Genomic DNA, 129,370 nt, shown 5'->3' on the forward strand with positions numbered 1-129,370 from the left:
GTCGACACCAGAATCTTTATAAAATAAAGCTTCTGGTTCACTTTGTTTCCTGATTGAATACTTCATTGTAGCAATGTTTCCCTATTCCCAGATTTGTAACTGATAACTTTGGTGATTCCATTGTTTTTGAACCCATAGAAATTATGGACAAAACTATGTTGTCATTAACTGGACTTATCCGTCAATGTGCCTTCTTGAACTCCCTCTGTAGCTGTGAGAGGAGAAGACACAGAGGTTGGAGACATCAGCATTCATGGAAGTGTGTGCACCATACAGCCTATATTATATATGTTATATACTACTTTTACAGAATGTATTGCTAGTATATAATATGTAATATGTATTTCTCTGCCTTTCTAAATCACTTTAACACACACTTATATGCTGTCAGTATGGGTGCTGAGCGAAGGCGGTGTGTAATTGCCATTAAAAGGAATCTGTCACGGTTTAAGGTTAGCTCAGGTCCTGTTAAACCTCCATTTGCCATCGTCTTGACTCTGACTTCTTTAAACTCCCCGATCTGTAACCCACAGCGATCCTCTGAGTAATGAGAGACAGGGAAAGCCAAGAGGGGCATGCTGGGCCTTTTGATAACCCAGTGATTGAAATGGAAGGTACAGTATACAGATTATACAGAGGAGCCTTTGACAAATTGATGTGTGAAATATTGGTCTATATGGTAATGGTGGTTGTGACACACGTTTACCACAGAAGACAGAGGATGTGAGCGGGTCTGCTTTCCCGTGCATGATGTATTGCTTTCATTACTTTGCCATTGAATAAAAATGAAAATACTGTAATAATGTCTGGGTCATTGTTTAGATGGTCTCCTGACAGTTTCACTTGCAACAGTGGAGAGCAACAAACAGTCAGAAGAGAAATTTTTATTACAGCATCTTTCCTGAAATGTTATAATGTTTAGTTTTTCTTTTAATACGCTGAAAGTTCCAGGTGTTCTTTGCCCCCATATTTCAGCCATTCACATCATGTTGCTTCTAAAAAAAGACACAAAATCTGACTACATCAGTGACCTTAAGTGACTTTATGTTGTGCTGCATTCTGTCAGTATTAGTGTTATCTGAGGGGCAAAAATGTGATTCCAATATGTCGATCAAAATTCTTGATGTGTCCTTGACTTCTGAGCTTGGGATCAACAGGCACGGTGGTCATTTAAATCTAATTTAAACATACAGTAATGTTGAGTACAGCTGTTTTATTCCTTAGGTCAAACAAGTTTTTGAATCTCCCACAGCAGATTGTTTGTCTGCATTATGATAAATACAGTCAAACCTGCAGATTGTTAATATCGTTAAACTTTAATATTGTATATTAAATTCTCAAAATACAGCCATATAAAGTAATCTGGGGACACTGGTCAATGGTTGGAAAAAGATGAAGTGCAAAAATAGTAGCCTTTTTTATACTCCAAGTCAACACTTTATTGTATATAGTTCACACACTCTCATTAGAATTATTTGCATTATGTGAGGCCATGAATAAACTGCAAACACAATTAGTGAGATACTGTAGCTGATGAAATACAGAGACCCTCTCATCTGTTATCTGTATCGCTACTGAAAAGTCATCACTCTGTTTGCATGAGAGGCAGAGACCCGTGAAATTACGTGGGATCTTTTGTGATCATTTTGTTTGTTTATCAGTATAAATATTCTGCCGATTAGTGTGATTCACACTCTTCAACTGTATGTCTATGGCCCTAATTCATGGCTCACTTATTAGGCAGAGTAGATGTGAGTCATTTGTTATCAGGAATGTAAAATCATGTCTATGCAAAAATATTGAAATCCAATGAATATTCTGTTTTGCAAAGTGGCCTTGGGGCACTGATGTTTGCGGTGTCTGAAACAAAGCCCATTAAACAAATACATGAATAAGGAGTAATAACAAGGACACACAGTGTCACTGGTGCAAAGCAAATGAAACCATTATACAACTACTAAGAGCTGCAGTGCCATCAGCTTTGGACCTACAGGCAAAGAAAGTAGTAGTTCCTGCAGTTTGGATGCTTGTGTGGGTGTACACCTGCAGTTTGCAGCCACACCAGTAGCATGGCTCAGGTTGGCTACATTTGTCCGTCTATCTGTCTATTTGTCTTTCCGTCTGTCCGTCTGTCTGTCCTTTGGCCCAGACTGAAACATCTCAACAACTGTTGCATCAATAGTCACAGAATGTTGTTCAGACGCTCATTTTCCCCAGTGAATCCTGATGACTTTACCAATCTCTTGACTTTTCCTTTGGTTTTGAGTGAAATGTCTCAACAACAAATGGAGAGAGTGCCATGTAATTTGGCTCAGGCATTATGGTCCCCTCAGGATAAATTCTAAAACAGCTAGTTCCTTCACTTCCGGTCCTTACCTGCTAAACATCAGCATATTAGCATCGTCATTGTGAGCATGTTAGCTACAAGTACCACAGTACCAGTCTCTAGCATGGCTATAGACTCTGTAGACTTTGCTGTTGTTTGTGTCAATTTATGTTTTATGTTTTAAAATTACAAAATGAAAGACTTTTGATAAGATGAATATATTTTCTGCTAAATACAGGTGCAAGTACAGTTTACACTGCAATAACATCATATATATTCTGTCCTCTAGCACTCTAGCGCAAAAGAGGAGGATCCTAAACACATTTATCCAAAGAAAAAGAAACCAAATGGGCTCTTCTGTGGTAAAATAAACCTCTTTAAAAAAAGTTGTCTTAGATACGCCATCCATTTTTTTAAACCGAGTGGAAAGTGGTAATTCTCAATGGCAAGAGAACTGACTTTGTGCTTTGTTTGAGGGTATTCCCAAGAACATTAGAAAGGGCTGTTGAAAAGATGTATATTATTACATGATGGGAACTGGAATAAAAGGCTTGATTCATCACATTTGTGGGTAGAGGTATATTGGGATATTGTACGGTACATCTTATTCCTTTGGGAAATACCCTCACACAAAACACAAAGTCAATTACTCTCCTGTTTTAAAGGGATGAGTTCTCATTTCTTTGTTTTTTTTTTCTCACTATACTGTTCTACCCTGAAATATCAGGCCCTCCTATTAAACTTCCCCATTTACTGATACTTCAATTGAAACCAATGTCACTTCAAACTGAACTTTGAATAGATAGCTTTTTTTGCAGGGGAACACCCCCTACCTCATTCTGTTCTAATGTTTCTTGAGAGGTTTTCCTTCCCTGCTCTTGTTTACGACCATACATAACATTTGTTGCCGCCCAAGCACAGCTAGTCAAGCAACAAATTAGCAGCGACTGGTGGAACAAGATTCTCAGAGGGCTGTCGTGAAAGTTTATGCAGCGGAGTCTGACATCCAATTAGCCGCTTCAATCCATAATGCCATTCAATAAGAAGAGAAAGCTTTGGCATTATGTTCATTAAATACTGCAAAACAGCAATGTTTATTGAATTTCTGAGAGGTTTCTCAGACATATAAATTATCCCTTTCATGCAAGCTGCAAGGTATCTAAACTACTTCCAAACGCTAAACCCCTATTTGCAGCAACCCCAATGTAATTTTATATTGTTGGCTTCAGTTATTACTTGACTTCTATAGCAAGCTGAACAATTTTGCTAGCATGTCAAATTTGCACAGTGCAGTAGACGTCATTTTGAACCACATGCCATGAGCATTTCTTAACTCCTCTCTCTATGCAGTAATAGACATGTCTGCTATTTGTTTCGGGAGACACACATTCCCATTCCCTCGCAGGTTTGTTTGGCGATAGGGCTAAATCAATAAGACCGCTTTAATGAAAAGCTCTGTGAATACACTTGGCTGTCATTATGAGGGAGCGAATGGGTTTGTCTAAACCTTGCACAGCTCCCTGGTTACAGTTTTCGATTTTCTGCTCTTACAGAGTGAGACACTGAGATTAAAAGGTCTCCATGTGTGTATGTGGGTTCCAGTTCACCTGACACCCCAAATGTGTTTTCTACCCCTATATCTCTCGAGATGAACCCCCTATCTTTTCTCTCCTGTCTGTCACGCAAGTGACAGATGACCTGAAGGGGAGGACAAGTTATTCAGCCTTTTCCTCCCAGTTGGCTCTTCTAAGACTTCGTCTAATTTTTTCTCCTGTTTATTACCTCTGCCAAGGAGGTTATGTTTTCACCTGTGTCTGTTTGTTTGTTTGTCAGCCGGATTACACAGAGAGTATTGAACTGATTTGCACCAAACTTGGAGGGATGGAACATGGGTCAGGGAGAAACTCATTAAATTTTGGTGTCGATCCAGTTAAAATGGTTTGTATCTTTTATTGTTTTTTAAAATTAGACAAAGGTGAATAATTGATACAGATTGAAAAGCTCACTACATACAGTTGAAGAGTTAAACATTACCATTTAACTAGCACTTACCAGTTACCAATCTTGCAGTAGGCTACATATACAAAATTGTGATTTCAAAAATTAAAATTTTCTATTAACTTACTGAGCATATGTTGTTAATTTATGTATTTGGCAAGTTGCAAATGTGTTCATACTGATCACATCAATACAATGATGGCAGACAGCATATTTGATTTCTGCCAGAATATACAAGTACAACATCAATTTGCAGTATACATTGCCACTATATGCACTTGGTTAAGGTTAGGGAAAGATTGTTGTCTGGTTTAATACAGAAAGATTCCACAGTCCACAGTCAGATTACATGCCCACTACAACATAAGTGGGAAAACAGTTTAGTTGTATAAATGTTATTTCTAGGAGACAGGGTTGCTCTAGTTTATAATAAACAATCTTGACCTCCTTTGATAGTTTTGTTGTACCTGATATGTCAGGACAAATTACAGCATTCATTTTTTTTTTTTTTATATATTTTGCAAATTCCCAGCATACCTCCCACTTTCAGCCCGATAAAAAGTCTAATCAGTATCTGAGAAACTACTGTGCAGAGATCAGGGATGGAGAGTGGCTGCACTCTCTGTGGAACAGACAGAAAAATGAATTACTCCTTCAGGAAGTCATTTTTAGAAGAAAAAAAAAAGTCCAATCAACCGTGATTATTGGTCCAATTGTACATTAGTGAGTTCAGGGGATATTTAATCAGTTTCAAAGCTCAAGCTTTCAAAGAGATTTCAAAGACCCCCCTTACCACCCCTCCCTCCCACAGTCAAGTTGTCTTATCAATCATCACGCAAAGCACACAGTATTAATAGTCCCTGCCAGTAATTGTTCTCGGTTAAATATTTATGAAGAGACATGAATGAAGGTTGTGTAGTGAGGGAACAGAGGGCATGGAGGTCATTGATAGTGATTTCTATGGACTTGGCTGATGAAATCTGAGCGCAGGCCTGGTCTTTTATCTGAACGGGTAACTGGGCATGGCATCACAGGAGACAGGAGTGGTACGATCCAGCTGGGCACCCGAACGTGTCCACGGTAGGAACGCTGGTGTCGGGAGGGTCACGAATCAGGAGTGTTTGAGGGTGAGGAGAACTGTGAGAAAAGGCGGTGCACAAGGGGTTGCAAGCTTGAATACTGCTTGAGGGCTTAAATATTAGAAAGTGGAGTTTAATTAGAATCAGACCACTCTTGTCTATCATATCAAACCCACTGATACTTAATTTTTTAATAAAAACAGTGAGTCATCAAAGTTATAATCAGTCCTTCACATTTGTGTCTGTTGAACCTGATCAGTGGGCTCTTCCTAAACAGGAAGGCTGAGGGCTTGTAACCACACAGGAAGCCACATTAATTAGTCTGACAGCGTCCTGCTCCTGGCTGAGGAAAGCATCATTAGGATGGATCGTGGCGCTGCTGAAAGGTAACACTCATATATTCTGGTGAACGGCAAATGACAGACTCTGCTAATCCTGCAGCAGCACAGGGCTTTTAAAGGTGTGACAGAATTTACGGATCACGCAGTTTAGTCATGACACCACAAGGATAAAGTGTGTGAGAATAACAAACAACACAAGCGCATTGTTAGTGTGTTTATTATGTTAGAATCATCTTGGTTCAACCTACAATTCTAACACTGATTACTGATTTCCACTATAGTGCACTTGACCCTTAATGTAATTTTGACAATGTTTAAATATTTTGTATTTGCTTCAGCTGATAAGTTATAAGATACTGAGAGGTGATAAATGACAGCACGCTTGCAGCAGTTATCATATAAAAACCCAAACAAGACACAAAGCAAGAAATAAATACAGACATTGTTCAAAACATTCACATTTACAGTATTTTTCTTGGAATAGTTGCACACAAAATGTATAAGAAGCTGTACCAAAAACTGTTACTTCATTTTTTTTTACCCCCCCCCAGCAGGTGCGGTCAGGTTAAACTAATATATGAGGGAGGAAAACTTGGGTAGTCATGAGAAATTACATTATCAATGCCTGATCGCGCAAAGCAACAAAATGGATAAAAAATAACAAAATTTCACTGAACAGCAAGAATGCCAGAGACTGAAGTCCAAAGACTTTCAAAAACTCACCTCACGACAATAAAATCATTTCCTCCTCAGATTTGACAGATGGCAAACAAACAAATGCAGCTGGTGCGGATATAATCTAACTATGTTAACTCTAACTACAGCAATTTATATTATTTTCAGAATCATCATTATATTAGATTTATGTAATTCATGGACAAAACAAACAAAGAAAAGGAGCATCCAGTCAGGCACAACAAACACCCTGAAGTGAACTAATATACAGCAAAAGCATGGGCTGGAATATTTCATAGTGAAAGATTAAAGTGACCAATAAACCAGATTTACTGTACTGCTTCTCCCACAGGAAACACATTCAGACAGCAGAGGGGTATAACCATTCAAATGTTCTCATGGGCATATTTACCACAAAGCTTAACGACATTATGCGACTATCAAATTTAGCAACTCATAAATATCCACTTGTTGTTTTCTTTAATCTCAAGGTAGGAGTTGTGTCAGAGCTTGAGCACATTTTGGTGAAAACAGATGGAAGTCTATGAACAGCCGCACGGTCACGCCACATTTATACAATTAGTAGACTCCGTATTTGTAGAAGTTTATCTGGAAAACAAACTCAAGATCTGCTCGTCATGGTCACACTGAAGTGATCTACGGTTGCAGACAATCTGCAGAAAAACTTCAGAAGCAGCATGTTTGTTAAATGAAGTGGGTGATAGCATGTGTTATGGTAGCTCTATGCACAGAGTAACTGCAGCATGCTTGAGTGTGACACTGAGTTTTAATATTTATGTCCACCATTGTGTCATGAGGTGCATTCAACAAGAGGCAGTTTGTGTTTTTAACCGTATAATGACTGCAGATTAACATGTACTTAGCATCTGGCTAACATTTGAGCTTCAAATTGCTGTTTACAGTAGCTCCACTGTCGTATGGACTGGACAGCTCGTTGAACACACCTCAACATTGTTCTAGACAAAAAATGAAGACATTCGACACTGAGCTCCACGGTGGGAGTTCCTCTATTGGAGTGTCAATCTCTGGGGGTCGGTTGATACGTTTAGGGGTCTGGACCGTGCATCAGTCTATCTCTTGGGTCTGTCAATGTCATCGATGGCTGCCAGAAGTTTCTGACGAGCCTTCTTGTTTATATGTGAGCCCAGGCAAACGTTCACCAGGTTGGCTAGCTGCTTCATGGAGTACTCCTGTACAAAAAACACAGAAGGTCAGTGAGAAAAAGCAGATACAGGCTCTCAGCATGAAAGCTTCAGCCCTCCCTCCACCAACCGGTTTCCTCATCTTACCCTGTGATTCTTGATAAACTGCTCCATATCGTTCTCCGTCAGGTAATAAGCCTTGATGTAGGTCTCGACAAACTCTTTATCGGGGATGGGTCGCAGGTCGGTCAGCTTCTCCAGCTTCATGAGGAACTGCTGGAAGTCCAGCTGCATCAGGGCCCGGCCCTCATTGCTACATTTCTTCACGTTAGCGTAGCTACAGAAGAAAGCGGAAAAAGAGCATTGCCCAAAGTATTCAGGTATAGAAGTTTAGACAATGACTGCAAAACAAGTCTGTTCTGTTGAATTTTTCATTTTGATTCATCACAGTTGTCACAGGTGTCATATTTTGTGTGGCCTCGGGGGAATTTTTCACACTGTACGTTCTCCACCCTCAAATGCTCTGACTTAAGCCTTAAGCTTGTCAGGCAGACCTCACCATTCTCCACCGCCGCTCTGCACCACATATCTCTACAGAGCTGATCTGTCTCCAAACTTGGATTGGTTTTGAATGTAGTGCATTACCTCATTGCCTGCCTATTCTGAGTGCAGTGTGAAAATGTCCAACACACATTTATCATTTAGCTTGCAAGACTAATTTTATTCAGTTTAATTTAATTGAAGAATGATCTTCAATTTAATAATGTGATGTCAAATTAATTACAAGAATTACTCCCAGAAATTATCCTAAATATCCTAATTATCCTGCATATGAAGGAGAACGTTGAAGAGGTTAAAATTCTTGTCTTCATGATCCCTCCCCCTCCACTGTGGTTCTTTTTATGCATCCAAAACTGTCTGCATAACGTGTTGGAACTTGTCACAAGTCAATATTTATTAAAGTTTTAGTCTAAATAGTGTATAAATGGGAAGATACCAAAACTCTGTCAAAACCCAGGCAGCAAAGTAAACTGTAGAAAAATGTGTAGTTACTAGAGGATGATCGGAGCTGAGCACTCGTGCATTGATGTAGTAATAACTACTGAGTGCTTCATGGGTTGACGACTGCCGTGATCCCATCGCAATATGGTCTCCAGTTTTATTTTATTTTTGTTTTGTGAAAATTTGGACAAGCTTGTCCTGTATGTGATGATTAAAACACAGTAATATCTAAATAAAATGAAAGGTGTAGAAAGTATCAGAAAAGACATGTAACTGCAGAGTATCTGTAATGTAAGGCTATACAGGATTCTTTGTGTGTGTATGTAAATGTTAATGTTATTCAACATTATGTCAGGTTGTTCCACACAGCTGTCTGCGTTGTCAGTCAAACACGTGTGTGGGCCAGAGTACACATGCATTCCAGTGTGTGTGTGTGTGTGTGTGTGTGTGTGTATGTTTAATGTGTCTGGCAGCGGGGACAGTTGTCCACTGGGAGGTCAGTGTCTGTGACATCTCCAGTACATTAACACACCACACAGACAGGTCTGCTCTCTGTAAACTCTCTCTGTCTCACACTTCAGCTTTTCTCTCTTCTCTTTCCATTTTGTGCCTCACCCTCTCTCTCTCTTTTTCATCACCTCTCCCTGTCATCCTCGCTCTCTCTTTCTCTTTTGCTTGTCAGGACTGCCAGAGTTTGGTGCTGAGTGTTTGAGCGTCGGCTCAGAATGCTAACAGAGCCATTTTGGTGAGTCTCTAAGGGGAGATGAGCGCTGGACAGAGAAAATGAATAACAGACTGAGCGAGGCGGAGCACAAACAAACAAATGTGACCACTCCGCCTTGGTGTGCCAGAGGGGTGGACAATGTGTGTGTGGGTGTGTGTATGTGTGTGTGTGTGTGTGTGTGTGTGTGTGTGTGTGTGTGTGTGGAGGGAGTGCACTGAGAGAATCAGGCAGACGGCAGAACTCTGCAGCTGTAGCTTAACTTTGCAGAGCATCGGAGTCATAATGAGCCATTTGTTTACTGGAAAGGGTTCAAAAGTTCTCTTGCGCAATGTGAAGAAAAGTACTCAGCGAATGTGTAGGGAGGTAAACATGTCCCCCTTTCCCAGGGGGTGAGGCCAAGCTGTCCACCTATGCTTAATGTCCAACTTTCTCTCCTCTTCTTAAAACACTTGGCAAGCACTAAACCATTTAATGAGGATTTGTTTTCATCCGAAATCATTTTCTGTGTCTGCCATTACAACCCTACCGACACTTTCACTGCAACCTGGTGATGACTCTGGCGTCAGTATCAACCAATTACTTGTTCCCAACAATAAAATGTGCGTAACCTCATGATAACTGTCAGCTTCTCGCTTCGTCACCATCCAGACAATTTGACTCAGTGTTGCTGTGCGATCAGTCCGTCTGATCAGAGGAGTTTGTCACACCTTCAATCTAAAAACCTACTTCACACATACACTCAACACACAGATTCTGAGTAAAGAGACAATGGGGGTGTGTGCGCGTGTGCAAACACACACGCACGCACGCACACACACACACACACACAGACTCTGGCGTTCTGTCACCTATTACATCTCATATCTCTCGCTTACAAGGGAGAAAGCAGTGAAATGCATTATGAGGGATGTGTCGAGGCTGGCACAGAGGGTTGCCAGCATAAGGAGGAGAGCAGGAATTTATTGTGGTTTTCTTGAGCGATAACTCCAAAGGAACCTGGCAGCTGAGTCTCCAGGTTTCTTACGTATTGTAGGTAATTTCCCCTGTTCTTCACAGTGCTTGACGACATGCTTTGGAAAGAATTTTTCTTTTTTTTTAAATTTATGATGTGCAGATGTTCAGACTGTGGGATAAACACAGAAAAAATGAACAAAGATGTAAAGAGAAGAAATTTTTTTTTTTTTTTTTTTTTTTTACTTTTCTCCTGGGTCACTACCTCTATGGGCTTCCCTGTAAAGACGCAATAGTGTGGGGGGCCTCAAAAAACCAGGATGTAATAAGTCACATGTGTTTTTTTGGTATCTGTACATGACACAAGCTTAGGGACACTGTTTATGATTGTGCCCAGAAAGTGAAGAAACCTTTCGTAACAAGACAAGAGGCTTAAATTTTCACAGTCCCCGTGGTTTTAACAAAGAAAACCACCACTCTACAGGTCTGCACCTCATTTAGCTCACTTACATTACTGTTTAGAGTAATTCATAAAATGGTTGGCATGTCTTTCCTTCTTTCAGTGCAGTATAATTCAGTATCAACTTGAACAGCTGCAGAGATATCCTAAATTAATGTTTAATACACAAAACCTTACAGCTGACTGAGGATTTTATTGTACTGACAAACTATCAAAAATCGTTGTATTCATTGCTTTAAAAGATTCAGACTATTTTTAAAAAGTATATTTATGAGTGAATGCATTTGATCAGGTGGGAACAGCTACTCAACAGACATAGTCTCCTCATAATACCACAGTTATGTGGCAGAAACACACCATAAATGCCTTCATAGAAAGGATGTTTACAGTACATTTGACCTTCTGAGCCTTTCTTCTGGTAGATGACAACAGCCAGAGTCAACCTACGTTATGCACATGTTTTTATAGATATAAAGAGATGGCTGGTACTTGTGTGGGAAAGCTTAGCGTGACAGAATCAACAAACGGCAAACAGCAGCAGTGCTCTTACTCGGAATGTATAAAACTGTACAAAGTTACAGGACCTGCAATAAGACTCGTGCTGCTTGTGAGTCCATGTGACTTCTGATAACAAGCTGCTCATAACTGTGTGAAAAGTCAGTGTATACGGAGAATTGCCTTTTCCGTGTAGTCAAGCATTGAATTGCAAAACCTAACTGAAGCTAACTTCAATTTCCAATTTTTATCTAAATGGGCAACTTTGTAAGTTTTGCAACTCTAGATCTGTGTCACATATATTATTTGAGTCACTGTTTGATATAGAAATTGATGGGGAAAATATTATGCACAAAAAAAAAGATTTAATAATAACAAGAGGCCACAACTTCACCCGAATGACACCAGGTCTCACATATCCCCCTGACGTCGAGGAGGTGTTTTATGACTTTCTTACCCCTCAACAAGAGTCCTGTTGGCCAGACGGATGCAGTGCTCCCACAGGACGTTGGACACAGGCAGTGGGATGCGCACATGTCTGGAAACGTCACCCAGCCGCTTGTTAAACTGCTCAAACTCCTGAAAAAGTTGGAGGAGAAAGCACAGGTGAACAACGTTGAACACATTGAAGAGTTTACTTGACCATTAGAAAAAGTAGGAGAATACAATCAGATAAGCTGCTGATATTAAGATACAAATATATGAAACTTGTATTATAAAGACACAGCCATATTTATGGTATTTATGTACACAGCCCTACACAACTACAGCCACAAACAAGTCTAAACAAGAAGGAGGCCAGAATAGGACCCACACATCTTTGGTTCCCAACTGGAAGAAATAAACAAAATAAAAATCTTCATGAACAACAGCACTTTTCCTCTGATTCGCTCTGAGCTACTCTGTGTTCTTGGATGAAGCCCAACACCAGCTCCCCCAGTCTTGTAGAAGCGAGCGGTGTTATAAAACCACCTCATGCTGTGAATTGCACAATCCAATTACTTACAGTCTGTGAAGAATAAACTGCATTAGGGCTTTGTATCAATCTCTTTTTATAAATACTTAAAAGAAATACAGTACGAATCCACCAAGCCACAAATCAGGCGTTAAAACAAATCATTTGTGCGCTGATGGATACTGTACTCTGGTTTGGGAAACATCCCAACTGGACTCATTTGTTAACTTTTTGACGTGCGTCCAACCTGTATGTTCACATTCAGACTTTGGGCACATGTAATACATACATACTGTATTAGTGGCGACCTTTAACTCACTGCTCTCTCTGAAATGTTTAATTATGGATGAAATCATACAAGTATGATATGTTGCTGTATGACAGGAATAAATTGCAGCTATTTAGAAATGTGATGGATACGTCCCAAGTGAAGCTTGTGACTTTCCGGGACATATATGCCTGATGACTTTAATTCAAACTGCATTATATTTGATGAAAATGAACTGGAATTTTAGGGCATACATTCCCATTAATTTTACACCCAAGACTGAAATGTTATTCATTCACAGTCTCACAATAGTTTGAGCATTTTGTCACTGAAGTCATTCTGAGGTTGCTGCATTTCCTCGCCACTTTATATGCAAATCAATGCCATTGTTGAATTCAAGTGATCAACCTAAATTCATGAATAAAATATTCTCCAGTGTGCAGTACAACAAAATGTAGTACACTCCTCAATCAGTGCACATAGCACAATCCATATGTATCATAAGCATCTGACAAGTTGGCAGAGGAGGCTATTAGCACTTGATGGGGAAAAGTACATGCTCTCTGTTATATGCTCCATGTCAGTCCATCAGCCGTTTTGACACGGTACAGCGTTTAAACCAGGCCAATGAGTCAGAAATTCCCCCCTCAGGCAATTTAGCTCATAAGCTAAATTAGTTAGGCTTAGTTGCAGAGCTGCTGGAGCCAGACGAGGATCTAAGAGCCATTCAGGAATTCAAAAGGTGAGTTTGACTTCTCTTATTATAAGCAGATAACGTTAACTGTGAACTGATGCCTGAATATTTATTTATGTTTATGCTTATGAATTTATTTTTGCAGGGATTTCAACAACATCTGCGCTTTAACGCGTGATTTAATCAACAGATTTCTGAGACATGCTTTTGCATATATAGGGATTTGTCTTGGTTTGGTGCCAGTCTGTTCAGGATTTCACACCACAGCGAGCCCTTCAGACCTTTCCGTCTCTGAATGGCAGAGGCGAGAAAACTAAGGCTGTGTGTCCTTCCACCCCATGCAAAATTTATAATGGGATAAGAAGCCAGCATGCATAAAGACACACATTTAGAGGAAAACTATTTCAATTCCAAAAATACTTAAGGGACCAGGGCGCTCAAATATCTTTAACGACGCTGAAACTTCATGGGAGATATGCATTCAACTCTCAGCAGCTCACCCGTCCACTAAATTATTCAACCTGACCAAATAATTGATGGTAAAGGTCCTCAAATGAATTTAAGCTCACGAGGAACAACAAGGAACTAAAGAGTTCGTGACTTGAAGTGAAATGAAGACTAATACTTTATGTAAATGACCCAGATATTAACCAAGATTATATTTCACAAGGACATGAAAAACAATTTGTGAGGAAAATCCCTCGAAGGTAAAAGCAAATCTATTGCAGCTGCTTTTTGTGTGTTTTTGGGTAGTGTGGCTGTTGTTGACAGTGAGAGAATGAAGTGGACAGTTAGTATTTGTTTGGCTGAATGAACTCTTCCTAAATGTAAAATGCACTAGAGGAGGAAAAAAGGGATTTTATTAGGGATACCAGTCATCTCAGTATCGTCATTTATATTCAACTGACAAAGAGTCTTAGTGGCATAAATGATGCAACAATCTTAATAGGGAGATGTTTGCATATCATCTCCACGAATCACGAGAAAAAGCTGTTGCAATGATGTCTCCATCGATGTCTTTGAACTGATGCTTAATGCAGCACAAATAAGTTTTAAACATGCAGCACTGTGACTAATTAACACTGGCCTTGAAAACTTAATCACATGCAAGTTTTGACTCTTTGAAGCTGCACTCATCAATATTTTTATATTAACAAAGGATCAAATCACGACATTTAATATGAAAGATGTTGTTAAAGAGCGTTTTAGCGCCTTTCAGCTCATTGTTTTGGTAAACTGGCCTGCAACTTGTTTTGATTTACTCTCACCACCTCATTGGATGAATGTCAGTTAAAAATCACTTAATTTAATTCCATTTGATTCATTTAAGATCCCGAAATCTTGTATCCATCCACTGCTTTTGTGCCTATTCATCAACCACTAACCTGCAGTACATGACATCACACATTACATCAACAGGCACCTACGTATTTCTTATGAAACTTTACCTTTAACAGGACGTCCACGTACACATTGTGCTGTGACATTATCTCCCTAATGTCCCATTTAACTCCAGCCATCAAGAGTAGCATTTGTTCGTAGTCGATGGCCTTGGCTGCCACAATCCAATATATTGGTTTCCGCAGTTCACTGGCTGTAGACACCGTCTGAGAGCAAGAGAGGCAGAATACATATATGTGTGTGTTCTATTAAATGTGTGTTATAGAGGCAGACGTGAACTCAAGGTCTCTCCTGAGATGAAAATATTGCGCAGGTAACATGACGTCATCGACTGCACAATATAAAACTGCAATAACATTTCCAAGAGTGAAATTATAGAACATGACATTCATTTGATGTTTGGGGAAAGCAGGACCTGTCTGTACACCTGAACCTTTCAATAGACTGGGAACGAGCTGCATGTGTGGTTACGAGTAACCGACAATTTTCTCCTCCGTTGATGGAGAACAGGACTGAGAGCTGGGTTGCAGTTACATAGTCATATATCCCTGAGGAGAAATATGCTCCCAAAGAAAACTAAAATGCTGAATGATGGTTACAAATCAAAGAGTGAATGCATCTGGAATGTTGTTGTAGGGAGCACATCTTTTCATTTCATCATTTTAATTACTGCAGAATGACTGTAGAATCCAAACTATAGCTGACAGTGATTAACAGTTCCTGTAATTACTCACACACATGACTTTGGAGATAATGTGTAATGTGTATTAAGTCTACAATACCTGGGAATAAAACTGTTGCAGGAAAGGCTTCTTGGCTGCAGGCATCATTGTGTCCAGGTGCGACTGGAGGGACTCAAACTGCTCAGCCAGAAACACACTTTGAAAAAAAAAAACAACAGGCATTTAATTCACAGTGGTGGCATAATAAGGTCTGAAAAATGTACATAACTTAACAAAAGACAACTACTATGTCTCATTCATGTCTCTCAAGAGCGACACATCTATTTCCAAGACCTGATGTTGCTTTTGATTTTGATCTGAATCGGAGCAATTGACTATTAGTGATTTCAGTTGGGCTTCTTCACAAAATATAATTTTAAATGTTCATCATTATCACAGAACAGCACAAGCTAAAACTAAATCCTCAACCCATGAAGCTTCTAATATTAAAGCTCAGCCTTTCTTGTCTGTCACCACAGTACTAGATTTGGCAGATACAAGTTAAGAAAACACAAGGCAAAGTCACTTTTACTGATGCTCACTTGCACCCAGAGTTTTTTCTGTGAATTGCAAATGTTGCGCTTTTCATAAAAATGTTCTTTCAACATAATTACTTGTCCGTTTTAATCAGCTACATCATTCTCTGTAGTTGCAGCAATCTAATTTCTCCCCTGTGATCATTACAGTTTAATGTAATAAATGATTAAGATGAACAGACTCCAGAGTTGTCACACATCCCGTGGCTCTGCGCTCACTTTTATTCAGAATCCTCAAGTCTCACCTCACAAAGCAAAATATCATTTATGTCCAACAAATCAGGCTGCAGTTTTTTACAATGAATGGTTTTCAATTATCCTTGAACAATACTGAGACCAAGCAAAAAATACAGGACAAAAAAAAAATCAATGTGGACAGACACAGTAACCCCGTTCCTCTGTGAATCCAGCTGACTAAATGAGAACCTTTTGACTCGGGCTGATCGATGGCTCTGAAGTGTTACTGTGCACAAAATAAAAAACGGAGGGAGCAGGTCTGAGTGGGCTGAAGTTCACGATTGAGTTTAACGAGCATGACTGCTGCTGTATAGCACGGCTCACATCAGCCATTTCCTTACAGTCCCCAGTCAACAAAATACAGCGCGGCCGACTGGACAGTGCACTTTAAGAGAGGAAGACAACTCAACAAGGCAACAACACTTATCTGCTGATGAAAAACAACACTTTTGATGCTAATACCAATATCAGTGTTTTTACACATAACAATAACAAACATTACACTGGAGGCAGGTTCTCTCTGCTTGACAAATGTAATGATGACACTCTTTCTAAATTACTACAAACATATCTTTTACATTTCTGCTGCAACTTATTGACAGACATATACACAGATAACATTAGGCTTTGAGCTAGCTACAAATATCCAAATTTATTTCAGTTTAGAAAATGTATTTGTATTTTGTATATTAAAATGTGGGAAGATTTTAAAAATATGACTAGTAGTTGTAGTTAACTCATTTACTTGAGATAATTTGGTGCATGATCAGCTGCTTATTTTCTCCACATTTCTCTTTTCACTTTCTATGACCGGAAACATTTTCTGAACCGTTCTCATCGCAAGGAAACTCCTCTAAATAATTCTGATCACTGTTAAGAAAATAACAAATTTTAGATGCATGAGAACTTAAAAACTAAGTGAGTGTTTTTTTCACTTTTCAGACTGGCAAATACAGAATCCTGAGCCTTAGGTTTGGTGTATGTAAATTCCAAATTAATCACGGCATGGCTGATTTATCCAGTAATTTAGATATTTCAGTTTGGTTACCATGATGCTGCATCTGTATGGATGCTGCACAGCAGTGAACACTAGGTACCCCAACAGAAATCTTTATATTAAAAGCAAGAATTAATATCAATGTGCTGTCTGGTTAACACTAAATCCGAAAGCAGTACATTAAACACAGCCAGCGACCCATAAATGAGCCCAGTGCGCAGTTGTTCTTTTCATGGAGCAGAGAAAATCACATTAAGGTTAGCTGGAACAGCTTGTGTTTACCTCGGCGACGTGGCGCAGTGTGGAGAGAAAAAGCACTCCCTGCAGTTCACACTTATCTGATCACGCTTGTATAAATACGACACCTGAACAACAGCTAGAAGGGCAAACAACAGCGAGAAGGCTGCTGAGCTCTTATCTTTGATTTTTGCTCAGGGCTCCCTGACGCTTCATTGGTTCGGACACAACAGTGAGGAGCTCTTTTTTTTTTTCTTTCAAGATGGTGTTTAAATGGCACCTGCTGAAGATGTCAAAGGTTCTCACACTAAAGTTATCTGCCTTTTGTAGTGATACTTTCTCTGACAGAAAAGAAATTCTCATGCAAAAAAAAAAAAAAAAAAAAAATTTCATTTCAAACTTTACCCAAGAAATATCTTCACCTCTGCACTTCAGCTCTTTTACTTTCATTATTCTTCTGAGCCTGCTGCCTGCCTCAGATACGTGAAAAACTTTTTATGACAGAGTGGAAGCCTGTTCAGCATTTTTGCAGCGTCGTCGTCTGGGCCCCTGGTTTACAGACTTTCATTATAAAGCTGTTGTACACTACAGGCCTCTCAGGATCCAAGAGTTTTGTCAGCACTGATGATAGTTTGACCTAATTATGTGTGAGGATGCTTTTGTGCAGTGTGTGAATGTAGCAGACAATGAAGGAGAGAAAGGAGAATGACTACAGAACCAAAACAGAGTGGGAGGCAGGGGGGGAGAACATGAATCAGTGAGAGTGATTGTGAGAGTCAAACACAAATACTAAATTAAAAGGACAAAGCTAGGAATTGTTTAAGGGTAAAGTAAGTTTCTCCGCCTCTCCTTCTATTTCAACAATCCTTTTTTCTTTTCTATTTAACAAGCTTTCATGATGTAAATGCTGAAAACGACATCACACACGAACACACGCTGCAGTTAGTGCAGATCTTTGATTGCCAGCCTGTGTAATATTTTTCGGATGAAATTATCAGCACCTAGAGGTGAGGCAGTGAGCGAGAACCAGCCTCTTTAATCTAATCAGAGAAAAAGCTTTGCTGAATTTATATCAGACTGGCCGAACACACAAGCCACGACATAAAACAAGCACAGAATCTTTTCCTTCACACTGGGGGGAGTAAAGACCAGTGCTGCCTTGTGTTGTCCTCAAGTGTAATTAAAATGCTAACTTTATCATTGCTTAAATTATTGCATGGCTCATATTCACATAACGTTCACAAAAGTAACAGTTTGTGGTTTTACTGCAGTGTTATGTAGAGATTACTTACAGAGACTCTGTAGCCACCACTCTCTGAGCCAGCCCATAAAGACTCCCGCTGTTAGTGAGGACCACCAGTTGACTGAGATGGGGGCTGGGCACCTTCTCCTTCCTGTCTTCTCCGGGGCCGTGGACTCCTGCATTCTCCCCTACAGCCTCCTGGAGAACACACGGGTGGACGGGAAAGTTAGCATGCTAAGTCATAAACGTACTTATACTGTATATCTTCCTTTTCTGTAAAAGAGGTGCAGATTTTGTCAGGCGCTTGGATGCTGTTATACCTGCTTGCAAGTCTAGTTACTACTATCATTATTAAGTGCAACTGAGATGTGCATTTATCAGTCGGCAGAGATCACATTGGATAAAATACTGAGGAATAATTTGAATTATTTTAAAACTATGAGTGTTAACCGTGGTGCTCTGCTGCTCTGCAAGAGCACTGCCTTACCGTTTCTTTCACAGTTAACTTGAGAAAACAAACCTCTCACTTGTGAAATGAAGACAAAATGTAGATGTATGCCGATAGGTAAGCATAATCTGAAATTCAATCAGCCTTGTGGAACTCAGTCACATCCAAAGCACACACACACTTAAAAATTCTGCTGACCAAACACTCCTCAACTGCCAGCATTTATCTTCCCTCTGATATATTCCACTACACCTCTCCATCCAGCGAACCTTTTATCCCTTCATTTGAAAAACAATTGAAAGAGAAAAAGAAAGGTTTCAACCCAAATCCTTCCCATCAATCACAATAATCTGTATCTGCATATAAAGCCGCCGGGATCCCACACAGCCGGCCAGATCATAGTGTTTTCTATAAAGCATGTTTTGGATGGCATGATGTATCATGCTGGCATGTAGAGCTTTGCACTCTGCAGCTGCAACACCCCCTGAAGCAGCCTCTGGCAATCAATAGCAATCACACAGGTAATGAACGAATGGGAGCTATTAATGCTGTACCATATCATCCACTTACATACCCCACTCCTGTGCAATCCGGGGCTAATACTGTGTACGAGCACCATTATTCCAGACCACCAGTGGACAGATTTTTATTCCTGCACCAAGCAGCCAAAGCAGAAACAAACTACAGTGTTTCAGAATAAGGAAGTATTCTAAATATATGTCCACATCACCTCTCATTAATCCAAAAAAATCTGACAGTAAGAATCCATAAAACATCAAAGCTTGTGCGATAACAGGCCCGCATGTCACAAGTTTATCATCTCACAAAACCAGAAAGAGAGTTCATTTGTATTAAGAATATGAAACACTGTTGTAAAACAGGCAGTGATGTGCACAGTTTTAAGAAAACGACAACTTAAATTCCTCCAGCAGCCATCTATTCACTAAAATAAGATATATTAACAGCCAAGTGTACAAAAATGCACAGTATGCAACTCCTCACACAATTTATGGTAGAGACCTGCTAGAACGATAATACTGTCTCCTGCTCTGCAACCTTTCTAGAACCTCTAACTTATCCCTCTGCATTCAATCAAACCCTCAGTGTTGCAGAAACCATTATCAGTCTGAAATGAAATTCTATCACATTCAGAAGATTAACGCTTGAATTATAATACTTTTGCAGTGGAGAAAATCTAATGGCTTCCCTATGGATGGAGCAATACATCTCTCCCAAGAGCAACTCTCTGCAAGTATAAACGCTGTGACTATTTAAAAGTCAGACACATGAATAAAATGAGATATTAAATGGAATGATACACTCCTCCACACGGTAAAATTTAACATTATGAGTTTTAAATAACAACGTATCATTGAATAAGTTACTCATAACACTTCATTAGTGTTAACGATACTTCTTACATTTTTAACTACGTTTAACGTCTGATTAGAGATGTTAAAATATGATTTGCACGTTTTGTCCACTGCAGACTTTCTCTCCTTTGGCAAGAGGCTGCAGAGCGTTCGCAGCAGAACCTCTCGTCCCCACCAAAGCGCCCACACCTTGGCTTGTAAACAGCTGAACCAGCTGAAAGTGTAGTTCTTCTGAAGTCAGGGCAAAGGGAGAGCAACCATGGCTCGACATTCCAGATACACTGTATTGTTTTATCAGCTTATTATTTTAATCACAGAGCTGCACTGCACTTAATTTGAAGCTTTTTAGGATTTACATGTGCGGCTCATGTTTTTAAGTATGCATCAGTCTGTAGTCGTAAATGTGTTTGTGGCACACTGAGGCAAAACCCCTCTCTCTCTCTATCTCTCTCTCTCTCTCTCTCTCTGATATGGCAACAACATCCCAAAGCTTGAAACCGTTAAGTTTATTATTAAGATTCTTATGTTACAAATAAACCAATTGCACGCTGGAAAAATGTGTTTTTGTTCTGAAAAGAAAAGAAAAAGACTCAGATGAGATAAAAAGATTAGAGGTAAATTTATTATTTCCCAGATTTCACAACATTTTTCTTCTGGTAAACCTCATGTTAGTTTTAACCTTATTTGATAACAAAGTCATTTTCACTGTGAAGGGCTGAAGCCACTAAAGTAGGGACAGGCCTCAACATTTCAAACACAGCACATAAACATGACAAATGTGCAGTGGTGATGGAGTTAATCCAGAGAGGCCATTAGTACCCATTTCTAACAGCGACAAATGATTTAAGATTTGGAACATGATAAAAAACTGCGGCTGATGGCCATTTGTATGGATGACACGCCAGAGCATCAGAGGCTTGCACACAAACATTCACAATACAATGTTAACAACGGCAGATCATTTCTTCTTTTTAGCAGTTGTAAAATTGTTTGCTAAAAAAAAAAAAAAACTAAAAGTAATGGAAGAGTGGAGCCATAACTCATCTTTCTAAGCGGCAAAATGACTCATAACATTCTGAATTCAGCAATGTATTTGACTGGTTTCTAGATCTCCTGCTGGGAACACTGTGCTCGCAGAGGTTACAAAAAGTGTATCCAGAAGATTTTCATTTGTAAGCCAGCTGCTAAATGCACCTGCACATGAAGAGTTTTGATGTATGTATGTGTTTCTGTGGATAAGGTCACGTTGAATGTGCTGAATTTTGAACACAAGTTCCTGAGGTAAAAACCAACTGTGGGGACGAGAGATACATTTTATGAAAACATATTTCCTCACCCGAGATGTCCCTTTCTCTTTGGCCACCACTGCTGCTGAGCACTCATTTGCATTTTTCTCGTCAACCTCTTCTTTGTCTGACGTTACAGATGTTCTGCTACATTATACTAACTTTTATCATTGGGCTGCATTTACGAAAGTCACCGTGGTGGTTGTCCTCTGAATGAATCAAATCAATTCAGCTTCAGTCGCATTACTTTGACATCACAGTAAAGTCTGGTTTGGTCTATTTTTACCCACTGCACAGGAGGCTTAACCTTTCATTGACTGTGCCCCTGCAGCATAAACACTTTATGCAGATAGGAGAGAAAGAGGGTTCTGGAAGACTGTCGGGAGAAAAGTTGCACTTCCTTTTTAACTGCATGTAACTCTGCAGGATTCTTCAGGTGAAAATCAAGTGCTACACCGAAAACCTAGGTAAAAAAAAAAAAAAAGGTGACATTCAGGATGTTATGTGCCTACGTTTCCAATTCTCAAGTGAGAAAATGAATGCAAAGGCATTTTTGGACATGTTGCAAGCTTAGGCAGCTTGAAGCAACCTCAACAGTTTTACCTCTTCGCCTGTTTTGAGTGTCATGCAAATTAAACGTGATACTGCGTCAGCCCTGAGTGCCAACTTCATGTTCATTAGTTTATTAGATGCTTCATTACAATACAATGGCAAACATGATTTCATGGAATAGCATTAACATAATTTCCCACTGTTGATACCCTTTGGTGGTCTTGAATATTGAAATGATTTTTGGGGGTAAACATGCAAATCATGTCTCACACTTAGAAAGACGTCTGGCATTTTAATATAATGGATACAAATACTCAGATACTATTTAAATGCTTCAGCCTGTTTTAATCTGCAAATAAATGTAAAGGAGGCAGAGATTAGAAAATGTATTTCTTCCCATAAATTAACTACAAATTAGAGATTCAACTTCTTTGCTCGATTTTCTTTTTGTGGCAATTATGGCTCAAGCACAGTAATGTATGGTCACATACATGCAACAAAATGCAGGTGCTAAAATCTGCAAATTTATCACAAAAACAGGTAAAAATGTAACTTTATAATTCAAGCTTCTGAAATCAGCTTTTCATATAAAGATGCCACCTCTTCAGTCATCATTAGAGATCAAGCGTAATCAGTTGTAGTGCAAATTGTTCGTTATCTAATGTCCTCAAAAATATGACTGCAAAAACAATTATGATTTCACTTTTATGATGACACTCCATCAAAATGACAAATGACTGAGGCGAGATGAAAGTAAAGTAAGTCCATGTGTCGGCTGCGTTGCCAAGTGCGTGCAAAAGAATGCCATACTGGACAAATTCAGCATCAGAGACAGATTTTTCAATGTCATACAAGGGGCTGAAAAGTGGGGGATGAAGCAGACTTTTCCATATAGCGTGACTTATAGGGAAGAGGTCATACTTCATTTGATTTACATCTTGCAGCTGCTGAAGATATTTAGGAGGAGTTTAAATGCGAGCAGCACTTTCTTTGCTGTCCCGCTGAGATAAATAGTCAAATTGCTTTTCCATAATGGATTATTTATGTAGACAATACTGACTGATAATTATTGGTCATGGGTGATTTTCAGTGGCTATAGTATATATACTGTGTAGTATTGAAAAAAACTTACTAACCACATAAAATCTAATTCGACGAAAATATTGAAGCTAAAAAATTTAAATTGAATTTAATTTCTTACCCAAGTAAACTGAGTATTTTTGGGTTTTAGAGTTTTGGTCAAACAAACAAAACATTTGAAGATGTCAGGTCACATTACCATGTGTTATTAAATCCCTCACAGAGTTAATTAATCGTGAATAGTTTCCTCTTCTCAATGAAGAGAAAAAGGAAAACGAGAGGAAAGAAATCAAAGTTGTGACAAATGCAAAATTAACACGAATCCGGTTTTAGTGGTTGCGAGGTGCTGCACTGAGTTTATTATGACAAGCATGTGAATTATTTCCTCTGAGAGAAAATACATCATGTGCATCCAAGCATGATAAAACAGTTCTACAATGAACTGCTCTCAAATTGTGTTTGCCAGAGCAGTCTCAGTGTCAGAGTCAAAAGCTGAGCACAAACTGTTCCCCCAGCAGATATTCACAAATCACATTTCTGAGGAAATTTTACCAACAGCCAGCGGCAGCTGCCTTTATATACAACTGACAGGTAGTTTGGCAGGTTATGTTAAGACAGTCATCACGGTGTACTAACTTAAATCATGATCAAAGTTTAACACCTACAAAGAACCTGGGGTGCTCAGTGAGATCTGCAAAAAGAAATCCATGAGCAGTGTTGTGAGTCATGGCAAACAATGAGAATTACTGTATGGGATGTGTATGTCACTATGACTACTGTAAGCATTTCTCCACATCACCGAACTGAAGAGGCACAGATTTCTCCTTATTGCTCACTGACTCATGTCACATCACTCACAAAAAAGTGGTGTAAAACAGGCTTTTGTTTTGAAATCTAATCAGATTTCAAAACAAAAGCCTTATTTTATTCTGTGGTAGTAATAACCCAGTTGAGTTAGTGACAAAAAACAATTTGAATATAGAGATCAAACAAGCAAAATAATCATAGTAATCATCTATAATCAACTTATGACTAAGAGTTGATGAAATGCATTTACAGACTCTCTGGATTTGACTCCATTTTATGAAAAGTACAGATTGGTTTGGGGAAATTCTGAAAGGGTGATTACAGTGCATTCAGAAAGAATCAGACCCATTCAAATTTTTCACATTTTATTATGTTGCAGCCTTGTGCTGAAATCATTTTAATTATTTTTTTTCCCCCATCAATCTATACTCAATAAACTAAAATGACAAAGATAAAACAGAATTTTGATGTTTTGCAAATTTGTTAAAAACGAAAAACTGAAATATCACATCGACATAAGCATTCAGACATTTCACTACATCAAGTGCATCCCATTTCTCTTGATCATCTTTGAGATGTTTTACACCTTGATTGGAGTCCACCTATGGTAAATTCATGATTTGGAAAGGCACATGTCTGTCTGTATAAAGTCTCACAGCTGACAATGTATGTCAGAGCACAAACCAAGCCATGTGGAGAAAGAACTGCCTGCAGAGCTCAGAGACAGGATTGTGTCAACGCACAGATCTGGGGAAGGATACAGGAAAAAAAAAAATCTTCTCCATTGAATGTTCTTAAGAGCGTAGTAGCCTCCTTAATTCTCATAAAGAAGTGTGGAACAACCAGAACTCCTTCTGGCCAAACATGCCAAACTGAGCTATCAGGGGAGAAGGGCCTTGGTAGGAGAGGTGACCAAAAACTCGATGGTCACCCTGGCTGATATTGGAGAAAGCTCAAACTCTTTACTATAAGGCTGCAACAAAACACAAAAAGTGAAGGAGTCTGAATACTTTCTGAATGCACTCCACTCTAAAGATCAACTGCCACTTCAGCAAGTGAGGAAAAAAAAGTACATTTCAAGCCTTTCAGGTAGTAAACAAGGCTGCACTGCAGGGCACAATTTGTTCAACAGAGGCACAGAGGAACAGAAAGCAGTCCACTGATAAAAGATCCTGAATCAAGTAACTGGAAAAACAAGCCAAGGGGTCGGCTGGAGTCTGCTACGTGTAAGTGGTGCTTAAAAAAAAATATCCATTGGTCATGCAATTCCCCCTTCACAACTAGATGCTGTGTTTTTAACCTGGAAAAGGAAAGGCCCTGTTAATGACCTGTACACTGATAATGCATTCTCATTACCAGTTTCTGCACAGCTTAAAGCCACATTAACACTGGAGTCATCCCATTTGTTCAAACAGGAACTATGTCAGAGGAAACATTTCAAATTTTGAAACTTATAATTCTCCTGATGAACTTCAGTCCCGATTGACAACTGAATCTGATACATGTTACATTGCATTCATACTACCCATCCCTGTCACCACTTTGCATTTATCTTCTCCTATTGTATTAGAGAAATGAAAATCTCTGTGTGGGTGTCTGAATACCCAGGAAAATCTGAGTGAAACTAAAAAAAACTGAGGCCAAGACGAAGGACTTGAGGGAGAGAACAAATCTTTTCTTTGTCAGCTCACTGTATTTTAATTATCTGTCTGGCACTGGAGCTCAGATACAAGTGGCTCTTGAAGTTAATGAACCATTTTAAGACCTTATTGCTGAATGATGATTAAGAACAAGCCCAAAACTTCACTGTAACAGACAGATAGTTTGAAAGTTTTAAACAGAAAGCTCTCTGGTCCTGGATATCACTTAACAAACGTAATGCCTTGGGTATGACTAAGTAATTAAAACCTTTAACTTATAAGACGTTAATATACATCTGTCACAGATGTAACTAGAGGCCACTTTAATAAAGACTCAAGTTACACTTTGGTGAACCAAGCGGAAGAAGACGACACCCACTTATATGAACACATTAACACTCATACACTGAGTCTAAATGTTCTATAACAACATCATGCTGTAAGAGGCAGAATTTGGCTCAAATTAAAAACATTTAGTTTGACTCATACTCTTGTTAATGAATTATTTTAGTGTGACAGCAGAAGTTAAACCATCCAGAAAGAAACAATAGAATGGGGATTTACACCATGTTTGAAATGTTGAAAAAAAAAAAAAAAAAAAAAATGCTAAAGAAAGAAAAGTTTTTATTTGACAGCTTTATTTTTACTTATTGTCTTCTGTATGACCCAAACATCTTCCGTTCTGTCGGCATCCATTGACACTACGGTGTTGTTAAGGTTAAACTATTCTCTTGCCGTCTTTGTTCCCTTGTCTGTTTTTGTTTGTTTTGAGCTTGTGGTGCAGATACTGCAGTCTCTCAGCCGTGCTGTAGTGGATGTGCCCTTACCATCGGGAGCTGATAAGACTTCATCGAGGATCAATAATTAATATGAAGTGTACAAAACAGAAGAGTGAGTCAGATTGCGGAAGTAATGGCTTCTTTCAGTGAGAGATATTTCTGGTGTTTACAGAGAGAACAAACACACAGAAGACGCCAGGACGAAAATGGATGGAAAGGAACAGTGGCGCTTCAAGAGACATTTCATTGCAACTGCGTTTATTTAAAGCCAAACAATAATTTGATTAGGAATTTTGGAGAGCAGCAGTGCTACCAAAGCCTTGTGCAAGAACTCCTTTACTTGCTTCTGTCAGCCTTGCTAACATCCAGTAGCAGAAAAGGAACAGCTTGCCAAAACATCAACTTCAATGTCTTTGAGGACCTTTTGTCTTTTGTATTCTGTGCACAGGCGAAAGGGAAAACAAGTTTTATTTCTGTCTGTGAGGTATTAATACGAAAGCGGTTTCCCCATGTGGACCAACAACATTGTATGAAGACATCAAGCATCAAAGCCACGGAGCTTATCTTTCCTTGTGTAATAATTAGAAATTAAGCCCTTGAATTCCCAATGAAAAGAAAACTTATAAAAATGAACGTTCAGGGAAGGATTTGAAAACAGACAAGAGCAAAGCTTTGGGTAAAACTGAAAAACAGGGATACAGCAGTAGCTTGATGACTATCAATCCCTCCTGTTTTTCTTCAAACAGATCAAAGACAAGAGGCTGAGCTATTTACTCAGCTGAAAATGATTCTTAATGAGGATAGATGGTTAAAGCAGTTGTGTATGTGTTTGTTAGGATTTAAATAAAATGATTTTCACTGTGCTTTAATGGTATTCACATGGGACATGTAATCTCCTTCCCACAATGCCTTGGGGAGAAGTGACACTAAAGCTTTGTATTGATCAGGATGAACAGTTGTTATTGGAGCAGGATTGCATGTCAACAGGGAAAAATCCAACCAGCTTCCACTTCCAGTCTCACCTTTCTGGAGCACATTGCAGATTTTGTAAAGGCTCATACTCACACTTCCAACTCAACATAACTTCCTTGCTATTTTGTTGAACAAAAAACCACCCGTGAGCTTTTCAAACAATCCCGCTTCATGTGCGGTTTGTCCTTTCGCTGGGGAAACAAGCTAAAGCTACTGGCTTCCTCAGTACACCTAAAGAAGCCATTCGGCATTGCGGACCATGGGTCTCACTTTGCTCTGATAAGTTCTCTGTTTCTCTCGAAGTGCTGAGCAAGGGCTCACCTCTGCTGGAGCATCTATTTTGTTATTGTGTTTACCCTGCATGTCAATGGGGCGTTCTGTTGGGAGAAGCTCAGTTTAGAGTAACAGCCGGAGGTAGTTTAGAGGTGGTTACAGGAAAAGTAGCAGCAGCAGACACCTGAGGAGAGATGGGAACCTCCTTTTCAGTCTCAAGTCTACTGGATCTGTCATTTGAACAGTGTGAAGTAATGTTATATACACCTACAGGGTCAACAGGAAATATTGCGTACTTGAGTGCACCAATCAGGATTCAGCTTCATTATTTGATTCAAAATGTGACAGTAATTGTCAAGTGGTTTGCTCATATTGCCAGCAGTGTTAGTCAAACTGTATCAAATCACACCCACACATAGTGTGGTTTGTGATTGTTTTGTTTTTTTTGTCTTCTTTAATAGTGAGCTGAGTACCTTTGCATTTTGGAATCAATAGACAAGACCAAAGCAAAGAACTACAGAGTGAATTCCTGCAGCCCAACAAAACAATTTTGGCTTTTGCACCTTTCAAACAATAAAAAGGGAGCTTTAACTGGCAAAACTTTGAAGTGTTGTTTCCCTGTAAAATAAATATCTAATAAATAACTAAGACCTTGATAACTCTGTGATCACCCTTGTCATGAAGGAAACTCCTAGCTGGGAGTTGAAAAGTGATCTCTCAGTTGAAGTGTCTCAATCTATCCTGATTGACTGCTTACTCCTCTCCAACCCATTCCATGGAGATTTATGGCCAAGTTGAGTGTACTGGCTGCTAGGCAATTACTGTCAAGTGGATCCTATTGCACCTCTTTGTCACTCTAATACTAGAAATTTGGTTCTCATTAGATAAATGTCAAATGGAATTAGGACTTTCATTTATTTTGTGCGACACCTCCCGACCCCTATAAACCTATCTGGAAACTTCCTTTCCCGTAGCTGCTGGTCCGCTCACCTGCTTCAGGATGACAAAATAACCAAGATAAACGAAGAAAATATCTTGCTTGAATTAGGAAAATTGAACATGAATGGCCCAAACTGAAGCACACGGTGCTGGGAAAAACAGAAATTCACAATACAAATGAAAGTATTTAAATTAAAGTGTGTAATTCTGCCGTGTTCGCCGCACCGGGACATGTGGTGAGTCATGGGCAGAAGTTGCAGACAGGAAGCTGAGTTGCTGTATCTATGGGGATCAACTGTTTCCCCATCACGGCTGAGGAGCATGACCTGCAGCTGGGCCTATCAATGAAGTGTGTGTGTGTGTGTGTGTGTGTGTGTGTGTGTGTGTGTGTGTGTGTGTGTGTGATCCGCTGAAACCCCCACAAAATGTCAATACTTGTGATATCCTGACAACTACAGCATAAAGATCTCACCATGGAGCTTAATTATGATGTATAATCCCTGTCAAATGGCAATCCCCTCTGGCTGGTCGCACCATTCACAGAGTGAGACAGCAGGCCCCAACAAAGACACCAGCCCCGACAGTGATGTGCCCTCATGAGAGACGCAGAACTAATGACTGGGTTCAGCGTGTGGTGTGTGTGTGTGTGTGTGTGTGTGTGTGTGTATGAGACAATGTAGCCAGTGTTTATGCGCGTGTGACATTAGCCAGTGCCACTCATGAGGGGCAGCGCGCCAGTGTGTGTCAGCTGCGCCAAACCAGTGTAGCAAACCACAACCACACCACATGCTTAGGGATTATCACCCTGCCACTGGGAGACGGGCAGGATGAAAAGTGTGTTGGACAGTGTTCAGTGTTGAAATTATGTACAGTAGGACGACATACCTGCGTGTGTTAGTTTGTTTGTTAAAGTTCAAATCGTAAATTCTTGGTATATGTATGTTTTCTTGTCCGTTAGTGTGTGTTTTTGTGTACGTATCTAGAGGTACCCACTGCCAGACTATTGGTGCCAACACAGAAATTACCCGACTCCTCATTCCTGTTTCAGTGCCAGGCATGAGGAAGCCTGAGCCTCACTCTGCGCTAAAGCTGCGGACCCATAAACAGGCAGATGCACACACCAACACACACACACCTAATCAACAAAATCACACAATTGTGGGTTGACTTGAGCAATTGTAAGACTCGAATCAAACAGAGAAAAAGGAAATCAAACATAATTTCCAGGTGATCTTATCTTCATGCCTGGGCCGATGGTGAACACTGAAATGGACACACATACAAACACGCCATTGTATATTCAGTCAGAAGCAGCAATAAACTATGTGGAACGATACAAGAAGTTATTTGTGCTGAGAGCTGAGAGGCATGTAATCACTGGCACACACAGCTGCGGAAGAGAAGGAGGCGATAGGAGAAACAGATAAGATGGAAGGAGGAAAAGTGAAGGAAAATAAAATGAAAGGAATGAGAGAGAAAAATGAACTGACAGAGTAAATACTAGTGGTTTATATAGTGAGAGAAGTAAAATGACTGTGAGCCAGTGGTGGCCTTCACTGGAAATGCTAACTTGTGTCAGCTCTCTTCACAATGTTGCCCGCAGCAGTGACTCAACAGCTGTCACAGCTGAACTTTCTGGCAGCGACAATATGGCCACAGATGAGGTTCATGGCATTATTCTGATATGGCACTGTCACCCAACCTGCCCCGAGCTGCATCACCAGAGGATATGAATTTTTCTAAGCAAGGATTGTAAGCAAGCTGACTCCTTTCCAGTGAAACAAGCCTCACATTCAGGTAAAGATGACATATGGCAGCGCACATGATCAAACATTATGTAACAAGTGTTTTGTGGAAAATGTTGAATATTTGAACAAGGCAATTACACCTCTGCCACTCTCAGAAGTTTCTCCCTAACCTCACAACCTGCAAACACTCTAAATGAAATATTCAAAGCCAAAGTGAGTGAACTCAAAATGAAAACTGTCAAAACCTGGCAAGCAACAGGGGTTTCAGAAAGGTAATCAAGAATACGGGAGGCAGGGAAATAGAACATAAACGAGGGGATGATCTTTTACTTTTTCCCCACGGAGCTCCCAGTTTATGCTGAAGCCACTCTGCACCTACGATGAGATGAGATGGAATCTTGCTGCTGTTCATATGGGACACTGAGTCATTACCAGCACATTGGTTTTGGAATCAAACAGTTGCGACAGCAAATCAGGGGAACAAAACCGCAAGGATTCGGCAGCTCAATTGAAATGCAGCGTGCAATTAACTTTAGAATCTGTTTACAAATGAGGTCTACCCTGCCGCAATCTCTCGAGTGTGTGGGTGTGTGTATTTGTATGCAAGTGGAAGAGTGCGTTTGTATGCTCTACGTGAATATATGTAGATTTTCACTATGGAGTGAAGTCCCTCCTAAAAAAAGAGGGATTTATAATCCATATGTCCCCACATCCAATAAAACCATTCTGGAAATGAGAGCGCTACACAAATATCAACAGGTATACACAGCCAATGTATATTAATACTTTTAGTAGAAGAGTGTGTGTACGTGTGATTTATGTGTGCAGGTCATGATGTGTAACACAGAAGAGCAGGAGAGCGAGACAGTGGTGAAAAAAACTAGGGAGTGCTTTGCTAGTTTGGAAAATAGGGCATTTTTCCAACATACGAAGATTTATCTAGATGAGCTAAACTAGTTTTGCATATGCGAAAGGACAGAATAAAAGCATTAGAGAGTAGTTACAAGCCCCCCTCTGAGATGGTCTTAATCAGGCAGCCTGAGACGGCCACAAATTGATATGATTATGTTCATCTGAGATGTGTGTGTGTGTGTGTGTGTGTGCATGCATGTGGTTTAGGTTTAGCACCGTTTTGTCTCCTGAGAGAACTCGCACTCTCTCTCACAGAAACCCACAAATGTCTCCGTACGCTGCATCACACTCTTCTGTTCTCTCTCTCGCTCTCTCTCCACCTAGTCTCTTCATTTGTCTGTCCGTGTCCATTTGATCAATTGAGCAGTTCAGAGAATAAACATATTCTCCACAGAAGGCAGCTGAGCACTGAGCTCATCAGCCGCAGCTCGTCTGACGTTTGAAAATAGCTCACAATTTAGCCAGAAAATTACTGAGGTGTAAATAGCTGCTATAGTGCCCCCCACCGGGAGAAAACATGTTGCTGCATTACACTGCTGAACACAATTGAAAGTTTTGATAATTGATCACTCTTTTCTGGGTTTTCTGACTTTTATCCATTTTCTTCCCTCTGTCCTCCTGCTTCATTTTCCCTCTTGTTTTTTCCTTTTCCTCAGGTCACCCCTGCATCGCTCAGCTATGAACATTACAGCCAAGTAGCTAGCACTGCTAAAATGCCATTATGCTACACTGTCAAATAAATGCTTTAAAAAAGCGCTTTGGATGGTGTGTGGTTGCTACTGTGGAAAACTGCTGATTATATCTACGTGCAAAGGCAACAATTCAGTTCCATTCACCTCGATTTATATTCTAATGCGTTCTACATTAATGTTAATGGTTGCCGTGACAGCTTGTCATTAGGTTGTTATTGGCAGTAACAGCTGACAACCCCCGATAATATATGCACACTGTAAACTCTGATCATAGCACAGCCCAAATCCATGATCAAGTTAATGCCAGATCTTTTCTAAAAGTCAAAACAGAAGTCAGAACCAGAAACAAAAAATTTCTAACTTTAACAGAGAGTCCCACAGCCTGGCGTGATGTGAATGTACAAATGAAATTAGAAAGGATATTCAAGAGAGAGAGACAGACTGACAAAAATATCCACCAGTCCTTAGAAAATAAAAAATGAAACATTATTCAGGATCTCACCATGGGAAAAAGTACATTTTCTTTTTCATTTTCAGAGGAGATGGAGTACTGTGAGTCACAACTTGTGACATATGATAAAAATCGAATATAATGCATAAGTAATGGTGATCTCTTTGCACTTAAAATACCTCATTCGTAAATAAATGATTACATTTTTAAATGAATAAAGAGGTCTGTTGATTCTTAGCATTCACATTTGAATTCACTAAAATATGACTTCAGTGAGCCATTCATTCCCACTTCTACCATAATTAGACTCATGGGACACAACTTATTGTTTTTTCTCACTAAAAATATTAAAGAAAAACACGACAAAATATCAACAGAATTTCATATTTGTCTCCAGGGGAGCAACACTTCAGTGGCAGATTAAAATCCAAGTCTGGTTTCTCTCAACACACGCCAAGAAGGCTGTTTAATATGGAGACGAATGAAAGGCAGAAGTGAGAGATAACAGTAGTATCATCATATAACAGAGAGGAGACACATTGTAGGCTGATACACTATCAGCCTAAAAAGTGAGAGTGTGGACTGGACCAGACTAATTGTCTCTATGTAGTATTACAGAAGGGAGCAGTGATTGAGGGCCCTAATGGAGTAACACACACATCCACCCTGCTGGGGCCACTTAAACAAAAGGAGGTGTGTGAATGTGTGAGCGACCACTGGCCAGATAATGACGACCCATAATGCATTTTCTGCTGACACGTGCTTTGGGCTCTCTCAACAATAAGACCACACATGTGGATGATGGATGGAGTGGATGGACATAAAAACAGGGGGAGAGGCATAAAGAGGAGAGATGAACATAAGGACGTGAAGGGAGGAGGTTGAAGTTACAGCCAGTCTTACCATGTCAATGAGGCTCTCCTGGATCCGGTTCAGTGTGGTTCTCAGTCTGCTGCTGATAAGGCCCAGACCCGATGACTCATACTGTAGAATACACACACATAAACACACACACACACACACACAGTTAGTGTCTGCACCGTGCACACGCATCTACCTCTATGAGAACAGAGTGTGACAGCAACCACGCACGCACAGGCACACACACGCACGCACGCACACACGCACGGCTACACCTGCTCTCATCTCACGAGACAAGAGAATCTTTACTTTCTGCTTCTAGCCGACTCTCATCCAAAAGAGGGTGGAGCAACTGGGAGGAACAGACATCAGTGTCAGACAATCACACCGGCTACAGCAGATGAGAGACGAGAGGTAAAAGAGGAGTGTGGAGAGGGTGAAAGCTCAAAAGCTCAAACTCAACATCTAAATGCCTCTGAAATCAATTTCAGATGTGCTTGATGTCACTCCAAGGAAGCAAATCACACACAGCTTAAGAGCTTCAAATCAACCACAATCAGCCAACCAAACTACCAGTCAACCAAGTGTTGATTAGTAGTTTGGACTCAAAAAGCGAGTACGACCCTGTGCATAGGTCAAAACACTTCTGGGTCTACTCTTACCAAACAAGCAGGGCCCACCACCGAGGCAGGACCCACCTCTCTGCCACTACGAGTTGACAAAGACGGGCTTGGGACAGGCTATGGATGGAAAAGCAGGCAGGAAAAAGAAGAAGCAAAAGTTCAAATTAAAAAACAAACAATGTTGAGAAAGTCTTACAGAATTCAAAAAAATGCATAGAGAAAGAAGCAAACAAAGGAACAGAATTAGATTTATGGAAGTAACGGATAGAATTAATCTTGTACAAGTATTCTTTTCTCACATTTAAATGGTCTTTAATTGCAGAACCACAGATAGACTATAACTGATCAGAAACTGCTGATCAGCCAGGTGTGGTAAGGAAATATCCAAATATCGTTGAACCTTGTTACTAGGAAACAATGTACTTCTTGTTGTGTAGTGTCCGGTGGTGTCCACACACTAATTTGCACTGACACTTTTTTTCAGATGCACCATGAACTTGCTACTGATCGAGATATTTATGACAGAACGTGACCAATCCTAAGGTTATATAAAATGGTCCATTCAAAATCAGCAGTCAAATTGACGCTTAATTAAATTAAAAAAAAAAAAAAAGACAAGGAAACAATATGTGCTTCAGTCTATGTCCATGTGACATGTAGAGGTCCACTACTCACTGTGAACTGTACAGGTGTGCACATGGTAAAATGGTAAAACAATATAGTTGACAAATAAACACGTTAAAGGGGCATTCCACGGATTTTGTATGTGAAGTTCAGTTTACTTATCACAAGAAGTACCACACAGCCTGTGGAAAAGAAACAAAAAACAAAAACAAAATGTCATCAAGGTTATGTAAACAAATATGCAATTTCAATGCATTGTGGGAAATTTTATCAACCCTATTTGGAGCATTTAAACCATAATAGATGTTTTGACCACCGTTTTAAAATCTGTTTCTTTTGTGTCCTCAAACTTTGAAGAAGTGCCCCCTCAGTTACCTGGCCTAAACAGCTTTGCATTAGAGGAGGAAATTTCAAGTCCAGCTCTTGGCCATCAGTGAAGAATCAGTATGTGAGATAAGAGTCTTAAATCAGCCTTGTTCAATTATCTAAAAGAAGACAGAATGCATTTGCGAGGGTGTGGGGGGGGTTTTATCATAGGTCATCGGTGACTCTGTCGGTATAAACACTCTGACTTGCACATGTGCATGCAAGATGAATAGCACCCAGTGTGAAGACCTGTCTGTGGGAGTCAGGAGTCGAGAATAAAAATTATTGCTCATATTTCAGAGAAGTCATTTGTTCAAGTGTCACATACTTTCCTGACTCTCTTTTTCTCCCTCTGCAGGTCTGTCTCAGCACCTGTTTCCTTCTTCTCTGTTTTGGTAGCCAGTCCCTCTCCTCCCCTCTCTCTGCCATCATATTGCAAAACAGAGCGACGCGGTACGTACTCATCCATCTTTATCTTTCGTGCATCCTTCAATTCACATCTCTCTGTCTTGCCGCTTTTTTTTCCCCCCTCACTATATCCTTCTTCTGTCTCTTCCTAGACAAGACACTCCAAGTTATTCCCACGGGGCACAGCTTTTTGAAACATAAATCACTTTTCCAAAAATGGGTTTGCAAACCTGCCTCTCCCAATACCAACAGTCGAAAGCCTGTTTATCAATGGTGATGGAGAATCTGGGAGCACGCCACATATTGCATCGCATTTTTATGTGTGACAGAGTCAGTAGTGCAGCTCGACTTGACAGGGCCAATATACACAGATAATGGGGGTATTTACCCTTTTGAATATTAATGACAACCATTACTCTGCACATAGAGAAGTCAAGCAGTCCATCTTGATTCCAGCGCTGTAAAGAGAAGCGGAGCCTAGGTCAAAATACCAGCATATGTGCAAAGTATTCTCTAGCAGCTTTTTAAAGATTCATGGGGACATTAGCATTTTAGTGTAGGTGCCTCTCTGAGTGAGGCCATTAATGAAATGGGTGGGTTCATGAAGTGATACTTAATGAGGACTAGTGGTACAGAGGGAAAAAAGAGAAAGTGAGAGTTTCAGAGAGATGAAGACAAAGAGATAGAGAGCGGCATGGGGGTAGTGAGAGAAAAAAAGTGCAAGGGATAAAAAGAGCAGCGATGCCATGTGGAAGGAACAGAGCATACAAGATTAAAGACATGGGAGAAAAGATGAAAATGAAGATGGGAGGAAAGGAGCAGGCTCATCTGAGAAAAATGACATACAGCACATGTGTAAAGGAAAAGAGAGATTAAGACAAGGAAGACAGTGTCATGGAGAAGGACTGATACGAATAAAGGCATGAAGAATGTGATAGAAACACACTCAAATACTGTTCATAGGCACTCAGTGGTCAAATGGAGGCACATGAGAAAAAAAAACACCTCCTGACAAGCTGACAACATGCAACCAGTGTGCCCCCCCCCCGTGACACACACACACACAAACACACCAATAATCTGTACTGGAGCGGCCCCCGCAGAGCGTTTATCCTTTTCATCTCTTCCCACCTCGATGGGACAGAAGTCATTTTGTTGCTATCATTACCACTTCCCTGAGGGCGATGGTGACACAAATGCTGTTTTCTTTCTTTGTGAGGCACAGTATAAATGACATGATAGTCTTTAGATGGAGTGGGGGAGACTGGGCTCACAGACTGTAACCTATCGCTCAGCTGGAATTTTTTCTTGTGAGACAGACAGCGATGAGAAAAGATGGAAACAGCAGTTATCCCCTGTCTCGCTGTACATGATCTATCAAACATTAAAAATGGCAAAATCCATCTTTAGATACAATAAATACAGGCAATTTTCTTAAAGCATCATAACACCGTTGCAGCAGAAGTAATTTTAAGTAGCTTTTATAGTAGTATAAGTAGTTACATTCACTTCAGAGGAAAAAAACAAAAACAAACAAGAAACAAACTTAAACTGGGGATGTTGTGGTGCATTGCTGGCACCTTAAACCTTTATGCCATGTGTTGTTATATAAACACACACACATACACACTGGCAGCACCTTGACGTTTGTAGTCTGACTGGTAGTTCTGTCTGTACAATGTGTGTGCTGGTGTGTTAACTGATGCACATCAAATGACGTGATCAGTTTGTGGTGAACTCAAGGTTATAAGTTCAGTGTATTGTACAGTGTGGTAACCATGGACACAGTCACACATGTAAAAAGTGACAGTGGTTGACATTAGAACAGGCCAAATGGGTTCAGTCACAAGGTTTTGTTGGAGGTCTAGTACATTCAATGTACTGTGAGTGTGTGTTTTGCCTCTCAGTATTATTGCTCTTGTGCAATCAAACAGCCGAATTGATCAGAAATACTGTACCATGTCATTGCGTCCAAAGAAGGTGTATACAGCGTACAGGTAGTAGTCAAAGAGCTGTGACACACAGTGGATGACGTCAAAGGCGATCGGCTTCAGGATGTTCATCATCTGCATGTACTTTCCTGTACGGAGAGGACACAAACCAGAAGTTACCAGAAATATGGGTTTGTTGGACAAGCTCTATGTGTCCCCGATTGTATAGCAGAGTGTGACAGATTCGGTGAAATATCAGTTTACAATGAATGAAATGGTTCTGTTCTTAAGTAAATCTAGAGTAAGTAATACTAGCGGAGCAGTGGAACTACATCCTTTAGGGAGGAACTTTACTTGGAACACACTGCATTTACATACACTTGAGGGCAAGGATTTCATTTAACAGGAAGGTAATAAAAGAAATAAGTGCAGAGGTTCAGGGGTGTAACAAGGTTACCACTGACTCAGAACTGATGATTGGAGGAAAAAAAAGAGAAAATAAACTCAATCTAGCTGGTTATTTCTCCAACACTCCCATTTTTCACGCCCTTTCTCCTGAATTCTGCACGAGGACCCAGGGAGCGATCTAACTCCATCAAAGAGCAGCACAGACTGAATTAGAAGTGACTGCTTGGAATAAAACTTTTCTTTTTTTTCACATCGCTCTAAATCGATATTACCTATTGTGTGACCAAAAACAAACAAACTGTTATTTCATTTTGTCCTGTAGGTGCAGGAAACGGTTCGATGTATGAACAGAGGAGGGACAAACATTTCTTCTGAAAACTTGTAGTAACCAGAAATCTTTTGTAATGCTAAGAATCTGTATCAGCCTGAGCTATTACATGAATTCATATAATAAAAGTTTTATTCAGCCACAGGACCACTCAGGAAAGGTAACTGCCTACTCTTATTCCGCTTCACGCATGAAAATCACATCAAGGGGGTCACATCACTAAAGGGCACGGTCTTCCAACGATGGGACCCGGTGTCCTAACAGCCATGTCACCAAGACGTGTCAGCACCTCTTTGGAAACTAAAGGTCAGCGCTCAGGGCGAGGGCTAACCATTATTAGTGCAGCTCAGTCACACCTGAGCATGTCGGCCACAATGAGCTGTTAGCTTAATTGGTGAATAAATGGAAATCTCAGCAGGCCAGAGATCGACACCCACTGTGGCTGTGAGTCTGGGCCACTCTCAAGGAGAGGTAAGTGGTGGAGTGTGTATGTGTGTGTAGGACTCACCAACAAGCCGGATGACGTTGAGGGTGGTGTTGGTGAGGATTGGTGCATTGGTTTTGTTGAGGTTGTAGTCAGACTTTTTCTTGCTTCTTATGGTCTCGCGGGACACACTGATGTGTTCAGGAGGAGGGGTGATGGGGTGAAAGAGAAAGTAGGGCAGAAACATGAGAATAAGAAAGACCCAGTAATATGTGTTAACATCACTAATCCTCTACAACGATCGCATAGGTTCAAAACCTTAGTGCGGGTCAAACTCTTGTAATTGATCAATCAGAACTCATTAGACAATGCAGGAGACATAGAAAGACCCCGGTGGTAAAGTCTATGAACTGGTGATCCTGCAGTACCAGACCCCTGACACTGATCATTGAGCCATATTATCCGGCAATCATTACATGGGCTGTGTAATTTCTGGATGTGATCATGCGACCCATCCAATAATTAACTGTTAGTGGTTCCTGCTTATAAAAGTAGGAAATTAGCATTTTAGTGACTATAGGCTAATGTCTGGAAATGTGGTGAGAGCTAAAGCAAAAATATCAAGCATGTCAGACCTGTGAAATAATGAGCCGACACTGAGCACAAACATCACATAGCATTAATAAGTCACTGCACATTACATGACAGGAAATGATCGTTATAATTATGCCTCTGTAATGGGGAGCTACTGAATAAGTAATAGTATTATGTTTCTTGTTTCTCGTACATCAATCTGGTGTAAAACTTGACGTCAGCTCTCAGATATGAATAAATACACCTACACATGCACAATCTTAGATTCTCAGTAACTCTCTCCACCACATGCACATAAAGCACAGTAGGTTTATTGAAGGAGATACACCAAACTGAACACAGGTGGTTCTAAAATTCATAACTCCAATATGCTGCATCAAAATCATCCAAATTTATGTGGTTATTTATGACGCCCACCACATCAATTTGAGAGGATGACCTAATAATTACAGCTATACCATGCGAAGATTGTTCGCATAAATCATACTAAGATTTTAACACTGATGATAAGATAACATATTTTTCCTCAATAGCATTCAAATTTCTCTTTCAAATGAAAATAAATCCTTTTACACGCGGTGCACAGGAGCACATGATTGCCCCCGCAGTTATTAAACAGCGACTAGTCTTTCAATCATGTGGGCGGGGGTGGGAAGAAATTTTCATGGGTAGACAAAAAGCTTCTATAAAGCTTTTTGTCTACCCATGAAAATTTCTCTTTCTTCCCACCCCCGCCCACACTTACTTAGCAGGGTAAGGCAGAGGTGAGCTAAAATCATCATTGCTAAATGCATATAAAGTGGGGTAATGTGTGACTTCACATCCTTTTAGAACCTCTTTAAAAGATTATTTTATTTTGTGTGTGTGAATAATGTGAAATGTTTATTTTCTTTCAGAAATCTGAAGCGGAGTAGAAATGATGGACACCTGGATATACCACGGGACTTCACTTGTCATCCGCTGAGCCGTGCGCCTACAGAGAGGTCTAAAATAATCTGACTTGGAACTGACCTCTTAAGAGGGGCGTCACCCGTCTGCTCGTCCACGTAGTCCTGCTTGAGCTCCTCAGGAACATCACTGTCGCTGTCGTAATCCTGATACACACTCTTCTCCAGCTCATCCGACTCATACTTGAGAAAAAGGGAAGAGAAAGATCAGACGGAGGTCACGCTAAAAATGGCGGTCAAAGCACCAGTGCAAAGAAGAAATACAGTAGAGATGAGGGGAAGAAAAGGGACAAAAACAAGTCAAATGTTGTTATAACATGCTGTGAAACTTTCATAACACATCACCAGTTGTGGGAGATAAGTGTGAAAAAGATTTGATGCCATGGGTAAATTGTGTCACTGCTGTTGATCAGATAACACACTACGATGAAAGATCACAAAGATTTTAAAATAACACAAAATACAAACTGGCTACTCAAAAAGAGAACCATGCGATTAAAACATTTAAAAGTTGATTAACAAAAAAAAAAAAAAATTACACCCGCATCTTTTAGCTCTGATGAGTGCAAAACCATGAAACCACTCGCTTGAGGGATAAAAGCAGAAAATTCATTCACCTCTCAGAGGAGAGTTCAGGTAAAGCCCTGAAATAAGACAATATTTTCTTTGTCCTTATGTGCAAGTTGAGGCAACACAACAGCCATATAGAAAGGATTACAAGCTTAAGAGCGAGCCAAGCTAGGCCCTTGGTAAGCCCCATATTGTAGATAGTGCAATATTGGTTTTGATGTTGAGCCTGAGAGGAAAACATATCCATATAAAAAAGTGGGCGATGTGTCAGGTGTCGCTGCACCTGTGTCAGACTTAAAGTTTGCCTCAAGGAACAAGAGGACTACTGACACTGCTAACAGCACCTTGCTAGTGAACATACACTGATTCTCCTGCTCCTTTTTATCCACACAGCAGTAGCCACTGTTTGGTTGCCGTTTTACTATAATGATAAATGCAGTGGCCATTGTGCTTTTATATTTGCAGAAGCGCTTAGTTTGTGTGTCGGTTGGTGGATGATATAAAAACCCAACGCTCTCCCCAATTCAAGCATAGCTGGTCTTACAAAGCATACTGATAGATGTATAGTGAGACAGTTTCGCTTCTCTGTTAATTATGTATGGTGCCAAAGTGGTAGGCCTGATAGTTTCACTGGGCAACACAGACTGCCTGCAAAACTGAAAGGCACCATACTTTTACATGTCTTTTCAGATAAAGTGCTGCCTATTTATATTTAATACAAAACACAGAGTGGAAAATTAGGAAATAAAAAGGTTTCCAATACTGGAGGGCTGGATACTAAATCCGACACTAAAATAGCATACTAGGGAGTATTGCTTTCCTGGGGAAGATTATTGAATCCTGAAGGATGAAGAGCAAGAAGAATCATAAAAAATGACTACATGACAAAGATGCCAAATTATTACATTCAGCTCTACTCTCAGTGTTTAAACATTGGCCCTACGCTGGAGCTTCCTACAGATTTGCTATTTGACAGCTTATACGACATATCAGACGATTTATCAAAGTGCTTTAATAATCATGGCAGGTTCTGCACTGCTGGCCCTGCGCTGTTAATAAAAGTTTGTTAGGGCCCTGCTGATGACAGCTTGAGGGCCGCTGTAAACCACTTAATGACCCACAGTGATTACGCCCCAATTAATCAACTTGTCTCTTTATCAACTTGTTTGGTGTTTTACCTCAATAGGTGGCCTTGCTAATTGGACATACTTATGTACGCAGTTGAACAGTATCCAACTGCTGGCAATGAAAAACTTCCATCAGCAGCTGCATCAGCAGATATGACAGCAACTATGAGTTAAAACAACTATTCATAATTGTTTTCATAGGGCAATGAACATTTCACACTAATACAATGATAAATGAATGATGATCTAAACCATTAAGAAAGCATTAATTGGAAGCATGTGTTTTTGTGCAACTGCCCTTCTATGGCACTTACCCCGTTAGATGCCAGCACATCCTCCGTCTCCTCCTCTTTGTGCTCGATGTGCATCTCGAATGGGTTTCCCTCCTGAAGGTACTGCTGGAACAGAGACAGCTCCTCCTGGGCCAGGGTGGACGAGGTCACGGCCTGTCTGCTCGGGGAGACGGATGGAGAGCGACACTGGCCCATGAACTTAAACTCCTGGTTTGGAGAAGATGGGACAGAGATACACTTTGAAAGACAACAGATGTAGGTTTGTGTTTGGTGAAGATGAGACAGAAAAGACAAGAAATGGAGAAAAAGAGGTTTTGTATTTAATTTAAAATAATTGTATTGATAATAATTTAATAATATTAGAACTTCTAGGTTCTATCAACCATACAATCTCACAAAAAGTTTACAATTTAGAATATACAGTCACAACATGAGCTTTGTCCTGAAGGGATGTGTGTAACAAACCGCTGCACATTTTAGCAAGTTTAAATAATCTTGTAAGAACGGCCGCGCAATGCACTGCCTGTGTACCATTAAGTAATGTAGACATTCTCACGCCAGTGAGTTTATTCCAAAGATTCATTTGCATGTTTGTTGCACATGTACCCGAGCAAGACGACATGAAGGGGAAAACAAGATGTAAGAAAATGAAAAAGATAAAAAACTTTGAATTAAGTCCATTTATCTTTCTGACATTTCTTCATGTCCATTTATCATTTCTGCTTCAGTGTGAAGTGAGCTGAACATGTTGTGAGCACAATGATCTTTTCTTTGAGTTGGTTACACTATATATCCAATACATTTTGGTGCTGGTCGTACATGATCCCCATTGGGCTCTGATGTTTACGTTTTTATTTTTTAACTGTTGCTCATGAGAGCGGGAAATAAAGCCCTCAAACATACACGCCACAAGGGACAGCAACCGTTTTATCTTCATCTATGTTACATAATGTGCAGTGAACCGCAATCTTCCTATCTTGATACACAAGCTGAGACACCCTCACACCCACACACAGAAATCATTGAGCAGAATCCTACACGTTTCATATCCTTATGCAAATTTCACAGTGGGGTTGGGGGGTGTGTGTGTGTGTGTGTGTGGGGGGGGGGGGGGGCGCAGTGAATGACGGAGTGTGGAATAAATGAAAGCCACCATGCTTCGCTTCCCCGCCTCAGTGATGTGATTGTAACTCACATGGAGCTGGGCGATGTTAAAGTTAGACTTGACAGGACACAGTTCCCATGTCTCATTTTCCAGAAACATCCTTAGCTCTTCCAGTCGTGCCCTGAGAGTAGAAAAAAAAACAAGAAGTAGAATACAAGAAGTCAACATTTGTGCGTTAATGACCTCATGCCATTTCGTATATTTAACCAGCTCCCATGGTCTGAGAGGCCAGATTAAATGTGCTGACATAAACACAGTCTGCAAAGGTCACTGATGCGAAATGAAAAGGAAGACGTGTGTTAGTGTGTGTGTTAGTGTGTGTGTGTACGCACGTCACTTTGTGTTTGGCGCGCACGTGTGTGTGTGTGTGTGTGTGTGTGTGTGTGTGTGTGTGTGTGTGTGTGTGTGTGTGAGTCGTGTGTGAGGACACGTTTCCATGTTAACTATGATCACAGCTCAAGACAGCCACCCTGGTGCTCACCCGCGAGGTCAATATGAGGTCTTTCTGTGTGAAATGTCAGAGCAGTGTTGACTTCAAACACTGCACCACCCCCTGTTACTTGTCTTAAAGTTGTTTGAAGTATGAGAGGTGATAGAAAGTGGAACACAAGAGGGACAGGGAAAACTTGTGGTTGACTTCAACATACAGTAGCATATTAAATGACCTATATTTAACCAACACTGGCTCAGTTTTCCTACAGCTATATTTCTGAAATATAAAGCACTGAGAATTAAAGGACATCAAAATAAAACATCCCTCAGAGAAAATGATTTAGGAAAAAATAATTGATTTATCGCTGAATGCCTCTGCCACTCAGACTAGTTTCTGGTTACATTCCTGTTTATCCAGAATCATGTAAAATATTAACCATTCGTGTGAAATTCTGTCATAATTGCTGTGTTAATTCTTGAGTTATGGCTAAAAACATAGTTTGTGCGGTCACAGTGACTTTGACCTTTGACCACCAAAATCTAATCAGTTCCATGTAGAGTGGAAATTTGTACAAAATGAGAAGGGATTCCCTTGAAGAGTTACAAAGATATTGTGTTCACAAGGCCAAAACCATGTTTCAATCAGAACATGGCTACAAATCAACCAATCAGAATACAACTACAGACTGACCTATCAGAATACGACAAACCAACCAACTAATCAGAAAAGGGCTAAAAACAAATTAGGACACAAACAAACCAATGTACCAGAATACGGCTACAAACCTGATATATTACATTCAAAAGGCCTAAATCGTGTTTTGCGAGGTCACTGTGACCTTGACCTTTGACCTAACCAAAACCTAATGTTTGTGCAAAAAATTAGATACCATATTTATCATGTCTGAGCCCTGACGGTTTCACTCTGTCGTTTCCACCCGCAGGCCAACAATACACCCGCCCGATGATAGAGCGTGTCACTGCAGGCAGCTGACAGACAAATCCAGGCATCAGCGAGTCAAAGTTCACTGATGGGTAATCTGTTTGGGAATGACACCCAGCTGGAAAATTAATCAAACCTAATGTGAAAATGATGCACACTGGAAGCCTCCTGGCCAGCAGTGCAAATGTGTGTGTATGTCAGAGTGTGTGTGGAGGGGTTAATAATAATGCTGCTGTATGTCCACCTCTTCTTCTTCTTCTCTCTGTGGGTCTGTCACCTCTTACTGTCTTTTTCAATTCCGATTACAATTTCACACTGAGATCACCTCCATCTTATCACCTGTGATTTAAAGATGTATCCCATCATGCCTCTGTGTCTCACTGCTTTGCCATCCTTTGTCATAAAGATGAAGCGTATTATACTGTAGCTTTCTGATATTTAAGCATCTTATCAATGATTCTTGACAGGTAATCACAATCACCGTTCAATGCAAATTACCTCTGATGTTGTGGCGCTGTCTTGTGTAAAGGTATGCATATTCATTTGGTTGGCAGGTGGGGGGGTACGTAATCAAGATGTAAATGTGCTTCCAGCTCAGCGAGTGTTATCATGTAATCACGCTCCAAAGACGGTTACACTGGGAATGGAGTGCATTAGAGCCAAACAATGGTAGTGATTGTGTGTAAATGTTTCTGTCAAGCAATGCCAACCTGCTGTCCAAAAATCTTTTCCACCTACTTTCATTTCACCACTTTCTTTCAGTATCGGGGGAGCTGCAAATGTCCATCCCATAAACTCTGGGTCTAATTACCCACACACAATCAATCCTATCAGCTCAGTGAATGAACAGAATTAAAGTTTAACTTTCATATGATCAAGTAGAAGCAATGGAAACATCTTACCTGTGATAGTTTTTAAAGTAGTTGATGCTTTGGCGTTTGATAGACTCCTGCAGGACCTCTGACTTGCTGCCACAGAACTCCTCACCCACCTGCATCAACCTGAAAGAGAGGGGTGAAGGGAACCAATGGTGACAGAGACAATGGTGAAGGAAGGACATGGAGAGGAAGGAAGTAAGACAGAGGGATTTGTCGAGACAATGGGACTATTCTTTATGAACTGAAAAATATATATAAATATTTATTTAATCTACAGTGCACTGTAAAAATAAATCTGGCTGTTATCTGATGGAGCATGTAGTGAGATGAAGCACTGTAATGAGAACACGTGTAGATGCACACAGCGATGCAACCACTGCACCACCAGTGATTTGATTAATCAATTTCTATCTATAAGTAAAGTTCTAAAAAAAAAAAAAACGTTTTAATTATATAAATTATAAATACGCTCCCGAATAAACCATCCTTAAATCTGCTTCTTGCAGTCAAAAGTGATTTTCTAAAAAGGTATTGCTCATATTATTTTATCATTCAATAAAGAAAAAAAAACTTTTACTGGGGACATATAAAAACAGCCCTTTATCCTCAAAGCCTTTGGGGGGAAGACCATTTTGTGCTTGAATGACAGCTGAGCCAGCAGGGTCACAGAGACACAGTGTAAACAGACTTGGTGTGGTAACTCTAATATGCCAGTCAAGGGACAGACAGTGTACTGTTAGCAGTGGTGTTGAAGAACGACCACACAATTCTGCACCCTAAGCAGGCCATCTGAAACAACATTTTAACATTTATAGGTACGTCATCGAGCTGTTCAACCTGCCACAGCTGACTAGGCAAACAGCTGTCTCACTATAGGAAAAGACGACCTCATCTACAGCGCAGTGGCTTCATTAAACGCCTGATGGTTTCACGGATGTTATCTGCAAACATTCTCCACAGTGTCTCAGCTGATCATTCAAAATACCTGTACACAGTCATGGTCAATTCTCCTCTGACCACAGCTTCCTCAAGCTCCGACATCCCCTTCAGGTATGTAAGGCCGTTATCTGACAGATCATTTTTGTATAAGTGACCTTACTGCTGACAATGGGCTAGACTGTCTATTTCCCACTGAAACCTAGTCGGGTGTGGATGTACCAGGAATACTTATTGAAGCCTGTAGGAGCAGTGAGGGAAAAACACTGCAATACTCACTGAAACTCTTCAGGGTAGAGAGAGATATTGACTTTGGAGCATTTTCTTCTTTTAAGTATAATGCAGTAACCTTGAAACGTCATCCGTCACTGCCGTCTGTTACAACCTACAGGCCGCTAAATCTCTACCTCACTACTCTACTTTTTTTTGCTTGAGTTCTCTGAATTTCTCATATGCATTTACCCCAAATATGATAGTTCCATCTAAATGATAAACATGTTGATATGACGTGAATTTTTAAACTTAAACAGCGTGTTAATGAGCCAAATGATAATCTAGGTTAACACTTTCGACCTGGTAATTTCAGATGGGCTAAACATAAATGTTTGTTCTCTTGTTGACTTTGTTCTGTCAGACCAACACAGTGTATTTTTAAATGTCTTTTATTGTACATTACCAACTTCTATAGAGAAAGTAATAAAAAAAAACAAACAAACAAAAAATTGTTCTTCATCTAGCAAAGCAAAGTAGATAATCCTCAGAAAGAGAAAAAAGAAAAACAAGAAGATGACAGAGATAGCAAGATAATGAAGACCAATTAGTGGAAACAAGGGAAGAGCTGTCTTCTCTGGCTGTGCGGTGTACCTGCTGATGACATCCAGTACCACTATGAAATCGTCGTATTTGAAGTTAGACATGTCTGTCCCCAGGATGTAGGCCTTCACTTTCAACTGGACATCCTGAAGAGAGAAATGAGAGGCACAGGATGATCCTTGGAAGGAGAACTTGAGCAATGCTGAGTTGAGCAGAAATCCAAGAGAAAATATATGTAAAGAAAAACTAGGAGTGGAAAGGAAGAAAGAGACATGCTTCAGACCAAGCAAAGAGAGAAAGACAGAGAAAGAGGGAAGCAGACTCTTCTTTACAAACCTGCCAGATCCGTGTCAGTCCATGCTCCAGTTTCTTCTTCACATAGCTGCGGTCCACCACCAACTCATCAGACTCTGCTGCTGCTGCTGCATCGTCTAGAAACATTCAAACAAAGACACAGATGGATTTAAAACAAAATAATAATAACCCTAACCCTAACCCTAATAAACTGATAAAAGTCTGTATCTTCTCATCCATTTCATTTATAAATTGTTTGTCTCTGTTTTTTGTACACGACACAAATGAATTCATTTACCAGCTGTATTTCAAAGGGTAAAGGAATGGATGCAAGTGAAGCCTGGATTCATACAAAAGCCAAAAAAGACTATTGTTAGGGTTGATCAAGATGCAACTTAAATATATCCCTTTGACAATGGTAAAAAAAAAGTTATTCCTCAGGTGAACAGGGAAATATGATGGAGCTGATCTGCAGATCTGACCCACTTTGGTTCTGCCAAAAGTTCTTCAGTGTAAGCTAGACCATGCCTGAATGTTAGCTGGAGAATAAGTGGTTGTCAGTCAGCAGCTGAAAAGCACGTGGCTCACACAGTCCCTCAAGAGAGGGAAGACTGACAGCGACCTAGAAACCATTAGAACAATAATAGATGGGAAGTTAAATAAGGTTTTGAGTCCTGTCAGACAATGGAACCAACATCTCAAGTGAACAATACTTCCTCTTCTATTTTCAGCTCAATATCCTTTTGAGTTCTTTTTTTTCTCTGATCGATCCGATAGAATGGCATGTTGTGAAGAGGCTATAGTGTCATAGCAGCTGCACTATTTTCCTTTAGCTGAAAGTTGCTTCAGTCAATCTCAAGCTGCTTGCCCTTTTTGAAGTGGATTTCCAGGACAGCCAGCAACACCGAGCCTGCTAAGTCAACAAGTGGGTGGCTGTCGATCTCTCATTATATTCCTTTAATGTATGAGGAAGACAGATAAATGCTGAGACTCATCTCGGTCATGGATCACCCCACTGGTTAATGTTTGTTTTTATGGTTTGTGTGTCTTTTTTTTTTTTTATTCATAGAAAACCCTCCTTTAAAATGAATAAGTGCCACAACTTACACATTAAATACATACTTTTTTAAAATCTATCCTAAATCATTTCATAAATTACTCCTTGTTCATGTTCCTTTTGGATGTTACTGGACTGAACATTTGACAGGAAAAAATTAAAAGAATCCATGAAAAAAAAAAACAGCGGAATCAGTAAAAAAAAAAAAAAAACACCTGGGCTCTTGTACACTGTGATACTTATTTTGTTGGTCCTGTTCCATTCTACAGTAAAACCAGCTGCCCGGGTCAGCTGCAGGGCGACTCTCCTGCTGGGGATTTAGTGTCTCAAAGACGCGTTAACAGGGAAGGTGCTTGTAGACACTGGAGCCTCAAACCTGATTCTATCTGTTGGAAGGAAGGCCTCCCCACCCACTGCAGCTGCCTGATAACCAACTCAGTCGTTAATAACTAACATTGAGGGCATTGCAGTATAAAATATCTCGTGACAAGTCGAAATACACAACCACATCAGTTTCTAAGCAGGGGAAAAACAAATAGCTCCAGTCATCGCACCATGGACAAAAGCCACAGTAAAAAAAAAAAAAAAGAAGCTAAAATTCTGCTGAAGGATCTGTTATGAAGACGTCCTCCTTTACTTCTGGTTTAAAAAAAAAAGCATTCTTCAAGCACTGGCCAAGGACGTATATTTACAGGCAAACCAAACAAGATGGTGAATCCATCTCCATGTGCGGCGTTCGCTGGGAAGGGGTGCAGATTATTGATGGGAAAGACACTCAAAAGACAAAAATTTCCAAGAATTTGGACTTCAGATTTCAGTGTAAGAGCACCGAGGAAAAACGTAAATGTGTCACTAACAGAATATGTGTGGATCTCGTTGTGTTTGAGATCATAAACACTGCACTTCGTTAACCATTAAACCAGATGATGTTAGACACATTAGTCGGCGAGAACAAGGGAGACAGGCATGAATCATGGGTAATGTTTTTCTTATTCTGCAGCAGCGAGATGGTTGAAAGACCTAAAGCTTTGACCATACAAACACATAATTTAACTCAGCTTGACTCAAACGTCTCCAAGCTGCAGTCAAAACAGAGCCACTGCAGACCAGACCTGCTGGGAGAGGTATTTGTCAGCTGAGCAGAGGATAAATATCTCTTGCCATTTTGCCTATTTTTAAAACAAGTGAACTCTACAGTCACACTGACTTTAGCATCAGTGGCAGTGAGGGTGTTTTCATAATGACACACTGGAGCAGAAAGTATATCCATTAAAAAACAGTACAAACATGAATTTTATTACACCCCCCCCACACTCTGTGTATATCTAATTATATAAATATGAAGGAAGAAGGAGAGAGCAGGAACAGTTGAAGAAAGGTTTCAAAAGCAAGATGTAATCAGTGTAGCGTTAGTCAGGTCATTTTTTAGAGTGCTGTTAAGAAAAAAAAAAAAAAAAAAAAAACACTATAAAAAAAGCATCACAAGAAGTTGAAAGAAAAGCTAAACCTTAAGATACAAGAAATACTGTGTACATTTGGGGGAAAAAGCCAGTACAACACTTCAGACGCCAGTGTTCAGCAGGGATCAATGAAACAGGATTAATCTAAGCTCCGCAGAAACCTTTAAGAGTGTGTGCAGGTATTCTTTTATAGAGACACAGACAAGAAACGAAGAAAGCACAGACTAGAATCGCTCCTGAGACTTGTTACACCCACCTACATGAGGTGTTAAAAAAATGAAGATCTTACCTGTACGAAACAGTGAGGTGTTGAGGTGTGTACTGATATATGGAAGGGTAAATCCTTCCATATTTCACAGCAGGCCCATATCACGAGCTCTGATCACTGCTGCTACGCTCGTAGTGATTCTGACAGTGTTACAGGGGTACAATACTAAATTGGTGGTGTACTCTCTTCATAATGATTTAGCAATCATCCATTAATGACCAGCATCCCTACCAACCTCTCTCTTAGAAACAAAGCAGAAGAAGAACTGTCCTATGCAGCGTAGTTTGCCTTTCTGACTCTATTGTTCCTTTTTATCAGTCTGCATGCGGACCAACACTTTACCCACAGGACCCGTGTTAATCGTACTCTGAGGCATGCAATTATCGGTACAAAGGATCTGCTCAGCCTCAATATGGATTCTGACAGAAGGCTCAATACACCAAAGAGAGAAAAATCCTCAAGAGGAATTCCTGTCAAGTTTTATCTGTTGCAATAGATCAGAACAATGGGTTTCCCTTAAACATTATTAATGGGTAAGCCCATGTCTAAGATTAGTTCAAGAAGACATGGTGCTTAACAAGAAGTCTATCCTATCATTAAGTCCAAACAAATACAAGTCAACTTGTATAAAGACGTTTTCTACATAAATCTTCATTATCTGCATCTGTTACTAATCAAATTATCGCACTTGCATTAAAAAACAAATCTTAACGGCTAAATACAAGCTTTGTTGCCATGTCCAACAGTAAGACAGTTCCAGTAAAACTTTGTGAGTAATCCTGTGAGTGCGTCAAGCCATGAACTCTGTTTCATGAACAGCATCATGGTCGTACGGTTATTATCATGGTTTTATCCCTAGGGAGATTGACAGCCTCTCCTCTATCCAAGCAGACATTGAGCACTAAACAAGTACGATTGTTTGGCGATATCACTTTCATAACAGTTGATCAAGTTTAAATTCTGGCTGGCAAGAATACCGCTGCACTTCGCTATCATGTACGTTTATCTTCTCCACTCACCTGCTGATTACAATCATCACACTCAGAAATGGATGTGACATGAGCGATAAACCTTCTGGGTTTCCTTGGTATTTATGTGAAATACGTTCTTATTCATCTCAGATTTCTTCCATTACTTGAGGAGTGAGCTCATAATGCATTTTAAATTCCCATCCTTTCATATTACCTGCACAGACACTGCTGTCATGTTACAGCCAAAACTAGTCGGGATTTCTAAAAATGACATTGTGACAGTGTCTAGGAATTTCAATGAGTGCCCTTTTAAACACTGTCTTTGGGACCCCTAAAATACTGGCTGTAATTTGAGTCATTAATAGAGACAGAACTGAAAACAATTGCATCGTTCACTGAAAGGCAAAAGAACAGAGAGCTCGGGGGACATCGTGACATGACAGCTTGACATATCTGGGTTTCATTTAATGAGCACAGGGTCAGTAGTGAGAGTATGAGTGTGTGAGGAGGAGAGAACAGGAAAATTTGGAGAATACAAAATAAAAGGTTGCGAAAGCTGACGAAGGTGAGAGAGTAAAGGTTGTGATTGATTAACTGATGATACAAAAGTGAGAGCTATAGGTGTGCCAGAAAGAGTATGGCTCCATGTGTTAATGGAGTAACCAACTGCCTACTAATAAATACTGTAGTATTTACTAATATTGAACTATACTCTCATTACTAAAAATGAGAGTTCTCTACTCTTCAAAACTTCAAACTAACTATTAATCGTTCTGGAGTTCTAAGGAGCGTCCTTTTCTATGATTTCTAAGCAGATTTAAGGGTGTTTATTTGCGATGGACAATAGACATAACGACAATGTCAGAAAGTGTAAGTTTACACCAAATCTGAAAATATGTGTATCTTGTCTGTGTGGTTAGGTTTGAATGAATTATGACTGAGAAGAATCATTATTCAAAATTTCCAGCCGTTTGATGATTAGTCCTGTACAGAGCCTCTGGTTGAGGTTCAACTGGTTTTAAACTAAAATCTCATCTCTCTCTCTCTCTCTCTCTTTAATAAAACATATTAAGGGTACAGTGTATGTGATGGTTTACAGATTTCTAAAGATTTCTAAATCTATAACATTTTTGTTCTATTTAACAGTTTAACAGTATTTTTTTTCACTAGTTCCTTTTCCACCAACAACTATAATCACCATTAGTTTCCCATACTCTGCTGTTGTTGCTGTAGTTCGTGTCACTACAGTCTCCCACTGTTGACCTGGTGAGGGTGTGGACAGCCTCCCCAGGTTAACTGCTGAGAAAGCCTTAATAATGGTTATTAAAAAGTGTTACGACAGAGAGGGAGGAAAAACTAAATGATAGGGAAAGCCACCCTTTGCAAATCCGGAGGTGATAACCAGTGTTTGACCTTTGGTGGCAGTGTGGGTAACGGAGTTCTTGATGACTCACATGACAAACAACCACAGGGGCCTTAGCTCCCCACTGCTTTCAAACTATGACTCATAAAACAGCAGCCTGTGCATGACTTAGCATAAATCTGTGAAAGTTTAGCAAGAGAGAAGTCAAAACTTGACTCCTGGTTTCTGAATATTATAATAACACAATCTAAATGGAAGCCGTGGCTCTTTCATCACACTGTATTGGCATGGCATGACATTCATCACTGTAAATGGGATTCAAAATATTATCTGCTATTTCCCACAGATGACAGTGAGTTAAAGGATGCCAAAAAAATAATAAGAAAATTAAATTCAAAAATGCAGACTGGCTGAGACGTTTTTTATACAACAAACTTTTTTTTTTGGAAACCAGCTCTGCACAGTTGGAAAACACTGGCCCAACTGCACTGCACCACATGGTTAATATATCCCACTTAACGTCAGGGGATTACATTCCATCACACGTGTCACCATGTGGATTTTTAATTACTTTATTCAGTGGTGATTCGGTGCAGTCTGAGCATATAAAATGATGCTGTTTTTAATTCACATATCAACCTTAATGTGTTGAAAGGTTTGGTAGTTATGTACATTGTACTGTATATGTAAGTTCTCACCTGAAAGCCCTTTAAAAGAGATGCATTTGAAGGGCTTGTAATAAATCCAATTACTGTATATGATTAGATCGGTGCTATGTCATTTTGACTCAGAGGAAGGGAGATTTGCATGAATAGAAAATAGAATGAAAAGGATCAGTCAAAAATAAAACAAGTTACAAATATGTACTGGTATAGGTTATTTCACATAGCATGCTGCCTTGTTTCATTTATATGCTATGTTACTATGTTGAACATTAATGAGGTGTGAAGGCCAATTCTCAGCCCGAGTGCTGAAAACCGATGGTTTTCTTTATCACGGCAGAGCAGACAGCTACCATACATTCCGATATTAGTCTGCATGGTTCACGCTCCTACTCTGAGTGAACATGTAACAGATACACGCACTGGTCATGGTTATTTACTCTCACACAGTCAAATGCTTTCACACACTCGGAGCGACCCCTGCGCCTGACGGCCATCAGTGCTGATCGAGCATGACAGGGTGTGTGCTCTGGCGCAAATCCATTCTGTCAGGTAGGGATATGACCCTGGTCCATTTTGCTTCCTGAAACAACCTTTCCTTTCATCAAGTGGTCAGATTAATTACTGAAACGTTAGACTGACCTGCTCAATATATCAAGTGGCCACAGCTCTAAATTCAATGGGATACCCTTTTTGCTTTCTTAATGAGGGGAGAGGTGTGTCTGTCCTTGTGTGTGTGTGTGTGTGTGTGTGTGACAGACAGAGGGGGGAGAGAGTGATCTTCAGTGGGTGTGACTGTTAAGCCTCTTGTGTGAGATGGGGGTCACTGTCACTGTAAAATACTCTTCGACAAATGAGACAAAGCTTGTATAGTAAATCACTACTCTGATGGACTATTCACACACACACACACACTCACACACTCACACACACACACACAGAGATAAAGAGAGAAAGGTGAAAGCCAGGACAGAGCCAGGGTCGGGGACACCTTTACACGGAGAACGGAGGTGACAGCCAATCAAATAGTGAGATGATAGATGGGGCTCATGAAAGGAAACGTGGTGTGTGTCCTTTCCCCTGCAAGGAGGATCCTGAGGACTTAACATGTCAACAACAATTCAGGACCCCCTGGTTTCTTCATCCATTCGCCTAATGAATTCAGTACAGTATGGAAAATGGAAATGAGCTATCTTTCAATATGGTGCAGGAAGGCACAAGCTAATATGACAGCCCTCCATTTGCAGCTAATATCTGACACCATCTACGGCAAGACAAATGATCGTAACAGTGATGAGGTAAGAAGTGCTATAAACCAAATCCACCATGGCTTCTTTTCTTACACCGGTAAGAAATTCAACTTCCTGTGGAGCTTACTGCTAAACCACAAAGTATGTATTGCCTTGACAACAGAGCTTCACGAGGCTGATGTTTTCACATCTGGCGGCTGACTGGAGGCAGGATGGATAGAAGCAGCAACACACTTGTTGATCCAGACATAAGCTTTGGGTTTGGACAGATGTGGTGCACTGCCGTCTTGCTGTTCTTAATGGGCTGTAACTTGAGTGCAGTTAGTTTCCAGGGGAGGAGTCAGTGTCCTTTATACTGTTATTGTCAAAAAAAAAAAAAAAACTAAAACAATTCTTTCCTGAAATGATAAAAGCCAGTCTAGATGACACTGGAAGGTCAAAAAGGGTCACTGCAGACAACATCAATTACGTATTATGAATTAGATCATTTTACTCTAATCTCACTGTTGTCCATTTGTGTTAAGTTATTCATTATTAACTGCTACAGCTCGATTGGAAACACTTGTTTCTATTGGCCTGCAAACAGAACAAACTCAAAGTCACACATGACACATTACCATAAGAAAAAACATACACCATTCATTATTTATCACCTGTACATATATTTATCCTTGAAGCCATACCACTGGCTCACACTAATCCTGCCATGTAAATTCAATAATGTGTAAATATAATTTGTATTCATGTGATTAGTACAGACAGTTAACCCAATTTAAATCTGATAATGCTGCAAACATAATGCATACAAAACACTGCATTATCAGTGGGGTATAACCTTAAAGCTGTAACTGTAAAAATACAATGCACATCTCTTTGTGCTGCTGCAGAGAGGTGTTTTACCAATGACAACCAAAAGTGATTATTCTGCTACTGACTCATTCAACGACCTCTGCACTGAAAAAAGCTTAATAAATGCTGCAAAATATGTGCCACTTCAGTGTCCGTACCACTACACTACACTACGTGCTGCACTGAAGCACCAGCACACATTCAATGCTTTCTTCTCTTCACTTCTCATACACCATGGCTCAGCTATTCTTTTCTGTGAGCTATAAAGCTGTAAACTTACTGTATATTGAAATCAAACAGCCAATAAACGTGTGGCACAAATGAGAGTGTGGAGAATGTTGACCCCAATATCACAAAGTCATTGTAGACTTGAATCTGTGAATTACTTTTTCAGCTTGGGGTATAGGGAGCAGTTTTGGTGTTTTATGAGACACTCTAAATGAAAAACTACAGAGAGAAAGCAGGTGACAAAGAGAGATTTGGGGAGTGAAAATGAAAAAAAGGGAAGGAGCGTTTGAGGCACCAAATATTAGCTTGTGCAAGACAGAAGGTGTGAGCAGTGTGGAAGTCATGTGCGCCCTCTGTGGGATCTGGTACACACATCTTTTATCTCTGAATCTGTAGCTGCACTCAGCTGAGATGCTGCATCAGAACAAACAGAGTAGTGCCGCTGATTATAAATTTGTTCAGAAAAACTCATAGGGTTTGTTAGGGATAGTCTCTTACCTGGAGTGGGTGTGTTCTCTTGTTTGTCGTGCTCCTCGTGCCACTGCATGGTGCGGTGGTAGCTCAGCATCACCTCCCACAATGCCTTGCACAGATCCGTCAGGCAGGGAATGTAGCTGTCCAGGGTGATATGCTGCCAACAAAAAGGTGATGAAGACACGGTCACTGATGCTCCTTTGAAAACCTTAAGAGTATTTCTGTGTCACATGTTTTATATGTGCTTCTGCCATATTATGCAGAGTTATGAAACACACACAGTGCCCAACTACTTTAAAATTAATGGATATAAAAGTATTCCCAGACAAAAAAGGACATGATCAGCTGTCCTCTATATTACATCTAATTAAAGCCTGCTTATACTCATCATTCAAGGACAGTGTGTTGGAAAACATCTATTTTCTGTGACACAAAAACGCTTTCATCTTATGCAAGAGCTAATTAATGTAAGAACAGATTAAAATAAGGATGTTATTAAGCAGGAGCCTCACCAATACACAGAACATTAAAAACATCTCAGACGTGCACATTAGGTGGGCTACTACAGTATACTACTGCCCATTATATCATACCACAACTTTATCATCTGTGACTAAAACGATTCTTTTAGCAGTCATTTACGAAAGCAACTGGACGTCACAGAGTTATTCATACTCAGGACAATAATGTAATGTATGGTTGTCATAGTAACAGCACTTGTTCATATACTCGTATATAAGATTTTTGCCTCTTTAATATAAAGTAAGAGCACACATATAACATGCCCAGTGCTGTAGATATATACCATGTCTATGTAGGTGGATAACCAACCACTGTCTGTGCATCAGCTGTAATATAATGTTCATATGCTTCAGACCCTGAAGTGAGTTATTGCTTTCATAAGATGTCAACTTTATTATTTCGTCTCATAATGAGACACTGTGTCCTACAGTACATGGGAGTATTAAGGCTTCATTTACAAATGAAAAGAATATATTAATGGTTATTCTTCCAGTAAAATGGCCTCATATAATAATGTATTTTAAAAGATTTCACAGGTCTCCTCCTTTATGACAAATAAATAACTGTCTACCTACCTACCTATCTAACAATGTCACTTCATCCATGGAACAACCACAACCGCTGTCACCGAGCTTTATGCATAATCATAGTGCTCAAAATACTCAGAGGATAACGCACACTGCTATTTTTTCTGCACATATCCAGACAGCCTGGAAAAAAGGTTTGTGTGTGTTCTGTTAAAATTTGGACCACCTAAGAAAAGTGAAGTTGGCACAACAGTAGCCACTGACACAGTTCAAGGCTCGACAGAGCAACTCGCCAACAGAGGCCTGTCAACATGTTCACAGACAAATTAATCACTGCCAGATGAAACAGTGCTGTCGACAGCAGCCGCACTTTCCTTTGTGTAAAAAAACGATAATGAATAAGTGTCTGTAGAACCCTGCTACCTTTCACAAAAGCATTATGAATTACACAGCACAAGCCCCGTACACTGGTGGCTGCCGAGAAAGAAAACAGTGCATTGCAATAAAGACCCCCAACTGTGCAAAGACTAGCATGAGTCCCACACCTTCTTCTGGCTTTTCGCTCTGGCATGTCCGAGAGAGCCTGAGTGACAAACCATTACTTGCCAGGACAATCTCTCAACAGAGCGTTTCTTAGCGAGACGTCTGAAGTAGATTCATGACTGTGAGCCATCAGCAAGAAAGTTTCATCTAAAAAGATGTTGACAGAGCTGTTGCCCGTGGCATTTAAATTGCACAACAGGCGTGGATCCACGATTCTTAGAGATGATTTGGTGCTGAAAGAGTGAAATATTATTGATTCTATCAGTCAACAAAACTGAAAACTGATGTTTAACTGAAAGTTAAAGTGGGGAGAACCACTCAGTTTTACTGTATACTGTGCTGTATTAAAGCTCAGAACACTGGAGGTAAAATGATGCTTTCATGCATATTTCATTGTTAAATACACATTGTCCATTCTCGATAGCACATTAATGCATCATCTGGGGATGATAGTCTACAATATAATTTAACTGCAGTCAGACTGGAGAGGATAATACCTGCAATGGATATTAATCACAGTTTTTTCCAAATAAGCATTTCAATGACAAAACAGCAAATCTTTACAACTATACAACCACAGCAAAGTGTTCACAGTGCTGAATATTCCACTCAACCAATTATACATGTGGTGGATTTTCTTTAGTTAAGGCTTTGTTTTTGTTTAGTTTGGTTTTTTGTTTTGTTTTTGTTTTTCTTTTAGGAAAGCAGTCTGACGCAATGATGGCAACTGCAGGATGTGCAGTCATGTATACAAGAGTAGCAGACGTCCAAAATTATATTCAAATACTGGCTGTCATCCACCACCACAAACCACTAAACAACTGCAACTGTTGTTGCTCCCTGTCTGCAATTTTGTTCTCTGTTGGTTCTGCATGGGGCTGAACAACTTACTGTGTTCGAACCACAGCAACTTGCAACTTACTGCGTATAACTGTTGAATATAAAGGGATCATCGCTACATGGATATTGCAGAAGATAAAAGAATATTTTCATAAGAAAATTATATATATATAGGTGTCCTAGTATGACAGAGCTGTGCTAGTAAAACTGAGCACCAGTGCTTAGAGCCCAACCTAAAAAGAGAAAAACTTGGCTGAAGTTACATGTAGGCTCGAGCACCAGTGGTCAGATAGGTAGGCTAATGAACCAGTTCTGACAAAACCAGGCCTGCGTTTGACATTCCCAGTTCGCCACCAGCCAACCTTATCACAGGAGCATGTTGCCAAGCAACTGGGTTGAGGGGAGATGACGCGGGGGTGAGAGGTCTGAGTGTGTGTGCGGGCTAAGATCCTCAGCGGGTGTGTGTGTGTGCGTGTGTATGCGTATGCGTGTGTGTGTGTGCGTGTGTGTGTGTGTGTGTGTGTTAAAGGCTACAAAAAAAAAGTTTAAAAAATAAAAACTTTTTTTTTTTGCTTACTGGAACCAACCATTAACCTTGCTGGACACATCCTTCTAGTTCAGTGATGAGAGCTTGAGGGAGGCAAGCTCGGGATCTACATCTAACAGCCATTTTTTTTTCTGAATATAATTACCTATCATTATGCTCATAACATATGCCAAGCTGTGTCAGATGGGTTTGAAAAGACAAAGCACTGAGTGCATTTTTTTCAGTCGTGTGTGTGGGAGTACGGAGGAGTATGCATGAAAGAAATGTCACACACTTTACAAAAGAGATGTACAAGACAGCACAGGTACCCGCAAGTTAGCTGATTCACTTTCTTTCAGAAAAGACAATCACACACCCCCTCCTTTCAGAAAAGAATAAATAAAAAGATTAACCTGCAAGAGATCAAAAACATAGTCAGCAATCTGCAGACCTGCTGTGCCAGCAAAGAAACAAAGTACAGTACACTCTGCTAGAGAGGAATTTTCTCTCTTTCTCTAACACAAACACTCTTCATCACAACTTGGTGAACAAGTCTGAAAAGAAGATTCCAATGGAATCATTTAAGAACTGTGAGCAAAGAAAATGTTTAGTGTTTAATATTGGAGGGAAGTGCACAGGACTGAGACAAGGTTACTTCACGCAAATATGAGAGTCTGTGGTTAGCAAGCACAGTAGACACATTGAAATGTATCTACGTGAAACTAATCTGTGCACAAATATTTTAAATTCCCCTGTTTTTGCTGATTCACTGACAAGTTTGGAAAAAGCAAAGTCTTCTTCTAACGAGGTACTTGGAATTAGATCATCCTCCTCTTGTAAAACAAACAAAAACAGATTATGTGCTGTTCTGCCATTATCTGCTTCATTCTGTTGCTCGGGTAAGATTCAACCCTCTTACTGGCTCTGTTGTCAAAGTCAGTACCTTTAATCTTATCAAAAGCAAATGGAGCGGCTAACACTAAAATACTTTTGATATCTCAATGGGGCAAAGTCACTGCTTCTTTTTATTATATTAATATTTCATGCAGTTGTTACAGTGCTTTTACCAGACTTAAAAAGCAGATTAGGGAATGGGGATTTGACACTGGAACATTTTTTTGCTGTTTCCTGTTGCACTTTAATGTGAAGCATAACACAAACAATATTCATAGCAAATGAAAACTTGACTATAAAGTCTCCATAGAAATAAAAAGGAACAAACTTTCTGTCACTTCTCAAACCACAGATTCTCCAGAAAACAAACAACAATCATCATAAAGATCATAAAGAGAAAATCTAATGAATGGGTATCCAGGTGTGAGGATCAAAAGTCAAACATAAGATTCCACTGGAGGGGAAAACAGACAAACAGTTTGGGAGTAGATAGCTTTCATTTCATAATGAAGCTATCAGCAGCAACAGTCGGCAAAAAACACACAAAAAACAGCGTACGACCATGACACTGCTTAACGACAATCTCACACAATGGCCCATCCTTCAGATATACAACAACAAAGGCCAGCCTATATCAAAATAATGGAGCACTGCACAACGGTGAGTGGGATGGATCACTGTGGGTTACTGATGAGCAGTTGTTTAATAACATTATCAGGATGGTTTCTCTATTATCACTACAGCTAATGGCTTTTTTACTACATTGGTAAAAAAAACAAAACAAACAAAATAAAACTAAAACACTAAAGCCCCACTAACAGTTTCTACAGACAACAAAGTTAACGGCATCCGAGTTAAATGATTTACTGAAGTATTCGTCCTCTTCCCCCATGATTCTGGGAGTGGAGTGTTTTATTTCCATGAGGAGGAAAATCGGACAGACCAGGGGATTGATAAGGAGTGAGGCTAGCCAATAATGATGAGATGCTGATGTAAAATTAATAAGACCCTTTCACGATCAGAAGTGACCTTTCTGAGTGTTCCCATTTCCTTTGAATTTTAAGTTGCATAACAAAGAGGAAAGTCCAGAGTTTCTAAAGTGGCTCTCACATTAAGATAACCTTTATTTATCAGGGGAACCACAACAGAATAAGTTTGCTCTTTTCCACAAACACTAAGTTTCCTATTGATACAGCTCCACACCATCAACACACCCTCTGAGCAGCTCCACTGGAGCAGGTGAGGATTCAATGCCTTGCTCAAGAGCAGATCAACAGCATTTGTTGAGAGAGCAGAGAGCATTGCATACCTAATTTCCCTAGCCGGCCTGTTGATTTGAACCAGAATGTAATTTTTTTTTTTTTTATACTAGCCAGGGAGACCTTGGAAATAAGTTCAGTGAGTGCATCTCTGCTGCAAAATCCCAAACAACCGCAGAGAGGGACACTGAAGGGCAATTCAAACACTCAGGAATCCCAGACAGGACCAGCTTTCAAGCCCATCCTCATATTTTTAGCACCTCTTCAAAACCTCAACACCTCATTCCAGTGTGTGTGTGTGTGTGTGTGTGTGTGTGTGTGTGTGTGTGTGTACCACTTAAACCACACAGACATTTCTTTCTTTGGTTAGCTCTACTTTTGATGTTTTACAGGCAGGTACATAAGTGCCTTAAATAAAATAATCCACCATAAGGAGTAAACGCAAACCACAACACTTCACCGTTACACTTCCGACAGGCTGTAAATGTTGTCAGCGACAAAGATGAACTGCACGTGGGTGTTCACAAACCTCTTCATATGAGTGTGCCCATGTGTGTGTGCCTGTGTGTGTGTGTGTGTGCGTGTGCATGTGTGTGTGCTGCTGTCCCATCAATCACAATCACACAGCTGAAAGTCCAACGACACATCCCATCAATCTTAAGTTCGTTCAGTCTATGTGTGTGTGTTCGTTTGTGGTATGAGTAGGATCATCCACGCAACACAGTGTGCTGACAGAGTATCTATCAAACGCAAGTAAACATAAGCATGTGTCTGTAACTAATGCACAGCTGCATGCACACAGTAATTTGGGGGATCCATTGCACAGATTTCCAGTGAGCCTAATAACAATTAAGTCGACAGGAAAAGAAAAGAGAGAACGACAACGAAGAGAGAACAACAGAAAGGAATGAACAGTTGTATTCCTCCAGCTTGAGGGAGGAAGAGTGTTTTGTTGTACTGAGTCTAAAATATCCAACATACATCATTACAGAAGCATGTGAAAGACTGAAATATGGATAGAGCTGAAATGTGGAAGGCAGCCCAAAAATATTCCTGCCAAAAAACCTGCAAGATACAGAAGTTTTTTTTTTTTGTGAAAAAAAAAAAAAAAAACCTTAAAATAAAAAGAAACACCCAATTCCTCTAGAACTGTGTCTTATCTTATCTGTCGAAATTCATTTTCGATGACAGATTAAAAACAAGCATGATTTCTATATGCAGAAAGCTTTTATCGCGTATTGGATTTTTTTTTTTTCTACCACAACTCAATCTCAAGCTTGATTGAGGTCTTGACTCAGTACACCCAGGCGATCTCACATTATAGATAATCTCACTATAAAAAAAAATCCCAGTTTTTTTAGATATTAATCTCAAATATTATTTATATACCAGGGAAATATAAATGAGGGATTATTCAGTACTTGCACAGATAGTCTGACAGGTCATGCACCTAAAGTTATGGTTGTAAGCAAACTGGAAACAGATATTATTGTCAAGAATCCTTTAGTACAGTATACCTAAAGTGTGGCTGTTTTGATGCATCCATATAGCCACGCTGTGCACTCCAGTAAAAGTACATCATTTATAACAGGAGCTACTGGTATCAAGCTAACAAACTAAACTTTTTTACACGCAAGCGTCCACCCAACAACAATTCAGACCACAACTTGGAAATAATCAAAATTTAATCAGCATCACTTCATCATAGTTACATTCTCGAACCTAGCCTGAAGTGACAGCTAAACTTTAGAAAACACCCTGCCTGCCAGCATGAATGCAAGCTAGCACCGACGCCTCTGGTGCTACAACCTGGGACTGACCAAAAGACGCCTTGCCCTGGAATGCAGAGGCTTTACGCATTCCTCCGAGGCCACCGACCAACCGGGGTAGGAAACCATGCATAAACAGAGAGACAAAGAAGCAGGGGAAGAAGAGATGAGGAGTGAAGAGGTAGCACAAAGGTAAGAGGTAAAGAGAAGGGCTTGTAGATGTAAGCACAGTGCCCCGGCCATGCCCCTGTTAAAAACTGTGCAGTCAAAAGAGCGAGGCCAAACATAGAGCTAAAGGGTCAGAGCTATGACAGCTGATATATCAAGAGAGAGCGTAAAGAAACAAACTGTACCCTCGGATCAGGCTGGGATAAACTTTAACCATTCTTCTATATACCCTTCAACACTGTAGGTCAGACTGTAACACAGCCCCTGAGGGAGGAAAACTCACTCCCAGCCAGTCCATGATGAAATCACTAAGTTATGGCTCACTGGGCATGCAAATGTGATTTATTTTGATCTTGGGGGGCATTTTCCGCTTGGATACGAGGCAATAAGGAAGCCAAGGGAGGCTTGTGAGTAAAAGTGTGTGTGTGGGTGGAGGACGGTGTGTGTGCCCAGCAGTACCTCATATGTCATTTCATCACAGCACTATGCAGGTGGTGTATCTTATTATTTAACTGACCGCATGAGTGGTTAGTCTTCTTCACACTGGCATCTAATCAAGTGAACTGAATCTTTTCTGGCAGAAAGATGTTAAATGACAGAAACAGAAACAGAAACAGAGGAACAACAACAACAACAACAACAACAACAACAACAACAACAACAACAAGAAAGCAACCACTTTCACACACAAACACAGACACACACACAGAGATCTATTTACCGTGCACAGGTCCTTGTATTGCATCTTCTGGAACTTGGTGTCAGCGTTGCCAGCACACAGCTCCACGTATCCCAGCACCACTTGGAACACTGTGTTGTGGATGGCCTGGGTGAAGTGCATGTGCAGCTGGTCCATAGCAGTCTGCAGAGAGAGCCAAACACACTGTTATGAAAACCATTATGTCAAGATTTCACTCTGGATCTGTGAAAAAGGCGAACAGCAGGGAAACTGCCAATCAATCTTGGAGATGTATTCTGTACATACTTGATGTTTTGAATTATTTGCAGACATATTATGTTCACTACACGGGATGGCATGAGTGAACATGAAGATAGCTGTCTATCAGGGGAACTGCAGTGTTCATATTCAAGTCAAGATGGGCAATTTTGTTTCCAGTTTCCACGATATACACACCACAGCTCAGTTTGCTGTGGAAAGTGTCATTAATGAGATAACAAGGGCAAAAGAGGAAGCAGAAAAACACAATGGCAGAGACATTAAGTGACGTGTATGCTATAGCAGCACATCTAACTGCCTCCAGCACAGTTCACTTGTGGCTCCATTAATCTCCCATTCATTATCAGAGCAATAAAAATCAACTACTCTTCGACTGTTAATTTTGTCTATTAAACAACATCTAGCTGTTGTTTACTTTTTTGTGAATTGTCTCCCCCTTTTTTTTGGCTGTTACTGTTTCCAACAACTCCTGAGGGAAATACCAGGCGCTTAATGCTCCACTATGTTTGTCACCTAGTTGCTAATTTTGTCTGTCTGCCGTTTGGTATGAGGTAGGTAGTGCACAGTGCTTTTTGCACTTTGTCACTGCATCATTATCATTAACAATCAGGGATTTAATTTTTCACATTGATCCAAAAATTGCTCTTAACCATGATTTCACACAAAAAAAATAAAATAAAAATTGCAGTACAATTTTGCTCCTCTGCACTGTGCTCTGTTTGTCCCAATTTGAGTGTGTTATGCCTTATTTTCTTTCAAAGTCAAGTTATATTTACCATCATTTTCTGTTTTGCAGCTCCCACCCACAGTCTTGCTATGGGACCCAAGTGAATTCAGGACACCCAAGTCGCAGGAGACGTGGGCACAGTATTGAGCAAACCCTATAGGTAATGGGTGCTGCAGAGTAATTAGATTTTCTTACTGCAAGCTTCTGACCACATAATATTGCACCCCCCCCATCCATTCTGGCTGCCTGCTGCCACACAAGTAATTTAAACATTTTCCCCTCCTTTCAGAGGGAGTTTCACTTCATCCATCCTAAAAACACCACAAAAAAATCACTGGCTGTACAAAGTAGGCAAAAAAAAAAGGAGGCAACTATCATAATAAAAACAATCATTAGTTCTACCTATCATGCCGTCATTCTTCTGTAGCTACTTATAGAAGCCAGGGCCAAGAGACCAACGAAAGGAGAAAATACAAATGGTCAGAGGTGATGGTGTAATGCTGATTACTGATGACACAGTTCATTCACGTATTCAACAATAAAGCACCAGATTAAAAGTGTTAAAGCTTGTGTTTGTATGCGTGTGTGTGTGTGTGTGTGTGTCTGCATGTTGCACCAGAGAAAAACACAGCAGTAAAAGCTAAGACTCAGAGAAAGAACATGGGGCGAACTGTAGGAAACACAGATGCACAAAGAGTGTGGCAAACAGATTCACCAGGAGCAAAAGAAATAGGAGAGAAAGATGAAAACAACAAAAACAACAACAACAACAAACACTTACGGGCGATGGCAAGAGCCAGTCAACAACTCCTCAGTTAGCGTCTGATAATGCTCATTATCACAGTAATAACAAAAACATGATTTATTCTCAACAAGCCCTGATGGTACAGTCTCCACCTCAAGAACGGCTGTTAACGTCAAGAGACATATGGCATATTTATCATATTTATATCAACATTTCATATGACAATGACGCACTATGCCTGTTGTTGTATGAGTGCCTGGATGTGAACTACCCCTCAAACATTAGTGCTGCACAGTGTAATGTGGAAAAAGTGACATGATATGATTTTATAATGTATCTCCCATGAATTCACACAAATTACAATGGCTATATAACATGTTAATGCCGTACCGTGAAATTAGAGTAAAATGCTATGTCCGCACAACATTAATTTACCCAATTTAACTCAATTTTCAACTGGCAAGCCTCCATACATTCATCAGGTACAATCTGGCTCAGCCCCAACATCAGCACTGAACCCTCACACACTGTAATTACCATCATCTGTTGGCTCAGTGAAAATGTGTTAGCGCAGGGGGGGCAGGGGTGGGGGCGTAAGGGCTCAAAATGCTGGAGAAGAAATGGAAGAGCATTTGCAAAAAAAAAAGTCCATATAGCTTTGGCCAAAAGGTGCGAGTGATTTTATAACACGGCTCATTGCCTTTCAAATTTACCTTGCATAGCTGGATGGTGACTCATTTCAAGTGTTACTGGGCCACAATTTCTCCTACTTGTTGGAGTAGGAAAATAACAAATATTTCAAGGGAGACCAAGATAATGTAACCATAAAGTTCAAAATTTTCATTTATAACTCAGGCCTTGACAGATTTAATCTACCCACACCAGAGAGAGCTGGTACAGAGGAGTAGGGAGTTTTGTAGTTTCACACCTAAGCAGCAAGAATAAAATGAGGGGTATGAAAAAGGGAAAAGTACGAGAAAGAGATCAGGGTCAAGTGAGATCCTGCAGATGATGATGGAGTGTGTGGGTTGTGATAGAGAGAGGTCCAAGTATTAGTGATCAACACTTTTTGACAAGAAAAATGGGGGTGGGCTAGGACATGAGGAGCAAAGGCTGAAAGACAGAAAGAAGCTAGTAATATTATCCGTGTCACTTATGACAATTTTAACAGAAACTACACAATTTCTTTACAGTAAGATTTTACAGCTTCAAATTAACTGCTGGCCAAAAAATGTCACATCCAAACATGTTCCTCACTCAATCATCTCTGCCTTTTCAGCTTATTTTATATTATCCAAGGATTATTTTTGAGAATTACATTTCTTTTTATGGGTGATTTCTGTGAGTATCACTTGACTGACAGTGAGCAAGGAATAACTTCATCACAAAGGATGACATGCATGCCCTGTGGCCTCGATCATTCAATCAAAGAGCCTAAAATACTCTTTGCTCCAATGACAAGATCCTGAATTGATTCACTGGAGCAAAAACACTCCACTGAGGCAAAAACAAACAGACGAAGGGAAACAACTTCTATGCTGTTTTAACCAGATGTCTGTGGAAGATTCTGTTCTAACCCAAATGGTGGCAAAAGGTCGAGAAAATAAGGAAACAACTTCAAAGTCTGAATGGAAACACTGCTGAAATAATGTTAAGGAGGGGGAAAGCCAAGATAAACAAAAATAACTTTTTAGAAATTAAAAAATGCTGACATCATCTGTCAAGCCCCTAAAACATCCCCCAGAAAAGCCCCTAAATAAGAGAGAGACAGAGTAAAACAACAGGACGCATGCAGTAAGCGAAGACACCAAGTGGACCATCACATCCAGTCATGTTTGGTTATTCACCGTGACGCTGTAGACGAGGAAAACCACTGACCTGTGTCTTGCCCAGGAGCTTGTAGGCCAGCTGCACCTTGGTGTAGTGCAAAACATCAAAGTGCTTACAAGTCTTGGAGAGGGCGACATCAAGCTGCTCCTGTAGCCAGAAATAGACAGATGACAAAGGAAAAAAAAGAGGGCAAAGTGAGGGGAAGAGAAAAGAGAGGGATTATAAACGTTAAGACCAGGGATTTAGATATAGATGTGCAGATGTATAGCTACCACACAAGGCCAAGGGCAGGTAATTGGATGTGGATGTCAGTGTGTGTGTGTGAGTGTAAGTTTTTGACAAAGAGATAAAAAGAGGTGAAAAAGTAAGACAAGGTTAGGAGGAAGTTGGGGAGTACAGGGATGTGTAACAACCCTGACACATTAAGATGAGCTCAACGAATACAGCGCTGACAAAGGCTAAGTGATCAAACGCCTTGCGTCACCACGTGTTTTCTCACGCCTGCACTTAAACATAACGCAATGACTACAGCCAACATGACAAACTCTCTATAACCACATGAGAGAAAGTCATTAGTCAGTAATATCATCAACTAAATTTATAGCCCAAAGTAGTTTGAGAAAAGAAACGAACTGATGCCACTGTGAATCGGAATTTTAAAAGTACTCTGGAATTTAAAAGTACCTCATGATGATTGATGATTAAAGCCACTGTCTTTAAAGTTGGAAAATTTTCATCTTTGGCCCCCCAAATACATATATATATATATACATATATATATATATATGTATATACATAATATATATATTATATGTAATATACATATATATATATACATTATACATTATACATATATATATATATATACTATATATATACATATATATTATATATACCATATATATATAATTATGTTGTATAAATATATATATATATATATTATCATACATATAATACATATTATACATATATAATATACTATATATATATATACATATATATATACACATATATATATGTATACACATATATATATATATATATATATACAAACATATATATAAAAGCAAGTGTTATATATTTAGAATTTAGCTTTTCTTATTCACAAACTCTTGTTGACAGGTAAACAAACAAGCACCTTGATGCATGGCAATGTGTGTGGGTGTGGGGTGTGTGTGTGTGTGTGTGTGCATGTACGCCTATTTCTTGTGTACAGACAAAAGTGTAAGTAATTAATCCACTCAAGCGCAGCAGCAGCGGTGCAGAGAAAATTGCTTTGCATACCATTTATCACACACAAGTATCACAGCACAGCTAGAGATGAAACAGATATAATTTACTGTGTTTGCACACTCACAATAATGACTTTCTGAAAGTGTCAATATTTGGTGGACCCAGAATGAGAAAGCCAAGCTATCAAAATGTCAAAATGAGGTATAAATTACTTCTTTCAGATGAGGGCTTATGGAAAATTACAAGGTTCGAGCAAAATATCATTCACTGCTGAAACTCTCTTTACTGCTATCACTCTCAAATAGAATTAGCGATAAAGCAGAGAGGCACATACCTCTATTTGCTCCAGAGTGTCTTGTAGTTTGGAATTCAATTCACTGTGGGGGAAAAAAAAAGATTACTGAGGGTTAGTTCCTCCAGAATATGGACCAGAATATGGAAACAACTAATAATTATTTTCATTATCAATTCATCAATTAATCATTTTTGGTTGAAGTATTTATCAGTTGTACCAAAAATATGTTTTGAAAATGACAAAAAATAATGGTAAATGCCCCCCCCAACAGAAAGGTGGAGTTCAAGCACAGAAATCCTTTTTTTTTTTTTTACCAACAGTAAAATATACCAAACATACTCCAAATATGAAACATCAAAAATCAAGCAAATCTTTTAAGAATCTGTATCCACATTTTAACCAGAAAAAATTACATTAATTCTGATCATTCAGTTATGAAAAATGCAATGATTTTGTTTACCATGCATCAGCGAACATGTTTTCAAGCAACCAGAGTATGACGCAGACACCATTGAAATTTTGCTTCTTCATACAAACAAGGCAACAAGGGACCAAAAATACGATGGATGTATCCCAACAATTACTTTGAGAAGGAAGGTCTTATTTTTGTGTTTCAAGTGTTTGTGGGATCCAGATTATGAATCGCGTTAGCGTGCATGCCTGTGCATGTACTTTGCATGTTATTCAAGGCACAAAACGCCTACACGTCCTTGAAACGTCCTCAGATTTTGCCTCATCCTGGAAAATGCTTTCAACTCAAAAAGCTGAAAAGTAGCAACAGAAATGACGACTACTTTGCTCATCCCAAGACACCAATTCAATTCCCTTGTGACTCCCCCTGCACTGCGCCCATTCATAATCATCCTCTGTTCCACCATTTCCCTTCCTCTGTCCCTGCTTTCCTTGGGGTCTTTTTCAGGTCAGCCTGCTCTTATGTTGTGCCTTGTGAGACCACAGTCGCCCAAGGGAGAGAGTGTCCTTAACAAATTGCTAATTAAGCATCTTAGCTTCAGCTGGGGATAGAGGGTGAGGAAAGTGAGGAGGAGGGAGAAACTGAGAGGAGACTGCAGATGGAGTCCCACAGGTCGTTTGCAAAACAGGTAACAAAATGAGCGTGCCATTTCACAACTCGATGCACTATAACCCTTTTTATCTGTAAGAGGAAAGGAAAGGAATGCACATCAAGTGTGAAATAACAGTCACACAATGTTCAAACATGGTCAAGAAGAGAATTTTCTCACAGACTGGAGACTGATGGGATATGAAGGAAATGTCACTTCAAGAATTGTGACAAACACCAGTGCCACACTGTTAATGCGGTCATGTTATCTGTAAGGGACCATGTACAATATTAAACATAAATGTTACCATTTGATGCATTGTGCCAGAGTTAGCCTAAGGCTAATTTTCATCTGCAGTCCTGTGGCGGTCACAATTAAAACTTCCACACAGCGATGAAACAGCACTAAGAAAATTATACAAAGAAGACATGATACATAACACAAATTACACATAGGGATACATCACACACATTTTTGAGTATGGTAAACTAACTAACTAAAGTATGGTAAATTAAAAGCAAGGAAATTTGAATACAGAGCAAAACAAATACAGTAATAATGCGGTAATAGTATAATACAGAGTCAAGCAAAATATATGGAATACAGAGTCAGTGGTTGCAGAGCTGAGCAGCTTTTAACTACTTACAGTCTCCATGACTATAGCAAAACTTAATCGAATGAGTTGGCTTTTGTAATTATAACACGATTCTCAGCTAACATCAGTATGGTCAGTATCCTCAGTGGAAACTATAGCTGGAAGCCAAGATAAAGAAAACACACAAAGAAGTGAGTAAGCTGGCTCCACAACAGAGAGGTGAACTGATCAATGTCAGGTCCTGGCTACTGAAGAAATACATCTGAATGTCCATATGCAAGGCCCAGGAGAGTGCTAAACAAAGGCTTTACAGCTCTGGCAGCCATACTAAGGAAATACAGCAGAGGAGCAGAGGCCAACAGGATAAATGCCCTGTTCATCACACAACGTTCAAGTGAACTCCCACACTGCAGGGTGGTAAAGTAAAAGGAGCTAAACCACAAACTGAACAGTGTTACAAGACCATGAGAGGAAAAGAAAATCATCTCACAAGACCAATGCTCAGGGGCTAACACAACTGAGAGTGAGGTACACCACTGCAGTTTCCTAGAACAGAAACCTGTCACCATCACAGCCGGGCAGACACCCAGCAATGGTTGGTAAACATTAAGAAGTGAAGGAAATCAAACGCACATATTAAAAAAATATGGGAAATATGCCTATTTACTTTCTTGCCTCACATGTCTTTATGTCAAATATGAAGCTATAGCTATCAGCCGGTTAACTTAGTTTAGCATAAATACTAGAAGCACTTCTACAGCTCAAGCCAAGTCAGCCAGCATGGGCTTAGCCAAGAAATACTTTCAGTATATGTTTACATTTTCCAAAAAGGTTGAACTATTATTTTACAAACTAGCAGAACAAATGGACAGTACTAACAGCTAGGCCCCACCCTGCTCGCCTATCCAACCGTCCAACTCAAGATCAATAACCTGCCCCTTCACATCATCAAAACAAACATTACTCATCATAAACACTAAGCTAAACTGACTCTCAGCTAAGTTTTAAATGGAAAACTGGAAAACCAACTAAATCACTCAATGCCATAAAAAAGGATCCATGGCCACTAAGAACCTTGACCTTCTTCAAGAACTTTCTGGACTTCTGAGTAGCAACACAAGGGGTCAACTCAAAACCAATACCCCAGTTCACCTGCTGTTATTGTGTCCATGCGCTATACATATTACTTAGTTGCAGTGTCCTATGAGTGTTCATGTGTGTACAGATGCAGCTCCTCCCTACATACTGACACACTTCCATGATCAGACAGAATGCATAAATAACAGATGAGGAGAAAAACCTAATTAACAATCTGTTCCCTGCAGGGAACAAGAGGATTGAAATAGAATTTTGTAGAAAAAGGGGTGTTTTTTTTTTCATCCCGTTTTCAATTATCACCGGCAATAGGTGTCCACAGGGCCTGGAGGCCAGTTCCTCCATGGTGACTTGCTGACTCGCTAAATAGTCAATGTGTGCTGTGCTTCAAGGGTCGGCCGGATGCTCAGATTTTGTGAAGATGCCATAATTTGCTGCAGTCGTGTTACAAGGTAGACAGAGAGGCAACAAAGTGTCAGGGGAAGGGCTTCAAAGAGCGAAACACAGCGAGAAAGGACAACAGCAACCACAATTACGCAAGTGAGAAAGCAGGGCAGATTAAAGGGAACAGTACTGGGAAAAATGATCATAACAGACGAAGACAATGTGCACTGATTGTTTTCTTGTTCGTCAAGTGCAAAACGTTATGTAACATTTAGATATTTGGCTCTGGCATTGGCTTTGGCTCTAGTAAAGTTATGGACCTTTCTCCATGGGTACAGATCAGACTCATGGCCAAGGACACATGGGCTGTGACACCCAAAGCTGATTAAAGCTGATTGCTCTTGAGATATGATTTCATACCAGTCTAATAGATTCCCACATTCTTTTTGCAACTGTTTGTTTATTCGTTTGTTTGTTTTCTACATCAGAGTCCTTGTAGAACTTGGATCCAGTCCAAAGAAGTTGAGCGGGTTTCATATGAAAACCCAGATCTGTTGTTTGATTGATGCCAACTCCATCGAGATTTACACCGGATGTGAAAACAGTCAAGACATAAAATATTTTGGCTAATTTCACTGTAGACATGCCCTTACAATCTTGCACTGCTGGTTCAGGCAGAGTACTGCAGTGTTTTTTTATTATGTGACAGCCCACTAATGGAACAAGCTGTGATTAGTCTGTCCGTTATACTGAATACTCACTCCAGTAGCTTATGTGAACATCCAATTAAATACAAATATTTGGAAAGGAGATAACAGGTTTACAGAATAATTAATGCATCCCTTCATAATTGCTGCTCATCATGAAAAGAACCATGGCTGCAAATAAACAAAGATGACTAGAAATACCGTCTGGCCAAATTGCAGGAAATATGGTCACAATCTCCCCTTCCCCTTTTACGGCATTGAAAAAAATGAAAATGTTAAGCATCTTCTCTCTTACAAGCACACAAGCGCAACTGAAAAAGTAATGTTGAGGACCAATGGAGAGGCAGACAAATCCACTGTGGTTCAGCCAACTTTGTATGTGTGCAAGCACCCCCAAAACTAGAAGTCGTTTAGACCAAGGATTGACTTTGAAAATGTCCTAAGATCCTGTTGTTGTTTTGAGTGCAGGGGGGCCTTTAACATGATCTCTAAAGTGCTGCAAGTAAAAACAAACACAAGTGACACACTACTACAAACTGTTACATATGGAACACCTTTTAAAAATCTGCTCTGGGACACAATCACCCAGCCTCCAAAAGAACATACACTACAACCACAAAGACGAGGACGAAGGCACCGTGGCTCTGAATAAATTGGTGAACTGGGTGCAGTGCTTGCAGTGTCATGTTGGACAGCCGGCACAAAGTTGTTTTTTTCTGAGACTGCAAACATCCATTTACACAGATGTTAATACAGAGGCACTCTGCCCTTCTTCCCACACTTAGCTCCTCTTGAACATGCAGTTGAACCGCCCTGTCCTTCAAATAGATTAGAACACCTGAACGAACCACCTCCCCTCAAAACTAGAATGGCAATTAGCTGAAGTGGAAATCTGGAGGAGAGTCACCTAAAACAACCTGTTCTAGATGAATCCTATTCTATTTTTAATTGTTAAAAAAATGCTGAAAATTAAAAAAATTTAATCATGGATTTGCAGACTTGAGATCATTTTTCTCATTTACGACACTAGTTTAGTAAGAAACAACACATTTTCCATATTTCTCTCTAGAATATACAGATAATTATGAACAGATATTAAATACGATCAAAACAATAACTAAACGTATACACCCGTATTTGTTGCAAACTGGAATATAAATATTAAACAAAAAAAGGTTGAAATATCTTTAAGTGACAAGCTACACCTCTCAGCATTATCATATCCATAATCACAACATGAAACATGTTGTTATTATATAATTATTGTGGGGCTCACAAAGCTCTAGGCTAGATTACACCTTTGTTATACTTGCCACAGCGGAGTTCACACTTTATGAACACCGTGCTGACATGTGAGGGTCTTAAGATGCCCAATAGCTGGCCGTGTGGACCGTCTCATGACAATGAACTGAGATGGAGCATGAGGCTGTGTGTGCCTTGTTGGGGAAACAATGTTGACGTTTAAAAGGCTGGGGACACGGACAAAAGGAAGGGCAGGCATGAAACATAGCCTACATGAAGGGCATTCAGCAGCACATGGAAAAGCGGCGCTACAAGGTTAAATCAGAGTGAAACAGCCCAGCCAGTGGCTGCTTATTGAGGGAAATGCTGCAGTCAGGGTTCTGGCAATTTTGGGCAGAGAGCCAAAGCACTATGTGAATGCTAATGCAAAGTGTGACAGATGTGTGATCAATGCACTACTGTTAAAAACTAATACATTCAGGAAGTGGCATTAGCATACTGCAAAGGAAAGCACAGGTGAGGACGGCAAGCAAATAACTAGCCAGCTGTCACACACACACGCGCGCGTTTGTTTATAGTGAATACAGAGACACTGATGGTTATGAAATTCAAAGCTTTAAGTGCTTTTTTTTATGACATTCCCACATTGATAGGCTGGTTGCAGTGGATGTTATCATAGATAGCAAATGGTGCACAGGTCTATTCTGCGCACCCCCACCCCAGCACATTCAGCATCATCACGGACATAGAACACCATTAATGGTAAATTAATAACACTGTGAAAACAAAAGTGATATCCACACAAATAAACAGCAGCTGTTAGTGGGAGGCAACAGTGGGATGAATTTTCTGCACGACAACAATCCCCTGTGCATAATACTGCCTTATTGATCATTTCCCACCAGTCACCCAATCACTCAGATAGCATTATTACAGCAAAGCCTCCTTTGTCTTCTGCTCCACTGTTAATTCACTGTGGTAAGTGATAGCTTTTGTGTTACTGCTGACACTACCCCCTCAGGAAGTGTTGACAATGCCCACAAGGTGGTTACCAAAAGATTACCAAGATGTTTTTTGGCACTTTCTTTTTTTTTTTTTTTTTTTTTTTTTTAAATCAAGAAATTGGTTTGAAACAAAAAATAATAATATAAAAACTGTGTATAAATGGGTATGTGTTGGAAGCTGGTGAAGAAGTCACCACACCTCTTATACAATACAATATTCTGGCCGGGTCTGTACAAGGTGTCGCAGGAGGAAGCCAGCAATGACATGCAGTCCTGATCAATCCTTAATCAATACATAAAAATGAGCACTGAGGCATCCGCCTGCTGCCACAAATTGGGTACAATTACACAGGAAATCAAAGGGAGAGAGACGATTCTCCCTCTGGTATTCAACATCTTTCCCTGTGTGCTCAGGAGAGCAATCTTACATAAGGACGCTTATGCACAATAATCTTCAATATAGTTGATTGTTTTTAAATCTAACTCTTACTCTAGAGCAGAGAGCAAGAGGTTTGTTATCACACTCATGTGGGGGCATTAAAAACATTATTGTGTTAGCCTAACAGTTCAGCTGCCTCCCTGTGTCTCTTTATTTTATAAGTCAATTCCGTTCAATCCAACAACTATTTTTTGAACTGAAGAAAGTCACCTCAGGAGATAGGCAATATCTGGCAGCTGCATTCAAAACATATTCCAAACATGTCGGCCTCAAACAGCTTAAAGAAAACAGTGGTAGCAGCAGGCTTATATTCACCGAGAATGTCCTGCTGTGGACAATTTCCACTTAGCTAAAAGCCCATTGACAATGTCTGCACATAGTAAAAACTCAAGAAAAATGCTTTGACTGTCATGGTCAATGCAATGGAATTGCCACAAGGCAATGATAATGAGTAAAACAAGAGGAAAAAAACAGACCCTTAACACTACTTTATTAAATTCCAACCTTGAGAGAAAAAAAAAGGTAAAGACAAAAAACATATGGCATTCTTTGATCTGCATTTCAAAGAAAACATAGGGTTACGATTTAAAGGAGACCAATTTCCTAGTTTCCTCTACGCAAAAGGAGTTGACATCAGACTCAGAATGATCTTATTTATGTCATATTTTAATCTACAAAGATCTGAAAGGTCAGAAAACCTTCCATCCAGCTACAGTAAATGGAGCCCATTCCATTCCCATTTGGATACAACTAAATATCATTCCATCAATCTGCTCATACTGTACCTGATGCAGCTGTAGTGTTTAAAGGTGCTGGCAGCCTTCTGACATTCCAGGCAGAGCTGGATTGCACCTGGGTAGTCTTCCTCCTGGAGAAACAGAGAAGAGAGGTCATTTAATTTCGAAAAACACAGGGTTTAATGTACAATATAGTCTGTACCCATTTTTATAAACACCATATCATTATGTGCGACTTCCTCCTGTGCATCAGTGTTTTTCTGATCCAGTTTGATACAATTATTAGATTTATTATTGGAAAATGGTTCTTACAGCAGATACTCTGGAACGGTAGTCAGAGCATCTAGTGTTTGTGTGGGTTTGGCTTTCACTATAGAATCCCTACAGATTTTTGACCTTTCAAGTCAATTATAAACATATCTCTGCGTGTGTGTGTGTGTGTGTGTGTGTGTGTGTGTGTGTGTGTGTGTGTGTGTGTGTGTGTGTGTGGGTGTGTGTGTGTGTGTGTGTGTGTGTGGATTACAATACCTCAAGCATCTCGCTGAGTCTTACATCTGTTCTTTGCTGTGAGGGGAAGAATGACAGGAAGAAGACATGAATACAGCATCAAATGACTAACAGTCCACTAAATTAAGTGACAACTAGTTCAGCATTAGTTTGCCTTCCAACTGTGACCATGTTGCTTAAATCTTTTAATGTTCACAGTTAGAGCAAATGATGAAGGCAAAGGAACAGATGGTTAAAACAGAGCATGTTTGGTTTCATTCTTAATAGTACAGAGGAACAGTTGTCATTTACATTAATTAATTAACTGTAATAGTAGAAAAGTAACTATGAAATGTGGTACAGAGAAATACGTTAATTACCTTAAGTAGCCGAGTTTGACACAATTAATTCAAAGGGTTGTTTGTAGGCTGCTGTCTGAGATTTACCCAGCTCAAACAGATCTGGCTTTTATTTAATTAAACAGGCATCAAACTGTCGAACAATCTGTGCAGGGTGTGGCAGCCACGTTAGCAAGTAGACTGCTAATTTAGTTTTGGTGGTTGAACCAAACCAGAGCTCTGGCTCACAGAACAAAAAGCTCCCATAACTTTAGGATACTTGAGCAGGCAGATGTTTCCCTGATCTTTGTGACCTTTACACCAAAGACACATGTAGTTTAGAACAAAATATGCTGCATGTGAACACTATGTCTGTAAATTTTACCAGCGTCTTGATGGTCCTCAGAGATTTAAGCAAGCCTGTCAGCAGTTGTCGTCTTCTCTGATTGGCCAGTAGGCCCAGGCTGGCCTCTGTGAATCCCTCCTTCGCAACACTCAGTTGTCTACACACAAGATGTCACAGTGCAGGGAGAGAACAGCATCAATACGTTAATGAGTTGGTAATGGTCTAGAACTGATGTAACTGTACTTTCTATATAGAAAAGCATATTTCAGCAAATCACTGGGGTGAACAATTTAAGCTTTTGGTATTTCAGGTTCATCAGAATGTGTACCTGAGCATTTTGAACACCTGGCACATGAAGCTTTATATACATCTTCAAATTCTCAAAAGTGATAGGGCTGAGGGAAATACTATACTAAAATATACAGTATTACTACCCAAACTTTTAGGAACACTAAGACAAATTGTCTTGTCTTATCGGCCACAAGATAATAACAAGCCTAATAAACAAAGACATAACATATTATGGAGCAGAAAGTATTGTGTACACTGGCATGTTTTTGATAGCTACTTCCTTTCAAAGGCAGACAAGACAGAATCATTTGTCATGTGTGACCATAAATGAGAATATATGAAGGGAAGGAATAGTTATCTGCAACTTAACTGCACGTGAAAAACACTTGGTATGCAGATTTGGTCTGAATGCGCTATTCGAGGAGCTATTTCACTTAATGAATAGATCGTATGTAACAGAATGCTATTACCTCCTTGCATTAGTGCAAATGACTGCTGCCAACTGCAGGTTGGTCTGTAACGCCGTCACTCTCTCCAGTTCCTGTGAAAAAGGACCAAGTTAGTGGAGAAATGACAAAGGAGCATACTGTAACTGTAAACACTGGAACAGACTAAAACTGCTGAAATAGTGGAAAGACTTGGAAATCTCACACATAGATATACCGTTACAATCTGTATTGAGCAGCATGATAGTTTAAATCAATGGACTACAGTCTCTCTCAGAATCTGGTTTAAGGAATGTAAATCACCACTACTTGAAAGCCAGTCCCGACTGAGATGGGTCGCTTTAGACCAGTACTTCAAGCCAGCAAGGGCTGATGGGAGGTTTAAGCATTGGTATAGGATTGACATCACTTCCCTCTGTTCAATGGAGATTTCAATGGAAAGTACCTTAAGCCTGCTGGAAAAGTCACTAAATGCCGCCCGATGACGTACTACATCAATTAGCGTATTCATGACATCATTGCGTCATATTTGCATTCAGCCTATTGTCAGCTGGTTTCAGCGCTTATCCGTTTGCTTCTCTCCTATTCTCTGTTCTCACATATACAATATTTCTATACAGCTGATTTCCCAATAAAGCTGTTATCATTTACACGTTTTTCTGTTTTTGTTGTCAGACAACGAAACACGGCCCATTAAGACTACAAGTTACATATTACCAGCAGTCACTTCCAAGCTTGTTCCAAGCTGCTGCTTAAATCCAGATTTTATAACCATACAAGTTCCATTTTATGGGGACTTTAAGGGCTGGTTAGGATTTATTATCAGGAGTTAATCACATGCACACAGATATTTTGAGTAAAAGTGGCTGTTCTAGGCTTGCATTTATGGCTAGCCACATTCTACCAAAAATGCTTGCTAGCAAAACAAAGACAGCGTGTTTTCACATAAATTTGACTTCAAGAATGTAGCCTCCATGCAAACTGGTGACGTGCGACCTGTGTGCATGACTGTTGGAGGCAGTGCGGTCATCAGCCAATTCCAGTGCTAATTATTGGTCGACCTGTACTATTTAGTGCTAAGAAACAGTCCCAGTATACTCTATTGTTGTAATATCAGTAGGACACCAATATATTGTTAAACTGGTTCATTTATGATGCTGTCAGTGAGACATGTTTATAATAATGCCATTTTCTGAGCCAATCACTTTCATGAACAACTGTGCTTGCAAACGCACATATATCAGAGCATTCTTCTGAGAGATGCATCCTGCCACGAGTCTTTAATGAAGACAGATGTTATAGATGATGTTATTATGTTAAGGCATGTATCATCTGTGCCATTGTGTATTAGAAGTGTATTAGAGAACAACTTTCAAAACAGAAAATCAGAGAAAACCTTCCTTTCTTTAGAGCTTTGACGTTTACAAAACGATCAGTGAGCACTGCTCTCAGAGTTCAGTTATTACTTATTATGCCACTTCAATGACCTCTGCAGAGAACAAACACACCCTCAGCCAAAGTAGGGCCGAGGGGCAGATTGCTCCGCTGTTTATATTTTCGACTTTTCTTGTCCTCTTTGTGTTATTATTTTCTTGGATCTGCCAGATGTCATGCCTGAGGTGGGAGATGCTTGTCCTTTGATTTTATTTTTTTAATTTTGTATCACCTCTCCGCAAAAAAAGTGTCCAGTGTTCACAAAAGAAGTCTTCATAACACTGTCAGACATAAAACAACCTTTTACCAATAGAATATAGTCTGGGGAAATTCATTTTCAACGGTAATAAAAATAAAAAAAACAACAACAACATCAACAAGTGGCACTTCATGGCTGTGGGTACGAGATCAATGATCCCATTCAAACCAATCTGCCCTCATGATCTCGAGTGTTGACGAAGATCTTGACAAGTCCTCAGAACAGTTTGCAAGGGTTGATTCAAGAGCCAGGGTTTTCTCTGAGGGGACATGCACCATGCGAGTCTTATGCTTTTCTGCTTGGGGCCAAATATTTCATGAGGACTTTTAAAAACGTTAGGTTCATGTCCAAGCTAACAGTATATTATCAGAAAGATCAACTTTTAACCTTGAGATTGTTTTTCTGAATCTAAGCTAAAATGTATTAAAGGAATATTTTGACAATTTGGGAAATACGCTTATCTGCTTACCATGTACCTACTACTACCACTAAAGCTAACAGCACATAATACTGCATTTGTTAAATCCTGACATAAACAAAGAACATTGTGGATTTATGTACAGTAGCTTATATAACAGAATATGTATTGGCACCCTACATAAAACCTCAACGTATAGTTTTTACACTTCGTTTTCAGTATTAGTGTCAGGTACTAGTACACCCACTATTATGAAAATCATTATCAGAATTTTGTCTTTTTATATGCTCAAGAAAAATGGTGTTGATATAACACACTGGTACCCTTACAATTCAAATACCACTCAAACATTTATAAGTAATCGTCTGTAAAGTCTCCACTTGTGACACTTGAGTAAGCTCATATACAATGGTCAGAACAGTTTCTTAATAAATGAAGGTAATGTGGTGGCTTTTAAAAATGTGTCGTCAGAAAATGCCCTTGCTCGCTGAGCAGCATCTACTGGCTAGAGCTGGACTGACTCATCAGGAGACTGATTCACAAGCTGGGAACAGTGCAGCCAGGTCTTCAGCATCTGCACCATTAACATCTATAAACCTCCGTCATGTCTACTCCTGACATGAAGTGATGAAAAGTTAAAAGGTATAAAACAAATTAATCGGTTTACTTCAGCTCAACAGTCAGTAATATTCAGCAGAGTAAAGAGGTGCACTTAGGAGCAAACCTGGTCAAATAAGGATCAATTTCTCTTCTGTGTCCACCAGAAATTCATCTACCACTTCAGTCTCTACCCATTGTCATGACGCTTATTATCAACACACTGCTAATACTGCACACGGCAGTTGTGCAAACACTCAGTCCATGATGTAATGTACATACACATTCACACATTGAGTTATGTGCATGAATCCGCAAAAGAAAACAAGACAGAAACAGCTTGAATACACACATATGCGGCTTCAAACAGAAACACACACACAAACACAAACACAGCATGCTGAAGGCCCAGTATGTAGCCTCTGGCTCCAATTTGTTGTTATACCACAGCTCTGAGCCATCTATCCTGTCTGTAAGCTACATTTAACCTGACAGACAACGCGCTCAATCAGCTTAGCTTGTGTTAGAGGAGATACAGTAACTGTGCACAGTGGTGCAATTGGTCAGTCAGGTTTTAGTGGATAAAAACAGGTATGCATGGCCGAGATAAGCTTAAAAACACTATGTGGGGATAAAGTAAAGAAAGGCTGAATTCCATTATCTGACAACACACAAATACTGGTGCACAGTAGATCTGTATGTATTGTACACATACAGGAAAGGTGAGCCTACTTAAGTGCAATTAAACTACACAGCTCGACTCCTCCAATGTCCACAAACACAACTCTGGAGTGGGAAGTGAAGGTCAAGGAGGAAGAGATGTTGATTCACAAGGGAGATTTTTTTCCTCCCAGGCTTCTTTATTCATATATTCATAAGAGGTCCTTCCTGTGACCCTCCAGCACATTGACTATGCACTGGCCCCATGTTACCCATCCTGCCTACACATGCTAATGGTGCTGCTGTTTGGGCCCTGCCCTAGTTGCTTTTTTCATGCTGAGGTGAATGGAAAACAAAGTTGGATGGTATTCAGGACACACGAATGTAGGGACTCACAGCTGGAGTTGACATTTTTAGCATACAGTGTGTTTATGTCTCCACATTCACACACATTTATTTACTCAAAGGTTATGTGAGCATATATCTCCACACATAGTAACTACCCTGCCACCTCCATTTCCTATCAATTTATTCTGTACCCAATGAAATAACCTTAAGACAGCCGCGTAATTGGCAGGTATGACCACCAAGGTTGGACAGATTACCAATCTCTCTTAAAGGAGGCAACTGGGGAACGAAAAACAAAGTCACCAGCAGTAACTGTGATGAATAAGTGTTTCCAGTGGGAAATAATTGAATACAAGTCCAAGACCATTCCTTTGAGTGAGGGCTACCTGGTGCAAATTCATTACAACTTCGTCTCCACCCAAAGTGATCTCTCTTTCCTGACAAGTCTAAGGGTCATGCAGTTGACCCACTCAGTCTCTTTTTAACTGGGGCGATAAGAGAGGGCAGTTATTTTAAATCACCCCATTAACTGTTTTATTAATCTAGCAGTTTACCCGGATGCCACCTTGAACTCACAGAAAACAATTTTGTGTCAACTTTAAAAGTCAAATGTAGAGGCAGACTAGAATTACCTCCAGCAACCAGCCAAGCTGCAGGAAATATGGTTATAATCTCCCCTTTCTGAGTTACAGCATTAAATAATGGCCACAAGTGTTTTTGCAGAATATGATGTTACAGTGAAGTTGACCTTTGACCATTTGCATATAAAATGTCATCACTTAATCTTTTTATCCTATTAGACATTTGTGTTAAATTTTGTCATAATTAGCGCATGAACTCATGAGTTATGGCCAAAAACATGTTTTGTGAGGTCACAGTGACCTTGAGCTTTGACCACCAAATTCTAAACAATTCATCTTTGAGTCCAAGTGAATGTTTGTGCCAAATGTGAAAAAAAAATCCCTTAAGGCAATCTTTAGATGTCACATTCAAGAGGCCAAAAACGTGTTTTGTGATGTCACAGTGACCTTTACCTTTGACCACCAAAATCAAATTAGTTCATTCTTGAGTCCAAGTGAATGCAGAAATTCGAGAATGGGATGGACCGACGGACAACCTGAAAACATAATGCACCGGTGCGGAGGCATAAAAAAAATGACGGAAAGAGGGGAAAAACTAATGTGGGCACCTGTAAAATATAAATTGTTAATTAATAATCAGCAGTTGTAAGTGACTCAATGATAATGACCTTCATGTAACCTTCCACAAGTGGAAGGCTGCTCACACCTATGACCCTTTCCGTGTGTGCAAGCGGCGGCCATGTATCGCTAGAGGGCAGCAAGTGACCAGACGCAGGTGCCAACAGAAGAAAGGTTAGTCACTCCATAGCTATGAATCACATCAGACGCTTAGCAGGCGCTCACTTCAAGCGCATGAGTATATGTGTGTGCACAATTTATGTGTTCAGTAATGTGTGTGTTCGTAGCACACGAGTACTGAGGAGAGGTGGCATTGCGCCCTGTGGCTCTGTGTCTCTGCAGCAGTATGTGTCTCAGTGTACATGTTTGATAAAGTATCACACTGAGGAGATAAGAAGACTTGGGAAAGAGAAAAAGAAAGAAAACAGATGAAACACTTTACAGAAGCAGGTGTAATGCTGAAAACATAACAGTGAGAGGAGCCTCAGAGATGTAGTGTATGTCCGCGTTTGTCAGCTGCCAGGTCAATGGGCTTGATAAAGCATATTTGCCAGGCTGTATATACACACTAAACAAATCTGTAAATCAAGAGACAAGCATCAAGTTCTTTCTGAACGATAGCAAATTATGTAGTAAAATTCTGACTCCCTTCTCATCGTGATATTAATGCAGAGGATGTAGAAACTGAAGCGCCCTCTGAACTCCACAGGGCATTTGTAGACCAACTGAATGTGAGCTAAGACGGGTCAATGGAAATGCCCCCTGAAATCGCTGGCAACGTCTATTAATAAGCCCTGCTGTCATTTGCACTCTGCAGAGTCACAGCGAGGGTCATAGAAATAATGATCAATTTACTATTCAGACACTGACCTTCAGACGGCTTAACAATGGCAGTAATATCACTGTGAGTCACTACTAACAAATTTGTTAAAGCTGTCAGTCATCTGCTGTGTCTCACCAGGAACAAAGCTTTACCAACTCAATACAAACTTGACGTTCACTCGTAACTTTAGCAGCCATACTGTCCATCTGATGGGACTAGCAAGGTTTAATTTGCTAGTCTTTTGATTTATAATTCCAATAATTCAAAAGACTAAGTCCTTCAATCAAATCCAACAGACAAACATGCACTTTGTCAGATCTTTGATCTCCAACTAAACTACTTTTATTGGCCACTTAATGCAGCGACAAATCACATACAATGTGCACAGACATGTTTAGCTATTTATATAACTTGGAGTTTCATTTACAACAAGTGTTGATATCCAAGATTATTAAACCTCTAAAAAGGAAAGTAAATTCCCTTCCTTTCTATGTGGCAGTGGGTTAAACAAACTACTCTCAGCTAATATTTTTAAGGTCTTAACGGTCAAGAAAGTTGCTCTTTCTGCAAGCTGCATTTCTAAACACCAAGATGAATGAGATTGCGTCGGTTCACTACTGTCAAATAAATCAGGTGAATAAAAGCAGTTGGAAGAATCATTCTTACCTAATCACCACATCAAATGTGTCCTCCTGTAATGTCTAGCCTGACCAAAAATAGACTGAATGGCTTACTTGATATAAAGACACACATGCTGGTTCATTTCAGTTCATTGCAACATCACGAGGCAATCAAAGAGGGGATTAGTTTGAATTCACAATCTGACTATGTTCTGAATAAAAAATAGATTATTGCCCCCTTTTCCTTATCCACAGATGGAGTCAAATTTCATATTGCCATAGTTACAGAAATTTATGTGGTCGGTGGCGGCAGACCTACACATCACATCCACTGAAACCATGATAGCCTCAAAATAACCTGAGGCCCATTCATAAAATGTAATTGAGAAAAGATGCCATTAAAAAAAAAGAAACAAATAGCATTTGTGATGTGATCTGGAATAAAATTTCAGCAGATGAAATACTTTTTTAAGACGAGTGGCTGGGCCGGGAAAAGACAAAAACAGATGTTTAATCTGGTGGTGAGTTGACCCTGGAAGCTTACCTTGACATACGCAGGCTGTTTCTCCAGAATGAGATCTGCAACCTTTTTAGAAACCTACAGAGAGAGAGAGAGAGAGAGAGAGAGAGAGAGAGAGAGAGAGAGAGAGAGAGAGAGAGCACTGCAGTTAAGATGATGAAAAGAATATAAAAAACAAGTCAAAAGACATTTTGATCTTCTTTCCAAATGTCAGACCACAAAAGCAGTTTGGCCAGTGTAATCTTGCTATTGAGGATGGAGCGAGAATAACAATCACTTCCGTCTGTATCAAAAGCGCAGTATAGCCAAAACCTTTTAAAAGAGTGTCTCTCTTTCTCAGTTTCATTTCATCCAATGTCTTTCTCAATAGCCTTACTCTTGTTTCGTTCAGAAAAGCCTCTGTTCTCTCGGCTTCTATTGTGTTTTCTAATGTTCTCTCCTCTATTTTGTGCCTTTTACCAATTTGACTCACAGCTGAGGTGAAGTTGTAATTATTTAAAGAGCATGTGCCCTGCTTATGACATGAAGCACAGTATTAAGCACGGTCATGAGATTGGTGTGACCCCCTGCAATGGGTGTTGCTTTTTACTGGAGAAGGAAAAAGCTGAAGAACACTGTGTGTCAATGGAAATTGAATGAATCGTAGCCTCTCCCACAGCGAAGGACCATACAAACAAGGTCATACTGCAAGGTGGGGGACTATGGTTAACTCCTTCCTTTTCATTCAATACTTATGACACGTTTCCAAAAGGTTAAAAGGATCGTAAGCTGTCCGCAGGATTGCTTTCTTTTCCTATTCTGTCCTTGAATTATTCATGTGTGTGAATTTTCATAAATAACCTTCCAGTTTACCTCCAAATCTAGACATTTACATTAATTGGCTATAACAATCTTAACAATAATGCATTTTAAAGGGGTATAAAGGCAAGGCTTGCATTATGCGATAGCAAGGCTTTCCATTATACATTTGTAGTCTCGAAACCCACAGTGACTCAACAATGATAATATTCTTAAGACATCATCAGGGCTGAGAAAGCTCATAAAAGAAAATATTATACAGTAGTTTTCACAGGCTGACTCATACCAACTACAACAATTAAACTCACTTTGATTAGTAAAATTGGCCCTTTAAAACATGGCCCCGGTGCAACAGGAACGTCTGTTTAATAACAGCATAAATTACACCCTAATTTATGCTCAGTAAGGGCTCCTTCCTAGAGCTCATGGGTTGTATCAATTACAAGAAAAACTATTAATTTCAATGTCAAGAATGAACTATCAAGCTCAAATCTGACTCTCTTTCAAATCTTACTAAAAATACATGAGCTGGAAATGAATGTGCTGCTCATTGTAACGACAAAGGACAAACACTCAACCAGCAGCTGTAAGTAACCAACTATCTTTCTCTGCCACACAGTGGTTAGGGTTAGCCATCTCTCTTCCATTTTCATTAGTGGAACTATCTACACCAACACATACACACAGAGCAGTGTGCAGTTTTACGACGCAAGTGTGAGTTTATTCAAAGTGAGTAGGTGTTCATATCCGCTATTATGCAGCAGACGAGGCTAGGAGCGGGGATGACATTTCGACATGTGGTAAGTAGTCGCATGGTAGCCAACTGGAGACCTGAGCAGATGGCGGATACAGCTTAGTTGAAACTGTTCATTCCACAGGGTTTGAGTGTCTGTGTGTCTTAACATTCAAACGCATGAATAAAATGGTCATAGTGAAAAAATATTCAGTGCTTGGAAAAAGTACAAGAAATTGGACAAGGAAATGGTGGAGAAACAAAAACCAAGATGAGGGGTTACATTGAAGAAAGCCAAAGATGGGCCGACAACAGTTCACAGAACTGACTCAAAATAATGCCATAGCGCCACCTGTTGGCAATCTATTGACTTAAACACAAAACATTAAACTTTTCAAAGAGTGAAAGAATCTGAGCATATAATGAAATTCCAACTATGAGTAACCAAACTCTCCTACCTGAGTGACAAAGCCATAGTCATTAATTCTCAGCTAACACTCACATAAACAAATGGAGGCTAATTGTGCAGTAACTAAGTTTGGAAAGCAGACACAGTGCATGTAATTTGTAGCAGATGGAGTAAATGTTGTCCAAAACTACCAAACGATAATGAACAATCATCAACTTGGACACAGAAAGACAAGGAATACTATTTTTTTTTTTCCCTATAAGGACACTAACATGCCATCAGGGACAGAAAGAAATGAGAAAAAAATGAGAAAAAATGAGCCAAGTCACAGGAGAAGACAGATGCCTAATGCAGACTACATACTGCAGCTCAAACACATATTTATCTATTGGAAAGAAAAAGATAATGAATGCAAGCATTGCTAACAGAGATTGAACGTGTCTGTACAGTTTCAAGCATTTGCTCATTAGCACGAAGGATGTACACTATAGATATATGTGTTAGGCTTATAATAAATGTGTCTGAATAAGAACATGTTTGCTACGTCTTAAAAGATGTTTATTGAGATGTATAAGGCAATTAGAGTTAAATTAGTTAGCACTTATTAGGGGAAGCAGTAGGATCAAGCAGCTAAGAAAGAGTGAAGGTCGTGAAGGGAGAAAGCTAAGGACAGAGAAAGAGTAAAGTCAAGAGTGAGGGTTTCCACTGGTAATGCACTGCTTCTTCACTTGTAAGGAGAGAAAATAACATTAGGAAAATTTATTTCAAAGGTTCGATGTCTCTTATGCAGTGTCATATTCTGTCAGACTGACCACTAAATGGGGTGTTGGGGCACTTCCTTGCTTTTCAAAATACCACTGCGCCCCTGCTTTGAGGCCGTTTGTGGATGTCACTTTTTCATGCAAGGATGTGATTTCTCATGGTCTATTTTCACTCACACACACACACACACACACACACACACCACCTTAAACTTCGTCTGCACAGTGGGACATCATTTCAGCCTGATTTGAACACAGGGAGGAATTTGGTATTCAGGCACGATTTAGGCAAAGGTTGCATAATCATTGCTAACTTTTAAAAAACCAAGCAGAGTGGGAGAATTCATTACTTCTGCAGGAGGCACAGTCATTGCTAGCTTTCAAGTTTGATTAAAATTTGAATATGCTCATCCACGTTATTAACATTCACTTCCTCTGACATCTCTGCAGTCTACATTCAGACAAGGAAAGTCACTTTCAGATGGATGGGAACTGAAATGCAAAATGTTGTTACATTCCTGTTAAGCTGACCCTAAAAAAACACATTTGCATGTACTTTATAATGTTCATGTGAAGATAAATTCTTGGTGCTCACATCTTCAGGGGGTATATTAAGATTTTAAGGTCTTGAGTGAAATGTTAATGGTAACAGTTGTTCAGCTTTTGCATCAGATAAAGAATACAGCTGATAAGAGCCCTCAGAATATGATACAAGCTTGTGTGTCCACATTAATTAAGGCTTCGTAGCATTTATGCGTTGACGTGGGAATTGTGACAGCCACACACAACCAAACTGTCTCTGAACCCTGACATTTTTCGTACGGGCCGAAGTCTCGCAGCGCGAAAAGACAATTAGCCCTGAGACGAGCCTCTGCCAGGCGTGTGTCAAAAATGCCAATTAAGCTTGGATACTGTGGCAGAGAAAACAGGGCAGTTGTTCTCTTTCCCAATGCCACAGCAAGCCTGGTCTACCCTACAGCAGATGATTCAGGCAGAGAGAAGGGAAAGAAAAAGGAAGTAGAGAGGATAGTTAATGTCAGCGTAAGTGAAGCAAAAGTTCACACACACACACACACAAGCGCGCACACACACACACACACACAAAAGTGAAAAAAGAGTGGTAAACAGAGAAATCAGTACGTGCAGTACATTTGGTACAGTCCTGCATCTTTCTCGTTTTCTTCTCACATACTCATAGACCTGCTTGGACACTCACAGGCACACACACACACACACACACAAGCACACCTATGTCGAGCTGCTTTACAGCTTAACTAATGGCGTCACAGACGAAGTGTGTGGAGACCCTCCACATCATCTGCCAGGAGGAAAGGCCATCACAGGACAGCCTCATGGTGAGAAAGTGAAAGCACTATTATCGCGTCTAAAATGGGCTTAAACTCTGCTTCACACTCTGAGGACTTTGTGTCTTTGGAGGCTCAGGAGTGTGTGTGGATGGGTAGACGAGTCAGTATCTGTGTAATTGCCCACCCATAGAGATGGACTTTCCATCAGGAGCAGCAGGAGATCAGCAATAGTTTGGTGAACCACAACATGTACACAATCATTCAAATGTATGAAATAAAAATTTTAAAAACGTGTTATGGATTAGAAATTAAAATTCAGCAGCCTCTTTAAAGTATACTCTATTAGCATATTTCAAACTTACTATAGTCTCTCATTTGTGATGCATAAAGTAACTCTGATTTCACTGGATATCAAGCTACAACTCTCCAGACTGAACCAAATCAAAGCAAAACAAGAATCACTGCCCTGCCGTTGTACACGGTTGCTTTAGGCCATAACTCAAGAATTCATATGCTGAATACCTTTTATCAAATTCCTTCAAAGTCTTCACTACATACAGTATATCATATGAGTCTAGACAGACATGCTTGTAAACAGAAATTTGACAGAGGTGTACGACCACAAAGTAGTAATTCTAGTTCAATTTGTTTTACCAATATCAAATACCCATCTACTGTGTCTTGGAGAGATAGGGACAAAACTATTAACGGTATTAAAATGAAAGCCATTATTTATAAATGGCTACAGGTGTAATCTCCACCTCATGGTAATTTTTCTCAAAATGTCCAAGAGATGAATGAAATGAAATCTTTCCTGTTTTTTATTCACTGATTTGAACTCCTGTGGTAATAGACTTGGATATTTTAACCTATATACAACTGCAATTGTCAGGGATTGGTGCTTACATAACTTTAGAGACAACATAATGATAATTACAAAAAAAAAAAGACCTGAAAATTTAGCTTGAAAAAATAAATATAAATGAGGATGTATATTTTACAAAAGGCTCAGGGTAATGAGGTAGACAAACAGGTAGAGTGTTTGCTCATATAGACTCAGGGTTGCAGGCTTGCATTGATAAGCATGCTGAGAAACATAGCTGTGGATTTTCTGGCTGACAGCACACTCAACCAATTACCATGGCTATTCCCATGAGGCGCCTGCAGGCTCACAGCCAGAGAGAGAGGAAGAGAGAGACGCAGAGAGGGTATGTGCAAGACTACATTTGCGTACTCTTAGGCTTCGTTAACTGGGAGCATCCTCTCAACTCAGCGGTCAGCTCTGTGGGAAACTGCCAAACATGTCAAAAGAAGGGATGTGGAGGAAGAGCAACGTGTATAAAAAAGAGGGATAAGAGGAGGCGTGGAGGGAATAGATGTGGCACAGGGCTGAGGGAGTGATGGAGACAAACAGGTGTGCGAAAGTACAGAAGCTTGTCAGGAAAAAGGGCAAGTGGGCGAAATCTGCAGAGGACTGTAGGGATTCAGGGAGCAGAGGGGAGAAGAGCCAGTTTCTCTCCCACATGTTTCCATAAATAGAATTTGTTGACAGGCCAGCTACCCAGTCTGCAACAGCGAGCACCTGAGTGACCTCTGAATGATGGCCACTGTGGAAGTGGCCCTGCTGTGGCCACAGGAGGAAAACACAGTCACTGACGTCACAAGAGTCTGCTATCATGCTATCATAACCCAGGCACAAAGCACAAACTCCGAGCAGGTCTGACTCGGTCACCAGATTTTCTAGAAGAGCTCCTAATCGGACTTTGAGGTGAAATTGTTTCAACCGCGATCAATAACAAACTTTGGACGTCTAATTTTTTACCCAGTTTTGAGTACACTCTGATCCCAATAAAAATGATAGTTCTTCTTAGAATTTATTTTAGAGTAGTGAGTCCAACTTTCAAAATTACATGGATAGCTGTAAAATGCTAGAACAGAAGCTAAAACAGAAATCAGTCAGTGATCATTATCAAATTTGAAGATTCTAATCACATTTAACCCCGATCAGTAATAAAATGCTGCTCCCTAAAGAATAATACAACGATATCTGTAAATCTCATGCACTACACACATCTACTGTATAGTGGAGAACACATTCTCACCAAAAAAAAATTAACGGAGGCATTAATAACAAAATCACAAAGATGAAGACTGTGTGATACAGTCAAAACCTCTGGAAAAAGCTGCTAAGTGAACGGTGAGTTTGAATTTTTTTTAGTTAACAAAACAGTGTATTTATCCAACTTCCCGAATAAAGTTTTTTTTCAATTAAAACTTCTTTTGACTTGTTGAGTTTACATAAATGTCAGAAATTACCATGAAATACACTGGCTGGGTCTCTCACCTGATAGCTGTGTGTGTGTGTGTGTGTGTGTGTGTCTCTCTGTGTGTGTGTGTGTGTGTGTGTGTGTGTGTGTTGGGGTGTGGATGTGTGTGGTGTATGAGTGGAGAGAGAGAGAGAAGAAGAGAGAGAGAGAGAGAGAGAGAGGGAGAGAGAGAGAGAGAGGGGAGAGAGAGGGAAGAGGGAAAGAGAGAGGGAGAAGGCTAGATACGTACTGCTGACTGTTGTCTCTTCAGTTTGTCTCTATACTCCTCCAGCTCCTGCAGATTCAGCTCAGGTGGGAGTTTCTACAATCACACCCAAACAGAAACACACAACCTTATTGTTTGTTTACAAAAGATTCCTGCTACACAGGTGAAAGCACCTGGGACTTTTGCAGACACATACGCACAACACAGGTGGCAGGACTCTGATTATTCTATTCAGCTACATACTGGAGCTGTCTACTATTCAGTGTAGTAAAAGTCTGTGCTAAGTGTGTGTCAGACAGAAAACATGTTCAAAGAAGAACTACAGCAGTATCCCAGTTCTGGTGCTCAGGGCTCAGGGCTCTTAAAAGAGCTAATCTTCATTCAGGAGCATCTTAATGTTTCAAATCTCACTAGTCATTTCAAAGAGCGAGCTTAAGCTTGTTTCACTGGTGTGACTGAAGATAGTTCTTCCTCCATTTGGAAAAAAAAACAAACAAACAAAAAGATTTTGCTCAATAACTACACTTTGCCAGATCATAAGTCAGATTAGGTGAGAAGGTGGAGATTGTAAACAGCGAGCAAACTCTGCTAGGAAAAGGAGATATTACAAATCCATGGCCCAAAGGATGATAGGTAATTACTTTCCCCTTGACTGAGAGTCTCATTTCAGATGGTGTAGCAATACCAAGATAAATCTAATGAGATTTCACACCCTTCTTCTGTTGAGCCGATACAATCCATCAATCCAGATGTCAATGGTATGCATGCAGCTGAGCAGAAGTGTAAGAGACAGCAGCTCAGGTGAGACAGAGCTTTAACTCTGCCAGTCAGATGAGGTTCAAAGCACGGGGAACCATATTTATTCACATTAGAAATGCAATATTGCTGTTATCAGAATTACTGAAATGTGGTGGGTTAGCTGGAATTATTATTTCACTGAGGGGGCGTGTGAACTTGTGAGAGTCTGAGAGAGTCTGTTGTCATCATTTCACAGGTGAGTGGTGCTCATTCAGTCAATAACACAAGCGCTTGCTCATTCATACAGTGAGCATCTGACCTCCAGTTCGTGCTGCACCATGTCAAAAGAGTCATTAGAGAAGTAGACTTCCTCGATGCTGTCGATGATCTCCTGCTCCGCCTGGGGGTCGATGGGCTGCTCCCTCAGCTCCCGCAACTCCTCCTGACAGGACACGAGATGACCCAGAGAGACAGACAGCAACAAAAAGAGAAAAAGAGAATTAAAAAAAAGTGAGCACTTTAGAAAGTTCCAGACACACTGAGGCACAAACAGAAAAATGTCCAAAACAGAGAATTACATCATTTCCCAATTAATGAAAACAACAAACAAAAACTCTAATGAAACCTCAAGAAAATGACATCAAAGCAGAGAAACAGAGAAATAGGATGAAACGGGAAAAAAAAGGAGGAAAGATGCAAGGGGAAAGAACATTAAAGGAGGGGAATAGGATTAGAGGTACAAGAGGTACAGAGGAGTTTAAGGGCAAGTTCAAGGGTGAAGGACAAAGCGAGGAGAGGACAGAATAAATGAGTTGAAGAAAAAAGGGCAAGAAGGGAAAAAGAAGAGGTGTGTAGTGGGGAAAAGTGGAGGAGAAAACATTAACCATAGGGTTTGGGAGAAGACTGCAGCTTGTTTCGTTGGACAGCTATCACGGGGGATAGCAGGCATCCTTCAGAGGAAAGATGAGAAGAAACGAATGACCAAAAAAATTCAAAAGAGATTCCCCCTCAAAGTTTCTCTGAGAAACATTAGAGCCTCATTGATTAACATGCTGTGCATCCATCAAGGCTTATTTCTGCAATGAGTCTTTTAGATGAAGGGCTTTAAACCCACATCCCCTCCTGACCGCCTTAATGAGTGGAGACATAGGTGAAGAACAAAGTGGTGACTATCATCACAGCCCGGCTCAAAGACTGTGACAAGAATGGGAGACAACATGAGTTATGGAAAAATAATTTATTTACACATAGAAAACATAGGAAGAACAATTTTAACAAAAAATTTAACAAAAGGAAAACCACAGCTGTCATGGGGTCTGCCGGAGAGAGGAAAGCTCCCCCAGAGAGAGCGAGGAGATTTTATAGAGCAGAGCACACCCGGCCCAGGTGCAGCTCATGCAGCTGATGACCCTCCACTCAACACCTTCAAAACACAACTAAAAACTGAACAGGGACACCTAGTGCCCAGCTGGAGGAGTTGTCATACAATGTTAGCAGTATGTAACAGAAAAGCTGCTGAATGCTAAGTTAAAGTAGAACAGGAGAAAAACTGTGTCTGAAATTACTCTATATTTACTATTCCATATAGTGCACTTTATTTACCCTGTGCAATTTTATTTCAGTGTCCAAAATTCCAACAGTGTAACAAAAGAAAAGTACCATTGTAGGAGTCTACACCTGTCAGTTTTGACACAAAATGATGATGATTCATTAGTGTCCAAAATCTTAATTTACAGCACTGTATAGAAGCTAGAGCTATGCTAGCAGCTCAAGCTAAATGTAATGTCAGCTTGCTAACATGCTCACAATGACAATGTTAACATGTTGATGTTCAACAAGTGTGACTATGTTTGCCACGTTCAGCATCTGAGTTTAGCATGTTAGCATGCGAACATTTACTAATTAGAAAGTACAGCTGAAGCTGAAGCTGTACTTTCGGTCATTATGTCATCATGTCATTGAGACATTTCACTCAATTCACCACAAATGTTAACCTCATGGTGGCACTAGAGGAAAAGTCAGAGGATCACCAAAGTCACTGTGATTCATCGTCGTGGAAACATGGCCATCAGTACATAATTCCATGGCCATCCATCTATTTGTTTCTGAGATATTTCAGTCTGGACCATAGTGGTTAACCAACCAACACCCCATGCCATTCCTGGATCCACACCACTAGTATGGCTAAAAATCTTATATAGAGCTTAATAGTACATTATATTACATTCCAATGTTACATAAAGAAAACATCTCATGCCAGGTGGCGTCACTTTGTGTTCTGAGTGAGAAATCTCTTATTAAAGTTAATGCTGAGTCTAACTTCTTGCTGGTGTAGGATCAATACAATGAGGCATCAGCACATTAAAGCATAATGGCACTAAAAATAGACCAGAGGGCTTGGGAAGGAGGTGAAACAGGATAGATGTGGATTTATGGGATAAACGCAATCTATACGCCCCTATATGTATCCATACTCTATTAAATGAACATATTATAATCTCTCATAGGAAAGTCAACGCATTAGCTCATATAGAACTCATGCGATAGCAGATACTGATAAAAAAACTATCAGCAAGAAGCGTTCAGCAAGGCCATGAAGTGTGCCACCAATGTGGCAGAATTTTCCTCTGTGGAGGAGAGTGTGTCTTGCTGAATGACATTTAATTGATGCAATGCTGCTCTGAGTAATTTTTATTTTCACAGTAAAATGTAACTTCATTTAATTCAAATACACAAACAAAATCCCCTTTTATAGCACACGTGAAATTTATACAAAAATAAATAAAGCATTGAAATGTGTGCGTTTGCGCTTGTGTGCTTCTGCAGTGCACAGACGTTCAGGCAAGTGTGTGTGTTGCCACATTAGAACCAGGTAAAGGAGTGAGCAGGAGCCCTGGGGGAAATGTGTGGGTGAGTGTGTGAGATTGGAAAGGAGGGGTAGAGGTAGGAGATAGGAAATCACGCTCTGCCATCAAAAGGGTGGGTGGGAAATCAGCTCAAATGAGAAGGAAAGTGAAAGGGGGAGGGGGGGGGGGGAGGCGGATGAGTCACTGCTAGCGAAAGTCAGAGCAGAAAGAAAAAGACAGAGGAATGAGCAACACAAAAGACAATGACTCTCCTGTGAAGCTTCTCCAGTATGGTTAGGGCAATTCACCTCCCCAGTGTCAGTCTCTCCCTTCTCCCTCCCTCTGCCTCAGTCTCCTACCTGCAGTGACGTGCAAAAAACTAAACTTCTTTAAGTGAATGACTCATTGAGGGGCTACACACTGCCGCAGCACAGACACAAAACAAAACATATGCCTCTGTGCCCCACGTGTCAAACCCAACATCCAGCTGCTCTGAGGCTTTGATCAAATTTCACTTTGAAGGATGAGGGACAAACAAACGGCCCATCATTCCCTTCGTCAAATTAATGAAATTCTCATCCCGTTGCGCAAGTTAGAAATCTATTTGCATCCAAAGTGCGGGATGTTTAACAAGCCTTATCAAAGAATCAAAGCACATATTCGTCTGGAGTGCTCACTGAATGTGGAAAATCAAGAGCAGGACAAATAGGTTCTCAACAACACAGGATAAAACAAACGACTGAATAAACAAAAGGAGGTTCATGGAAAATCCTGCGAGACACAGCGAGAGAAAGACGATGGGATGTGGAGAGTGGGACGAGGGCCGATTATTTCCACTATGCAATCATTCATTAGATGAACAAATCAAAACCAGCTCACTATAATCAGCGCTGAATATTCATGCGAGCAGAACTGGGTGTATATCCTTGTCTGCTACTAAACAAGGGTTTAACACAGTTTTCTTCTGGGACATAAGCACAAAATGACAGTCAACAGCAATATCCAGGCTTCAACACTGCTGTCAGCTGCCAGGTTAACAGATAACAATATTGAATTTTCACATGGAAGTGTTTGATTATTATTATTATTATTGTTTCAGCTCTGTCTTTCATTGAGACAAAAGCAAGGGGTACTCTGGTGTCATGCAGTTATATGAGTGTATAACCAGGACTTTGAACGCACAATTAGACAACAGCTCATCTCACCCTAACAAACCTGATTGGATAAACTAAGGCCATAACACATTCGAACTGTCAAACTGATAAACCCCAGTGAGAACTACAGCAGATTATCAAACATGCCCTGCTCCCAGCTTTAGCCCCAATCCCTATCTTCAGATAAATATTTCCCACTGGAGGCACTAAGCCAATCACAATAGTCCTAAAAATGTTAGGAAATAATGCAATATTGAGCAGGCGATGCACTCAGCCTGTGTAAATGACTGGCTCTACCATAAGATAAAAATGTGTAATGATTAAACTGAGGGTGACCCCTGCTGATGGGAAATGGGTACTACACGAACCTGCAGCAGTAACTTTACCACTGTTCGCCTCAAGGAAAATGAAGCCTCCAGGACGAACTTACTGCTGCCAACATGTCCCCCAAAGCTTTAAAGTTAAATATAAAAAAAAAAAACTTTAATATTTCACAACATCAGATACATGTTATGTTTCTGCTTTTACACAAAATGTAGCCCAAAAATTAGCCCAAAGTTATTAAATTTACAACAATGTATGGCAAAGAAAAGCAGTAAATCCTGACATTTAAGAAGCCAGAGCCAAACCATGTCTGATATTGAAAAAAGAATGAAACGATTAATCAATTACATAAATGGTTCCACATTATTTTTCTGTCAATTACCTACTTCAACTAATCATTTCAGCTCTAACTATATCTTTCTTAGATATAAAAAAGTTAGTATAAAATACTTTATTTCAAGAATTTAAAGTTTTGTTGATTCAAGCACTGCTTTACCACACAATATGAGATTGTAATGATGGCAACCATCAAAGGCTCCACATGGTTGAAGAGGTTAAGGGACACCTACACAGAAAATCCCTTTAAAAAAAGTGACTCGCAGAGGGACAACAGCTTTGATCAGAGAGGACTGGAAAGGGGAAAAAGGTTTGTTGGTGTGTTTGTTTTTAGTGCGAACCCACAAAGCAGCTTATACTTTCTCAGGAACCCAGAGAGATTAACAAAAGGAGCAAAAACATCAAAGTGGTCAAAAATAGCTCAAAGCCATTTGGAGTCATTTAAATAAAAAAGTTAATTAAAAAAATCTGCCAAGGCTGTGACTTATTTAAAGGTTTTGGCATGAATTAGCTTTTGTTTGATAGATGAGACGATAAGAATTTCTTACCAATTTCTTACACAAGTCTTGAATACGATGGACCTACTTTTGTATAACAGTTTTGGGGATAATATCATGCTGAAATCTTGAATAAGGTCGAACTTTTATTAAATTGAGGTCCCTGACTCATTGTCCAGATTTAAATGTAAATGTGTGGAGGGCATTAAGTACACAGCAGCAGGTGAACATGGGGGATCACAAATTCTTTGAGAGAATAGTTTCCCCTGAGGGTAAACTGTTACTAAAGCCAAGAATCTGACCTCTTTATGCACACATAACCAGCCTGACATCTGTGAAAGCAACCAAATCAAATGCTCCACTTCAGCAGCGACACTACATTCATAAAACAGTATTAAGCATTTTGCACCATGCATCTAAAAGTTAGTTAACTTCTGTAATTACACAGGAAGATCTGTTGGGGAAGTTGCCTCTACAACCTGTTTTGGTCGATGACATGTCAAAGATTTGACAAATGTCTCGAGAACACAAAGCAGAATATACTGCTTGAAAATCTGCAAAGCATCATCTGTTACGGCAAAACAAGTGACTTAACCAATTAGTCAACAATCGTTTGATTGTTTAAATCAGTTTTCAAGCAAAAATGCCAGACATTCACTGGCTCCATCATTTAAACTGTGAATATCTGCTGCTTTTTGTTGTCATATAAAAAAAAATTGAATATTTTGAATATTTTTTTCATATTCATTTAAATAGAATCAATAGATAAATCAATAATGAAACCAATCATTAGTTGTAGTCCTCGTCACAACAGCTTGTTTGTTTTGTTCTCACTCAAACATTATCAAACCCTCAAGTCATGCCCAAATAATGACAAAATGGCATCATTTGTCAATCATTCCCTGCATCAACATGATTTCATGTTGGTAGTAGCTCTAACCCACACACACCTCCAATCTTGTTTCACTGATTTGGACCCCAAGTTTTTATAACACCTGACTGCAGCTTTTTTTAATGTTACTAACGAAGGGGTTCACATATTTTTTCCAGCCACACTGTGAATGTTGTGTATTCAATATAGACATGATCAATACAATGATTTGTGTGTTATTAGTTAAAACAGATTGTGTTTAAACAGAATTGTAACTTAGATGAAGATCTGACCATATTTTAGGAAACATTTATGCATAAAACAAATTAAATAAATAATTCCAAAGGGCTGACTTACTGTACTGCCACTGTAAATAAAGCCTGGCCTGTGTGGGTGCTATCTCATTTTCCTGAAAGCCAAAAAGCCCAGCGGCAAAGTAAATAAAGTCAAAGCATAACATCATCAAATAATAAGCCCTGTGTTTTGGTTGAACACACAATAAGCAGGTGTTTTCAGTGCACACAGGAGAGTCAATACATGGGTGATCTGGAGCAGTAAGTTTAAGTGCATATAACCCTCACATCTAAACTAAATCCTGGCCAATATCTCTGTCTTACCATACCATGCTGCCACATATCACATAAGCTAAACAAAGCAGACATGATAAGATGCACATTCATTCTTGTGGACCTTGACTCCAGAATGAACAAAGGTGAATATTTCAGGCCTAAAACATAAAAGGGTGTTTGATTACTGCATATCCAGTTTGGCCACATCAACCGATACCAATCCCAAAGCCAGGGGGAGACATGCATTCTATGAAAAGAAAAAAATCTTTCCTAAGGCACTCCCATTTGCTTTCATTCAGGCTCTAATTACACTTGGAGTGTAAATGACTGCTTATCTTATCTGAGCTTCATCTATGTCTTTGAGTGGTATTCTGCAACAACAGGTCTAGCTACGGCAATGCAATATTGTCTACAATGCATTACACCAATATGATACAATCACCTCAAATTATTAGGTTATTATGTATTATCATTGTTATTTCTCATGAGGCTGTATGTTCATTGTGAGAATAACACAGAGCTCAAACAGAAAAAAAACAATGTTATGTTTGAGCTTTCCAAAAGAGACAGCATTGTGTTTATCACACACCGCTGTCTTTTTCTTTTCCCATGACAACGGGACTGTTGAACAACAACAGATCAAAAGATATTTTTCAAAATTCTCTCAGCTTCATCTTTCGCAACTCCTATCGATGAAGTGACAGAAACACACATCCTTTTCAGTCTTATCTTTTGCAGTATTTTCAAACCTGGTCAGACCAAAATACAGACTATTCAAATGGTAAATTAGCAAAACATGCCATGAAGAAAATTTCACTCACATATAAATGTTCAGGCCAAACTAGGGTGACAATCAAAACAACGTCAAGCAAAAAAAAAAAAAGAGAGGTCTTTTGAAATTGAGAAATTAAACATCTGATTGAATCAACCAGGATGATATCACCCTGCCATATGAATAAATACAATTGGTCATCTTCCAAATTCTACTTTAATTACATTAATAGAAGGTCATCACTATGAAGCAGAAGCAAAGTCAAAGCAAAGCCAGCAACCGGCAGTACAATGAGGTGTAAGCAAGTAAGTGACTATAAATTATATAGACCCACTCTGCTGCTTAGCCCTGCCTGCTCTTGACAAATTGAATTTGTACAAGTGGATAATGACAAATTCTTCCAGTGACTAAGCATGACTGATCACATTTCCAAACGCATCCATGCCAAAATGCTGAAGTGGTGTTACAGCAGCCTATTTTTCACACTGTTGGTGTTAGACTGATGTGAAGTGTGGTCTTAAGTGATATAAATGGGAGCCTTCATTCACTAGACACTGCTGCCTAGGAAATCCTGTAGGTGTGATGGAACTAATGCATTTTGCAGGAAGTAGTTCAAAATGTAATACAATGCATGCAGGACAAAGCCCTGACACATAATTTATACAACCCGTCTGGTTTAATTCTAAAACCATCCGAAAGCTATGTTGTGACAAACCTAGCGATGTAACTGCCTTTAAGTTTGGTTGGATTTTATTGGACTTATTTAAATTACATGTATTATGAAATTGCCAAAATAGTTACTTCATACACAACAAAAGTGCAGTGCATAATAATCGATCATTTAAGAATGCGCTGTTTTTTCATTGTGCATTGAGAAGAATGCAGGAACAACAGTTTAACTGTTACAGGAAACAATCAGCTACTCTGAACTTGCTACACAATGAAAACAGATAAATATAACACTGGTAGTAATCTACCTCAAATAGTTTATCTACTTGAGACACATCGTTAGCTGTGGTGTAAAAGAGTTAAGTCAAGTCAAGTCCAGTCAAGACTATGCAGCACACATCATGCAAGATACACCACAGTGCAAATGACAGCCACAGTTTCAGTCATGTTTCAGTCAAGTTTACCTTGCTCGGGATCCTCAGGTTCTCCACAGGACTGAGGTCTGCCATGCTCTCCTGGGGGCTTTTCAGGCCCTGTCAAAATCAAACTCACTGTTACACTTCAAAAGCCCCAACAAGTCTAGTAACAGTAACGTGTATTGCAGTTATCAACTGTTCCGGCTGTCACATAGCTCGCTATTCATGAGCACACTACTGCATACAACAAAAAGTGGAAGCGACTGGCAGATTTCTGAAAGCGATAAGCTCTGTTGTGTCAAGTGGTGAGGTCTAACATTACTGCTTTGCAAACTGAGAACTTCCCTAACCACCCAGTTTCCATTGGTGTGCCCCGCTGTTGTGCTTGCCTAATGATAAACTCGTACATCTAGAGCGTGGTATAATTGCCTATAAACATGTATTTTCTTTATGTGAGGGAAATAGGTCGTAGTTGTGTTGTAGTCGTTCAAATAGCGGCTGTTACTCCGGCTGAACCTGCGCTTCAATGAGCCACACGACGAGCTGTCAAATTAGCCAGTTAGCTAAGATAGCTGTTATGCTAGCTTAGCTACATGCAGCTGTCAGAGACAAACGGCCAGCAGCTCAGCTTGTGTGGACCTGCTCTGCTCACCTGCCGGGCCATGAGAGACTTGATCTTCTGCATCTTAAATCCAACTTGTGTCAGCGGACAAATAAATGACTAAAGTCACAGTTTTGTTTTGTTGTTAACGATGTGCCTCCATCACTACGAGAGGGAAGCCATAGTTGACTGTCACGTGACTCTTATAGCAGGGACCGGAAAAATTCCAAAGCATCCTGGGAAATGTAGTTTATTTTTATGTTGTTTTTTTTTTTACTCAGTGAGAATCTCGCAGGTGAAAATTCTGAAAATATTTGCATTTAAATGAAAATATGTGTCGTTCTTAATTAAAAAGAAAAGATTAGAAAATAAATTCATATGGCATGGAGCATTAACACTGATACATGTGCTATAATACACCACTGGATGGTGGTAACTTCACAGTAGAATATATGACAGCAGTTGTTATTGCTGAAAAATGTTATTTCACCTTTCTGTTCTATCAGGTGCGACATTTTGAAATAGCTAATCACAGTAGGAAAAGCACAGGTGTCAGTAGGCCTAATAAACGATGTCTCAGTTCCACTCCAGGTCCTGCTATTGGCACTGTCACTGTCATTGTCATGACTTACTGGGACACATGAATAGAACAGAAGCATTGTTAATGTCATTATTAACACTTGTGCTTTTCCTGCTTTTAACAAGTCAAATACACAAAGGCATATGGCAGATTTCAGAGGTTAACTTAATGTATCTTGATTTATTTAATTACATAGCTCCATATGATTTTTCAGATTTATAGCCAGTGGCGGAGTGTAAGTAAACTGATTTAGTTAATGACTGTAGACTGCTTAAGTATTTTGAAAATATTTGATCTTCTAAAAAATGAAGCATGATTATCGGTTAAACCTTCCAAAAGGGATTCACATTTTGTTCATCTCTACCAGTCACAGCATTAAAACACTGATTACTTAATGCATCAATAATAACATTACAATAATATAATGTATAGTGTATAATGTATAGTGTATATATTGTATAATGTAATATAATGTAGGCCTATATGTAAAGTAATAATATAACACTGACAGGAGCCTTTTTTCTGCATATGTGCAGTTTTGATACTTATTAACTTATTTTGCTAATAATACTTTTGTACTTTTAAGATTTTTAATGGAGAACTTTTTCTTTTGATGGAGTATTTTTACATTGTGGTATTGTTACTTTTACATTTGAGTACTTCTTCTATCATGAATTTGCAGTATATGGAATCAACACTATCTAACTTTCTCTTGCTGCTGCATCATTCAGCAAACCATACTTGCTTTCACCAGCAAAAGTGATCATGTCATCATGTCGGGCGTCCATGACTCTGTGCCATATAGCTCCATCTCTGCCAAGCAATTAGACCTGGCTCTGCATTCTAAACTGTTCCAAATAATTACCAAAACGGTGCAGAAACATGGACCCATTCAGCGTGCTTTGTAATTGCTCCCTTAGGTGTTATTTTGAGCAGCACTTGGTTAATAGCAGGCAGCGTGCAGCAGACAGCAGGCACTGTGAGCTCCAGTTCCTGGTTAATGATGCCTCAGGCTATTTCCCAGTCAAATGAAGGTGAGGTCACTCTCCTTAGGTGAATTTACTCACCACTGTTGTTTGTTAGGCAGTCATCTACAGTGCAAAGACCTCTCCCTTAAAGCATACATAGAGACGGAACAGATGGCAACCTCTACCCGGAGATGCCACCACAAAGACACAGAGCACTCAGTTGGTCAGTTCACAAACTATAATTAGAGCTAGATTCAATAAACCGCTTGTTGTTATGCAGGGGAGCATCATGATAAGCAGCACTTTATGGCTGAGATCAAGACAATTTATTATCCTTAAACAGTGAACAAGTAAAAACGTCATAATTTGTCATGTTGATGCATATTGGAAATCTCTTCAAAACTCACCAGTAAACAAACTATACTAGTTTAACTAAAGTTTGAATATTAACAAGTTTTGTGCCACAGTATTTTCTAATGACTGAATAGAAGCATTCAGCATGAGAGTGACATATTGGGGACAACTCAGTGTTTTGGCAATAAGCTGCATCATAGCAGAAGGCAGACTCCTGCCTTTTAGTTATACGCTGTTCAAAATGAGAGGAAAGAACAAAAACTAACTTCTGCAGTCTCTAATAAATTTTGCAAATTGCAGATAAAATTTGACCTCTATTTTCTTAACCAAACATCTTTGTGTCTGGTTCTCTCCATGCTCGTCTGTATCACCAGCTTTCCCTCTCCTTCTGCCTCTTCTCTGTTTCTCGCACACACAAACACACATAGACAAACAAGCACACACGTTTTTATCTCTTCGTGACAAGGTGTCAGCAGGAGCAGGTGGAGGGCACGCTGCCACATGCTGAACCATCCGTCTGTTGCTGCCTGTCTCCATATCTCGCCAGGTACACGACAACCAGTGCAGCCAGGCTGAGGGAAACAAACACTCTGCAGCAATGGCGGGAGACCAAGTACAACTCATACAACTCATAGACAAGAGATCAGAGCCAGGACATCAGACAAAGACTCACTGTGAAGCAACAAAACGACTGACATCTTTGCTGTCTTCATCAAATATTTTTAGGATCTGTGACATAGAGTATGTTCATTTTAAGCCCTGACATTTATTGCCATTTGAGGAAAATGACAAATATAATGAAAAATACCAATATTAATTGCAGAAATTATAAAATGATATACACTGTCTTTGTCTGATTGTAGGCAACAATCACAAATTCAAAAATGAACCAAAATAGTAAACAGTTATATCTTTAATAAAGTAAAAAACAAACTGTACAATAATTTAAGAGTTATTAATTATTTCAGCATTTCATTATATCTATGTTGAGCAGAAAGAAAATGCTACATTTGAGGAAACAGGGTTAAGAGTTTCTATGGGAATAAATAGATTTCAGCAAAACATAGATATAGAATAATATGTATAAAGAATCTGCAGTGTAGTCCATGTACAATATATACATTTAACCTAAATATATTCAATACAAGAAAATCCATTCATTATAACACTTGTCTTCTCATAAACCAGACTCTCTTTGGGGGAAAATGTTAAATTACAAAGATATTATTGAACTTGCAAATAAAACTTCAATAATTAAAATATTAGATATATTTTTTTAAATAGTGATCAAGGTGCAGGAATTTAGCTTGTAAGCACCTTATAAAATATTCATAATAATGTAAAAATAGCTACTACTAACTTGCTTAGTTTAACATGATTTTCATTTTTGAATGGGAAAAAAACTAAACAATTCCATCTTCAGTTATACTTGCACATAAAAAATCAAGCCATTCATACACACATTTTCATATCACAATAATGTCAGCAAAAGACATTTAACGTCTGTCCCAAACTCTGGACAATAACAGTGCACGATCAGGTTGTATACTCACACTAGTCTCCTTCATCCCCTGTGCAAAAAAATTGGGCCACCAAATCCAGTGTTTCAGGCTTTGATATCAGAGACTAAAGAAATTAAAGCTACACAAAGAGTCTTCAAGTGAAATGACTGTAAGTTACATCTCAACTCTCCAGCTGAATGTTACTCCAGCAAACTGTGACTGGGGGTTTCAGGATCATGTCTGATCACATCATAGATGGTGGTGTGCATATCCTGAACTGACTCGAGGCGGGCCAGAGATCTGCATGACACCTGGAGGTGAAGTCGCATAGGAAAATCAAAACCATAAAAACACAAACACATAGACAAAATGAAGGTTGGTGTTCGTTTACATGTTTAATACCTGCGCAGATTCCATTTTCCCAGGAATGGAGACAAACTCGTAGATGCCAAAGTCTTCTGTTGCATCCTCGTGACCTACTGATGCACAAGTTTTAATATCAGACCAACTGTTCAGTTACAGTAACAGCATTTCTGTCAAACTTCACAGTGACATGATGAATGTAATGACACCATAAAACCTAGCTCTGTTTTTCAGTTTAACGAAAAACCACAGCACTTTTTCCACATCATTCGCTACAATAATACTTCACATTACATATGATAAGTGTATATGTAAATATAATGTAAGCATACTTAATCACATCTGTAACAAGCAGTAGTTTACCTGAACGATGGGGTCTTTTCTGCTCTGAAAGTGGTCTGCCGAAAACAGGCAAATAAAGCAGTTAATTAAAGCCTCTACAGTATGTAGATTAAAGGCACAGAGAATAGTGTCTGTATTTATTTCATATTCAAGGCTCTTACCTGTTGTAAATGCTCATAAGAACTGTCAGTAACAGAGAGAAAAACAGAGGGAAATCATTATTCACAAATACAGGAATAACATTACAATATTCACCTTGACTTATTCAAAAGCAGTAGTTACTTTGCCCTGGTTACCTTCAGTTTGACTAACATTTGCAAGTTATTTACATCTATGATTAACTTTAATATATAAGACCTCGGTGCAGCGAGCCGTTAGTGTTATCTTACACCAGGAAAAGAAGAAGATTAACAGCCATGATATTCAGATCGCAGCTATTCAGATATCTACATTTCAAGCTTGGAGCATGTTAATCAGAGGTAACAAGTAATACTTGGTAGAAAACCACTGACAGAGCAGCAGTAAAGGACATTATCTTACCTCTCTTAGGATGGCAGGTTCTCCTGAGGAAGACCAGCAGCATACAGCCGATGATGAACAAAGAGCAGACAGTAATGGCTGCCAGTGGAGAAACAGAGCTGCCCTCCTGAGTGTGCTTTTCCTTCCCTATGAACAAACACAGGATAAACTGATATTAACACTCATGTTAGCTGAGCTAGCAGTGTGGATCGCTGTGAAATTTGCAATAGATATTCAAGGTCCTTATAAGGTTTTTATTTATAATGATATATCAGGTTATCGCCATTATCAGGTCAGTGTTGCAAGTTGTCCAATACTTTGTTTTATATCGTGCTAGTTAGCAAATCTTAGCATACTAACAGATTGAACTAAAACCTGGTTAAATATTACCTGCTAAATATCAGCATGTTAGCATTATCAATGTGAGCACAGTAGCTTCCTGATATTTGCATTTAGCCTAAAGCACTGATGTGCATAAATACAACCTCACACAGTAGCTAACATGGCTGAAGTCTCCTATAGATTTATGAAAAGGTTAGTGATCAGAGGATTTCTTGGAAAGGCTCATAAGTGATTCTGATGTCAATAAAAAATATGAATGCTGTCATGACTTCTGTTGACTCAATAAACAGCATTTTCAATCATAGCCAGTATCAGCAGTAGCCATCACTGAGCCTGTCTCAGTATCACCAAGACAACATATCAACGTCGCGTCTGTCACACAGAAACTCCACATGCTATAAAACTTAGTCAACAAATACAACAGCTGTCATCCTCTGTTTACTTTCCCAGCCACTGAACTTTAATACAGGCTGCGGGTGCTGGAACCTAGCAACAGGGATAAAACCAGACTTTAATAATAGCCATGAATATTTCAGGTTATATCCATAACCTGGTTTCACTTCTCACCTGTTGTGCATGTACTGCCTCATCTGCAGCATTTCATCTACCCAGGTGTTCCCAAAACTGGCCAGTGTTTGCCATTGTCAAGATATATCTCTCATAGTTCATCAACCTCTTCTGCTTTTGGCACAACGCACTGTTTACAGAGTGTTTATCTCAGAGGATTCCCATAACCTACCCACGCTCTGCTCCTTCTCGCCATGTTCCACCCTCTACCCACCTGTTCCTAAACTGGCCACCACCAGAGTAAACTGGGCCTCGTCCTGCTTCTGTGTCACGTTGTTGAAGGCACGGCACAGGTACTCTTCAGCCTGGGCCAATCTGTAGGACAGCACCTCCAGCCGCGGGCCCTCAGTGATGACATGGGTTGAATTGCTGCTCTTGGAGATCCAGACATAGCTGTTGGGTGGATTGGAATCAGCCTGGCATTCAAAGAAGGCCAGTTCTCCTGGGTTGATAGTGAACACCTCTCCTGTCCGCAGGCCCTGGCCTGAGTTCACCTCCAGATTGTAGGGGCCATCTGCAGGGGCAAACAATGGGTTCAGGGAAACATGACAGTTTGCTACTGCTTTATTATACAGAATTGTTACTTACTATGAATTGTCTTATTGTAATGCATGATGGGACAGCAATGGGCTTATGGTCGGTGAAGTGAATTTTTGACTACAAGTTCCCAGGTTCAAGAGCAGCACGTAATCCTCTGAATTACAGTTGGGGTGCCCTTGAACAAGGCACTGAACCTACCAAACAGCTCTAGTGGAGATGTCAGGTTAGCTGAAGTAAAATGACAAATGAATGAATGAATGTAAAATGAGAAAACAATTCTAACACTATAAGGGTGATTGAGTATTTCATCACTCACATGACCTGAATTTGTGCAAGACTTTACTGCTTGATGTAAAATCGTACATTGACCTCCAGATATCCAATGAGAAAAGATACTACCTTTAAAATGTCAGATTAAGATTTTTGTCCTTTTTGTGCTCAACAGCAGAATTAGATTTCTACAGTATAAATACCAAGTGAATCTTTTCAAGATCAGTGTTAGTTCTTGGCATCAGTCAGTTTCAACATGAATGCCTAGAGTATAAGACTGCAAATAGAAATTTAGAAAACAAATAAGACATTGTCAGTTGCACATTAACATTAATAAAGACTGTGTGGAATAGAAAGTGAACATGATAAACCTGAGGGAGGTATTTTAACTGTTATTGAATGTTAAAACAAACATGCTTTGTCTATGCAAACAGAACTGATGACACTGCTAAATGTACTTAGTAGTACAGTTCTCTCTGCTGAATTACTATATTAACACACCCACTGTTTGAAAACACTGACTAAAAGAGATAGTGAAAAATTAAAATTACAGGCATGTCCCAGGGATAAATGTACTACATCTTTTATGTCCCCTCAGTTTTGTTAAAAATTAAAACTCATTCAAATGAATTCATGGTAATATTATACAAAGATTCTTTGAGGTTCAACCAAAAACTCACACAACCAGGAGTGTATCAAAGTCTACACGCTTTATGGTAGAACAGAGGAGCTCTGTGAGATAAGTCTGCGCCCATGCAAATATGATCCCCTAACAGCCACGTGTTTTCAGTTGTCAGTAAGTAGTCTGATTTCACAGAAATTTACATACAACCTAGTATTTCCAGGAGACCAGTGCAAAAGAGGAAATACAAAAGCAGATGTACTCTATGTATTGTTATTAATGTCTGTGACAAATTAGATTTAAAAAAACAAAACAAAAAAATCATACCTTACCATACCATACACTGTACATCACAATTTTTTTTAGGGAAAGTGAACGAAAATAATCGGAAGTTCAAAGGCTGGGCTATTCTGACCTTATATATATGCCCAATGATAACAGACCTGGTCAAAATGTGTGCCAAATAACAAGCAATTGAAAGCAATCACACACTATAGTTGACTTCTTTTGTCTACATTGTTGATTTTAAGTTGGTTCACTTAGGTTAATCCTGCCTAATCACAAGTTAGCAACAGCTTGTAAAAAAAAAAAAAAAAAAAAGTCACATGACTTTAGAGAGAGATTGCAGGAACCAGGGAGGTAAAACAAATCTGATTCCAGTCCCTGTAATATTATCTGGGCATTATGGAATTCTTTTTGCTATTCTTGATCGCTTCTGGTGTTCACAGCTTTCACATGAAAGTAGCTACTGGTTATGAACTGTCAACATCCATCTCCTTTACCTATATTATAAAACCTCCTTTCTCCATATTATAAAACAGAAAAAGAGGGAGAGGGGGAAGAGGAAGGAGAAATACGATGGCTATATCTACTCACAGTAAACATTGAGTTCCACGCTCCTGCTGTGTCGACCTGGGCTAACTGGGTTGCTGGCCACACAGCGATAAGTTCCCTTGTCCTCTTTCCTCACAGGACTGATTAGGAGTGTAGCTTTGCCTCGGGAGAAGTGGTATCTGTCACTAGGACCCAGCAAGATGTTGTCCCTCAGCCACTGGAACACAACTCTTGTTCCTCTCTCAACAGAGCAAGTCAAGGTTACATTTGCCTTGTCCTCAACAACTGCGTAGGATGGGTTCTTCTCAATGACTGGAGTGGACACAGGGACTGAGGAAAAAACAGGAAATGCTGGTAAATTTGGGGCTATGTCCAATAAATGTCATCAAACAGGTCATCGTGACCGGACAGATCAGATCTGAAGGCCATTTAAACACTCACCGTCCACTGTCACATGCACAGTTCTCTCCTCCTTGATAACCAGTCCTGTCTTGTTATGAAACTCTATGTTGAGACTCAGATGATAATCTCCTTCATCGTCCTGGCCTAATTTCTTGATTGTTAAAGACACATTGGGTTTTTCGAAGCGGAGGTGGTTGCGGTACATCATGTCAGTGATTGTGGCCTGTTTGGTAAACGTAACCAATGTGGTCCTGCTGCCACTCGGCCTGGTGTGGGACCAAGTTCCCTGGATCTCAGCGTCGGCCAGCGGAAAGCGAGTCTCCACAGACAGGAGCAGGGGCTTCCCTTCAATGCCATGATGGACTAACGAAGGGATGTGGATGAAATCAGAGCTGACCTCTGTGGTGGTGGAGACTGTGGGAGAAGTAAATGAGAGAGAGGGAAAGACAGAGAGTTATCGTTATTGCACAAGTGGCAATATGCGGTAGGCTTCATACAGTGCCCATCATTCCTGATATAAAGCTTGTTTCAGAAAGTGGATATATTCTTTTGATGATTTAGACTCATTTAGACATTTTAGGGATAATCACCCAAGGTGCCTAATGTCCGGAATGTCTGAAATGTATGAAACTTAGTTACAAATTAAAAGTTATCATGCATATGTTGCTATATGAATTACATCTATGTCATGAATTACATGATATAGATATTGGAAAAATATTGTGCTATTGATCAGATGGAGTGAGAGTAACAATTTAAAAGATTAACTCAGGTATGTTTTGACTGTCTGTTCTATAATCTGTATCCTAGTCCTGAAATTGTCCAAGTCCTGAAACTGTAGTGAGTTAATATTGACCCAGCTCACTACAGAGTGACATTGTTGTCAAACAAGGATGAAGCCTGTCTCTTTGATCCTGACTTGTCACAAAACAAACACTTGGGCTCTCTTAAGTAACTAACTGCTGATTTATTGCACCTTGCAGTCTGTTGAAACTATGGCTTGTTGCCAGGAGAGCTTATTCACTGGTAACAAACTGAAAACACAACTGGGAATAACTCAAGAAGAATTTCTCACTCACTCACTCACTCACTCACTCACTCACTCACTCACTCACTCACTCACTCACTCACTCACTCCTTGAAGCTCTGAGGGACTGGATCACACCTTAGCCAGCTCCTGTGGTGATCAGGAGGGGCATTAGACAATGTTGCAACAGCTCTCATTTATTATTTATGGTATTGACTGAATTATTGTCTATTATGATTAAGAATGACTTGACTGGGGGCATAAATATTATGGGAAACACATTATAAGTCAATTTGCAGATGATACAACACTCTTTTTTAAAAGATGAAAAACACATGTTCACTGTGCTTGACTCCATTAATCATTCTCCAAAGCAACAGGTGTGACAAATGTGAAATAATTGCCTTACATGATCAACTGGCACACTCAATTTGTAACACAAGTCAAATATGTAGAAATCACTGTTCCCAGGAATAAAGAAATGAGGGAGAAACAAAACATTTGTAAAAACATGGATAAATGTAAAACAACACAACTATATTCATGAGGGTCTTACTTTCTAAGATGGAAATGCTATCAAGAGCTATTTATATTTTTCACAAAAAAATTCATCTAGACAAAATGACTCGATTAATAAAGTTATTTAAATTATTACATTAGATACATTACATTACATTTTGTCATTACATTAGGAAAGCTGACATAGTTTAGTGTCGTAGAGGGGAGTCTGAATGCCACAGTCGTTAATGGAGTTCTAAAATTTATTCTGCACAAAGACTCCTTTTGGTTTAGTAACCCTGATGCAATTTTTCAGAAAATGGGAGGAACCAATTTTCTATTGCGATGTGATTATGATTTATACAAACTGCCTGTGAAGTTATCAAATTCCCACCAGCAGGTTCCCCTTTATTGGAACTTTAACATAATTTTACACCAATAATCGGAAATTATTGTTTATAGGAACTTGGATGGAAAAGGGAATGTTGACTGTGTTTGACAGATGAGTTTGTACTTTTTTAAACCATTGCGATTTTTGTGATAAATGTAATCTCCTCAAGTTATCAGTCATATTGAAGTTATCAACTTAAATAGAAAAAAAAAATGTTTTTTCAAGAATACATTTCTGATTATTGAGCTATATATATATATATATATATTTGAATATTTTGCATAACAATTTGAAAAAAAAAACAAAACGCTAAACATATATCTTTCTCATGCCCTTTAATGCAAGTAACATTAATATTGCATGATAATATGACCTGATTGTGTCATTTGGCAGGAATATTTAACATCAAACTAGTTTTCAAGTTTAAGTTTGAGGTGAATTAGTGGACTTTGTTTTGGCACCATGTTGAGATGAGTATCAGCATGTGAGGAGGAAGTGCTACTGTGTAACAAACTCGCTAAAACCTCTAATTTTTTTGTCTCATGTAATCTCTTTTAATCTCTTCCCGTTTCTCTTGTATCACTTTGTCTTACTTCTGTCTGTATAATTTCTGTTTCATTTGCTTATGATTCCAGAAAACTGAAGATGGTGGAGTGATACATGCAGCGTTGACACCCCACACAACACGTTCCACTCTTACAGGCCTGCAGGCCAGTTTCTATGTGTGTGTGTGTGTGTGTGTGTGTGTGTGCGTGTGTGCGTGTGTGTGTGTGTGTGTGTGTGTGTCAGTAGCAGCAGTGTGCCTGTGTTTACAACAGCTGAGATCTGGTGAAAAGGAAGAATGAGGGGGAGTGTGCCGAGCCCGCTCCTCCACTGTTGTCCCCAAACAACACAGATATTGTTGCGGTGATACAGAGGAGATTAGAGAGACAATGCTCTTTAAGGTGAGAGGATACCTTAGTTTGGTGTTCATGCACACAGACACACACATTCAAGCAACTACATGAGGAGACCCACAAGCACCTGCCTCTTATCACCCTCACACACATCCAAGTTGTTTGGACACTAAACAAAGTCACCCGGTGCGTGTCCGAACGCCACCATCTTCTGTCCTTCTTCAGATAAGACAAATAGTGCTCCTCATGGAAGGTTGATGATACAAACATCATAGCAGGGGAGAGTCCATGTTTGAGGGACTTTTCTGTTAGATTTATCTGGTCATGTGAGAGAAGCCGGTACGTGTCTGTTATCACTGAGTCACAGAACTGTGGCCTAGGTAACTTCTTCTTTCCACTGACCCTATCATGCTGTCTTTACCTAACAGCCAACAATAGTAGAAAAGCTAATTCTGTAAAGTCACACGGTGATGACTATGAAAAGGACATGCAAAACAAACCAAGACAGACTCTAAGGAACACTTCAAAGTATCAAATATGCATTGAAAAAGGCTGTGGAGAAGTTCACATACTTCTGTGTAAAGAACTAGATTTTTGCCCAAAATGTAATAATATAAAAATGGCTAGTTTAACTTTTTTTTTAATTCACTTCTTGCGCCATATGATCTATTTTTGTGTTTTTGAATTTTGCAAGCCAGTTTCTGCTTTAAAGACAAAGGATTTCACAAGTTTTCAGTGAACATTTTGTTGCTGCACACCACAAAAAAAAAAAGAAAAACTTCCTCCTCATCTCACCCCTTCTTTTTACCCTGCCAACCAAGCAAACACAGCAACCGCAGTGACTACTATAGCTGCACCAACACAGCACTGACAACTCAAGCACAACATCCCACCGCAACACCTTCACATGCGACGCTCACCTGTTAAGATGAACAGGACGGAGTAGACATAGAGCGCTGTTCTTCCTGTGGCCTCCATGGCATCTTATCCTCTTGGGATGTGTGGGACTTCTGACGGGCAGGCAGGGAGTGAGGGATGGAGGAAGGAGGAGAGGAGAGCAGAGGAGTGGAAGAGAAAGAGGTGGAGGAAGAGGAGGAGGAGGAGGAGGAGGAGAGAAATGTGACTGGTTGTGGTGACAACATTTGCCAGGGAAATAAGAGGAGCTAGTTTTAGCCTGCATACACCCAGGCCCCTCCCCGTATGACACCAGGAGGAAGAAGAGGTCCACCTGGCAGAGAGATAGCACAGTGTGGTCCTCACACATACACACACACACACACATACAGAGAGAGAGCTGCCCTAAGGCTGCGGGTTTTACTCTGTCAAAGAGAAACGGAGACATAAAGCTGTAAAAGGATAGTGGAGAGCAGAATGGAAGCCGTTAATTTACATCACCATATACCAGCTGTCTGCTCCTTCAGTCCCTCAGGCTGTGAAAAAGAGAAAAAGCAGACAGACAGACAGACAGACAGACAAACAGACAAACAGACAGACAGACAGGGAGCTGTTAACACGGTTAGCAATCAGTTATTCTGTCTGTAGTGATTTTGTGATGAAGAAATGAGAGGACTAAAAGACAAAGAGGCTGATACTGGGATGAGGATTGGTTTTCTGACACCGACACGTATTATTGACCTTTCAGGTTCCTTCAGGATACAGACTCTCATCAAGGTCTTTTTGATATTGTTTTTCAGCCCTGGAGGAGGCACTGTGGATAAAAAATTATTCCAAGACAGAAAAATCAGGAATTAATTATTGTCTCTATACACGAGTCGTGTGTGCCACAGTGAAGCAAACACAAACTTCTTTCTTGTTCTTTGTATCTATTGATTTATTTTATTCTACTTAATCAGTTGTACCCTATTCCTTAATTTCTCATCTCATTTTTGAATTCTATTATCCTTGATGCTTTGGCAATGTTCTTCACCTAATATTCAAACCACCAAAGCATGCTGAATTGAAAAATTTAATTGAATTGAATAGTGTGTTTTTTTACTCCCTTTTCCAGTGAAGAAACTGTGTTTTGTTTGTTTCTGACACCACAAATACCAAGAGTCCCTGATATGATGGTTCCAGGGCAGCATGCGTTCTGATCAATTTTCAAAGAATTTCTTGTTGTAAGATTTTTCTTTTTTCATTCTGCTATTCAGACAATAACAGACACAAAACAGTCACATGTTAAACACTTAAACACTCACCATGTCCTCTTAGTGACTTGTGCAAAAGAGTTTTTTTTTTCTCCATGGTCATCCTCTGAAAGGATGTAGTGAAAGTTAGGACTGAACTGCAGAGTGGATGAATTAGGCCATTGTAGACAGTGTAAATGGGTGCCTAGTTTGGTGATGGCACCATTAAAGAAAGTCATTATTTTCTCTGCTGTCAAGAACTCCATCATGGGACGCCCATTTACTGAGAAAACTAAGGACAATCATTATGATTGTGGGAAACAAATTTTGGTCCACATTTGACAAACTGAACTTAGATTTGAAAAAGTAATGCAATACAGATGATCTCAGTTAAATGTCCTTCACATAAAACAATCAGTGATGCTTTCAGTTACTGCTCTGCTGTTAGAGAAAAATGTAAAAAGCAGTATTGTATTTGCATTTGTAATATAAATTTGTTCTTTCCTGACTTTCTCCACTGAACCTGCAAGTTCCCTTTTTACCTTTAGATGGAGTCAGTGCATCATTTGCTAGACAAAGTCGGCCATGCGGCCACTCTGTAGCAGTGGCTCCCAACCTCTCTTGTCTGTGACACTTTAAATTGGAACAATGTCTACTTACAACATGATACGTATATGTTTATAAGCTTTGAGCAGAGTGATGCTCTTTGAATTTTTTTTATTTTTATTTTTTATCATCGTTCACAATAAAACAGTAAAAAATTAGAGAGAAGTAAAAAATATAAATAAAAAAAATGTCTGGATAGCAGACATTTCATTTATCATCTGACCCCTTGGATTTACTTTGCAATCCCCCTCAAGAGTCCAGACCCCCAAGTTGGAAATCACTCCTTTATGGTATTCTGTGGCTTTGGTAGATTTTATTTTTTCTTGACTTTATTTGACTGTGCGGCTTGTCTAGTTAAAAAAAATGTTTCAGCCATCCTTACGTTCAGGTCCTTTTCAGTTTATCTTGTATCTGTCACATATGATCATATTGTGAAGAATATATGGCTGCTGTCAAGTGAATATCATGTATCTCCAAAGATGAAGTGAAGGATTATGCGTTCATTAATGGACTGAAAAAAATCTCTCACATCTTAAGCTAAGTAAATAATTTCAAATCTATTAGATGAACTGAAAAAAAATGCATTGTCACAAAGCTGAAAACAGTTTCTGAAAGCTGAAGAGGTGACTTGTAGAGATACATGGTTTTCACTGGAGCGAACAATCTATTACATTATCATGCTTTGATGCCCCTCCCTGTAATGGTTTGGATCATTTCTGATTTGAGAGTTTTATATTATTCCTTTGAGTGAGGTTGCTCCATGTAAGAGCACTGACTAACGCCAAAAGCATTACAACACAGCATGTTAAATGTTGTGTATTTTCATTCAGAACGGAACAACATATTGTCATAAGACTGGGGTATATTGAGAAACAAACTGAGCTTACCTAATTTCTGGTTGAGCATGTTTTGGCCTGACCTTTTGATTTGACACTCTGCCTGGTGAGTGACGAGGAAGAAAAGTACATCCACCCTTGACCTATGGTAGAGACAATATCAAAACAACCTTTATCTAATTCATGAATTTCATTCACAGCAGCATGGATGCTCATTTGTGACAGAAAGTATCACAAATGCTCAGTGAGTGGCTTTGGTCTGCAAAATTTTGCAATCCCCAAACCCCGTCCCTGTTCATGCTCTTCCTCTTACATTATTATGAATGAAACAATCAGTAGCAGCTGCCTGAAATCAAGTGGATTATGGTCTGGTCTGGCTTGGCACCAGTAACTTATGGGAGAGTATGGTATAGCCTGGTATGGCCTTTTTTTGGCCCGTCCTTCCAAAACCAGAACAGAGCAGTTGAGTGACACACCCACACCCTTACACACACACAACCTCAAATGGGGGCCCTCTTGCTGTGTCAAAAGCATGTCACATTTTCCATTTTCAGCCTCCCAGCTTATGTCTGTGACTGTTGCCACATTTCACCACAGCTCAACCCCTCCACAGTCTTGGCCTCCTGCTGCCTCCTCCTCTTCCACTTCATTGTCATCACGTGTTATCTTGTCCTCCTTCCTCTTGTGGTTCTAAATCATTTTCATAAAGTTAGATTTGATGAATTACACCCACCTAAACTCCTACTCACTCTTTTTCACTTCATCTCTGCCCAACTGCTTTTGGATCATTTTCTCTCCTCCCAAACTCCTGTATCTGTCTTCTCCCCGCCTCAGTATCTACTTCTCCTTCTTCTTCTTCTTCTTCTTCTTCTTCTCTTTTTGATCCTTCCTTTCCTCCTCTTTCATTCTTCCTCTCCTCTAGCAGCCTTGGCCTCCAGCTGCAGACACTCAGAGTAGACACAGCACACCAGCCCACATCAAGGCCACACTATTGGCACACGTGTGTGCATGTGCGTGTGTGTGTGTGTCTGGAGCAGTCGTTACAGTGGGGCCACATAGGGTGTAAGTGGCCTGCTGTGATATACTGTAGGCTCCCATACATGTTCTTTGCTCAGTCCAAAAAAAAAGGCAACTGTAGCTGTGTTGAAGGGCCTCTTGGTTTTGTCAGCGAGGATGCTGGAGTGCAGGATGAACTCACATGTGACGTCGGGAACTCTCTCCTGTACAGAGCACCAATTCAAGTCATATGGATGAATCATTCACAGGAAAAGCCCGCACTCATGCTCTCACGCACACAATCAATTACTGTGCAACCAAAACGAGAAGCGGGCGCGTACAGTGGTGCTTTTGAGGTTGTTGATAAGAGGATGTCACACCTTGGATGACAACTTGAAATGCTTTTTGGCATTGTAAATACAAATGTTAGCCTATAGCTGAGAGAGAGAGAGAGGCAGAGAGAGAGAGAGAGAGCGGGGTTAAGTGGAGTGAGGGAGCACAAAAGAAAGGGGGCTGGGATGTCTGCGTGGCCTGTGAGTGATTTGATTGGATGACAACATTTGATTCACACACAAAGATTTATAACAGTGGGAAACATAGAATGTTGGACACACATGCTGCAGTGTGCGTGCACACATGTGTGTGGGTGTATGCAGGCGCATGTTTTTCCCTTATGCTCGCATGTGAGCTAAAGTTTTTTACTGCTGCACCGTTGAACCCTTCTATCTCTCTATGGATCTGACTGTTGTTCCCTTTGCAGCACCTTGAGCTGAGTGTCTGATCCAGAGAGTGTGGGTCGAGCCGACGCCTCCGCTTTCTCCACCCTGAACTACCATCGTCAGGGGAAGCAGAGTGAGACTCTGAGACAGCATGTGTGTGTGTGTGTGTGTGTGTGTGTGTGTGTGTGTGTGTGCTTCCTCTGCTGACCTCTGTCTATACGTGTCCCAAAGTAAACATGTAAATATGCTTCTACAAGCTACACATTTTATATGCCTTCCTTTAGTACAGCATGTTTCCAGCTGTAAGTACAGCTGTGTGTGTGTGTGTGTGTGTGTGTGTGTGTGTGTGTGTGTGTGTGTGTGTGTGTGTGTGTGTGTGTGTGTGTGTGTGTATGTGTGAGACTGTGTGTGTGTGTGTGAGACTGTGTGTCTGGTGGCAAGAGCCTCACCCCTTTAACGCATTCCACTATCTTGCGCCCACGCACTCACCATGTGACCCACAGTCAATGACAGGAAATAAGCTGCCGTCAAATCCTGCTGCCTGTGACCCAGATCCTCTTCTGCTTCCAGTCAAACACTCAGCATTGTGTGCTCAACCCCTAAAACACTCACAGCACGGAGTTTAATGTAAATCTATAGGAACATAGGTTTACAATGAGCATTTTTATCCAGTCTGGGTGTGTGTGTGTTTGTGTGTGTCTTTGTCTGTGTGTGTGTGTGTGTGTGTGTGGGTGTGTGTGTGTGTGTGTGTGTGTGTGTGTGTGTGTGTGTGTGTGTGTGTGTGTGTGTGTGTGTGTGTGTGTGTGTGTTTGTGTGTGTGTGTGTGTGTGCGTGTGTGTGTGTGTCTGTGTGTGTGTCTGTGTGTGTGTGTGTGTGTGTGTGAGTGTGAGTGTGTGTGTGTGTGTTTGTGTGTGTACGCCCCCCCGTCATTGCTTTGCCTCACCTGAGTAATTGCTTTCTTAATTCAAAAGAAATGCTGTGAATGTGATTGAGCACATACTTACTTAAATACTCATAACACAGAGTGTACATTCACTGCAGCGCATGTGACACGGTGTCTGTCAATGGCAGGTGTAGCACTGATAAAAACTTTCCTCAGCAGTTGTGTTTACATAGTTGACACCCATATACACACAGAGACATATTATCTTGTTTCCTGTTCTCCAGTCAAACGTTCCTAAGAGAGATTCAAAATCAGAGATTCTTACTCAGAACAGAATTTTTGAGAAATCTGTCATTCTGGGGGGACAAAGAAAAACTAGACTAGACTATGAAAAGTGTCTACTCCAGACATGACTAACTAAAATGTCCCCGCAGTGTGAAGTGTGTATTTACTAAACCAGAGAAATGAAAGTGCACAGTTATTCCATTGCAGCAATGACTCTTTAATTAATTCCAAGGTAGTTTTTCGTCCAACACACACACACATCTATGAAAAATAGGTGTTTACATCGCACATGCCACAAACCAAATTGGTGTGTGTGTGTGTGTGTGTGTGTGTGTGTGTGTGTGTGTGTGTGTGTGTGTGTGTGTGTATGTGTTTGTGTGGTTGGGTGCACGTGCATGCATACAGAGTTGAATGGACACAGCCACCTCTATGTTCTCTCCAGCAGTAAACTGTTGGCTGTTAAGACAGACCACGATTCCAGGCTGAAAGTCAGTACTCCCTTTGCTCAGGTCTGTGCTTGTCCTCTTTGCTTCACATGGTCGTAAAAGCACAGGATAAGGGAAAACAGCACTTCACTTGCACCAATCTGAGGTAAAAAGGGCATACATACATATATAGGCCTATATATTAACCTTGTTTGACCAGCTTCACCGGCCTCAGGAACAGCCTCCAGTAATCGGAGAGGAAAAGGTGACATGCTGCGACATAATGTCAGACACAAGCATCCAGTGTACTTTTCATTTCCTGAAAGCCCAGTTTTGTATTTTGGAGTCAAAACACACACCTTCCAATGCACACACACACACACACACACGCACACACACACACACACACACACACACACACACACACCTTTGGCACTTACAGAGACCACCTCATTCCCCCTCTTTCCGGTCATGGAAGGTGCTAGTGTTTATCGTCACTCCACACAAACTAACTGGTGGCTGCTAATGTGTACCAGTGCACAGGACCCCACCATTTATCAAAAATATTTAATGTAATGCTCCATGCCTTGCACCCCCTGCTGCAATGCCCAACATCTGGTGGTCCCCCCCCCCCCTCCCCGGAGGTATCACAGCAAAATGCTTCCCACCAGCACATAGTAGACATATGAGATTACATAGTTCCTGTCAAAAAAGAGAGATGTATGGATAGGGGTAGATGAACAGCTGGATGGGGCCTATCACACTCCAAGTATCTTAAATAGAGGCATTCTTTTGTTTGAAGGTATTTAGATGTTATACCCCTACCCACCCACAGTGGTGATGTAATCAGCAAGAGGCATGAAGTAAAACAAGCCATGTTGACATGTGCTGTTTTGAATCCACAAAGAGAAAGTTTTATGTTCCCGTGTCCATAACGTAAGATGGTGTAAAAGGCATTTTATTGTTTACAAACTATATACACTCGGAAATGCTAGTTACACCAGTTACAGCAAAACAACCGCATACAGACATTTAAATAATATTTTTATTTGTTTGTAAATATTATTTACTCTTTCTGGCCTTCAGGTATAACAGGTTTAGGCTGAAAACAACCCACACAACCTGAGTCACTATCACCAACTCTCAGCAATGATCTCAGGAAAAGAGGACTTGTGTTTGAACACACTTTTTCTTCTGAAATATGCTACAAAAATATAATATTTTTATATTGCAGAAGGGTCTTTAAAATAACCTTAGTTTGCAAGATCTGTGAATACACAAACACATTTGTCCAATGTCAAATCCAAACTTTATCAGTGAATGGGATATTTACAATCTTTTCTGTGAAGTTAAAATGTCAAAATGAGATTTCAAAAGCTCCATTTTCATTACTGGGCCTTTTTTGGCAAACTGACACTGACTACTTTGCATTGTGTTAAAGTAAATAGTTTGACATTTTAGGAAATGTACCCATTCATTTTCTTGCCCTGAGTTTAGATGAGAAAACGGATACAGCTCTCATGTCTATATGCTAAATATCAAGCTACAATTAGTAGCCGCTTAGCTTACCCAGGAAATCACTGTTCTTGTTTTTTTTCCCACCAATTCAAGAAACAAGATATAATTTGTCAATTTGGGAGTTTTAAAGGTGCTGCCTTTGTGTTTCCCCCTGTTTACAGTATGCTAAGCCAACTGGCTACTAGCAGTAGCATCATACTTAACGGACAGATGTGAGAATGGTTTCAGGCTTCACATCTCACTCTCCAACAGAAAGCGAATAAATGTATCTCCCATTATTCTCAACAACTCTTTTAATCGGGTTGTGATAAATTAAATACCATCTTTGTGAAGATCCTAATTTGCTAGGTCTGCCAGGGCTGCTGATTGGTCAGTTTTGAGGCAGTAGTTTGCCCTAAATTGTCATGGTTTGAGCCACATGTCTTTCAGTCAGAGCTGGTCAAGGTCTAGTCGTGAGAGAACTGTTTCTCATTGTTACAGCAGGTTTGCCACATGACATAATTTTGCTGGGTTTGAAACTGTTGCATCAGTAATTCATATGCTGACTACTGTAGATCACACTTACAAAGGCAAATACTCCAGTGAGTCCTATTATGCTGAGCCAATGAGCAGTAACAGTGTCAGCGTAAACAGAGTCTGACATTCACTAGTGAGTTCTCGAAGTTTCATGTCGTGTATCATGTCATAAAAATACTTCACAAATGAGTAATGTGACGAGAGGAAAAGTCTCAAAGTTTGTGTTGACATATGAAAACTAATTATTATAGGCCTTACCCCACTGGTAACTTCAGTGTTGTTGTTTTGTGCTGCAAGGTGTTTCTGCTTTTCCCATGTCTGTATACATGCAAGAAAACACAAGCTGGAATGTAAAGTATGTGTTTACCCATATAAAAACCATAAACAAAGACAACCCTCTAATTGAAAGCGATGTGAAAAACAACCATCATGTTACCAGTAATTAGATCCCACCTGTCTCCAAGGACTCTTGGTACAAATACAAGAAAACAGGACAGTAAATGCCCCTAAGTGGCACAGCCCTGCACTCCCACAGCAGATACACTCTGTATCTGTGACCACTCAGCTGATTACAGACAAGATGGCATAATTGTTCTCAGGTGAAAACAAGTTCTCACAATATAAGAGCCGCAGATGCTTGTGAAACACTAGCGGTACCTTTCAAGGTTCAATTAAAGTTCTCTCCCCCAGAAAGATGAAACAACTTTGATTACTCTAACAGATGCAATAAAATAATACAGCTCCCTTTACGGATGATAAAGATTTGCTATTGCTTGTATTGTGCATTGTATTGTTCCTTTTGCAATGAATGACGATCAAATATCTGACTCTAAAGGGAGGTTTTAAAAATTTGTCAGCAACAGGGTGTAAGTGCACGTATTGCATCATAGATAATTTGCATTCTTCTTTCTCTTATCAGGGCAATTACAAATGATTTTTGTTTATACTAAAGCCAGAGGCTGCAGCTCATTACCCTAACAATTAAACCTTGAAAGTGAAACAGAAATCAATTCTTCAAGCGGTACCTTTGAAAGGGCCAGTCAAAATGTTTCCGGTGCCAATACACCAACCTTCATTTCTTGATTACATGTAATAAAATAATATCCCACTCTTTAGGATTAATATCAAACTTGCTATAATATCATCCTTAAATGGGGGACAAAAGATTTCACAGATCAAGAGCTCATTACTGTAAACTCACTCCTGACACAACACTGACATGTTTCACAGCTTTCATTTCTAGAATAAAGTTGCTGAGTTCATTTGCTTCACATCCCCTGAGTGACTAAGCGCCAACACAGCAAACATTATCTGTACCCCCATCTTCCGCTTCTTTAACTGTTATCACACAGGCTCAAAATAATCCTTCCGATCCACTCTTTAATCTCCAATCCATCCCTTTAAGAAAAAGACAAAAGAAATCTGTCAAATATTATTTATTTGCTCCCAGCTTGTTTTTCCGGTGTCTGTGGTTAATTTTCTGCGGAATGTGAGGAGCAGCTGTCACTTTAGCACATGAATGGAGCCAGTTTAGTGGCCCAGAGGCATCGGAGTGGATCAACGGCGGAGGAGGGACAGCTGGGCCCGAGGGGACAATAGCACTCTCAGTTAATCATTAATACTCTTAATGAACAGCAGCCAGGCACCAGAGGTTCACTCGACAGTCTCTCCAGAATATTCCGCCCGCAACAGGAGGACGCAGGCAGCCTCGGCTTGCCGGCTGACCCCAAACTGACACTTGTTGATTGGGGCCTTTAAAGGGGCTGCAGGAGCTTTAAACTGCTATCGGTTTGATTAAGTTTCTCTCATCGGCCATGGGAAAAATTACAACTGAATGACATTAGCTTGATTTTTTATATAGTGTTGAAACAAGAAATCTGGCCTAATATGTTTCTTCTTGTCAAACTACTTGTTGTTATTTGCTAATAAACTGGCATTTGCTATTTGCCCTTACAGTTTATAAAGTCATGTTGAAAATGCCCTTTTGCCGTCATGCTAATCGAAACATCACATTTGTTTTTTTTTTCCTTTCTTTGTTTGGTACCTCATGTCTTGATTGGTGCCCAGTGGTTGCTGGTGGTTTCTACACACAGAAGAAGCTGAAAGGAATCGTTCAATGTTTTGGGAAAGCCAGCCAAATACAAGACTCCTCTGCACCCAGCCAAGACATGAGTCCCTTTTATACAGAGATCCCGCTATATTGCCATTAAGAAGATTCCTCGTTATGCCGCCTTTGCTTGTCTACATTGAACCAAAACAAGCTTTTCCTAACATACAGCGAGTGAGCGAACTCTAACGGATGGAGCACAAAAAGTTGTCCAGATATATTCACTATAAGCGATGTAGTGCAATGATGGGGTTGCAAGAGGAGGGGGTGAGATGTTTTTCTGATTTCTCCATCTGAAAATGAGTAAGCCTTTATCATCTCCTCAGCTAGAGTGTTTACTTTTTGTGATCTGTACACGGTTAACAGTGATAGTCATTTAGTGTCAATTAGGCTACTGTCAGAATTACAGTTAACTTCCTAGTAGCTAGCACATAGCAGCTCAATTAGATCCTGCCACACCACTGACATGTTGAACAGCTTTCATTTCTCTGTGACTACCTCCGCTGCCGGCATAAAGCGGGACGTCAATGGCCTCACCTTGAACAGGCTGTGTAAAAGGGGCTATGGTTACAACACGTGAAGCTGTACTCTCTACAAGAAAGCGAACACATGTATTCCCAAAAACTGACAAACTGTTCCTTTAAGGTATTTTTCCATGACATTGGGGACTACCTGAGGTGTAAATAAGGTTAACTAACAGCTAACAAGCAGTGAGGTTAAGGGCACAGTTGATATTGTGTGGGTAAGATGGTCTGTCAGAAGAGCAGGTGCATGGTCGTCCCTTGTGTAACCACTGGTGTAAAGAAAAAGACGCAATCTCACTAGGACTGATATGTTAAAATAAGCACAAATTTGTTTCATAGCCTGAAAACATAACCCTTATCAATAATGGATTCTTTGTTTCCATAAATCGTCTTTCCTTGGTTATTGCCAGAACACGTGTTAAGAAAGCCACCAAACAACCTGAGATGTTATTGGAAGATAAATGAGCTTCTACAGGGGAGCAGATGTTGGCTAGAGGTCTCATTTGAATGTTACTCTGATCCTCTGTTTATGTTTGTGCGTGTGTGTGTTTGTGTGCGCGTGTGTGTGTGTGTGTGTGTGTGTGTGTGTGTGTGTGTGTGTGTGTGTGTGTGTGTGTGTGTGTGTGTGTGTGTGCACTTGTACCCACATGAATTTGTATGGAAGTGTGTGTCTGCACGTGGCTGTGCGTCCAGCCCGGCCCCTCCCCATCAGCAGAGGTGGCAGGTGTTCCTGTGTCCCCTAAAAGAGCAGGTTTTTATGTCGCCTCCTCAAGTTAGTGGCTTGGTTGCCATGGCGATGCCCCAACAGAAAGAGGCTTGTGTCTGGGGGCCGGTGCCGGGGAGAAGAGGAGGACAAGGGAAGAGGAGAGAAGGGGCTTTACTTGCACCACACACTATGGACTTCAGTCTGGCCTGACAAGAAAGAGGACGAAGCGAAATCAAGTCAGAGACACAAAACAGACTCGGTTTGTCTGCCGGCATCACGTCGGCCTCTGCCTTTACGCTCAAAATGTGGCTTAAATATTAAGCTGCTGATGGGTGGATAAGGTCTGACTCACATGAAACACTGAGGCCTAAGTGATGCTTGTAAATCTTGACAATGGGATTGAGAACTTAAAAAGGAATCCAATATCACACATCCTATCAGATTCCTCCCCAGGTGTGGCAGCTGTCTGCCTAAAGACTTCTGCTTATTTCAACTGTACCCTATGCCTTGTGGCACGGACATCCCCCTCTGTTAAGGTGGGACGTGGTAGGCAGATCCACAATCAGCCTCTCCCTCTCTCTCTCTCTCTCTGTATGTGTATCTTCGTGTGTGTGTGTGTGTGTGTGTGTGTGTGTGTAAGGAGATCTGGGAGAGACTGGGAGTCACCTGTCCCTTGTTGGCCTCTCTCGTCCCCCTTGGGAGGGCTGTAATTCTCTTTTGGCTGGGCTGATCAGCAGCTGCCACGCGCACACACCCATATACACACACACACACACACACACACACACCACACGCACCACACGCACCACACACACAAACATCATACATCTTCCCTTCACAGCTCAGAGTTAAAGATTGAGCAAGCCGTTTTGGGGTGGTCAAGAGCAGCACATTATGACTCAGATGAAATGCTTTGGTAAATGCCTGACGCCATATTATCACTGTATGGACCACAGATTCATGAGCATTGTGAGAGTTCAGAGTGTTAATTACATTTTGGATCTTGTTCCAGGTTGATAAAATACCTTGAATCTGTTAAAACTGTGAGTCAAAGAAATCTTTTATAGACTCCTTTAACTTGTAAATAAGCAATATACAAAACACTAAAGTAGTTTTTAGCTAATTAGCATATGTATTAAAAAATTTATGCTGCACTAATCAATATTTGTAATATTAACCATGGGCCAAACAGAAAGGTTTGATTTGTTGTTATGATCCGACAGAGAATTATCAGCCAACCGGTGGTCTCTCTCCGCTCTGTGGAGCATTTTAGCATCTTTCTCCTCATTGTTTTGGTTTTCTGGGCTGCAACTTTTCTGTCTGACCACAGCAGTTAAGTGTCTCCAGCAAAAAAAAAAAAAAAGAAAAAAAGAAGAAAAAACTCTGATAAACAGTAAAATTAACAACTGGCTGGGGAACATAGCAGAGCATTTAGCAGTTAAAGAGAAACCAGAGTTAAAGGGAAAGTGAATATTGTACTTATATTAATCAGGTGGCCAGAAACACCAGTTCAAATAAATGCTGATGTTGATTTTTGTCTGCTGTGTCTGTAAACAAGCAACTGTTTGTTATATGAAGTTTCCCATAATGATGAAAAAATAAATAATGCTGCTTTAAGTTTTAATGTGATTTCAAAGGACTTGCTTTTGATTATTGGTCTGAATGTGATGAAATACAATCAAACACCAGCCCAATTATGAGCGATAAAGAAAACCATGAAAGTAAGCAGCATTGTCCTTCTCTCCTTTTCCCCGATATTTGATTCCCTATCTGGTTTCACGTAATCCTGAAGAATGAGTATTTCCACCACAACTCACCTTGCACTGTCCTATCACAACAACATTCAATGTGCAGAGATGTCAGCTTATTATCTGACCTGTCCATGCCTGAGAAACAGTCTGGAGTCTGGACAACTTCTCTGGTGAACATTTGACCTGTCAATTTACTCACATGTTGACTAAAAAAAAATAAATAGAAAAACAAAAAACACTATAGCCTTAACTTACCTTTAGTATCACTTCATATTGAAATGTAATGGGGTGGATCTGTCAAGCAGCATGCCTCCATGGCAGCGGTGCACTGGCCATCGGGCAAACTGGGACAAATCCCAGTGGGCTCACTGACCCGACATTTATTTGACAGTTTAAATTACTGGCTACTCAGATTAAGATTTTACATAAAGAACATTTGATACATTAATAAAACACAAAACATTACTGAAGATTAAAACGGTGCTTTCCAGCCATTTTGGCTTGTGAGCCATTATAAAAATCAAGTATTTGGTAGGGGATAGTTTTCACATTTCAGATTGTCTACGAAATGTTAACAATTCCACCAGAGAGGAATTTGCTTTCTGTACTTTAACGTAAGTGGGATTTTGAATGGAGCACTTGCACTTGTGACAGACTATTTAACATTTTTGTCTTGCTAACCATCATGGATGTCTGTATCAAAAACCAACATTAATTAGCAGAAACATGAAAATTCAACAGCAAAATTAGAAATGCTCCGATTAAATAACATTTTGATAATTATACCATATGTCAGGCAATCTGCACTACGCACAATTTAAGCAGTATATAAAATCAACAGGCTGCTCTTCTAGTTAACGGTGGCTGTTTCTTGACAAAGATATAAAATAAGTTATTATTTTAATTAAATTGGAAAACAGCAAGCTAACTATAAATAATGAAATTAAGTGTTGAAAATGTAATTATATAAAAGATTATTCGCTGGCTAAATGAAGCACAATTAAAGTCTTAACTAAAATGATACCATCAGCTAAAATAAGTCAATTGTTTCTCTTTCATTTTTGCATCTTGTTGATGTTTGTTTGGGAACTGTCAGTACAGTATCGCTCATATATTGTTCACACAGAAACTTCAAGAGCATAAAAAAAGCACAAGATTTAACATTAAATTGTGTTCTGACCATGGTTTTTCCCAGAACAGGATGTTCATAATTGGACCATCCTGTTCCTGCAACTTTTTCTAAAATGATTCCCGTGCATGAGCTGCATCAAGGTAAACACAACAAGAACACATGCTGTGGAAACCTGAAAAAAACCCTATGTGGTATGTGTCAGACATTGACTAATCAGTGACTGTGGAGGAGATTATATAGAAGAGCCACAGTGTTTCAGAATGTGTTTGTGAATGTTTGAGGTGTGTGTGTCTCTCTCTCATCTCTGTACCGCACACAACGGATCTAATTGGTTTGTTCTCCGGCCTGATAAGAGGTATGCATGCTAATGTATTCAATCTGGGCAATGGCTCTCAGAGCTGATTTCACATGAACAATGATGATGAAAAAATGTAAATACCCACATTTACAGTAATTGGCCTTGGGCACATTGTCTGCATTGTGTGTTTTGTGATGCAAATGGTTTAAATTTGAGGTTGCCTGTAAAGTTGGGCAGGGGAGATTGCCGTACATACTTCCATGTCATTATCCCCCATAGTTTTACCTTTTCAATGGAAATCAGTGGATTCTACAAGTAGCATGCAAAACAGGTTTTCGTGTAAACCATAGCACCGGGGGAATGCCCTTCCTCTGATCTTCTGTGCATTTCTAATACCCTCTTTTCCAATGAAGTTATGATAATGGAGCTTGGTTACACGCCTGTAATTGGCTATTCATTGGGATAATCTAACATCAAGTCTTGTCATGTCTAAACCGTGTCTGGCATGAAAGAAAAGAAATTTGAAATACAAACTTTATGTCAGAGTTTGAAGAACTTTTCACACAGAAGATATTGTTTTAAATATTTACACTTGTCACAATGAGTAATAAGAGTTAGAATTTAAAACATAAAAGAATATATCAAAATAAAATTAAACATATAAAAATATTAAACTAAGTAGATAAAAGCCATGAACTAAACTGCATATAAAATGTTATTTTTGTAGGCTGGAAGATACTAAGTTTTAAATTTTAAGCATTGACAAATAAATTGATTTAATATTGCAGTGATTGATAATAAATTTCTTACCATAACAACTTGTTAGGTTTGTATATTTTGTATATACTGTAAGTTGTTTATAAATTATATGAATTGATATTGGACATTCACATTTCTTTTTGAGTAATCTTATTTCATCATTATTAACAGAGTTTCTCATTATTATTATTATATATAAATTTATATTACAAATTGTCGTTATTGTTGTTCACACATTATCATTATTATTGTTGTAATTATTATTATTATTGATATATTTACATATTATGAACTGTCTTTCAGAAATGAGAATTTTTCCATCGTTTGCTGTGAAATGAAGATGATCATGCTTTGCAGAATTTTTCATATTTTCACGATAAAAAAGAAAGTTTGCCATCTAGTAGCCCACATGGCCATCATGCATGTTGTGAGGTATGGAGCTTTTGCAAACGACCACCCGAACAGAGGAGTCCTCCTGCCACAGATCAAGCCACCGGGCCTTGAACCTGACCCCTCAGGACCATCTAGGGCGAGCTTGTCACATTGCATCCCCGCTGGCACTTTGTTGTCGCAAGGGTTCCTCAATGGTTCGAGGGAGATAGATAGTGTGGCCGTCCATCCAATAAACCTCCCCTCTCCCCTCCCCGATCCCCGCGGTGCTCCCGGTTTTGACACAGGAGACAAAACCCGCGGAGAGGACTATGAATGGTAAAGCACCGAGGAGGCCGAGGGAGAGCAAAAAGGAGGCGGTGAGCCTTTGTAGTCGGGGAGGAATGCGGAAATGTCCCCGCTCCGTGTCAAACCTCTCTGAAGGGGGTCAGGCCACATTCAGCCGGCGTGGGAAAGCCAGGCAGAGACGGAGCTCACACAGGCGAGCGGGGCTGCAGTTGCATAGGCCTATCCGGGGATATATGGAAGAGAAAAAAAAGAAGAAAGAAAGGAGAA

At 39.9% G+C, this 129,370-nt stretch overlaps 2 protein-coding genes across 4 annotated transcripts; both read right to left on the minus strand.

The window, feature by feature from the left end:
- Positions 1 to 5,945: 5,945 nt before the first annotated feature.
- On the minus strand, positions 5,946 to 101,410 carry vps50 (VPS50, EARP/GARPII complex subunit). Of its 3 annotated transcripts, XM_022747492.1 has the most exons (29): positions 101,273 to 101,410; positions 100,669 to 100,737; positions 92,486 to 92,608; positions 91,453 to 91,524; positions 84,913 to 84,966; positions 78,035 to 78,105; positions 77,313 to 77,430; positions 76,632 to 76,667; positions 76,152 to 76,234; positions 68,879 to 68,921; positions 67,360 to 67,458; positions 63,773 to 63,913; positions 56,028 to 56,160; positions 47,464 to 47,558; positions 47,179 to 47,273; positions 45,403 to 45,501; positions 43,156 to 43,246; positions 41,982 to 42,167; positions 40,035 to 40,153; positions 38,514 to 38,620; positions 37,297 to 37,418; positions 33,980 to 34,057; positions 33,360 to 33,440; positions 18,554 to 18,702; positions 15,315 to 15,411; positions 14,580 to 14,738; positions 11,672 to 11,793; positions 7,730 to 7,919; positions 5,946 to 7,630 (listed from the first exon to the last, which is right to left on the minus strand). In XM_022747492.1, exons 1-29 carry the CDS (start codon positions 101,303 to 101,305, stop codon positions 7,511 to 7,513), a joined length of 2,985 nt encoding a protein of 994 aa, XP_022603213.1. In that variant the 5' UTR covers positions 101,306 to 101,410; the 3' UTR covers positions 5,946 to 7,510. The 3 variants fall into 3 exon arrangements, with proteins under 3 accessions (XP_022603213.1, XP_022603214.1, XP_022603215.1); XM_022747493.1 differs by lacking the exon at positions 33,980 to 34,057; XM_022747494.1 differs by lacking the exons at positions 5,946 to 7,630; positions 7,730 to 7,919; positions 11,672 to 11,793; ... (7 more) ...; positions 40,035 to 40,153; positions 43,156 to 43,246 and having other exon boundaries at positions 42,028 to 42,167.
- Positions 101,411 to 104,092: 2,682 nt separating this feature from the next.
- Positions 104,093 to 113,288, minus strand: hepacam2 (HEPACAM family member 2). The gene is made up of 9 exons (XM_022747370.1): positions 113,159 to 113,288; positions 109,466 to 109,840; positions 109,067 to 109,354; positions 106,973 to 107,272; positions 105,871 to 105,996; positions 105,492 to 105,513; positions 105,352 to 105,386; positions 105,028 to 105,101; positions 104,093 to 104,936 (listed from the first exon to the last, which is right to left on the minus strand). Exons 1-9 carry the CDS (start codon positions 113,214 to 113,216, stop codon positions 104,826 to 104,828), a joined length of 1,389 nt encoding a protein of 462 aa, XP_022603091.1. The 5' UTR covers positions 113,217 to 113,288; the 3' UTR covers positions 104,093 to 104,825.
- Positions 113,289 to 129,370: the final 16,082 nt, after the last annotated feature.

This window comes from Seriola dumerili, unplaced genomic scaffold (assembly GCF_002260705.1).
Source record: "Seriola dumerili isolate Sdu_G_001 unplaced genomic scaffold, Sdu_1.0 BDQW01000110.1, whole genome shotgun sequence".
Taxonomy (NCBI): Eukaryota; Metazoa; Chordata; class Actinopteri; order Carangiformes; family Carangidae; genus Seriola; species Seriola dumerili.

Bases quoted from the DNA above. Each gene is read 5' to 3' on its own strand.
- hepacam2 (XM_022747370.1), bottom strand. From the start codon at position 113,216: ATGGAGGCCACAGGAAGAACAGCGCTCTATGTCTACTCCGTCCTGTTC. The intron at 105,102-105,351 runs GTAAACTACTGC...GTGCATCAGTAG, and splicing joins GAAAAGACCCCATCGTTCAG to GTCACGAGGATGCAACAGAA. The intron at 104,937-105,027 runs GTATTAAACATG...CTTCACCTCCAG, and splicing joins GGAAAATGGAATCTGCGCAG to GTGTCATGCAGATCTCTGGC.
- vps50 (XM_022747492.1), bottom strand. From the start codon at position 101,305: ATGCAGAAGATCAAGTCTCTCATGGCCCGGCAG. The intron at 78,106-84,912 runs GTAAGCTTCCAG...CCTTTTTCACAG, and splicing joins AACAGCCTGCGTATGTCAAG to GAACTGGAGAGAGTGACGGC. The intron at 15,412-18,553 runs GTAAGTAATCTC...TTTTTTTCAAAG, and splicing joins GTGGTGGCTACAGAGTCTCT to TGTGTTTCTGGCTGAGCAGT.